We start from the raw sequence: 144,179 nt of genomic DNA, 5'->3' as shown, positions 1-144,179 counted from the left end.
GGCAGGGACCCACCACAATAAGTGAAGGAAAGTGCCACATAGCCAGGCGGCAGTAAAATAATCCCTTATTTTAATGGGAAGATATGGTTTTCTATCATCCAGCTAAGTAATAAGTACCCTCCCCAAGTGGGAGAGAGTGGATTCAGCAACATAAACCACACATGTAGTTTTATCCTCTCATTTGCCTGTTTTTATAAGTGTCTTACCAAATACATATATATATATATGTATATATATTGAATTGGCTTTGACCCTAAAAAGTAGGGTCAACTACCATGAGTAGTTCACTTATTTTGTAAAAATCAGTTTTAAATGTGTGTATTTCCAAATAGTTTATTTTCTTTTACCACAAGATCCACCCTTCTCTTCGGCATGTCAGCTATAAGAAGCCATTTTTTGTCCCTTACTTCCTCAAATGATTTCTTGTCTTTGTCTCTTCCTTGTCATCTCTTCCTACTACAAGTAAATACTTACAGATAATTTATAAACTGCTGAAAACTGGAATTTTGAATGGAGAACTGGGTAGGAAGTGGACTGTTTCTGCACTGGGAGGCGTCCAGAGCAGAACAGGCATTCCCAGAGATCGTCTCCTTTGCTGGAGTCCTCCCCTGCCAAGGAAAATAACATGTAGCCCTCTTGGAAGTAGACCGAAATCTCTGAAGCCATCGTGGGCTCCTCAGGAAACGACACTGTGCTTGTCTGTAGAGCTCTTACTCATAAATGGATCTGAAAAGGCATTAGGGTGGCTGCCTTTCAAGAGGATGACTTCTACCGAAATACTCCATTCTCTAGAGTCTTGTTCTGTTAAATGGCTAGCCACGCAATTAAAAGTGTCCAAATGCCTTAAGAGCGTACCTGTGTTGTGGATGACATTTTCTGTAACTGAAGTCTGGGGGAAAGAAAATCTCAAATTGCTATGGTCCTTTATGCTCTGAGAACAAAAAACAAAACAAAACCGAGAGATATTAAATCTATAGATAATTGCAAAATATCCTGAAATTCAATAGGTTTACTCTTCTATTTAAATGGGCCAGGGGACAAAGCTATCGGCTGATTTGGGTTTCTCTGCCTCATTCCCCCAGGTTTGGCTTATGAGCAGTTGCAGCTGTTAATATCAGAACATTCTCCCAAAGTCGGGCAGCAGTAGTAAGAAGAAATAGAAAATGCGTCACTTAATTAAAAACGGATATGGAAAAAAATCTGAGTGATTTGAATTGGAACAAAAATGTCAAATTTTTCTAATTAAGAGGGGGAAATGTCATGTACCTATTTCTTTGAAGGTTATTATTGAAACGCTGTGGAAAAAATTAAGAGTAAGGCAACATCTCAGAAATCAGAGTCCACAAGGCTGACTTCCTGGGCAAGGAGAAACCTGTGTGGCTTATTGTCAGCTTCCTGCCAGTGCTGAACCTTTGTGCTGTACAATCGGATCACGGTTGTTTTCAGCGTTTTATTTGTGTTTCTTGCATGCTTGCAACAACTCTATAAGTTATTGACTATTTTCAACCCTATTTAAGAATTTTAACTCTATCAGAGGGCTTTTATCCTAGTTAAGAAAACAGATCAAGAATGATTCTCACAACCACATCAAGCCCATTGCCAGTGAGTGTACTCTTATTTCTGAGATTTTGTCTTACTCTTAATTTTTCCCAGAGTGTTTCAATAATAACCTTCCAAGAAAGAGGTACATGAAGTTTTTTCTTCTTAATTAGAAAAATATTTGACATTTGTGTTCCAATGCAAATTACCCATAGATTTTTTTCATTTCTGTTCTGACACATAGTGACCCTATAAATTATTGACTATATTATGCCAACATAATTAAGGAAATGGAAGATTAAAGAGATTAGCAACTAGCCCATGAACACACAGCTACTATGAGAAAGAGCTGGGCCTCATGCAGTCTGGAGTCAAAGATCAATCACTTAGCTACTTGCTAAATTGATAACATGCTGTCAAGGTGTTCAGTCCTCTTGAGACATCTGTCATTCACTAGTTTGTCCTTAATGATTGGCATTTACCAATGTCTAGAGTATAAATCCTGTATGTTAGAAGAACCTAACTGCTAACTGTTGTAAGAATGATCTATAACCAATGATTATTAAATATTACAAGGAACAACTTGAATACTTGGTGGAGAGAAGTGCATGGATAATGCAAGTTTAACGCAGTTATAACGCAACCTTTGAATGCAGTAGAGTAATATGAATCAAATCAAAAACTCCAAGGAAAATCTTAGTAGAGCAGAAAGGGGTGATTGGGAAGAGTTCCAGTGAGTACTAAGAGTAATATCTTGTGTGTTCAACAATAATAGCCCTCCAAAAGATATCCATATTCTAATTCATCGAGCTTGAATCAATTACTTATAAGGCAAAAGAGATTTTGCAGATGTGATGAAAGATAAGGAATTTGAGATAGGATTATTCTGGATTATCTGAATCAATGCAATCTAGTCATATGAGTATTCAATAGCAAATAATCTATTCCCATAAGCAATTAGTCTCGGAAATGCATAGAGGCAGCTCTACCCTGTCCCCTAGGATCCCTATGAGTCAGCATTGACCGTGAGTTTAATGACAGTGAATTTGGTTTCTTGTTTTGGGTGGTCAGGAGGAGATACAAAGACTGCTGTAGGACCAGAGGGAGAATCAGTGTCATTGGTTCAAACGACGGAGGAGAGAATATCTTGCAGCCTTGAGAAGTTGGAAAAGACAATGAAACAGAGCCTTCTCAAGAGTCCCCAGGAAGCCAAATAGTCCTTGTTTAGACTTTAACGTAGTGGAAGCGATTGAACCTCTGACCTACAAAATTGTGAAACAATAAATGTGCGTTGCTTGAACGACTATCTTTGTGATCACCTGGCAGGGCAGCAGTAGAAAGCTAACAGGCCTCGTTTGCAATTGTTTGATTGCTCACAGTTTCCAAGGGGCTCTCACAGACACTATTTCATTTTGTGCCCGGAAATCTTGAATGTTAGGTGAGGGTTAGGAGGAAACGGGATCTCAGAATGGATGAGTGGCTTTCCTAAGGTTTCTTGGGAGTGATTGGCAGAGCCAAGCGTCAAGCCTTGGGCTTGTTCTCTGCTTATGTTAAAGTGTCTTCAGCTGGTAGAACAGTCTGAAGTGTCAGCAAATCTCTTATGGATACTCCATGCCACTGAACTGACCCGGGTAAAGCTACTGCAGTGGCACACTTAGTTTAAAGGATACAAGACATGCATTTCAGCTCACTTCTTTTGATCTCAGTTAAAAATGAATAACTGGTTGTCCTCACAATATCAGCTCACAACAGCAGCATCAATGTTTTCTGATTTCTATAGATCATAAATTATTTATATTCTAATAAAATATATTTCTTCTAGATTCATCATGTCAAAATTCATAGGCATTTATGATTGCGTAACAAACCAACTTGGCAAATTTCTCTGGTTTGAGTAAGCTGAGTAATCAATGAGTTTTGTGATGTACTCTTACAATGTAAACCTTCTTGTAAATTTCATACTGTACTTAAAATCTAGACCTAACTACAGAAAGAGGAAATGCCTGCTCCCTTTAATCTGCATCAAACCGACGTTATGTGCTATGCATGCTTCTCCTATCTGTAGTCTTCGTAACTTCTGCTGGGTGGGAGCAAGCAAATAGGTGCAGAGGATGCTAAAATGGGGATTGGTCAGATTTGCCATTACACTGGGAATAAGGTAATCCGCCTCAGAAGCAGAAAGGAGGAAATCTGAATGTCCCAGGAAGAAGAGCCGCCAGCTGAGCGTGTGTGAGATCATTGTGTGAAGTGGCAGTGGGTGCAGAGGAGATGGTGGTAGACTTTTTGGTCCCCAGAATGAATAAAGCTGAATGCATTCAGGCAGCAGACTGGCTTACAGAGCAGGGTGACATTTGGATATTTACAAGGAGGTAACACCCCCCCCCAACCAGATTTTTTCCTCAAAGCTATGTCTTTGAATTTGTTCTATAAAACCACCTTATTGACTTCAAAGTACTCTCCATTATGCTTAATACATTTGTCAAATCTGCGATTCCATTCTTGGAAACACTTTCAAAATCATCTGTTCAGATGGCTAACACCTCCCTGTTTTTCTTCATCTCTTCTATGTCATCAAATCCCTGTCCTTCTCTGTCCCTCTCCATTCACAGAAACAAAAAGAAGTCAAATGGAGTGAGGTAAGGTGAATAAGGTATGTGGGCAAAAGAGGCATGCTGGGTAGTTGTTGTTTTTTTGCCAAAATATGCACACTGAGATGGCTGCGTGAGCAAGTGATGGTAGTGGTGGCAAAACGAGTGCCCCCTCTGCCACAAATCAGGCCCTTTTTGTCACACACTGTTAGGCAACCTTTTCAGAACTTCTAAAATAGAAAGCTTGATTAGCAGTCTGACCTGGTGGAATGAACTCCAAATACACTACAAGTCATCTGTTCGGGAAGTTGATGGATGTCCAGAATGAGGTTTGTCATCAACTGACATTTCACCTTTTTTGAAACGAGAGAACCACTCATACACTTAAGTTTTTCTCATACGCTGTCCTTGTAAGTTGTGTTCAACATCACAACAGTGTCTGCGAAACTTTTTCCAGCGCAGGAAACATTTCACAGCTGATTGCTGTTCTCAGGCCATCACAAAAGACAAGGTTTGAGAGAAACTGCTTATACAAAATTTTTCACTGTAATCAGAGAGAAACTTCTCAGGCGACCCCACTGGGTGCACTAAATCAGAGAGAGTTGCTTGGTGCTCGCCTAGTGGGAACAATGCAAGAGCTCCATTCCAACCAGTGCAATTCCATTCCGGGGGGGAATGGGGGTATCTGAGCTTTGAAACACTTGCAGGAACATTGCAGAGGTCAAGGCACCGAGTGGCTGAGCAGCTGAAGTTCAGAGAGATGTGCTTGTTAGCATGTCTAAGAAGAGATGCTGTGTAAAGATGGACTGTATCCTTAATATTTTTGGATCCTGACTTAGAACCTGTTAATTTTCTTAATAAACCCCATAATCATGAATTTTGTTTGGTAGCTCTGCCTGGCCATTGAAATGAATGGTCAAGCCCAGCAGAGAAGTACAGCGTCATGGAAGGGAGAGTTGATGTCAGAATTGAATAAGGAAAGATGGTGGGTGGAATCAGTCTGACCTCTGTCTTGGGTCAAACTAGCCTTGAGCTGGTGTGGATCTGGGTTCACCTTCCCCCTGCTGAAGCCAGAGGAGGTCAATCATAGCTTCCACACTGATTTCCCAACATCACAGAGACCACAGAGTCCAAGTACAGTGTTACTATGGCAGGAGCTTCCAATTTAATAATTTGTAGTATACTAATAATCAGATGAAAGTAGAGGACTTGAATATTGAAAATTATAATTTCCCTGAAGGAACAAAGAAAGGGTGAGGAGAAAGGGTGACTGTGTATTCAAAAAAACATCTGCAATTATCAAGACATCTAATAAAAATGGATGAGAATGAAAAATTAATGTGAACTGAATTTCACTGAATCAGAATGCATTCTTTACAAAAGTAAGCTTTACCAAAATCATATGAAATAATATATTCAGTGCTAACTAGACACATTCACATGCTGTGTTTGTTTTGGACATGATTATTGAAGAACTGCCAGGCTTTAATCTGTACAACAATATAGATCTTGACAAATGACTCCCATACTTCGCGATTAATTGGTTATAATTTGTTATTTTATTTTGCCATTTGGAGACAAGGACTACTTCCCTTCACTAATCACACTAAAGCTGGATGGATTTTTAAATTTATTTCCTAGATCCTGCATTATTTTATTTTTAACTTGTTCTCACTGGGTGGGTAAGGGCAATCATGGCAGGAATCTCAGCCTGTGACTCTTGTGTAGAGGAGTGACCGGCTCATAGAAGAAAGCAGTCAGTCCTTGCACAATCTCAGGATTCAGCAGGAGGGCTTTGGGTTTTTGGTTTTTCCCTTTTTCTTTTAGTCTCTGAAAACAACTTCTGGTTCTGGGCATGAATTTTTTTCCCCTGACATTCATGTTCATCTTTCTGATCCTCTCTATGGCTTTCTCCAACTTCTTAATGCTGTGACTCTCTCAGCTTCCCGCTGTTCGACACTTTGTCCATGGTGCCATGGTAGGTCCGAAGGAAGGGGGTCTAAGAGGCAAGGGACAGAAATGTCCTCTTTGTTTGTGGGATTCATCTCCTTGTCCATGCCTTTGTGGACATGTCCCATCTTATTCAGAGATTTTTGCCTTTGCTTTAAGATTCTATGTTTGGGCTTCCAAACCAGGGATCGAAGCAGCAACAGGACCAAGGGCAACTGGAGTAACTTCATGGTTCAGCAGGAGGGCACTTTGGATCTGGTGAAAGAAATCAGGAGAATGAATTTTAGACCTTATTTTCTTTGCTTCCTCTTCTTGTAATGAACATGAAATATGTATTGAATTTCTATGTTTCTAAGCAAGGAAGAGCAGGACTTTCAAGTGGGTTGGACAGCTTGAGCAAATGCAAAGTTTAATGAATATAGAATCTGCTAATTGACAGTCTTTAAAGAAATGAATATTTCAGATGAAATACTGATGTTGGACATAGAGGAAGAAAGTATTAAGTGTGCCATAAACTATCTAAAGGATATCTTGAGCATATGACTTTGTCCATGCTCATAGAAACAAGTACTGGTTTGCCTGAAGGAATTTATTAAATATTTGGTCTTCAACAGATATGTTGTCTTCCCTCCATTCCCTTGGTGGTCGATATCCAGTTGTTCTTCGTCTCCTCACAAGTATTTGTCTGTTTAGTCTTTCTTTGTGTTTTTAAGTGTGTCCATATTTTCCTTCAGGAAGGGAGTTGTCAAGGAGGATTCAAAATATTTTTTGAAAGAGAAATCCTCTCTCTTCTTTGCTTAACTACACATATTAGACACTCAATGCATGATCAGTATGTTCAAAGGGGCTCTCTCAGTGGTCTACACTCATGATTGCTTCATTCGAAAAAGAACAGGAAATGGGGATCCTATGTGTTGTATCAGGAAACTTGCATTCATTGTTGTGCTGACTGCATAGAAGGGCAAGTGAGTACTCACGTTACTGTTCTGATTACAGGGCACTTTTGATACCTTGTGAATGGTTTTTGGAGGGCTATGAAACTAAATATAAGCACACATGGCTATTTTCAAAGACTTCCTTCAAAGTAGTATAATTATTATAAATATTGCCTTAGCTTCCTACAGAGAGATTCAGAATGCAATCTTAGGTAGATAGAATGCCAGAAATAGAAGACAAAATAATTTAACAAGCTAATATTTATATCATCTGATAGAATTTTAAAACATTTATTAAGTAAATCTATTGGAAATAAGTTTGTATTTTCCCCTCACTTTATTCCTTTGTATGGTCCACTTATATTTGTGTAGATATCCTTTTTGGCTTATATTTAGATAATACTCAAAAAACAATTAAACATCCTAGACTTACTTCCCAGGTTCAGGGTCTCCCAAAGGACTCCACCTTTCTTCCACCCCTGCTGATTTCCTTCATAAACTCTGCAGAGCCACGAGCCTTTCCAACACTCCTAGTGAGAATGAGACATCAACCACTGCCTTGCAACAGAAAATTTTAACTTCAATCCAATATCTATTTGCTTATGATAAAAGTAGTGTGACAATGACAGGTTTCTTTGTTTCTTGGAAAATATGATTTATGGGACCCTTCATTTGCATAGAATAGATTAGGCATCTGCTGTACTGATATTTACCAAGAGGTATTCCATACCCTATGGACAAGAATAAGCAATCCTGCTGCCGTTAAACTGATTTTTTCTCATGGTGACCTCATGTGTTTCAGAGTAGTATTTGCTTAGGGATGATGATACTGTTGAGTGGGTTAGCAGTTGAGCACAAACCTATAGCGTTCAGGAAAGAAAGTGAATGTGCAAGAAAGGCGTAAGTAAGGCTGTACAGCAGTATGAGAACTGTGACCGAGGGAAAGGTACAACTAATCCCAAATTGATGCTTACCACATAAAAATATGCACGTACTGTCGCTTAAAACTCAAAATTTTTAAGAGAAGCTCGAATGCTGGATTTGGGTATAAATTTCACAAAATATAAAACATCTGTTGGTTACAAAACATGGTTGGGTCACTGTTAATATCCACTGTAAACTGTTGTAGTATGTAAATGTAGCAAATGTTTAGCATTCTGAAAGTTAAAAAATTGATAATGTCGAAAATCCACTATGGCAACAAATATTCCTTTTAACACAAAAGTGTTAAGAAATATTTATATGTTGTTAAAATCATTCATAATTACTTAATATATATTTCTGCCTGCCATGTGTTGATCCATATTCATAAACTTTTGTGATTGGGTAGTACACTTAGGAACCCCAGTGAGGTAACAGTTAAAAGTTGGGCCATTAAGGACAAGATCAGCAGTTCGAAACCACCAGCAGTTTGTCAAGAGAAAGATGAGGCTTTCTACTTGTGTAAAGAGTTACAGTCTCAGAATCCCACCACAGCAGTTCTGCTTTGTCTCAGTTGACTTGATGGCAATGAGTGGTGTGGTTATTAGAGAGCCTGAGCTTTGGTCTCACACGACTGAGGTCCAAATTGGAACTGCCAACTAGTAATGCTATATCATTGGGAATTTTCTCAACTCTCCATGCCTCTGTTTCTTCATTGGTAAAATGTGGGTCTTCACAATTACTAACTAGCACATAGAGTTGTTTTGAAGACAGAGATAATTTCGTCTTGCATCTCCAAGAGTGTTTTCAACTCTCTGGCCGTTTGAAACCTGCTGCTAGGGAACAAAACAATCTCTCATCATCAGTTACCTTTCCACCCACCAGCGTGAGATGCTCGGGGGAAAGCAAAAATGAGAATAAGAACCCCTGCATGGCCACTCTAGGGTAAAAACTTCTTACAAGATTTGGAGAAGATGATTTTTGACAAGCTCTGAGCTATTCATTAGAGCTGTAGCAGTTCCAATTCTAGGTTGCTTCAAAAATCATTCATACAACTTCATCTATTTTTCTCAGATGGTACTTTACCGGCTAGTGAGATGGGCATCAATTTTAAAATAAGCTTGTTATACGACTCTGACACTCTCGATCTCTCTACTTTTTCTCTCTTTGTCAATTATCCATTTCATAAAATGAACTCTTTAGTTTACAAGAGGATTCAAAGTAGGACTGTTATAAATAGCAAGCTTTCAATATATTCAAAGTATGAATCAATTTATGAGAATTTGATTTACACACGACTTTATAGGAACAAATCTATTGCATAAAAGCTCTTTCAGGACTCCGTTCAGTAAGCTTTAATAAATGTAGAACCAATTGCTTGTCAAGAATCAGAATCACCACTGCTGACTTCGCGTGCCCTTGTCCTCCTAACACCCTAGATTATGACTAACCTTTGACTTGATGTCCAAACTAAACATTGCCAGTAAAATTCCATAGTAGTTAGTGTACAACCCAAGTATAGCATCAAACAGACTATTTTGCTACTTATTGGTTGCATATCAGTAAAATTAATTGAGAATTTTCCAAAGCAAAAGTGAAATTCTCAGTAAGGTATCATAGATTGAAGATGCTCTCCCAAATATATGTTGTAAACTCAAGCTTCTATGTCTGTGCTTTATTAACTATGAAAAGGCAATTAACTGTGTGCATCATTACAAATTAGGGATAATTTTTCAAAGAACGGGGATTTCAGGAGTTAGTTGTGCTACTGTGGAACTGACACAGAGGCTAAGAGGCAGCTATTCCACCAGAGCCAGTGGTTAATTTGGGACTTACAGTCAGAAAATGTGTGTACCAGCATTGTACAATCTTACCATACTCATTTAATCTGCTGCTCAATTAATAGCCCAGTTTCACAAATTATTGGAGCAGCAGATTAAACAGCTCACTTGCTGACACTGTAGATAGAATTATGGATATCAAAGACAATGTTGGTGAGGACTCAGAATGAATTGAGGACAATCATAGAGAAAGTTTCTGTTTCCTTAGAGAAAAGCATACAGTGCCAGAAGTCTGGGCATTGCTGTGCTTTTGGTGAAACTGGAAAAAAAGATGACTGTGTGACTGAAACATGGAAGAAAGGTGATGCATGTTATTCCATGGTAAATACCTTGTCTGGGTCTTGTTCAATTGTTTGGTCCTAGGTAGACCTTGTAAGTGATACAGTTGGATATGAGAATTCTAAGCCAGACTTTAAAGGGGCCACATACTCTTTTCTTGTCACTTAGAGTACAGAGCAAGGGGAAAGAGATGGAAATGAAAAGGAACTGCTTAAAGTGAAAATGAAGCTTACAGACTCTGGCAGTTCTGTGGTAGAAATGAAGGACACATGTCCTAGAATGGTTGCCAAGGATTGTTAATGAGTTAAGCTTGTGTCTAATGGATCAGCAGTATAGAGACCATACCAAACACCCAGAGTCTAGAGGACACGGCCATTGACTGGATGATATCAGATTAGAAAGGATTCTTTCCAAGACTGGAGAGCTAATATAAATTGCTTAACTGTATTCAGGACTTGCTTTGTGTCTGTTATTCCTTCTTTGCCTCCAGTTTCTTCCATTTGTAATGAAAACATCTATTTAGTACATGCTCTGCCATTGTGTTTTTAAAGCAAATAACACAGATTCTCAGAAGAGAATTAATTTTGTCCCGGGGTACACTAGGACTAAAGTCTCACCTTGATTTGCATTTGATTTAGATAATTCAAAATATGAGGCTTGAACTTGGTATTGGTTGGAAAACCTTGGTGGTGATGTGTTGGGGTGAGTGTGTTTTGTGGAAGGACATAGAATTTGGGAGGCTAACAGGGGGATGTTATGGATTGAATTACATTTTCCAATAATAGGTGTTGCAAAATCTAGTTTCTATGGCTGCGGTTATAATGGGTTATTTTGTTATGTTAATGAAACAGGATTAGTGTAAAATGTATCTTGAGTCAATATCTTTTGCGGCATAAAAGAGATTAATCAAGGAAACTAGCAAGACAATTTGAAGAAATATTGTCAAGCCACTGGAAAATCTCCAAGGAACCAGGAAGCATGCTGAAGACTCAAGGGATTTCTTCCAGAGTCAACAGAGTGATCAAACCTTTCCTGAGCTGCCCCCTGAGCCAAACTTCTAACTCCTAAACTATGAGAAAATAAATGACTGTTTGTTAATTCCACTCTGACATTTCTCTTTACAGCAGCACTAGACTATGAAGACCTAAGGGTAACTAATCTGCATGAACTGCAAAGGTTTTGTTGTTGTTGTTATTTTTGCTTTTTTGGTTTTACTGTGCATGTGCTTTTGCTATTCCTTTAAAAAACAAAACTGAAACCTAAAAGCATTCGTTAGTGGGAAATTATAACAGACCTTCTGACAGGCTGCCAAAGAGCCATTTAACACACCAGTTATAAACCTCCAAATAATACCCTTGTTGCCAGGTAAATACAAAAACAAAACAAAACAAAAAAAACCCTAAAGCCCCATTAACAAAGCCTCCTTTCTGAGGCAGACTTTAATTTCCTTCTACTTGGTTTTTCAGGGGCCAAGGTATCATTAATTATTTCTCTTGGTTCTGGGAGCAAATTTAGAAGTGTTTGGATTAATTGCATTGACACATAATGAATACCTGTAACTGAGTGATGGCTGGTACTTTTCCTGTTGTCGTGGGGTTTAGCTGAGGTCCCTAAGGTTGAGGATAGTAGGTGTAACATGGCAGTGAGTTCTAAAAAGAGATGTCAACATGTGGGTTTAGTACGAGATAAACAACTTCTGTACTGCTGCTGTCATCTTTTATAGGAGACACAGATAAAAAAATTAAGAGATTTGATACCAACATCGAATTCTTGGGAGATCTAGATCTGTGTTCCCTACAGTATGTGTTGGTCTCAGAGATCGTCGGGCTTGGTCTCAACTGAAGAAGCCTGAAACGTCTGGCTGGAGAGGAGTTGGGGGAGGGTGAAAAGTTTGGAAGCCACGGAGATGACATTCATTTCTGATGCCAACTGTAAACCCCTCCCCAAACCAAACTACCATCATCAAGTCACTTCTCACTCGTAGAGATCCTCAAACCCTACATTCTCAAGATTATAATTTATACAGCGAAAGGGCATAACTTCAAGTTAGCCAGGCACATTGGGAAGCGTCTAAGAGCGTCCAAAGACTGGAATTTTCAGTTGTCTTCTCCCAGGTGAATGTGTGCCTAGTGCTTATTTCTTCCAGGAGTGGCGTATTATAAAACCTGAGGGCTCCTGCCAACAAGGAAGCTTAGCCAAGCCTCAGGGTCTGGAATTTCCATTGCGTTCTGCCAAACAGATGTGCTTTGTCGGCCTATGTGGGTGACTTTAGTCTGCAGCCCCTTTGGAGGTCAGGGTGATGCTGCACGGCCCAAGGTCCCTGGCAGTGTTAAATAGCATTGTTAGTACAGGCTGTGATTTGTGGACTGAAGCCTCCACAGTGAATCACCTTGTGACTGTAAAGTTTTCTTGCAAGGCCCAAGCCCCCAGGTAAAGAAAAGTACTTGGTGTTCTCGTTAGGTCTGATTTTATTTTTTACTAACAAAAATTGATATTGCTCTGCTCCCCAAAACTAGGATTTTCAGGGACAATACTAGGAGAAAGAAAAGAAGATTACATAGACTGAGTTTGAAGGACTTTGCTGGGCAGAGAGGTTTTTAAATTTTCCAAATTGATTTGACTTAGTGTGTTTAGTTACCTATACAGTGGAATTAACTAAAAATAGACTTTTATTAGTTAGGAAACAAAAAAAAATGTGTATAGTTGTCTTGAATAAAATGCCATGGGTATCATGATAAATAGCAATGCTAAGAGTCTTATTTAATATTCTATTGCCAAAGAAGTCTTTGACAAAGTTAAGGTCAACTGGCCCATTACTGTTACTCAATCTGTCACTTACACCCTACCAGAGAATCATCCAGACTCCAGCTCTCCCACACTTTCCAGTCACTAAATCTTGTCTCTTGAATGTCACCTTCTAGTCATTTGCCTTTCTCCATCCCAGTTCCTGTGGGCCTAGTTCACCATCTGCTACCTGGATCGCTTTAATAGCTTCCTCTGAGAGCTCCTTTCCTCGGGTCAAGTGGTTCTCCTCTAGTCCAGCCTTCGTTCCTTGACCAGGGTAATATCTCTAATGCAAACCTGCCCCTCTCTTAAACTCTGCCAGCAGCTTCTCGTTGATGACTGTACCTTTTCTCAGTTATTGATCTAGACCCTAGCAAACCCACCCACAATACCTTCCACCACTCTTCTCTTTGAAGCAACACTAATTTATTTCCCAAAGTGTTTATTTTTGGTTCTTTATTTTTTCCCATGAGAGATTTCTTCTTCCTAAAGTGTCCATATTCTGCCTTGTCTCACTTGCCTTAATCCTTCCTGAGAGGCTTTAAAGGGTCTTTTAAAGCTTTGTTGAATATGTAGACTCACGAGACAAGTCTAGGTTGCATTTGGCACCAGGTTGCTCAGAGGGTTTCACATGATCTACAGCCTGCACACATGGATGGCAGCACCAGATGGGCGCTCACTGAAAGTGTTCTTATAGCAGATGATACAGAAATCCACATCCCGTATATACTCATGTATAAACTGAGTTTTACAGCATATTTTTATGCAGTTTTGTGGTAAAATTAGGTGCCTTGGCTGATATTCCGGTTGGCTTATACTTGAGTATATACAGTAGCCTTGGGGAAGTCAAGGCTATCTACGTCTGAGTAAATGTTCCCCTGTTATGGAAGAAGCCTCATGCCTCACAGTGGCTGCTTCCAGAGCCCTCATAAAAGACATGCCACAGAAAAGTGTCAGCCCACTCATAGAAACCCCAAGCTAAGACATTTCTATCTGCTAGTTATAGTTTTTATTAAAGTTCTCTAAGTTCAAGTGAAGCTTGCCAATCAGAAGTACTGTTTTTGTTTTGTTTTGATCTTAAATAAGATTTTCTAGAAACACAGTAGGTACGTGTCCTCTTATCTGGCTTCCAGGTTACAGAGGCCTGGCATCGCCAAAGGGTGGCTTGTCACACAGCAGGAAAAGGCCATGTTCATTTCCTTCCCATGGGGATCTTCCCTGTCTCTGTACTTGAAACATCCACATGAGGTTTATATAGGACTTCCTCTGGCTTTCCTCGGGCCACAAGGTGGAGGTCAGACATGCCTCCCACCTTCTATCCTTCTTTACTTATTCTGACACCAAATATTCCTCCCACAACTCTACTTCTGTGCTGACTTTGATAAGTAATTGTAATGGCTACCTAGAACTCATAGATGATAATCATAATTAAAGGAAGTTGTTAGGGCAGTTAACAGGTTACCGCAAAGCAGAATTAGCAAACAGTAAGCATACAAGACAGTCACTGGTCCACAGCAGCGCTTCTCAGCCACGAGCTCAGTTGCTCTCCAGTCCTTAGCCTCTTAGATACATGCGGTCTAAGAGGATCTGCTTTACACTGTCATAGTCTCAGTGCTGTGCTCTGTTCTCATGGTCTCTTTGCTTTGACCTCTAGTCCTGGATGGGTTTCTTTCCTCTGTCCCATGGTTTCCATGCCACGGCCTCTGGTGCCTCTGGTCTTGCCACTTCAGACAGAGACGTCAAATGAGCTCCCTGGTGGCTTATCTTCTGGTCTTGGGCTTTTCCTGTTTCTGCTTCTGAGCTGGGTCATGTAGACTGAGAAGAGGCTCTACTAGAGGTGTGGTTTTATCTTCCAGAAGATCATATCTTCAAAGAAGCAAAGGGTGGTGACTTGGGTCACACCCTCTACTAACCTGGAGGGTCAATCCACCTTAATCCTGTCCACTAGCACAACAGAGAACTTCCTTTAAAATTAGATTGTAGCCACAGGCACCAAAGGCAGCATGTACGGTATTATGGTTAGAATAGGCCATATTCATTGACCACGTCTCAATACCCCACCTCAGAGTTGTGGCTTTGTTTTCTGTACTAACACTATATCTTGTACATATTTCTATTATTGGTTCTATGCTGATAAATGATTATTACTCATTATATTAAAGTACCGGTCATGTCTAGTGTTATGGAAGGTCTCTAACACTGAGAAGGTTTGAGTATATTTAGTTTTTTCAATAAAGTAACAAGAGTTGAGTATACTATTCTTAGATATATTTGGTTGGATTTTGATTATCTTTCCTTGTTCACTGGATGTGAAAGAAAAATTACCAGATCTAGTAGGTTAGGCATTAAAAAAATCTATTATTTCAAAAACTACTAGCTAAAAATGAAAATATGGCTTAAGTTTAATTAGTGCTTTGACAATTTTAGTTGAGAGAGTGTGACTTTTTAATCAGAATAGCTCATGAATTAAAGATGGTCATTAAGCTGTAGACTATGGAGAACCTGTAACAGCTACGTTTCCTAGTTCAAGTGATATCCCCAATCTAGAGCATATGTTATTAGCAGTTTGATCCCTTAGATTCAGTTCATGAATTTTAATCCTTTTTAAAATATGCCATGAATGATAGAAAAAGTAGAGCTGGAGGTAAACAGGAGCAGCTGCTTACCCAAACACCTCTTTCTTCCTGACGCCTGTTGAGTTAATACAATGACTTCCAAGAGAACACTATGAGTCATTCACCTCTCAGTGTTTACTGGAGACTCATATATTATACTCCCTTTTATATACTGCTTTAATCCCACCCTGATTAAAGAACATCATTATCCTCGCTTAGAAACTGACTCAGACGTATAATGAGGTCAGCAGGTTGCAGTTTATCTGATCCATATTCACCCTTTTACTTCCCATCCCACACGCCACTGTTTTGGTGAATCTTGAATGTTCTATCGAATCAGCTAAAATGTGAGTCCTGGGTTCTGTTAATGACAGAGTCAACAGATGTCAAAGGGCTAGAACAGTGAGCTCCGACGATAGAGGAAGAACGAGTACACCAAGTGCCAATGGAGAACCGCACTGTGCTTCCTACAATAACATCAGTGCAGAAAGACTAAGGTGTGAAAAATGATGACCCAAACCAACCTCTGTTGCTCTGCTGTCCCCAGGTTTCAGCTCTTGGAGCTCTTGTCTCATAGATGTGGAGGGGAGCAAACACAATTAGCTATTCGTTGTCTCTGAAATGTCTGTTGAAGAATACAGAAAAACAGCAGAGAAAGCCCATCATTATGTCTAGCTAGAAGGCGACACCGCACTCCCACCTCAATTGCACCTCTTTCTAACTTTACATAATGCTGGTCAACAGAGGTTGGTTTCGGTAGTCGTTCTGCACACGTATGCATTTCTGCACTGCATGATATGGTGGAAGCAATAATCCAAAGCAAAGTTCAGGGACGGTGAGTTACCTAATGTAGCTTTCTAGTCACAGTCTCTGTAACGCCCCAACAACCATATGAGGGATAAGTCTAGGAAAGAAGGCTGGGTGAAGACACACGGAAGGTTCACCTGTGAGTAATCCTTAACAGGTTGTGTTGTAATTGCCATCCTGCTAGGGATAAAATGAGCCCTCTGGGAAGCACAGCTTGGGTGGGGTGGGGGACGGGGTTCGGAGATTTCACTACTAGCTGGAGTCAGGAGTAGAATGTTTCCTCTGTACCCCAAGATCCCTGTGCATTGAACCTCCTAGATCTAGAAGATGGTTGTGATATCAGAGGAGCAGAGCAGAACCAGTAGCTAGAAAATGAAACAGAGCGGTGGACTTCCCAGCACACAGAGCAAGTAGAGCCGAGTGCTTTGGGGCAGGAGCCTGCATTTTAGGGTGGGGGGGTGCCTCTGAGCAGGACTTAATTCAGAGACCCAGGACTCAAGAAGGGGAGCTGAGTGCGTCATGTTGAGGCTCACAGAGTTGAGCATTTCTGAGTAGCCCTGAAATTATTCTATATGTCCTGATGAATAACTGTCTTCTGAAAACTCCTCACTTGCATTAAAATCTATTAACTTCTATGATAAACCTTATAATAATTAATAATATCTGTGAGTTTGTAGCCAATATAATGGGTCATAACATCTAGATCAACAACGCAAATAATAGGATTTATTTGAGACAGAACACCCCACATCATTTCTTCATAGATTTTGAATATTTCTTACATATTACAGATGAGTGGAAAAATAAATATTATGTCCCTCAAATATGTGAGCATCAATAATTGATGAATTATGTGAACATTAATATGGAGCCAAGTTATTTCTTCAGAAATGAAGCCATTCATTCCATGATGTTCACCTTCCCAACAAGATCGTTGAAAACAGAATGGGTGAATAAGCAAATGTGGTGAAGAAAGCTGATGGTGACTAGCTATCAAAAGATATAGCATCTGGGGTCTTAAAGGCTTGAAGATAAACAAGCGGCCATTTAGCTGAGAAGCAACAAAGCCCACATGGAAGAAGTATACCAGCCTGTGTGTTCACAAGGTGTCTATGGGATCAGCTATCAGGCATCAAAGAACAAAAAATCATCATTGTGAATGAGGGGGAGTGTGGAATGGAGACCCAAAGCCCATTTGAAGGCAACTGGACATTCCTTTCCAGAAGGGTCACTGGGAGGAAAAGAGCCAGTCGGGCTGCAATGTAGCAATGATGAAACATATAACTCTCCTCTAGTTCTTTAATGATTCCTCCTCCCCAACCCCACTATAATGATCCCAATTCTACCTTACAAATCCAGCTAGACACGAGGATGCACACTGGTACAGATAGGGACTGGAAACACAGGGAATCCAGGAAAGATGATCCCTTAGGATCAGTGGTGAGAGTGGCGAAACCAGGAGGGTGGAGGGAAGGTGGTGTAGAAAGGGGGAACTGATCACAAGGATCTACATATAACCCCCTCTATGGGGGACAGACAACAGAAAAGTAGGTGAAGGGAGATACTGGACAGTGTAAGACATGGCAAGATAATAATAACTTATAAATTATCAAGGGTTCTTGAGGGAGGCAGTGTGGGTAGGGAAGGGAAAAAATCAGGAGCTTATACCAAGGACTCAACTAGAAAGAAATGTTTTGAGAATGATAACAACAAATATACAAATGTGCTTGACACAATGGATGTATATACAGATTGTGCTAAGAGCTGTAAGAGCCCCCAATAAAATGATTAAAAATAAATGAAGCCATTAAAACTGTCTAACAGATATCTAGAAGAGTTCCTTTCCCCCTAATTATTAGTAGATGTGAAAGTAGGGATTTGGTATTTGAATAGCCTGACTCAAGTTTTGTTTTTGTTTTTTTTGTAGTTATTTTCCAAAACTGGCTTAATGAGTGGCAGTAACATAATAGATGATACTGGCTGAACTCACAGGGAAAAATTATTTTCAGAAAAGACATAATTGAAGAGAACAAGTTATACTTATTAACATGTATAGTAATTCACCAGTCTCTGAAACATCATTGTCAGGCAACTTTGAGTTGAAAACATCATATAATATGGTACTTTAGATCCATATTCATGATATCTAGCATTTGCCATTAAAACTGTTAACTTTTTAAGCACACTACCATATGTCCCATGAATAATCCCATGTCATACATGCTATTATAACTTCTGTTTTGGAAATGAAGAAACTGCTGTAAGAAGAGATTGTGTTTTCAGTCAAAGGCCACACATTTTAAGTAGTAAAGGTGAACTTGGAAACAGAACCATCTAACTCTAGAACACATGTGGTTGAACCACCCACAACTCTATCAAGAGCCTGAAAGAAGTGAGGTCGGGTGTGCATCTTGGTGTGGATGATGAAGGATAATAAGGTGTGTAATCATGTACTTGGTGAACTTGTTTCTGTCTAGGAGTGTTTGCTACATGTCTTTCCCTGCCTGGTCTTTGTCCTGGTAACAGAACTGTGCCCTACTAGTTTCCTCCTCTTGATCAATTGCCTTTTCTTTAATCAAAATTCCAACATCCATGTATTTTCTTCACACTTAGTTCCTTCTGGTTGATATGAATCCCAAGATTGTTGATCAATAATCCATATATTTTCAAAGTTGCATCTCTACCTTGAGTGCCAGACTCATTTCTTAACAGACCTTTGCCTGTTGTCACCTGATGTGGTGGTCCACAAGCCTCTGAAACTCAACTTATCTGAAAATGAATGTACCGTCTATGGATAAGTTCTATCTCCTCTTCCTTTCTTCTCCATCTTGATTAGTGACCTTATTTCCTAATTTGTAACATATGATTAATAATTCCTATTCTTTACTCACGAGAACCCTGTCTTTTCAGAGCAGATATCGTTTCTTCGATCTGACTTCTCCCCATTCCTCTCTGGCTTTGCTTTACTTGACACATGTGCCGTGTCCCGTCTGACTTCTGTGCCACCACCGTTCTCCTCTCCAGTTGGTCTCTACTTTATCTCCCCAGGATTATGACTCTGAGAAACAAATTTGACCATATAAATTCTCTACTCAGAAACATCTGTGAGCTTTCTATCTTTTACGTGGCAAAATAAAATTCAGGATGACCGGAATTTTGAAATAAGATCCTTGACTCTACCTAACATAGTGATTCTCAACCTGTGGATGGCTACCCCTTTAAGGGTCAAATGACCCTTTCACAGAGACCACCTAAGACCATCGGAAAACACATAAATATTTCACAATTTATAATTACATATGATTTTGTGATTCTTCAGTATGCTTTAATTATATTTAATTATGTTCAATTTGTAACAAAGAACATACATCCTGCATATCAGATATTTATATTATGATTCATAACAGTAGCAAAATTAGTTATGAAGTAGCAACAAAAATAATTTTATGCTTGGGGATCACCATAAAATGAAAATTGTACTAAAGGGTCACAGCATTAGGAAGGTTGAGAATCGCTGTGCTGACCTAGCAATGGAAATACAAAAATAAATGACAATTAAAAGGATTGAACATGTATGGCTTCACATATCTCCTACCCAAATCCTGAGCAGACCAAAGAGCCCAAATTAAGGAGGAAAGATGAGGAAGGAAACTTTGGAATACAAATGGAACTGAGAAAGAGAGACTCACTCCTTTAGAAACTCCCGCTTTGTTTCTCTCCTGTGGTGTTTGCTATCTAATGCTAAACCCTTCTCTTATTACTCATTCCTTACCTACCCACCTCGTCTGGTAGTCAGCCTTCAGGCGCATAGTCAGGGGTGCTTTAGGAGAGCTTGACTAAAGGAAAGAGTCATCAGGACCTACCTGGATTTAGGATGGATTATCAATAAGCAAACAGAAATAATTCATTTTAAATCACTTTATTGGGGGCTCGTACAACTCTTATCACAATCCATACATACACCAATCATGAACCCTCAATAATTTATGAAAATTATTATTATTGGGGGGAGTGGGGAGGGAGGGGAAAATTGAGGAGCTGATGTCAGGGGCTTAAGTGGAGAGCAAATGTTTTAAGAATGATGAGAGCAATTAATGTACATATGTGCTTTACACAATTGATGTATGTATGGATTATGATAAAAAAAGAAAGAAAGAAATATCTATATTGTATCAAGTAGAAAGAATGTTTTGAAAATGATGATGGCAACATATGCACAAGCTTGCTTGATATAATTGATTTATAATTGTTTTAACATATGTAAAAGCCCCCAATAAAATCATTTTTAATTGACAAATATTATTATTATTTTGCCATATCTTACACTGTCTGACGTCTCCCTTCACCCACGTGTCTGTTGTCCATCCCCCAGGGAGGAGGTTATATGTAGATCCTTGTAATTAGTTCCCCTTTTCTACCCCACCTCCCTTCCACCCTCCCTATCGCCCCTCTCAGCACTGGTCCTGAAGGGATCATCTGTCCCAGATTCCTTCTGCTTCCAGTTCCTATCTGTACCAATCAACATCCTCTGGTCTAGCCAGATTTGTAAGGTAGAATTGAGGTCATGATAGTGGATGGAGGAAGCATTTAAGAACTAGAGGAAAGTTGTATGTTTCATCATTGTTACCCTGCACCCTGACTGGCTTGTCTCTTCCCCACAACTCTTCTGTAAGGGGGTATCCAGTTGCTTACATATAAACTTTGGGTCTCCACTTACCCTCATTTACAATTATATGATTTTTGTTCTTTGATGCCTGATACCTGGTCCCTTCCATACCTCATGGTCACACAGACTGGTGTGTTTCTTCCATGTGGGCTTTTTTGCTTCTGAGCTAGATGGCTTCTTGTCTACCTACAAGCCTTTAAGACCCCAGATGCTATATATTTTGATAGCCGGGCACCATCAGCTTTCTTCACCACATTTGCCTATGCACACATTTGTCTTCAGTGATCGTATTGGGAAGGTGTACATCATGGAATGCCAATTTAATAGAACAAAGTGTTGAGCAAATAAAAAATTAACTTTTTCACACAGTCAAAATAAATGCCATGCTCTATCTCTGGTACGTTACTGTTGGTTTTAAATATCTCCTAGGTACCATGTTTTGGTCTACATGATACATACATAATACATATATAAATATATATCATACTGCCATCAAGTCAATTCAGGATCATAGTGATACTATAAAGGGTTTCCAAGATTATACATTTTTAGGAGTCCAAGAGTGACTGATGAGATTAAAATGCCAACCCACAGCACTGCCAGGAACTCTTGTACTCATCTATCTATCTATCTATCTATCTATCTATCTATCTATCTATCTATCTATCTATCTATCTATCTATATCTAGTATACATTTTATATTATATATGTAAAGTTACAGCTTTACATATGTACCTATTCAATTGTTTAGTCTTTGCAACAGTTACAAACCAAACCCTGCCATCCAGTGGTTTCGGACTCAGAAGGACCCTATAGAGGATTTCTGAGAATGTCTTTCTTTACAGAAGCAGCCTCGTCTTTCCCCCTCAGGGAGACTGGTGAGTTTGAATGGCAGCCTTGCTGAGTAGTAGCCCAATGCCTAACCCAGAGGGTCATCAGAATCTCCTTGCAAAAATTATGAGATAGAACTAGTTCAGCTTTTTTTTCCAGATAAAGAAACTGTGTAGGAAGAAATGAGTTTGTACAAGTTCATAGAAGGTAGAGGAATTAGAATTTTGACCTTGATCCACTTCCATGCATCTGAGTTAACTTGTCTCCGTCACGCCTACATCCTACACTATTAACACCCCTGACTTCCTGCATTCCTGACTGAACCATGGTTCTGGAAGCTTTTAAGCCTTTAAAGATGATACTCTCTCAGCTAATAAATAGTATCAGTCCTCCTCTGCTCTCAGCCAAAATAATATTTCACTTTCACTGTGGCACAGACTGCCTCTTTCTTCTGTGGGCGTCTTTTGCATTGCCTCGACTGACTGTACTTGTTATGTTAACTATTGACACTTCTCCCTCATTGTACAATAAGCACTTTGGTGTCAAGGACAGACTTCCACAAAAACCAACTTGTGGGAGTAATTTCTTTTGTAAAAAATTAATACCAGACCAGTCCCAAGGAGTTGGAGATTAAAGGTGTCCCAAGTGTCCAACTCTTCCAAGATGTAACTCTGCTCCATTCCCCACCCCCCAGCCCCACTCCTCTCTTGGGCGTATTCACTCACATCATCCACATCCATGGTTCTGAAATGTGCTGTAACATCACACAGACACTCACAAAACCTTGAGGCAATGTCTCCTGTGGTGCCATTCAGTTCAAATTTTGAGAGTCAGGCAGAAGGAAGCCAAATACTGGCTCTAGTGCCAGAAGACAAAAATGTCCAAAAGACACAGCAGGTCTCCTTGCTTCTACCACAGTATAGCCAGGAAATATAGGTCTGGATTGCCAAGAGAGATGATATAGGTCGACTTGCATATCCAAGGAAAAGAAAGTGTGTAGCCTTGTTCACACCTGGTTCTAAGGTTGGATCTTAAGGAGGTCATCAAGGAAGCAGAGGATGTTTGACTCAGCCCATACCCTCCATCAAAATTAGGTCTTAATCCCACCCAATTGCATCATCAGCATAATAGAGAGAGCCTTCCAAAATGAGGCTATAGCCAAAGTTGTATAAAGTCCATAAACATAATCTATAAGAATCCATAGCTACAAGGGCCACGTTAATTGACCACAACTCTCATCTTACTGCCATTGAGCTGGTTATGTCTCATATTGACTCTATACGGCAGAGTAGAACTTCCCCTTTGGGTTTGTAAGACCTTAAATCTCTACAGGAATAGACAGCTTCGCCTTTCTGTTGTGGAGTGGGTGGTGGATTAGATCCATATACCTTATGGCTAGCAGTTCAGTACATAACCTACTCTACCACCAGGGCTCTTTAAGGACAAGCTTACTTCACATCCTTTTCCCCCAAAACATTAACCATTCCCTCTGAGATCTAATGAGTGGTTAATAAATATTTATGAAATAATTCTAACTCCTGATTATACACTTATGTGATTGCTTTTGATATTTTCGGTGGGCTATGTTTATTCTTTCAAATAGCAGATGAAACTAAAGAGCTTGATGTTTTATAAATATGCCATGTCATGGATTTATTTTCCATTGTTTCCTGATCATGCTTATGGATTAGGCTTTCAGAAGTTTTATTCTTTACTGACAGTGAGCTGATTTAAACACATTTGACCTCTTTAATTGTCAAGTTATTTTTGATAGGTACTAATAGCTTCTAGATAGAACCTTTCAAATGTTAAAAAAAAAACAGCATCTACCATGTAGATTACCAACACATAAATGTAGTTCTTTGCATTGAAGTAATTAGGACAAAATTATAGGTGTTCATCATATTGCCAAGCAGATTGCTTAAGTGATGTATTCTTTTGTGAAATATCTGTTCAAGTCTGTCTTAGTTACGTACTGCTTCTTTAGCAGAAATGCGACAAGTGGGGGCTTTCACAAATCGAGATTTATTTTCTCATAGTTTAGAAGGCTGGATGTGGGAGGTCATGAGTGATATCAGTTGGGTGTTGGCTGAAAGCTAAGAATACCAGGAAAATGTTTTCTTGTGTTTTATTAACACGATGAAAACATAGTCGATTGTGTCGATCATGACAAACTGAATAACATTGAGAAGAGGTATTTCTGAACATTTAATCGTGTTCATGTGGAACCTATTCAAGAAACAAGAGGCAGTTTCTGGAACAGACCAAGAGAACACTTGAGCACTTTAAAATCAGGAAAAGTATGTGTTAAGGTTTTATGCTTTCATCGCACTTAATCTGTATACTGTAAATAATCAGAAAATCAATCTGTAAATAATCAGAAAAACTGAACTATCTTAATAAATTTATATTAGAATCCGAGGACTTGAAGCAGTTGTTGATGAAGATTAAGGATTGCAACCTTCAGTATGGATTATAACTCACTCTAATGAAAATAGAATTTCTTACATAAATAACATTGTGATAGAGACCAATAAATAACATTGTGATAGAGAAAACATGTAATTAGCCAAGGATCTCATTTTGCTTGCTCATGGACGCAGCAGTCAAGAAATCAAGCAACATATTTTCTTGTGCAAATATTGCATGTCTATTTAAAAGTGTTGAAGAACAAAGAGGTCAAATTTGAAGGCTGAGGTGCACCTGGCCAAGCCATGATTTTTTTTCAGTCACCTCAAACATGTTAAAACACCCAGAACATATTCAACATGTGAAAGTTGAATAATGAATAAAAAAGATTGATGAAGAATTGATGCATCTGAATTACGATGTTGGCAAAGAATTTTGTAAGTACCATGAATTGCCAACAAGAAAAACAAATCTCTTTAGAAGGAAGTGTAATCAGAGTGCTCCTAGATGTCCAAAATTTCATCTTAAATCATCAAAATAAAATCAAGATATCAGGCATATTCCAACTTGGGAACAAATTCTTCTTCAACTGTGAACCTGAGAAATATAAAATACGAGCTATTTGTTTTCCAGAGAGAAAGATGAAACCAGCCCAACGTGGACATTTTCATTAAGAACGGGAGATATTCGAATGAAAGAAGGGATGATAGACATCTAACAAGTCCCAAACCCAGAAGAACCATTTACATTAGCTATCAAGACTTGAAAGCGATCATCTCTTCTCTGAGGCTGTCTGGGCAAGGGATCTCCCTCCAGACTGGATGTTGGTCAGACCCTCTGTATTCTGGAACAAGTTCCATCAGCCCTGGTCTTCAGCTCCACTTTTCAGACCAACTAGGACAGTAATGACACGTCATTGATTTTAGGTAGTCCCATTTTCCTACTCCAGCTGAGTGATGGCACTGCTCCCTCAGCCTGAGATGGCCTTTGGCTTCTGATCCTTGAGTATTCCCCATCCTCGATCCTTGAGTATTCCCCATCCTCTCAACTTTACATGGTATAGCTGACCTCCTGGTCCACGATAATGGCAGCCCCACACTCTGGAACTGATTTCAAAAAGATCTAACTCTTTGAGACCTGGGAGCTGAGTTCCAATCATTTGAGGTTCAAGAGACCATGACCCTACCCTAAGAAGCCAAGAAGGCCTTGCATCCCTTACTGCTTCCAACAGTCCTATTGATCACCAAGTTTCTCCAGGGATAGTTCTTTTACTTTTTTTCTAAATCATTTTATTGGGGGCTCATACAACTCTTATTACAGTCCATACCTCCATCCATTTTGTCAAGCACATCTGTACATTTGTTGCCATCATCATCCTCAAAACATTTTCTTTCTACTTGAGCCCTTGGTATCAATTTCTCATTTTCCCCTCCCTCCCTTATAAATCCTTGATACTTTATAAATTTGTTTCCATGTCTTACACTGACTGATAGCTCCCTTCACCCACTTTTCAGTTGTACATCACCCCTGAGAGGGGTTTATATGTAGATCCCTTTGATTAGTTCCCCCTTTTCCCCCCATCTTCCCCTTACCCTCCTGATATAGCTACTCTCAATATTGGTCCCCAGGGGTTTATCTTTCCTGGATTCCTTGTGTTTCCAGCTCTTATCTGTACCCATATACATGCTCTGGTCTAGCCAGATTTGTAAGGTAGAATTGGGATCATGATAGTGGCGGGGAGGAAGCATTCAAGAACTAGAGGAAAGTTGTATGTTTCATCAGTGTTACTGCCTCCTTACTGGCTCATCTCCTTCCAGTGACCCTTCTGTAAGGGGGTGTCCAGTAGTCTACAGATAGACTTTGTGTCTCAACTCCTCACTCCCCCTCATGCACAATGATATGATTTTTTGTTCAGGGTCTTTGATGCCCAATACCTGGCCTTATTGACACCTCATGATCACACAGGCTGATGTGCTTCTTCTATGTGGGCTTTTTTACTTCTCAGCTAAATGGCCACTTGTTTATCTTCAAGCCTTTAAGACCCCAGATGCTATATCTTTTGATAGCCAGGAACCATCAGCTTTCTTCACCACATTTGCTTACGCACTAGCTTTGATTTTGGCGATCGTGTCAGGAAGTTGAATATCATGGAATGCCAGCTTAATAGAACAAAGCGTTTTTGCATTGAGGAGGTACTTGAGTAGAGGCCCAGTGTCTATCTGCAACCTTAATATTAAACCCATAAATATATGTACATAGATCTATTTCCCAACCATCTTATATAAATATATTTACATGTATACATGCCTGTATTTAGACTTCTATAAATACCCTTTGTCACCTAGTTCCTTCCTCTATTTCCTTTTACTTTCCTCTTGTTCCACTATCCATGTTCAGCTTTCATTTAAATTTCAGTAATTTATCTCTGTTACAGTGCCTCTGATCAAGCCCTACCAGGCCTCCTACTCACTCTTCGCCATTGATTTTAGGTCACGTGTTCCCTTGTCCCTGGTTTATTAACACCCATTTCCTTTCCCCTGCCTCCCCCTCTCCCATGACTCCAGAACAGTTAGTCCAGTTGTTTTCTCCTCTAGATTGTTTATCCTGCCAATCTTATATAGACATGCAGAGATAATGTACCCACAAAAACAAGACAACAAAAGAAAACAAATAACAACAACAACAACAAAAACCAATGACAAAAATAGAAGAAAAGACTGTAAATAGTTCAAGGTCTCTTTGTTGACCTTTAGGAGTGTTTTCCAGTTGAGCCTGATGGGGTGCCATATCCTGGCTCCAAAGTCTATTTTTGGTATTCCCTGGGGACTTTGTTCCTCTGCTTCATTCCTCTGCTCCCCTTGCTGTTCTGTTGCACACCCTTAGTGTTTCTCCACTAAGTGTGGTGGGGTCAGATCAGGTACAATTCCCACACTGTGTCCTCAGTGTTGTCCTCCATTCTATGGGTCAGTGAGGAATGTAGTGTCTTGTAGTGGGACTGGCCTCTCTATGCATTGGCTGCTCTGAGCAGGAGTATTGTCCTCAGGGCTTGGTGGGCCAGGATGTGCTCTACTCTCTCTTCTTCCCCATTCACTTGCTCCCGTGTGCTCTGATCAGACGTGTCCCTTTCCCTGAGCTGTAGCTTCAGTGCTGTCCTCTGAAGTGAATTCTTCTGGGAGTGGGTAGGGGACTGCCTACATAGTTGGGATTGGGGGCGGTTCTTTTACTTTTCTTTAAGGGTGACAGATGTAGCTCTTTTGGCCTGTTCATGGTCTGTAGAATTCCACGATTCACGTTGCATTTTTTCCTTTCATTCCTTCTCTGACCCGTTCAGTCTAAACTGATGGAGTTTCTGCCATAATAGAAGGGCAGATACAGCACTCATATGAATAATTTCTTTAACAAAAAGTTGTGCATCCACATCCTTTGTGAATATTCTAGGACACATGCTCAAATTTTCTACAGGAACATTTCCCAAATCTTTGTTTTGTTTTGATTGTTCACAGTTCATTTTAAATAATCTCATTTTCTTGTACTTTATGGTAAGGACGTAGAAATTATGGGGCCCCATTAAGATATTTCTTAGAAATACCTTCAGCCAGATAGTCAAGTTCATCACTTCCAACTTCCACCTTCCACCAAACACTTGAACATGACTCAGACAAATGATTTGCCACTACATAGAAAAGCATCACCTTTCCTTCCTTGCTCAATCAGACGTTTATTATTTTCTTTTAAAACCTCACTAGAAAGAAGCAGTTATATGTCCACAATTCTGGCAATGCTCTGTTGCGGGCACTCCGTGCTTTCTCTAAGGCAACAAAGACTTTCTATATAGCTCTCCTCACTTACTTCTCAGCCCTCACTAAACTTGACTTTGTGTTCGTAATTCTCTTCTAGGTTTTTATTTTTGTTATTGTTAGGTATCAACAAGTCATTTCAGATTCCTGATAACCTGACATACAATAGAATGGAACACCGCCTGGTCCTGTGTCATCCTCACAGATGTTCCTAGATTCTAACCCATTGTGGCAGTCACTGTGTCTATCCATCTTGTCTAAAAGCTTCCTCTTTATCATGGGCCCTCTACCAAGAATGATGTCCTTCTCTAGGAACTGATTTCTCCTGATAATATGTCCAAAGTACATGACCTGAAGTCTTGTCGGCCTTGTTTTAAGGAGCATCCTGGCTGTAATTCTTCCAAGACAGACTTGTTTGTTCTTTTGGTCATCCATGGCACTCTCAGTAGTCTTCACTAGCTCTATCATTCTTTTTCAGTCTTCCTATCCAATGTTAAATTTTCTCATGTGTGTGTGTCTTTTACTGTTAGACACTTAAACATTATTCTTGCCTCCATTACATTCAAAACTGCTTACACACACACACACACACACACACACACACACACACACTACACCTACTCAGTGAAATAAAGCGTAAAGTCATAAACAAGCAGAGTTGTTTCTCCATGAAGATCAGAAAGGCCTCACGGGCTATAGCCTTCAGGTCTGGGAACATTTAAAATGAAAAGGACAGTAGTTACCCATGAACAACATTCACAAGGCTAGGGATGAAGAAGGAAGGGAAACAGGAAACTTAAGGAATAAGTAGGTTTAGCAATTGTACATTGATGGCATTGTAATAGATGTGCTTAATCAAAATATGTGTGAATTGTTGATTGTAAAGATATGATATGTCCTTTAAACCTTCAGCTAATTCAAATAAAACGTTTAAAACAAGAACACACAAAAACAACACCAATAACACAAAGAAAACTGCCGTCACATTTTAGTTGTCTTTTAGAGTAGCACCGCATTCTTAGTGCCAAAGTCTGTCTTACTCATCTAGTGTCGCTGTAACAGAAATGTGATAGGTGAGTGACTGCTGGGAATAGAAACATATTGTCTCGCTTTAGGAGGCTAGAAGCCCAAATTCAAAATGCAAGTTCTAGAAAAGTCCTTCTCTGTCTGTTAGGTTTGGGGAACTGTCTTTGTGTCTTCTGGCTTATTGCCTGGTTCCTTGGCGATCCCCATGTCACTGGATATCAATCTTCTTTGATTTGTTTTTATTTGTATAGTGCCTTTTGTATCTCAAAAGGGGTTGACTCAAAATATTCTTCACTTATCCTAAATCATTAATATAGCAAAGAAAACCCATTCCCGAATGGGATTATTGTCACTAGGATTTACAGCATATATATTGAGAGAAGACATTCAATCCATAATTCAATTTTTGCTCTTGCTTCTATAGACTGGGTTATATTTTTCTTACTGGTTTATAAAAGTAACATATGTGTAATAGCTTAAAGCTTGGGGAAAGAGGATATATTTGTTCTCTTCTTCATTACTGTGGCATGAGGAAATGTCTAATTTGATGGGGCCTAAGAATCAAGATCAGCCTAACTTTGGTTATTGTACAGTAGATGTTAGACAGACAGCTACTCTCTGAACTTTTTCACCATTTTGGCACCAGCGATTCCACCCGCAATCAAACTTCTTTGCTAGGCTTCATCATTCCTTCTAATGGCCAGGCAGAACTCACAGACCATACAGTTATATGACTTATTGGGGAAGTGACAGGCTATAGAACTGGAGATCAGAAGCAATTTGGAAATAATAGGGACAACTGGAAAGTTTTCCCAGTTTGGGAAGAAAGGAAAAGATTTGGAAAACACCCTGGAGACCGAGTGCACTTTCATAGCAGGACAGCTTCCAATCACAGCAACTCTGCCATTCTAGCAGGTTCCTTCCACCCACACCTGCCTCTCGACCACTGGCCTCTTTGTACCTTAACAGACCCAACTCCTAGCCAGGGCAGCCACCCGCTGCACTCTCTTCACTGTTTTCTTCACAGAAAGGTTTGACTGTCAACATAGGCTTTGCCACTGACACCCCTTCTCAACTCTGTTAGGTCCCCCTGGACTCCTCATCACCTTTAATAGGCAAACATTAATTCTTAAATGATGAAGTAAAAAAAATAGTATTGGATTGAGAACAGATTCAGAATTCTGTCAACAGCCATATTCTTGGAACCAGAAGTATTGTCTAATTCACTTAAAAAGTAAAATCCTATCTGAGAAGATTTTTCTCAGAGTCAGTAAGTGGAATGACTTCAAATGAAAACATTGGATTAGGAACCCTGGCGGTGCGGTGGGTTTGCCACTGAGCTGCTACCTACCTGAAAGATCATCCCCCACTTGGTGCTCTGAGGGGGGAAGATGAGGCTGTCCACTCCGGCAAAGATTTATGGTCCCAGAACCTTCTCTAGGATCATTAATAGTCAGAATCAGCCCGACAATGTCAGGAAAGGGATCCAAAAATTTGCTAAGGGAAACGTTTTAAAGAGACAGGTTTGACATCCCATTCAAACTCTCCGGAAGCAACTGTAATTCAGGCCTGCCAGAGATGTGTTTGCACAGCTTGCTCAAGAAACAAGCAGTGTTTCGGGTGTGATATGTGAGCTGCGCTTTAATGAGCTCTATATTGAAGCTATCACTCTTTACATATGTACTATAGTCACATTTAAAAAGATTTCAATTGACACTGCAAATTACTTTAACTATATCTTATTTCTTTCTCTCAGCTGCAGTATTACTTTTAATTATAGCATCATACTTGATAGGCTCAATTTCCTTATGTTTACATTTCTTGAATTACTCCACTTCAGTCTCTCCTTTTCTTGCCATGAAGTTTGAAAAAAAAAAAACCACACATTATTTTTGCCTACCTTACTCTTCTTTAAAAACTATCAAGTTATTCCAAAGAATGTCATAGCTGTATTCTGTTATTATCACACTATTTTGGAAGTCCTTCAACTATTTCATATTGTACTCTAACTGTCCCCTCCTCTTTGCTTGTCATCGGTAGACATGGAAGCAGTGGAGGTCTTTGGGTTAGAAGCTTTCCATTTCCTTCTCAATGAATCCACATCTTGTAGCCATTACATAGAGACTGCCTTCGCTAGCCCTTAGCAATTCTCATCTCTTTCCTGACCTGTTTGGCTGCACACCTCATTCCCCATGGTCATAATACAGTAGTTATAAAAAGTCTCCCTCTTTTCAGCACTTACTCCTGCCAGGAACTTTAAGTAAATTATTTCACATGATCTCTAGTTAGGAAAATGATGCCCAGAAAAGTTACTTGCCTCACCCAAGGTCAAATAGCAGAAGCAAGTTCTGAAATGTTGTCTGGGTTTTGTGCTCATCACCACCACATAGACCAATCATTTAAACATCTATTCAGCATTTTCTATGTTTTGGACCGACAGCACATAATAGAATATGTGTAACAGAATACATTTCCTATTTATGCGTTATTTGTTGTTCTAAAAGAAATAATAAAACATGGTACCTGCAACTGTTGGGGACATACTACATGGTGAAATGGGAATACTATATTGGAGATCATATGAGCACACACACCCTTTTTTTCATGAGTCCATTCTGATGTGTAGTGCCTAGGAAGTAGTACCTGCTATATCAAACACCAAACGTATTGCCATACTAATGACCCTATACAGCAGAATAGAGCTGCTTCATAGGGAAGCAGACTGCCATATCCTTCTCCTACAGAGTGATTGGTTAGCTGCTGATTGAACATGGCACCCCCAAGGTTTCCTAATAAGAGGATAATTGAGGGTAAAACTATTTGGGTCATACATTAAGTTGTAAGGTTTAAATGGATTTACTATTGAGTTGGTATTGATGAGGCTCAATGAGCTGGAGGAAGTAGTTGGGTAAAGTTTCTTAGAGGAGATGTGACTTTTAAGTGGTATTTGCATTCTTCCTCTATATTTTGCTTGGACTTCTCCCAATCGTTTTCTTGAAGATGACCTTATTGAGTCTTACTCAGCTCCAGTGCCGTCACTTACATCTAATCCCTAATTATCAAATATCTCATTATCTGATACTTCACATTATAGTGATAATAAGATTAACCTACTCTCTGACTATTGTGTACACTAACAATTTGTGTTTGATACTATAAAAGCCAAGGTATGCAGCCTGATGGTTAAGATTATGTGTCAACGTGATTGGCCCATGATTCTCAGTGATTTGGCAGCTATGTAAAATGTAATTTGATATGTTATATAATAATGCACCCCTCCAACATTTTGTGGTCTAATGTAGCCATGCTTCAATTTATTACACCACCAATTTTCTAACAAATTATCTGGGTTTTGGCACCTAGCATGTTTGTGAGGACAGGGCATATTAATATACTAATGTCATTTTGAATCTTTGATCCAAGGTGCTAGCTACCTCCTCTCAAACCTGAGCCACTAGTGAACATACTACAAATGTTCTCTATCGTATAGTCACTGTGGTCCTTTCCTATCTACCTGTCTGAGTGTTTGTGTGCTTGAAATTATATCTTCTGTTGTAGTACTTCAAGAATTATAGTGTAGAAATGAACTCTACTGGAATAAGATCGTTATTTTGCATCCCTCAGTATAGCACTTTACCATTTTCAAAACATTTATTGATTCCTTAATTCCTATGGGCCCTGATAGTTCCCATTTTTGTGAGAATTTATGACTAAATCCTCTTGCTCTGCCTCCTATCAACAAATAGTCCCACATCGACACATGGTAACAGTGAAGGGTGGAATGGAATGAGACAAGAAAGATGATATAATTTCTCTGCATGTAGAAAAGACATTCAACTGTCATAAATGAAGATGAAGCTTAACCTGGCACCTAGCCTCATTTTCTTTATCCAAAGTATAATCCACAAGCAGGATGCAAAAGCATAACTTTATTCAAATTTATTTAATTGTATGCTTTGATTTTCATCTATTCGTAAAATATTTTTATTGAGCTATAATTGACAGGTCATACAATTCAGGAGTGTAGTCATAGTAAGGAGGACTGTGCAGACATCACCATAATCAACTTTGGAACATTTTCTTCTTGATGCTCCATTTCCCACAACCCCCCTTTCAGGCCCCCAGGTAATTATTAATCATGTTACTCTCTTCGAAGATCCACCTGTCTGACTTCCCATACAGAAAAACATACAAACCGAACACAAAACTAAATATGAGAAAAGTCCCAACAACAATGACCCAATAAAACAAAAAACGTCAATAGAAATAAGGCAGAAAATATTTTTTAAATGAATCAATTGAAACTGAATCAAAATGGAGATCTAATGACAGGGTGTTACACCTCAGTCTATCTACAGCTGCGAAATCCACTCTGCAATGCTCTTCGTCTGGTATTAAGACTATTCCTAGACTGTTCTTAGTGGGAATGCACCAGGGACTCAGTCCCATGTAGGGACCATACAATGGACTCTGGGCTTCTGATATTATCCACAAAATCATGCAAAGTAAGTGTTTAGAATTTACGTCCCAGTAGCATTCCTTCCTTCAGGGTTGGATTTTGTGATTTGTCATCTTCAGATCACACAACTGATGGGCTTCTTCCATAAGGGCTTTGCTGACTCCTCTTTAGATGGCTGTTTGTTTTGTGACAAGCCTTTAAGACCCCAGATGCCATTTTTGTTTATTTTTTTTCTCCTAATTCATTTATGTTGTTTTCCATAAACCCAGTTATAGGGAACCCACTACACAATTATTTTTAAGCCAACGATAAAAAACAAGTGCGACACTTCTTTTAAATACTTCTAAAATCCAATGGCAAGCTTCCATATGTATTTCTTACTCCTTTCACACACCTACTTAAGAGGTCAGGGGGCACAAATTTTACAGGAGTTCCCATGATATTTAAATGCAATCACTATTGTCCATTTGCATACCTGATCCATCCTCACTATCAACTCACCCCAGACAGCTCAAATGCTTCTTACATAGAAGGGTGGGTGTAAAGTAAAAACCATGTCAGTACTTTTGTTTTGTTTTTGTTTTATATCAAGAGCAGAGCTTTTTTTGAAGTAAGCAATTTAGACTTAGAATCTTTGCTGTGGGGGCGAGTCCTCTTGTCTGCAATGGACACCATTAGGCTTTAGGCTCTAGGTGCGGGAAGAACTAACAGTAACGAGAAGGAGTCTACTCCACCAGTACTTCAGATCTCATCCTGCTACACTTTCAAAATGAGAATTCTCACGTAAGCCCACTTAAAAAAGTGCTTTTCTTTCCGTTGCTTTATGTAACTCACTGTTACTTGAAAATGTGTTAGTTAAGCTATTTTTCTTTCCATTTGAGTGACATCATCAGCCACAAAAACATTTTACTATAACTCTTCAAATAAAAAATAAAGCTATCCAGAACTGATGGAAATGCAGGGGTCATCTCTATTCTTTTGAAATAGTGGATCTTTAACTGTCCTTTTTGATGGTTTTAATGATTTGTGCAAATTGCCACAAGATAGCTTGATTTCAATTTAGCAGAGTTACTTAAAATTAATACGACATATACCATATGTCACTTACAACCTTGCATAACAATCTTGTCCATGTAGTTTCCATATTATACACAATTCTGCATAACATTTTTTCTAACTATATATCTATATATTTGTTTTATGGACCAGGGTTTTCTTTCTCCATCTTCAAATCCAGTGCTATCATATCTCTCAACACGCCATTGGTCACCATGCCTCTTTAACCATAGCTGGGGAAAGTTCTTCAGGTTTCAGGACCTTGGTGAGTCCATTGGGCTCACTTAGATAGTATAGAGAAATCTGCCTGTATCATGGTCCTTCATTTTGTCACATCTACAACATGCCTCTTAGCTTTATGCCAATCTCAGAGCCAGGCCATATCAGGGCTCATAGCCCCAACCCAACCCACAGATTGCCTTGAAAAAAATGCAGCTGATGTCATCTTTACTTCTGAAATGATTTCAACCTTTTAATCATCTTTCTTAGCTTCTTTGGCCTTTAGACTTATCTCCTGACTCATTCGATGGCAGAGGGATTCCTTTGATTGACTGGTAGTGGCTACGGGAATTATTATTTTGTGGCACACAGGCGAGATCTCAGGGCTTAATGAGGACGTGCGTCGTGTTTGTCTAGGGATAGCTGTCACAGGCTCGGGGGTCCTGGCAAAGGAATATTATGAATACTATCAACATGCCAAAATTTCCCTAAGGTATATCTGGCATTGAATTTGGTATCTGGTAGAATATATAACTCAGATTATTCCCCTCAATATGATGCATTGAAACCTTTAGGAAATAATAACAAATGGCTATCATGTATTACATTTTTATTTTGTGCTAGATACTGGGCTACATTCTTAATATATTTTCTCTTATTTAGTGCCAATAGTAATACAGTTGGTAGGTACTATCTTCATCATTTTTTAGATAAAGTGAGATAAAAATACAAAAATTAAGGCGTAATAAGTAAATATTCCTATTGTTTCCCCCAAATTACCAAAATTTACAACAAGCCCTATGTGACTCCCATTGCCTTTATGAAACATCGGCTTCCTGGACAATGTGCCCGAAACCTTGGAGTGCTTTTATTCCCATGTGGCATCTTTCCTACCAGACTATATCTTCATTGCACTGCAAATATGTAAATTTAGAGGTCTTCTTTGATTATTCTCTTATTATCTGAAGAGTATGACTAGGGATAAAGCGTTTCATTAATAAGCCAGCCTGGTTGCTTCCCTGAGTAATGTTGTTATATGCCATCCAGCTGGTGTGACTCATAACAGCCCCAAAGAATAAATCTATTTGAAAAGGAATATTTATGAACAGAATTGCTAAAGGAATATTTAACAACTTCAAAATTTTTATAATGTAGTCTACCCATGGTATCCTTTACTAAAGCCTTTAATTGAAACTACATTAAAAATCAGGATTATATTTAAATCCAAAACTCTGTGATCTTTCTACTCTGCAAGGTTTGCAGACTCTTCTGTGAGACTTTCATGGAACCTCTTAGATGTCCTTTTATCAAAGCTGTACCATAAGTCACATATTTACCAGTTAACGCTGATCTCTTCTTTCATTATGACCATGTCCAGCCAAGCTCAAGGTATCTGTGAAGAATGACTAGCATGGCAAGGATTTTTGAAAAGAAGACATACGCTCACTTTTAGTTGACCTACTAGTACTTCCCCCCTCTTCTAAACTTGATACATAATTGAATAGATCAATTATCAATGTATCATTAGAATTGTATTTGCATAAACTTTATGATTACTATTAAGAGGCCCTAACTACTCTGGGAAGAGGAATACCCCAAATCATGGCCCTTTGGAGCAAAATCATGTGGGTGGAGCCAAGGTCAAGGAAGTTAAGTTGCAATAACAGTGTGCTAGGCAGGGTTCTCTCGAAAAGCAAAACCAGGAACTCATATTTATTTATATGAAGAACAAATTTTTTTCTTATTTATATGAAAAAAACAGCATCAGAATTGGAGGAAGACTTATTAACCTCTAATCTGTAGATGATGCAACTTCAACTGCTGAAAGTGAGGAAGACTTGAAGCACTTGCTGACAAAGAACTAGGATCGCAGCCTTCAATATGAATTACAATTCAATCTTAATAAGTCTAAAATCCTCACAAATGGACCAATAAGTAATGTCAAGATAAATGGACAAAAAGTTGAAGTTGCCAAAGATTTTTGTCTTGCTTGTATCCATAATCAATACGCAAAATCAGGAGTTAAGAAACCGAAAGACATGTTGCATTAGGTAAGTGTGCTGCACAAGACCTCTTTAGAGTATTACAAAGCAAAGCTTTTGCTTTGAGGACAGGGGTGCACCTGACTCAGGGCATGGGATCTTCAGTTTCTTCAGATGCATGTGAAAGTTGGACATTGAATAAAGAATACTGAAGAAGAATAGATGTGTTTGAATTATGTCAGAGAAGAATATTAAGAATACCATAGATTGCTAAAAGGACAAACCAATCTGTCTTGAAAGACAGATTGCTCCTTGGAGGCCAGGATTTAAAACTCTGTCTTACACACTTTAGACGTGTTGTCGGGAGAGACAAGTCCACGGAGAAAGACTTCATGGTTAGTACAGAAGAGGGGCAGCAAAAAAAGAATAAGGCCCTCAACATGGTGGATTGATCTATGGCAGCAGTTCTCAACCTGTGGGTCGCTACCCCTTTGGGGGTCAAATGACCCTTTCACCGGGTTCGCCCGATTCAGAACAGTAGTAAAAGTACAGTGATGAAGTAGCAACAAAGATAATTTTATGGTTGGGGGGTCACCACAACATGAGGAACTGTATGAAAGGGGTCGCAGCACGAGGAAGGTTGAGAACCACTAAACAGGGGCTATAACAATGGGCTCAAACATAGAACCATTTGTGAGATGGGTGCAGGACTGAACACTGTTTTGTTCTGTTGTTCACAGGGTCTTTATGGGGTACAACCAACCCAATAGTGTCTAACAACAACAACATACCACCCACTCCTTTTCACAACCGCTTGGCTGCTCACAGATCATACCATCATAGAGTTGATTCTATTATGTGGTAGTTATATAATCTGTTGTCAATTTAAGAGGATTACAAATGAAGGGATAACGTCTGGCCTGTCAATCAAATCATAGCCAATGAGACCTCTGCGTGGGCATGACCTTCTCCTGAGGATTCTGGGAACTCCTGTCTTCCTCCTTTGGAGGCGGGAGATATACACACACACTCTCTTTTTCTCTCTCTCTCTCTCTTTGCTCACTCCATGGGAGACATTGCAGCTGACAAGACACATGGAACTACCTACCCTGTTTCCCCAAAAATAAGACAGTGTCTTATATTAAGTTTTGCTCCCAAAGATGCACTAGGTCTTATTTTCAGGGATGTCTTCTTATTTTTCCATGAAGAAAAATATAGTACACATATATTGTTGAACAAAAAAGGAAATTTATTACCTGTATGTGGTACGGTAGTAGTTGTCATCATAAACCAGCATAACCAGACAAACTGTGAATCCTACAGTATCAAGAATTTCGTGTTACTACTATTATTTCCATGTACATCAGTCTATGGTACATTTACTTATTTATTCAATGACAGTCATGTCATCATCTTCTGGAACATCATCATAACAATCCAAACCCTTATTTTAGGGTAGGTCTTATTTGGGGGGTATGCCTTGTATTTCAGCAAGAGGCAAAACTATAAGAAGGTCTTATTTTCAGGGTATGTCTTACTTTTGGGGAAACGGGGTAGTGCTCTGAGCTGAAGGAGCCACGTGGAAACCCCTGCCAGAGCTTTGATGCGTACAATGACACTGGATCCACAAGATTTTCCACCCACTGGCCTGTGATCTTCCTGCATTCAGTGTTATTGCATGTGTTTCGTGAATCTGAAGAGGATTTTATAGATTGGTATCAGACATATGGACTAATATCAGATTTATGGACTTGATTTGGATAGGGCTGTGATGTTTTCTCTATATTTAATTGCTCTTATATAAAAAGTTCTTTCTTATAAGCATGTACGTGCCTCTCTGGAGTTGTTTCTCTAGTCAACCTAGACTAACACATACTATGTTCGATTACATTATGGGAGAATCCTGCCCCAGCCAAGTTGACATAAAACCTAACTATCACATGTAGCAAATGACACTTTATGCTTCGTGGGTTACATCATTCAATGCAGAGACATTCTGAAGAAGGTGTCAGTAGAAATTTTTGTTATATCACTATAGGTAACAGTATGCAAATCTCAGAAGGGTAATTCACAATATTTTATGCAAAGATCCACAAATTATATGGGCTTTTTGCAATCTTCAGAACTGCCTCATATAAACATTGCAATGCGCACTATGTATACTATATGTATATTCACATTACTTATGTGTGTGCATTATGTGTGAAAAAAGCATGTTGAAAACAATCATAAAGCCAAGTTTGCTTGAAACAGACTATTAACGGTTAGACAACAATGTGCACATTTATAATATAAAAATAAATGGGTCATTAAAACTAGGTTACCAGCCAACTAAAATGGGACTAGAGACGTTTAAGTGAAAGAAGAAAGAGACCAAAGGAGCCGTGAAGCTGTAGTTTTCGACCAGCCAGTTAGGATCAGCATGGGTTTATCTGAGAGCTTGTGAGTACATTGTTCAGATGCTGGTCTTATCTCTCCGGAGGTGTGTTTGTTTGTGTCTCTGGGGGAAACCACTAGTTGGTTGCGATGGCAAATGGCCACTAAGGAAAGGAACTCACACGAAGAGGCCAGTGAGCGGAGAAATGTGGTGGGCAGGCCTCTGAATAAATGGCAATCAGAAAGACACCGTGATGTTAAAGCAGCAAATAGAAGGCGGCAAAGCAGGGGAGCCTTCACATTTCAAAGAGAACTCTAAGGAAACTTGAGATCTGTGGAGGTATTTGTGGCCACAAGAAGGAAGGGCACATTTCTAAGGATTAAAATACAAATATTGTAAGGGAATATCATCCTATTAAATGAATTAATAAGATTTAAATGATTTTATTATTAAGTAAAGGTAAAAATCTATGAGATGCCTAAAAATGCCATGCAAAAGTATCAATAGAGGAAGAATAATAATAATGTGTACACGGCAATTTTGATCTATAACAATTTCATAGATATTGATCCTGAACCTTTCATACAGTTCTAAGTTGATTTAATTTACTTAAAATGGAGAAGGAGGTCATGGAGGAAGCATAAAGCTTTTTGTTGTCCAGAGTGATTGCAAGAGATAACATTTTTAAAAAACCTGGGAAAATATTCTATTAATGGCAGTGAGTATAAACTCAAATCAAACGTAGTGCCATGGAGGCAATTCCAATATTGACCCTACAGGTCACAGTGAGTCTATTCTGCAGTGAGAGAGACCAAAACCCCTGGACACATCAGAACAGTTGGGGACTCGAGTGACTTGCCACAAGAGTAGAACTGTTCCTTTGTGTTTCCAATACTGTAAATCTTTATGGGAACAGATAGCCTCAAATTTCATCCTAGAAGTGACTCATGGGCTTGATCAACTGACCTTGTAGTTAGCAGGTCAATGTGTAACCCACTACAGAACCAGAGCTCCTTCTAAAACTTAGAAACAAAACAAAACAAAAAACTGCAGAGACCGGAGACAGACTAGTCTTAGAAAAGTGTAAGTGGGAGAGAACATTTGGGATGAAGACATTACCAATCAAAACGCCAGCCTTAACAATTGGGACTTTGATGAGTAAGATCTATGTGAGAACAATGTTCCTGATGCTGTGTAGGGAGTGTGTGCTCTAAAGAGACACACTGTTCTTACACAGAACAGGCATTTTATGAAATCAAAGAAGCTTCTTTTCTTTTTTTGGTCTTGTTCTGCCCCCTCACCCTTACCAAAGGATCCAAATACAGAATACCTATTGACTCTGCTGTTCTAAAATAAGCACTGAGTCATCCTTTTTTTTCCAGGTTCAATCAACTCAGCTTCTTATACCTCGCTTCAGCCAGGAAACCTTATAGGCATACATCATTTCTGATTCATTCATTGTTTTGTTCTGCATCTGAAAAGCTCAGCAGGTTTGATTGCAACCATTTTTTTTTAAACGTCAACAAATTTTTCTTCTGCACCAGTACAGTGGATGCAGAGTGGCATGCTGGGTGGATATTGACCACAGAAAGCCCTCAGTGGCGACTGGGTACAGAACCGTCATGGAGGGGGAGGAAGGCAATGGGAGTCATGGCCCTGGTACTAAGACACTTGCAGACCGACTAACAGAAGCAACTTAGTAGGGCTGCACAGGCTAGTCCCTAGGAAATGAAGGGGAGTACAAACATCAACTAGTTTTCTTCTTGATTGGTCATTTCTGGCTTGCGTGGACTGCAGCTTTACTCTGCTGCTAATTCCACTGAGTTTCAAACATCAAACTCCAAGAAACCTTTGATCAATCCCGTACTAAAAGAAGAGGGGTGCGATAAACTCCCTTTACCAAATGTAAAAGTAATTAAAATCCGAACGCCTGCTGTGATTGCACTCACTCCTCTTCATAATGACCCTGTAGGACAAGTCATATTCCCCAGAGGATGGGAATAGACTGTCCCATGTTTCGTCTGCACAGGGGTAGGTGGATTCAAACCACCGACCTTCTGGTTAGCAGGCAAGACCTTGAACCGCTGGGAAATGGTTGAGCCTCAGCTCTTTTACTTTATCACTTCTTCAATTTGTTTTAGGTTCACTGTGTCAAGAGCAAGTTTCAGAGATCTTCTGATACCCACTTTGTTCTTTATTTTTAATGACTTTTTGCTTTCTTCCTGGGTGGTGTCTTTGATATATCCCACAACTCATCTGGACTTCAGTCATGAGTAGTGTTCAGTATGTCAATTTTGTTCTTGTGATATCTCTAAGTTCAGGTGGGATATACCTAAGGTTGTACTTTGACTCTTATGGGTTTTGTTTAACTTTCTGTTGCTATTCATATGATTTTAGCTGAACTTCCATATTAAGTCAGTCTTTGAAGGAAGGCCTGGCAATCGGCTTCTTAAAAAAACAAAACAAACAAAAAACTAGTAACCTTTCAGGTTGAAATAATACATTGTTTTTTCTTTTTCCTAGACTCTCATTAAACGCAATTATTTTGGTTCCATTCATGCTTTACCTGGTGTCAATTTCTTATTCCTTTTTATATTTAAGTAGTAATTCATTAAAGTAATCCAGTAAGCACTAATGACTGAAATCTTTAGGAGTCATGGGATGATATCAAGAGCATCATACAGAATAAAGCAAAAAAAATCAATAAGTTGGTGGGAAATAAAGAAAAGATTGAAGTGAATGTCAGAAGAGACTCAGAAGCTTGCTCTTGAACAGAAAGTAGCTAAATACAATGAAATAAATAATAAAGCAAAATAGATGAACAGAGATTTTCAAAGGGCTGTTTGAGAAAACAAAGTACAATATTGTAATGGAATATGCAAAGACCTGGGCTAAAAGAGCTGGGGGAAAAATCACATTCAACATATCTCAAGAAGGAAGAACTGAAGGAAATATTCAAATCTTGAGCTGCAGTATTGAAGGATCTTACAGGCAAAATACTGTATGATGAAATTAGCATCTATAGAATATGGGATAAAAGGATGCAGGGAATATGGAAGGAGTGGTACAGTCACTGCACCAAGAATTCAGTGACTTTCCACCGTCTCAAGAAGTAGCACGTGATCAGAAACTAATGGTATTGAAGGACGAGTTCCGGGATACACTGAAGGTATTATCAAAAAACAAGGCTTCAGGAATTGACAGAACACCAAAGCAAATATTTCACAAAGCTGATGACGCACTCTAAGCTTTCATTTGTCTCTGATAAGATATTTGGAAGCCAGCTACTTTGACAACCTTCTAAAAGAGATATCCATATCTGTCCATATTCCAAAGAGTGGTTACCAAAAGGAATGTGGAAATCATAGAATAATATCATTAATATCATTCACTTGAAATTTTACTGAAAATAATATTAAAAGGGTTGCAACAGTCCATCGAGAGCTACTGGAAATTCAAACTAGATTCAGAAGCTAATGTCCCACGAGGGATATCATTGCTGATGTCCAATGGATCTTGGCTGAAAGCTGAGAATACCAGAAAGACATATACTTGTGTTTTATCAACTATGTAAAGCATGTTATGTGAATAATAAAAACTGTGGATCACATTTCAAAGAATGGGAATTCCATAATGCTTAATGGTGCTCATGTGGAACTGGCACATGGATCAGGAATCAGTCTTTAGGACAAAATAAGGGGATGGTGCTTGGTTTAAAGTCAGGAAAGTTGTACATCAGGGTTGTACACTTTCACCATACTTATTTAATCTGTAAGCCGAGCAAATAATCTGAGAAACTGGACCAAATGGGTAATAGTGTGGCATCAGAATTGGTAGAAGGCTTTAGAAATGACTTGCAACATGCAGGTGATGCAATCGGATTTGCTGAAAAGAAGGGAGACTTGAAGCACTTGCTGATGTAAATCAAAGACTGCAGCCTTCAGGATGGATTGCAATTCAATGTAAAGCAAAGAAAACACCTCACAACTGGACCAATGAACAGCATTGTAATAAATGGAGAAACGTTTGAAATTGTCAAGAATTTTATTTTCTTGGACCTACAATTAAATGCTCGTGGAGGCAGCAGATATGAAATCAAGCAATGATTTTCACTGGACAAGTCTGCTGCATAACATGTTATTAAAACATTGAAAAGCAAAGCTGCCACTTTGAAGAGTAAGGTGCCCGGATCCAAGCCACGGTTTTAATGGACTCCCATGCATGTGAATAAGAAGACTGGAGAAGAATGGAAACATTTGAACGAGGAGGCTAGCCGCGACCATTCAAAGTGCAGAGGACTGCCGGGAGAACCAAACACCTGCCTCGGATGAAGTGCTGTAAGAATGCTCTTTAGAAGCGAGAAAGACAAGAGTTCATCTCACGTATTTTGGACACTCCCTGGAAAAGGACATCATATTTGGTGAAATAGAGGATCCGTGAAAAAGAGACAGATTTCGATGACATGGACTGACAGTGACCGCAGCGATGGGTTCAAACATGACAACAATGATGTTGTTGTTACTTGTTAGTGTACATTATCACTGAAGGAAAATACTGCAAGAAAAAGCTTATCTGTGCCCCTTTGCTTCATTGTGAATATAACCATATTATATTATTAGAAGTTAGAGGCTAGATTCCTTGATTAACCTGTATAGGCATTTAAAATTTTGACAAACATTGACAAATTGTCCTTCCGAAGTTTCTAGCAGTTTTTGTCTCTTTAAACGCAGGCGCAGTTGTGAGAACGACGCAGGGCCGGGTGATGTTTGGTTCTGTGACTCAGAGGGGGCTAGGAGTCAGCCGACTCAATGGCACCCAACAACCACCAATGCGTAACAGAACTTACTTTGCTAGGAATTGTCACTGAAATTTCCTATTTCTGTTCTGCTCCATCTAAATGCTGAGGAAATGGGAAAGGATGTAGGAAGAAAGTTTTAGAATTTCAAAGAATTTGAAAATCTAAGTTCTCTTTCATATACATTATATCTTAACTTTTGTCCCTCATTTTCCGTACATTTGTGTATCCGAGATATACCCATATATATGCATATATACTACACACACATACATTTTGCTTACGTGTGTGCTTTATAAATCACTTAATTCTCAAGGCACTAAGGTGTGGAGAGCATTATTTTCCTATTTTCACAGGTGAGAAAACAGTCACGTTGACATAGAATTATTTAAATTCATGAAGCTTTATCTGAAAAGGCCTAGACTTAATATCTGATTGATACCACCCCTGATTCCCCAGCTTGCCTTGTCCTCACACCAGTCCTCAGCTGACACATGGGAGCCTGTGAATCTGCTTGCATCTGGACAGAGTCAGGTCGGGTTAGAACCCCAGCTTCAGTTATGGTCTGTCTTACCCTTGCATCTTCTAACTGCAGAGCAACGTTCAAATGGTCCCAGATTTCCCCTGTGCCTCAGGCCTTGCTGCTTGCACTCGGTCCATCGGTTGTGTCTTTATGGGATGCACTCCTCCTCCTAGAACCTTGTGGCGTTAAGGAAACCTTTTCTCTGACCTATGCACATTTGGCTGGCTTCCGGCCATCGTTCCCTGACCTTGCAGCTACCTCATCCACTTCTTTCTGGCTCTCCTGCTGATTTGGGCTTTGAGAGTCCATTCTTGCTTTTTTTAATATTTTGTCCCTATTATCAGTCTTGTCCCTCCCCCATCCTTCCACCCCACCAAGCAAATCCCGACTTTTCCTTCTCTGATGCTATTCTTCATCAAACTGTGATTTTCAAATACCAAGGTAGCTTGTCCATCTGTCCAACTGGAGCTCAACTCAGCTTCTGTAATGTTCTTAGGTTCAACAACATAGAGTGGATTCTCAGCCCACATTATCAACATTTCTATTTCCCCGCATCTATTTCTGTTGCTTCTGTTTCAATTATCACCATAAATATCAGTATTCTTCCTTTAAAAATCCTTAGGTATCATCAGTCCAGTTTATTATTTTCCTTTCTGGACAGCTGCTCTAGACTCTATGGATAGGACTTTCAGGCTTTTCTATATGAATAAACAAATTGTTCATAGCTCCACGTTCTTCCTTGCAAGTGGCTTCCTTGACTCGGGTCCCCAGAGAGATACTTAGTAAGGTCAAATTAGTGCACTCTTACAGTTCATTATCTTTAAACATTTGGAAATTGAAATAGAAATACTTTCCAAGAGTCTTTTACCACAATGAAACTTGTAATCTTCTTTGAAAGGTGATTATGCAGAGTTAACATGACCAGGCAATTCTATGTGCACTATGAGCAGAAAAAGAATTTAGGTTATTAAGTGATAAAAGAAGGGGCTTAATTTAGCTATGAGGAAGAATGCTTTATTCATCTTCTTTTTTAAGAATAGGATTAAATTTCTTTTAGTTTTCTGACTTGGATCATAGGTAATCAAACTGTAAAATAATCAGATTTTGATATGCATGACTCTCCAACACACCCACTTCCCTGAAAACCACAATCCTCATGATACTCTTCTTGATTTTTATGGCCAACTGGAGGGTGGTTTGTGTGTTTTTGTGTCTTGATTTCCTGTCCCCTCATTAGGGGAAGACACTGACCCAAACCAGGCCAATCAGTTCCCATTCCTAGGAATGGGTCTTTGGGATTCAGAAAGCTCAGTTTGGTAGTTGGTACACTGGGATGAGAAGTCATCCAGCTCTATGGAACTGGGTATTGTTTTTCATCATGTGCCCGAGAGTAGCTAAAGCAAGACTCTCCATGCACCAAAAGCACTGTCATCGAGTCAGTTTGACGCATAACCACCCTGCAGACCTGCCCCTTTGGGTTTTCCACATTTTAACTCTTTACAGGAAAAAGCAGTTTTATTTTTCTCCTGCAGAGTAGCTATGAGTTCAGACCTTCTACCTTGTGGTTAGCAGCAATGTCAGGAGTTAGACAAAGTCAACTGAACCCATCAGAAAAAACCAGAATGAATCAGAAATGTAGAAAAGAATGACCACAGTTACACTAACTAGTGAGAGCTACTGATTCCTTTGAAGGCAGATTGTAAGTGTAATTCAGGTTCCAGGCAATGCCCTGGAATCCTCCCAACACATCACACTTACTGTACACACACCACTCTGAGAGTACTTCTGTAGCTTGAAATGCAAAGAATTTTAGCCCAGACAAAGGCAAACAATGTCTGGGATGGTGTAATAGCAATCGAACCTGAAAATGTGAGGTTAGGAATAGCACCACAACTGTTCTGTTTCTGAGGTAATTGTGCACAAAATCGTGTTATTAACCAAGAGCTAATATTTATAAGCATCTATTTTATGAAGAATTCCTATTTTGTAGGCTGTCATGGTAACACTTTAAGTAAAACTACAGTGTAGTAACAGAAATATTATGTTCTCATAGTAAAATTCTGAGTAATAATAAAAATAATGTCTACATTCATCAAATACTTAATATGCAACAGACATCCATTTTGTCAACCATTTTTAACTTTAGAAGATAAAGACTATTTTTGTCCTCATCTTGTCATATGCTTAGGACTATGGGGTGACTACAGAGTAACTGATCTTATTTTTGTTTCAGGGAAAAAGCAGTGGAAAGACCACACACAATATAGCCTGTAGGTCATGTGCCCTCTTCTGAATAGATCTAGTTTGGTGGTGATTCTCTTAAAACAAAATGGCTAATTGTACACACAGCCTATAAATGTAAATTATAATGAAACAGTTATCCTCAACACTCTAGAAAATGTACTTTAATTAATATCAATTAGTGCATTCATAATTCAGTAATATCTTTTATGTGGTAGATGTGCTACTGAGTGCAAGGTCAATAAAGATAAATAAGAACTGGTGGTGGAAGAAGACACCCATAGAGACAAAGAGCTTGTCAAGTGTGTTAGTCTGGGTCGATTAGAGAAATAAATCCAGAGACACTCATGTACATGTAAGAGCTTTATGTCAAAGAGTAATTGTATACTAAGAAAATACCGCAGCCCAGTCCAGATCAAGTTCATAAGTCTGATATTAGCCCATATGTCAAATAGCAATCTATAAATTCCCTTCAGATTCACAGAACACATGCAAGGATGCCAAATGTGGGAAGATCACAGACCAGTAGGTGGATAGTCTTGTGGAAGCATCTCAGTTCTGGCATGCCTCTCCTGTGACTTCTCCAGCTCCAGAACTCTGGCTGCCATCAGCATGGCTCCATGTGGCTTGTCAACAGGAATGTATAGCAGAGGGAGTGTGTGCCCTGCCTCCAGAAAGTAAGACAGGAGTTCTCAGTATCTTCAGGAGAAGGCTGTGCCCACACAAAGGCATCATTAGCTATAACCTGATTGACAAGCTAGATGTCACACCTTCCTCGCGTTGAGAGAAGATTATGTAACTGCCATGCCAAGGATTTTTATAGAGATTGAAATAAAGAAATATGACTGCATTCTTTCTAGAAAGGTATCTGATGGATCCTCCCAAAGAAATAGATGTTAGAGAGGCATCTAGAAGACCAAATAAAGTTTGTTGTGGTATTCTGTGATGCTCACCTTCCTAACATGATAGCTGAAGACAAAATAGGTGCATAAGCAAATGTGGTGAAGAAAGCTGATGGTGCCTGGCTATCAAAAGAAATAGCGTCTAGGGTCTTAAAGGATTGAACATAAATAAGTGGCCATCTAGATCAGAAGCAACAAAGCCTACATGTAAGAAGCACACCAGCCAGTGTGATTATGAATTATCGATGGGATCGGGGATCAGGCATCTAAGACCCAGAACAAAATCATACCCAATGTAAATAAACAGGGGCATGGGGTGGAGACCCAAATGCCCATCTGTATAAAATTGGACATCATCTCATAGAGGGGTTACAGGAAATAGATGAGCCAGTCAGGGTGCAGAACAGCACTGATGAAACACACAACTTTTCTGTAGTTCTTTGGCTCTTCCTTCCCCCACTATCATGACCTCAATTCTACCTTACAAATAGGACTAGACCAGAGCATGCGCACTGCTACAGATAAGAGCCTGCAACACACGGAGCCAGGATAGATAAACCCCTCAGGGCCAACAAGGAGAGTAGAGATACGAGGAGGATTAGGGGAGGATAGGAGAGAAAGTGGGAATCGATCATTAGGATCAACCTTAAACCCTCTCCCAGGTAGAAGAATAATGGAAGAGTGGGTGAGGGGTGATGGAGGATGGTGTAAGATATGAAAGTAATAATCTATAACTTATCAAGGGTTCATGAGGGAGGGGGACAGGGGAGGGAGTAGGAAGAAATGGGGAGCTGATATCAGGGGCTCAGGTGGGAAGAGAATGCTTTAAAATTGTGATGACAGCATATGTGCAAATGTGCTTGACACACTGGATGAATGTGTGGATTGTGATACCAGATTTAAGAGCCCCCAATAAAAGTAAGAGAGGAAAAAATGTGAAAAGGATGGAAACACTTCTTATAGAAGGACCAACTATCAAAGTGTAATGTCCTATGGCTTTTCCAAAACAACAAGAAGTGCTTCCTGACTGGAGTGTAAAGATAATGGGACAAATTCCTAGAGGGAAATCAATCTTGAATTTGTCTCATAAAGAGTCTGAGCTCTATCTTATATAGCACAATGAGACTAAAGAGATAAATAACTTTAATGACGTAGGAAGCATCAAGAGAAAGTGCAGAGAATACACAGAGTCCTAGAACCAAAAAGTACTACATTCCATCATTCCAGGAGGTAGCATCTGAGCATAAACCAGCGGTACTGAAGGATGAAGCTCAAACTGCACTGAATGTGTTAGCCAAAACAAAGCTCTATGAATTGATGGAACACCCATTGAAATATTTCATCAAGCTGAAGAAGCACTGAGAGCACTCACTTGTCTATGCCAGGAAGTTTGGAAGACAGCTACTTGGCCAATTGATTGGAAGAGATCTGCATTTGTGCCCATTCCAAAGAAAGGTGACCCAACAGAATGCTCAAATGATAGAATGGTACCATTGATATCTCACATGAGTAAAGTTTTTTATATCTCACACAAGTAAAATTTTGCTTAAGATCATCCAGCAATGGTTGTGGCAGTAATACATTGACAGGGAACTATCAGACGTACAGGCTAGATTCAGAAGAGGACAGGGAACAAGGGATTGCTGATGCCCGATGGATCTTAGCTCAAAGTAGAGGATATTAGAATGATGCTTACTTGTGTTTCATTGACTATGAAAAGGCATCTGACTGTGTGGACCGTAATAAACTGGATATCCTTGAGAAGTACGGGAGTCCCAGAGGACTTCATTGTGCTCGTGAGGAACTTGTGCATGGATCAAGAAGCAATTGTGCAAACAGAACAAGGGAATGCTGCATGGTTTAAAATTGGGAAGGTGTGCATCAGGATTGCATGGTCTCTCCGTACATTTTCAATGTATATGCTAAGCAAATAATCAGAGAATCTGAGTTACATGTAGAGGAAGGTGGGATCAGGGTTCGAGGAAGGCTTCTTAACAACTTGCAGCAGGCAGATGACACAACCTTGCTTGCTGAAAGTGAGGAAGACTTGAAGCACTTGCTGATGAAAATCAAAGACTGTAGCCTTCAGTATGGTTTACAACTCAATGAAAAAACTAAAATCCTCACAACTGGACCAGTAGGTAACACATGATAAATGGAGAAAAGGTTGAAGGTATCAAGGATTTTTTTATTGCTTGGATCTACAATCAGTAGTCATGGAAGCTGCAGTCAAGAGACAAAAAGCCTATTCCGTTAGGCAAATTGCTGCACAAGACCTCTTTCGAGTACTGAAGAGCAAGAATGTCGCTTTGAGTACCGGGATGCACCTGACCAAAGCCATTTGTATTCTCCATTGCATCATATGCATGTAAAAGTTGGACACCGAAGAAGGAAGACCATCGAAGAACCAATTCATTTGTATTGTGGCACTGGAGAACAGTATCCAAAGTATCAGGAACTGCTAAAAGGATAAAGCTATGTTGGAACAACTAAGACCAGAGTACTCCTTAGAGGCAAGGATGCCAAGAATACATCATACTTTGGGTATATTATCAGAAGAGAATGGCATCCTGTTTCATAACGTGGAAGGACTGTAAAAAGGAGGAAGGCCCTGGACAAGATGGATTGGCACAATGGCTGCAACAATGGGCTCAAGTACAGGAACAATTGTGAAGATGGCGCAGAACCAAGCAGTGTTTGGTTCTGTTGTGTATGAGGTCACTATGGGTTGGCGCTGACTCGATGACACCTAACATCAATAACAACAACAGTGATGCCTTGTGGATGGGTTTCAAAGGAGAAGCAAAAGATAATCCTGAGATTCTGAGTTTCAGGTACCTTGTAGCTAATACTATTAATCAAGCAAAGAACACAGGCAGTGTTGCAGTGACATGGTTAGCTAATGGGCTCGGACTTTGGTAAGGTGGGTTTGAGGGTACGTGGGATAAGGAGGTCTAATAATAGCTGAGAGTGTGACCTCAGATTACATTCATTTTGTAAACTCTGGTGATTCATCATTGATTGATACTGAGGGGTTTTTTTAATTACACGATCTACTAACAAATGCTTTTTCTTGCCTTCTTCACCCTCTTGACCTTACCCACAAGGGGAAATTTATTCAATTGTTCTGTTAAATTTCTTCTTAAACGTATTTTATTGGTTTCTGTTAAGAAAATTTTACATTTAACTTGCTGATTCATCAAATATTTCATTTACTTCTTCGCAGTACTTTGTAACTCAACTTGCTAAAAACATTGAACAGGGTAAGCGCAGGGGCAAACTTATGTCCCTTGTGATAGGGCTGCACTGAGTGATTGTGTATTTACTTTACATTTTGTACCAACCTCATTGATACATTTACTCTTCTATGTCTTATGCTTTGTCCCAGAGATTTCTATCAATGGCATCCACTAAGCCTCTTAGTCCTCTGGCTTCTGGTTAGGTCTGCCAATGGCAGGTATGGAAAGGGGACTTAAGAACAGGAGCAGAGAGAGGTCAGGGTATTCGAATTCCTTCTCTCTATGTCCCTCAGCATTTAGATCCTATCAGTGGCTGTTATTGCATGCAATCTTCTTTTCTCATCTCACTGAAGTCTGCCAACGTAATATTGTCTCCAATTCCTCAGGTCTAAAGATGCTAATGGGTTCAAGTACCCTTACCCTGACCCCACCTCAGAGCACAGATCCTTTATGAGATTATCACAGCTGAGCATTTGCTTTCTGCCATGACACTGAGTGATGTATTCATGTATTAACACATTAATATGTTAATGTATTAGTGTGACATCTTAATGGTTTTTCTATGTGACTTCGAATGAACCCCAGTGAAGTTTTTATTATAAAAGACATGTTTCTGTATGTATGGATTGTGATGAGAGTTGTATGAGTCCCTAATAAAATGTTTTTTAAAAAGACGTGTTTCCTTTAGATTAAATAATTCATCTCCCATTCTAACACTACTCACTACTAGAAGAATGGTTTGTTTTAATGTTTTAAAGATTCAAAAGAGAAAATATTGGAATTAGGGTATGCACACATACTACAGTCTTTTATTTCATTAGCTCAAGTTACTTGGCTGTCATGTCCCCACTATGAACAATGTGGCTTATGTCAATAAAAGTTCTTTGAAGCTATAAAGTGGTACAACCAATGTGTACTGAGCTGGAATTTTATCTTAGGAATTTCTAAAGCTGACAACAGAGTTTTCTTCTTTGTATAAAATTTCTCATAACTTTCCATAATTATTTAATGATGCTTTGTGCTTCTTGCTCAAACTAAGAATAAAAATAAATTATGTGAAATATTATATATAGATATTTATTTTAAATTCAAAATTAATTTATATTTTACTTTTATGGCTCTTGAAATATACATGTTCCCTCTAAAGTTTAGGATTTTTAAAAATTTTGCTGATAGAAGCTTGACGTATTTCAAAGCTGGCAATAGAATGATAATTTAAGATACATTCTGCTTTTTGATTTTTTTGTATTATAATCTGCCATCTGAATGGTTTTCATAGAAAAGAATTCATCAAATAACTGTAAAAGACTGTCTATGGTGTCTGAACATATGGCATTCTAAAACTCTATTAAATCTAGAGCTGTCTATGCCTTGAACTGTCCAAGTTTCAATCAGTTAATCTTGACAATGAGGTTATCTCGCTTGAGGGCTTCTCCCTCCAAACCAAGAGTTGATGGATTCCAAAGACAGCTTTCAGCAAAGAACCTGTTTCTGAGACATGAAGACAATGTTGATCGGCTAATTGAAAGCAGTGAGCAATTCCTTCATAAACATTTAATTAAATGTTTTTAAAATCATTTTATTGGTGCTCTTACAGCTCTTATCACAATCTATACATCCATCCATTGGGTCAAGCATATTTGTACATATGTTGCCATCATCATTTTCAAAACATTTTCTTTATACTTGAGCCCTTGGTATCAGCTTCTCATTTTTTCCCTCCCTCCTTCCCTCCCTCCCTCCCTCCCTCCCTCATGAACCCTTGATAATTTATAAATCATTATTATTTTTTCATGTCTTACACTAACTGATGTCTCCCTTCACCCACTTTTCTGTTGTCCATCCCCCTGGAAGGGGGTTATATGAAGATCATTGTGATCAGTTCCCTTTTTCTCCCCCCCACCTTACTCTTATCCTCCTGGTACCACTACTCTCATTATTGGTGTTGAGGGGTTTATCTGTGCTGGAATCCCTGTGTTTCCAGCTCTTAGCTGTACCTTGTTACATACTCTGGTCTAACTGGATTAGTAAGGTAGAATTGGGGTCATGATATTGGAGGGGTAGAAGCATTAAAGAACTAGAGGAAAGTTGTATGTTTCATCGGTACTATACTGCACCCTGACTGGCTTGTCTCTTCCTTGTTACTCTTCTGCAAGGGAATGTCCAATTGTCTACAGATGGGTGTTGGGTGTCCACTCCACACTCCCCCTCATTCACATTAATATGTTTTTTTGTTCTGGGTCTTTGATGCTTGATACCTGATCCTATCGACACCTCATGATCATACAGGCTGGGCTGCTTCTTCCATAAGGACTTTGTTGCTTATCAGCTAGATGACCGATTGTTTGTCTTCAAGTCTTTAAGACCCCAGACGCTACATTTTTTTAGAGCTGGGCACCATCAGCTTTCTTCACCACGTTTGCTTATGCACCTATTTTGTCTTCAGCAATCATATCAGGAAGCTGAGCATCACGGAATGCCAGGTTATTAGAACAAAGTGTTCTCGCATTGAGGGAGTACTTGAGTAGAGGCCCAGTGTCCATCTGCTACCTTAACACTTAACATATAAATATATGTACATAGATCTATTTCCCTATTGTTATATAAAAATACATTTACATATATATGTCTGTATTTAGACTTCTATAAATTTGTCCTTTGCCTCCTAGTTCTTCCCCTATTTTCTTTTACTTTCCTCTTGTCCCACTACCATATTCGGCCTTCATTTGGGTTCCAGTATTTGCTCTCAGGTACATTACACTTCACCAAACCCCACCAGGCATCCCACACCCTCCTCTGCATCGATTTTAAGTCACTTGTTGTTCCCTTGTCCCTGGGTTTGTTGGAACCCCCTTTCCCTTCCCCCATCTCCCCCTCTTCTGTGTCCCCCCACCCCCACCAGAACCCTCAGTCCCATTGTTTTCTCCTCCAGATTATTTATCCCGCCTATTTTATCTAGATAGACATGTAAAAACAATAATAAGTACAAAAACAAAACAAGAGAAAACAGAACAGAACAATAACAAAAAGAAAAGCCTATAAATAGTTTCAGGTCTGTTTGTTGACCTTCATGAGTGTTTTCCACTCCAGTCTGATGGGGTACCATGGCCTTAAAGAGTTTCTCAATGAATAATTCTTTTAAAATATCTATTTAATTTTAAAATAATCTATCACCTGTTAGTCTCAAATCTCTATGGTTGTTTCCTATGAGGAAGTTTGATCTGAAGCTTTGAGGGGTTTGGGATCAAGCATAAATCCCCTTGTCTTCATCAAAAGAGTCCCACATTTAGTCCAGCTACAGAAACTGAAGTTCATCTTTTGACAGAGGACTCTTTAAATAGGAATGGTGGAGTAACATTTATATCAATTCTTTATAAAAGTAACAATGTAGTATAGAGGTTAAAATGAGGATTAGATAGTAAAATTGTAAATCCTGGTCCAGTATTTATTCTTATTGTCTTCTTGGACAAATCTCCCATTTTCCCCCCAAACAAAGTAGAAATGAAGAGCAGCTGTGTCATGAGGTGATGAAAGGTCATGAAACAGTCTATGCCCATTCAATACAAGCTGTTCTATTTTACAATGGTCAGCTTTGGCCTGGACATTAAGCTCAATATCTATAACTCTTAACCTGTGCTTCATTAATACAGCAAATTAGCCTACAATGCTAATAGCTGCATGGACAGGTCATAGAGTCAATGCTCCCTGGAGACCAATCAGTCTTATTCTGATTCATGTGTTCAGTTTTACCTTACAAGGGCACAAGTATCCGAACAAATCTATATCCATTACTAGAGAAAAAATCAAAATCGCTGCCTGCAGGCTGGTCACTCAGTAGGGTCATCTTCACATACAAAGGACAATATCAAACTCAAGTCCATCTGCTCAAAAATTGAATGTACACCTTTAGTTAAATGACGATTGAAAAAGTCAATGAGTCAACAGATAACTTTGAAAGAGAAAACTTAGAGCTAAAAGACTGTTCATGCAGGGTAGATTTTTTTGTGGGTTTATACTTTACTTTTAGGTTTTTACATTCTTTTTTTTGGTTTTAAACATTTTATTAGGGGCTCATACAACTCTTATCACAATCCACACATATACATACATCAATTGTATAAAGCACATCCATACATTCTTTGCCCTAATCACTCTCAAAGCATTTGCTCTCCACTTAAGCCCTCTGCATCAGGTCCTCTCTTTTTTTCCCCTCCCTCCCCGCTTCCCCCTCCCTCATGAGCCCTCGATAATCCACAGATTGTTATTTTGTCATATCTTGCCCTATCCGGAGCATGCAGGGTAGAATGAAGAAGCAGTCAGAGGGCTATTATCACAAGGACTAGATACAATGAAATATGATTGAAGTACTTTGGATTTTTGATGCTAATTGACTTATATTTTTACATGCAATTCTTTACATAACTGGAAATGTGTTCATTGTGTTTTTCTCCCAACAAAGAAGCTCTCTTGAGTCAAAATTAAAAACAAAATGAAAACATAAACACTCTTCTCCATTCTGGTGCCTATCCTGCTCCCACCAAATGTTTTATAAATAATGAAAGGATATTAGTTTCAAATTATCAGTTTGCCAGAGGCAGAGGGCAACAAAAAGAACCAAATATCTCTGGGTAATGTGATTTACTTTATGATACATAAAGATAATAGAGAAGTTGTAATATTCAGAGAGCCCATGAATAAAATAATTTGATTTGAGGCTATTCCAACATATCATGTGACAGAGGCAGGTGTGAGAAGTCCCTCAGTATAAGTGGAGACAATTTCTCACTCTATTATTCTGGTGAGAAATGGACCCAAAATATCAGAACTTACTCATCACTTAGGGCTCACCTCAATTATAGAGCTCTCTACTGCTCTAAAAATTAATCAGATTAATTTAAAATGAAATTATAATCTTGCTTGCCTGGGGAAAGAGAATTACCACATTTATCATCCACACAGAACATGTTCTACACCAAAGGTTAACAAGAAATATTATTTTACATTTCAAAAATACTTTATGCATATTAGATACTTTCACTTACGGTCCCAATGGAGAAAGCTAACATGACCATGAAGAATCCTTTCCTCTCTAGGAGGAGCAAGAATGGTTGAAAGAAAGAGCAGCTTCAGTTACCAGGAGACACAATGAATGGTCAATTGATTGAAGAGCCAACATCACAGCATCCAGGAATCCAGAGAAAAACTCGCAGAGTTAAATAGGTTTTATGTCTAACAGAAAACTTTCAGCCCCCCCACACAATTAGAACACTCATTAATCCTTATTCATCAAAACCAGATTTCTCCCTTTTGGTCCCTGCCCACTCTCCCAATTGTCCCCACCCCTTGTTTTTAAAAACGCATCCAAGGGCACAGAGGACAGGAGTCTCTCCCTTACACAGAATCTCCAAAAGCTCCCCCATCCACACAGAAATGTCTAGTACAGTAAAAAGGTCATAAAATAATAAGGTGATTTTTTCATGCGGCCACTTACTGGTTCTTTAGTCATCTTAAACAGAGTTGTGTCAGCTCAGACCTTACTTCCCCCTTACTTCCTCCTTAGCTCCTTCACATTGTTGCTCTGATCTGATTCCCAAAGCGATTTCCTCTCACTACCCTTTAAAACTCGCACATTTCTTTGAAACTTGAACATTTTCCAAAGCCTGTAGACACGCTCACCTTGTTCTTTTTTCTTCTAAAATATAAAATTTTCTTATTTATATGTTTTATCCAACTTTCCCCATTAAAAGGCTAGCTCCATTAAGACAGGGATATTTTCTTTGTTCACTCATGCTTGACCCTAAAATCTAGGGCCTGGTATGTACCAAGCATCAGCAAACAAAGAAAATGAAAGGATAAATAAATTTTCTTCCTCTTCATAAGAAACCCAGGAACTCTGTGGCGTAGTGGGTTATTCTTTGGGTTGATAGCCATGAGATCAATGTCTCAAACCCACCAGTCAACCTTCAGGAGAAAAATGAGACTTCCTACTCTTGTAATGATTACATCCTTGGGAACACACAAGGACAGTTCTGCCCCATCCAATTGAGACCCTGAGTCAGCATTGGCTGGAAAATAGTGAGTATAAGAAATTGGGGATGTGAACTGATTCAATCTGGTTCCATAATAGCCAACACAGCAAAACCAGAACCTTTTTAAATTTTGAGTGAAATGGAACGATAACCAGGATAGGGGGGGAAATTATGAGTTGAAGCCGTATGATGGAGACTTGGAAGAAGCGCAATGAGTCCTTTCAGAACACTTCTGGGTGAGATTGGATTATTTCCAGGACGGTGAAGAAGGACTCATTCAAAGTAGCATGGTTGCCCACCATCTTTGAGTAGCTCATGGCTATTTCTGACCCTGATTGTCAAGTTTAAAGCACTTAAACAAATCTTTTCATTTAAAAAAATCCCTCAGTATTAACAAGGATCACAACCAAGCTTAGTTTTAAGCTTCTAGACAAGAGTCAGTGGGACAATATTAACACATGCATGCTAAAATCAGCTGTGCTTTGCAGAAGGGATAGCAGTCTATTTCAATAGAGATACATGTGGGGGGCAGCTACAGCTGGTCTAAAGCTGTACTTATGAATAGCATGTAACAAATTACTGGATTTGAGAAATTCAATTTAGTTCTCAACATGTGTTGCTTTGCCACCTGCGTACACAAGAGTCACACCCACCCCTCTCTCCTTGCCAGGGCCGCCACCCTGGATCCTCCTCCTCATTAGCCAGCACCTAATTGGCTCTAGGAACACAAGCTTGTTATTGCACTAAAAACACTCAGCGCTCTCCCACAGACAGATTCTCATGAAAACCAAATAGAAAAGGAGTTGGCTCAGTGCCGGGTTTTCATTAAGATGAAGCTCGTTTCTTCTCAAGCCTGGGCATAAAGATCAGTGTTTGTTTTGAAGCTCCTCCTGTTGTCAGTATTTTGGGGGCATACGTCAATACTTAACCAGCCAAGAGGAACCAGATTTCAATCTCTCCAGTGGCTAAGGCTCTAAGGAATTAAGGACCTGTACAATTGACCCTGGAGATTGTGAATGGCTCAGTAGACAGAGACAGCCCACTGTGTCACCAGGAATATCTCCTCACTCAACTTGCTAAACATGAACATCAACATATTTAAACCTATAAGCTGACTTATAAATGCAATAGAAACAGGAACATACAACTCTTTCTGTTCCAATGGGAGACCTAGCCAACCATTCTTGCCATCACAACACAATCAAATGAGCTGTGACTAATGACATCACCGTACATTAGGACACTGTTTTGTGATTCAGCTTTGAAAAGCTATGATTTTTCTTCAACTGAATTCTGGCATGGTAATTGCCAGTGAGGATGGGTTCAGCCTCCTGGAGAAGGAGATAAAAATAGAGAATAGAATGTTCAAATGAGGACCACTCATGGTACATTGCATTTCTTGCAGGCTGTGTTCCCACACTCTCCTGGTGTGAGGGAGGTGGAGGTAGCATCGGGGGAAGACACTTGTCCTGTTAGGAAATGGAATACCATGTTAGGGCAGAATAATTAGGAACAAGTAGAGTGATGAGGGAACCATCAGGCTACATCGGTTTACTAAAGTGAGCCACACACTAACTACAATTGCATATATAAAGTAGACTGAGACTCTCACAGGATCCATGTGCAATTTGTTGCTTTGTTTTGATGCAGGATCTGAAATATGTACTCCCTGTTGAAAAAAGAGAGAGAGAGATGTAGACTGTTATCTAATCAGATTTCACAACTTATGCAATTGTTAACCAGTCTCTAGAAAACTCCAGGGATGGATAATTTGATAACTCAATCATTTTGGGGAAAGTTTTCATTTTTATGTTAAGTATCATAACAATTAATGGTTGTGCATGATAATACTTTGAATGTAAAGGTACTTAATATAGATGTTTTAAATATTGTTATTATTATTAAATAAATAAATAAATTCGGTGTGAAAAAGGGTGATATGCAGTAGCCAATTCAGACTGAGTTTTCCGTAACTCTTAGTCCAGTGAGTAAACTACGTTTCACAAAGGCATGATGTTAGACTTATATGTGTTTGAAACTTCTTTAGTTTCAACCAAAAAATATATTGATGTTCAATTGTTTTGTTTTGGGTTGTTTGATTTTTTTGTTTTTTATATGAGGAGGATAGTGCATTTGGGGCTCATGCCACTAGGTCAGACTGTTAATCAAGCTTTCTATTTAGAGATTCTGAAAAGATTAACAGTGTACAACAAAAAAGACCTGATTTGTGGCAGATGGGGCACTCGCTTTGCCACCATGATGATGCACCCGCTCATGCAGCCATCTCAGTGCGCCAGTGTTTTGGCAAAAAATAGCATGCCTCTCTTGACCTACACACCTGATTCACCTGACCTCACTTTGTACAACTTCCTTTTGTTTATTCTAATGAAGAGGGGTATAAAAGGACAGCGATTTGATGACATAGGTGAAGAAAAAAACAAGGGAGGTGCTGTCAGCCATCCAAACAGATGAATTTGAAAAATGTTTCCAAGAATGAAATAGCAGATTTGGCAAATGTATTAAGTGTAATGGATAGTACGTTGAAGGTGATAAGGTTGTTTTGTAAAACATTTAAATACATAGCTTTGAAAAATGCAGGTTTTTGGGGGGGTACCTCCTTGTTTTGTCTTGCATTCTCAATTACAGACTATAGAATCTACGTTAGTGTGTTTAAGCTGAAAGGGATTGATGAAGAAGCATACACATCACAGAATCATTGTTGACCCTATGAAGAAGACTATATGCTAAATTTCTAGGGAAGCTCAAACCACACAACACACTTGGGTTGTCCAATGACCTGCTGTCTCCACCAGGATAACAGGATAGCCAGTTCAGGATGACAAAGCTCCTGCTGCTTGCTTGGAACCAGATCGAATCTGCCAGAATGTATGCGTGCTAATTGAATCCCCTGCAACTGGCTCTCAGTTCATAACTCTAAAGTTCTAAATCACAGTTCTTCCTGATTAGCAGACTACTTACATCAGGAACATCCTCCAAGAAAACCTAGGAAATAGAAGGTTAACTTGTCATCCTGTGAAGAGTTGAATGGCGATTCGCAGGCTGCCACCGTGGGCTGAAAGAAGAGGCATATCCGTGAACTTGGACCTGAGCAATAACTAGTGAGGGCAAAGGATTGTGCATTCACTTGTGCCCCGCTGACTCTGGCCTTCTTTCCTCACCTGAATAGCTATCCTTATCAAGGTCTTCCTGTGTGAAGTCCACAGCCATAGAGTATGCTGTTTTTAGCCTCTGCTCAACTTTGCTCTTGTCTCTTGTGTCTGAATGCCTTTATTTTTTTTCTGTTGGCTTTCTTGGCTTAAGGTCTAGCTTGGGTGTTGCCTCTACTAGGAATTCTTCCATAACTTCCCATGACTAGGTCAGTCTTCTCTACTGTAGCTTCCAGATGCATTCTCTTTGAACTTACCACATCTCATTATTATTGTCTGTGTGTTTCTCCCATTGTACTGTGAGATCTTTGAAGGACAGGTCTGTGTATTATTCACTCTGCTATCCAAGTACAATGCTTCATAGTGATGTGTCAGTCTGAGGTGGACGGCTACTCTGAGAAATAATGCCAACATTTCAAATACGTGACTCAATAAATATTGATTTCTCTCTTGCATCTTAGTTCAATCCAAAAAAGTTGTGACTTTACACAGTCATTCAGCACCTAGATTTATTCTGTCATGTTCTGCCAGATCCTAGGCCTCTGTCTTTTGGGGTTTTATTCAAGGGATCGAGTAAAATAGCGCATGAAGAATTATGAAGGAGGTACAATATTCTTTACAGTCCAGGCCTGGAAATGTGCATAGGACTTCCACCTACTTTGAATGTCCTCGTCAAACTACAAGAAAAACTAGGGAGTAGTGTCTAACTGTGAAAAGAGAAGGGACAGAAAAATGAGGTTTAGCTACTGCCTACCATTTTTATACAACAATCTACAAATTTGGCCAAAACATTGCATTCTTTCGCCAACAAGAGATATAGCCTAGAGCTCTATTCCCAAATCTCCTGGTGACGCTCAAGCTCTACATCCGGTAGCTATGAATAGACTCTTGATTCTTGAACGGCATAGAGAAGTTTTCTGCACCACCACCAACTCAAACGCCCTGTATATAATTATTGAACAAAGACAGAGTAGCATTAATATTTCCCATTTAGAAAAGGGAAAGGGAAGATGAAGTGGTCCCTGCCCTGCAGTGTTTCTGTATCTTCTACGTGAAGACTCAGCAATTTTTTTTTTCTAAAAGAGATAAATAAGATTTTAAGCTTATGGGCTATATATTGCCTGATTTATCTACTCAACGATGCATTTATAGCTCACTAGCAGTCACAGATAATAAATAAAACATGAAGATGTTCCACTAAAGTTGACAAGCCACTTGTCACGGTGATTTGAAAGGTTGGAACTAGCAGCTGGTAGAAGTTATTTGGTTAGATTCCGATTGTCCCTTTAGAAAGCTGTTGTCCACTTTCACCCTGGCGCCACGGAGAACTTTTGAGAAGTCGTTCTTGTTGCTGTAGTTCCTTATGCTTCTTGACTGCATCTAAAATGGGACTGGGAATATATGGAATCTTTGATTATTACACAACTTTCTCAGTATTCCTAGTTGGAGGAAGTAAGAGACATAAAGACTTTTATAGATCAGAATATTAAAGTCTCGTGATATTTTTGGCAAGACATCATCTCAAAAACTCAGGGGATTTCTGATCTGTTAGATTCTAGTCAGTTCCACATGCTAATAATCACTTCCTAATAATAATTATAATGCATGCTTTATTAGTGAGAACCATTAATGGGGGAGACTATTAACTAATTTGGCCTCTAGTCTAGGAGTGAGTCATGTTGATTAATTGAGAAGTTTTCCTAGAAACTTTTCATTTTTTACTTTATTGGCTGGATCTAGAAGCAGCTAGTTTTCCTAACAGCTGTAACCCATATTTCTGAGTCATTTATTCCACTTTATTTCTACTTACAAACCAGCCAGGGGGAAATCAATCATAAGCAAAATACAGTAACCCTCACATTGCTATCCACTTCCTTTACAGCCACAGATTCACTAGTCATACTCTCTGCTTTCCAAAATCAATTTTATTATCCCTTCATGAAATAGTTTATCAACTTTGAAGCCTCCAATATACTTTCTTTCATAACTCACTTTCATATTAGTCCAACTTCTCATATTAGATTTGTTATGGTAGCATTTCCTTTATGCAACCAGTCTCCGTATTATTAGGATAGATTAGCTGAGTAAATAACAAATCTAAAATCTTTGTGGATAACTTAATCCAATAAACTTTTCTCTCACATTACATCCAGTGTGGGTCAGTGTCATGAACTGCTCTAAACAGTCCGTCACAAACCCGGGTTCCACATATTGTGTAGCTCTTTCGTCATCTTCATGTGTCAGTGCTGAGCAGAGAGCAGGAAGAAAAAGAACAGGGAGGATCAAAATTCTGGATCCAAATTCTACTGGCCCGACATCAATTACATATCCCCAACTAATTGCAGACAAGACTGAGAACTGTAGATGCAGAGGCAAAAGAGGGATGAAAGAGACCAGTAAACACTAGCATTATATTTGTCACAAATATTTTGAAATTAAATATTTGATGTAAATTTTTAAACAAATTATTTTGAATACAACAATTTTAACATATTAAGGCCAATGTATAGCAATTGTTAACACTTGTTATATATTCTGAAGGGATGGAGTGTTATGTGCTATCAAGATTCCAATCAGTCATGGTGCCTTGCTTCTGTGGAGTCTGACTGTCAGCCTGGGAGATTGTAGACTTACATGACTTCATAGCTTAGCAAGACTAGAAATCAGAATCCCAGAACTAGGAGTGAGAATCCCACACCTACCAGCTGGGGATTAGAGCTAGATTCCAAAGAAATTAAAATTAACTTGAAGAAATATGAAAGATAGGACAAGGCCAAGTGCCAGAAAGGGAGTGGGCAATTACGGAGCTTCATGTTGATTCTAGAAATCTATTGATCTACTTCTATGCAAACACTGAACTTTGAATAATCAAAGAATAAATACCAGATTTCTCTGATAATACCCAGGTTACAGGCTCAATTCTCACTTGTTTTAAGTCTTGGTGGAGCTGAAAATATGGACTAATAACTTTTCACCAGTTGGACTAAGATAATCAACTCTATCCATAAATATCACTGCCAGGTTTTTCACCCACCCAACCCATTGACATCCTACCAGTTCTGACTCATAGTGACCCCATAGGACAGAATAGATCTTCCTCTCCAGGTTTAACTCTTTGTGGGAACAGACAGCCTCAACCATGTTTCAGAGAGAGACTGCTCACTTTGAACTGCTGATCTATTTGTCAGCAGCTCAAAACATAACCCCCTAGGCCGCCAGGGATCCCATGTTTCTCTCTTAGTTTCCTCTTCTGCCAATTCTGGGAGCCACCAGCTCTCTACCAACTCACCTGCCGATCCTGGATTTATTCTTCTCTCCAGTCACAAGCCTAACTTGTTGATCTTGTCTTCATCTACCTCTGCGGCCTGTGGCATCCCTAGAGATGTGGGTGCATCAGTCCCCAAGGCTATGTGAGTCAGGAGAAGACTCCAGCTTGACCTCTCACCCAAGGACATGACATTGCACGGGAGCTACTCACGTCTACCTTGGTGTGAGCTACTTTGTTGATACACTGAGGGTTTCTGCGATCTAATCTGTACAGGAGCAGAGAGACCAGAAACCCAAACTCATTGCTTTCAAGTAGATTTGGAGGCTGTAAAGTTTCACAGGAGCACACAGCTTTTTCTTCTCCCCCTGAATGGCTGATGAATTTGAACTTCTGACCATGTTCTTAGTGTTCTAAGACCTACCTGACCATACTCCATGGCTCTTTCAAGTTATGAGACAGCCTCATCTTTCTCCAGTGCAGTGGTTAGTGGGTTAGTGTTGCCAGCTTTATGGTTAGCAGACCGATATCTAACCATAGTGCCACGGTGACACCAATTCAAGTCTCCAGATGTGGATAAGTGATTGGGAAACATTTCAGGGACATTATTATGATTATTATTTTTGTACACGACATCACTTTTCATTGTTTTGACCGCAGTCTCAAGACATGCTTTCTCAAGGACTGTTGTTTGGAGCTCCTTAAATTACAGTGACCAACAGATGTGCAGAGATTTGAAGTCTTCCTGAACCAGGGTGAAAATTGTAAACTCTATAGTATGTATTTTTAAAGATTATTATAAACTATCTCTGCTGCGCTACCCCTCTTGGGTTCCTGTCCTTATAAATGCATTCATTAATAAGAAACATTGCTTTCTACTCTTCAGAGTAGAGAGCTAACTCTTTAGAGCATTGGAAACCTCTATTGTTCTTTTCAAGAATAGCTATCTTCAGTCAAATTTATTAATGATATCCGTGTGATTGGTTTTGTAATGTATTTATATTTTCTGTTTGTATTCAGACTAGTTTCTTTCTGTACTTGTGCATACCACTGTATGTATGTGTGTGTGTGTCTCTCTTTCTAGTCATTATTCTTAAGTAGTTACTATTATACAAGAATGGCTATCTCGTTCTAATATTCTATAGCTTATGCTTCCCATACCACAACTCAACATTTTTCATGTCCTCAGACATATGTGGGGTTGGAAAACCTCTTTACCCGTTAATTATGAGTAAACCACTTAATTAATTCTTCAGTGAATATGTATGTTATTATTTCAACTGGGGGGAAAAAGAAAGGAAATACCATTTAGCTTAGTTTAGGATTTCATAAAAAGATCAGACATATAACAGTCTCTCTTTGCTCTCTTTGTGTCATCTAATCAGTGACACTCAGTCTAGGCAGTGGTTTGGTGCCTCTCTCGAGCACTCCCTCATGTCTCAGCCGCATGCTCAGGACTTCTTGTACACATTACAAGGCTGCCTTCGTACGCTCTTCTGGGAGCCATCTGCTGCTGGAGCTGGTAAAAGCATTTTCCCAACTTGCAAGTAAATAGGAATTTTTACCTTAGGAGATATGGAATGAAACTTTTAACGCCCAAAGTCATTTTATATAAGAAAAATTCTGGATTATTTTTGCCAAATAGTTTAATTGATGTGGAGTTCATCTACCATACCTCATGCAGCCAAGTGTACATTTTAGTGGTTTTTAATATATTCAGAGAGTTAGGACAATATCAAAAATAGAGTGATTTTGACCATGTTCATTACCCTAAAAAAGATACTCAGGAAAATGGGCATCTAGTTCAAATATAATGGCACAGATACCTTATTTTGGGTTGTCTCCTGCTAAATACAATGGAACACCCTGAAAATAATACAGAAACAACTTAAGGAGAATTCTAGAAAGTGGCAGCAGGAAGGTAAGCAGACTGGAAACTCCAGGAAGAGGGTGAGGATACCAATAGCGATCCTGTTCCCTTCAGCATACTTGTCCAGGGATAGTGTTCGTTCAGGTATGTGGTTTGTAAATACTTTCTCTCCATTTTTATCTTATCCGCAACAATAATCTCAGGAAATATTTCAATTTGAAATATAAGAAACTCGTGGGAAAAGTGAAACAAGTGGTGCTGCATTACAAAGATCGTAACAAAAAGCATATGAATAATTAAATAGAAAATGCATCACTTTGTAAGCTTCCACTAAATAAAGATAAGCATACAAAGATATCCTGAACCCAAGAGCAGTCAGTGCACATCCCTGTATCCCAGAACTCAACCCTAAAAAATCCAAAATATAACTTTTGTGTGTGTAGATTTGCAATTTAGGGATATTTTACACATGTAAATGGAATAACAAAATATGTGGTCTGCTAAGATTAACATCTTTTAATTAACATAATGCTTTGAGTGTTCCACATGCTGTATCCTATTCCATTGTACCGGTATATTATATTTTATTTATGGTTCACTAATTGATGGAGATTTGTACCCAGGTTTTTGGCTATTTTTAATAATGCAACTATGAACATTTTGATGTAATGATTTATATGATTTCAAGTATTAAATTCTCTTGTGTTTGCACCTTGTGAAATTAATTACTGGTTTATAAGGTGACTTCATGTTAAACTTCTTTTCTAAATTTTATTGTTACCTTTATGATGTAGCATCCTTCCAGAGAACTTTCTGCATGCACAGATACGAGAGCACGCATGGAAACACTCTATAGTTAAACTTTTTCAAAGAACTTTTGAGACTATGCATTTTTTACCCTAATCTGTAAAGTTTATCTTTGTGTTTCAGTCACGATTGTCCATTATTTTCACTGGCTATTCTTTATTAACGAGTTGTATGAAATATTTCCATTTACTTATTGACTCTATTCTTCATTTTTGAAAAGTTTCATTGTATCATTTGCCCCTTTTTCTACTGGAAAATTCTCTTTTCACACAATATTTTTGCTATTAAAATATTATGATTTTATACTACGACATTTTTCTTTTGAGATTTCCACATAAATTCAATTGGAGACTTGTAGCCCCAGTTTGATGGAGCTGAATGGGGAGCGGATAACATAGAACAATGCTTAGGGCAGTTCCTGGCAAATGATAAGCACAAAATTAATGGTAGTTATTTTATTCTTGTTACAGGTGTCACTATTAACCATCATCTTCCAATGAGAGGAAAGCTCTCCGGATCACATTTTTAAAATTAGAGGAAGCGGTGGGTTACCCGTGACCGCACTGTGACTAATTGATACCGCCTGATGTTTGGTTGGGAGGTGCATTGTAACAGCTCCCCCGCAGTCCTGGGATAACTGCATGTCTGGAAGCTTTGCATGCCTGGGAGGAGACTTTCTCCTACAATTAGTGTGGTGGTTAGCGGCCATGGAGTTGATGCCTACCCATAGCCACCCTCCCTGTGCAGGATAGAACCTGCCACAGGATTCCTCAGGTGGCGACTTCTCAAAGGAGATGGCCAGGGCCACCACTTGAGGCACCTCTGGCTGAGTTCGAACTGCTAGCATTTCAGGCCGCAGTTCAGTGTTGCACTATGTACGCCACTAGAGACAATGGCGAATGAATCTGGGGCCCATTCTTTCTCTGAGGCTCAAGTCACCTCAGTAACCAGGTGTACTACCCTGGGAATGAGAAGTTCTACTTCCACGCCTCTTCCTTCTTCCTGCTTGTACCTGGGTCCTTGTTCTCGAACCATGCTGTCCTCTGCCCTCTCTTTGGCTGTGTTGAGTAAAGATAGTGGGAACATGGCCCTGATGAACCGCGAATATAGCACCTGTCCAACAGAGCCATAGCAGCTCAGGTTTCCAGCTCACTGGAGACCCTGTATCTCTAAGTCACGGGTCCTCAACCTTTTTAAACAGGGCCAGTTCACTGTCCCTCAGACCTGTTGGAGGGCCAGGCTATAGTTTTTTTAAAAGCTATGAACAAATTCCTATGCACACTGCACATCTCTTATTTTGAAGTAAAAAATCAAATGGGGCAAAAACACCCAGCGGGCAGGATAAATGTCCTCAATGGGCCACATGTGGCCCACAGGCCGTAGTTTGAGGACGCCTGCAAGGCAAAGCTTGGCAACAAAGCTCGTCCAAACGTTTCGTGCCTTTAATAGGATTGTGCCCTCTTTTGCTGTGTTTCCCTTTGAGTTTGAATGTGGAATCTTGAGAGGCTGTGTCACAGCTTGCAAACCAAATGATATTTTTAGATGGTTGTGTCTCTGTTTGTTTTTTTTTTTTTGTAATTCTTCAAATGCTACGATGCCAGGAGAGTGCTTTATGTATAATTATTGTTTGTTGCTGTCAAATCACATCTGACTCCTGCCAACCCCACCTGCTTAGAGTCAAACCATTCCATCAGAGAGGCCTGCATAAAGACCCAGTGAGTGGCTGAATTTCTTCCGTTCCCTTCCTTTCTCTATCTTGCTTCTCATCTGAAGTAATTTACATTTAGATTTTTTCATTCCTTAGAAAATATTTGCCTTCCAGAATTATCACCCCTCCCCGCCATATGTCTTGGTATCTATGAGTCCTCTATTATGCAAGGGTACAGGAAACCATTTCCTCAAGTCTTTTCTGTCCCACTTGGGAAGGTATATGATTGCTATGTGCCATGTCAAAGTGATAGCTCTCCAGGACAGAAAGAAACATGCAGGCCATCCACTGTGGGTCACTGCTAGTCACCTACTTTCCATGCCTCAAAATAGATTTGATTCCCTGGTGACCCAGCCTTCTCAGGCAAAGTTGATTATCACCTTGTGCCCACGTTCAGTATTTTGTGAATCATGAACTTGGCTCTTACTGTGATTATTTTATATCCCTGACCCTCAACATGCTCAGAGACAAGCCTTACGCACTATGTATTCCTTTGTATCTAATGACTATTATGGGACCTGGAATAACTTTGGTGCTCAATTAATAATTTTAATGAATAAGTGTGCTAATGAATAAACTTTTGTCATAAACTAGAAGCTGTTTTTCATAATTATTTGTTTCTGTGCTCAAAGTGACCCAGATCACCTAGTAATGCTGCTTTTCTCCCCAGTCTGACTTGCCCTCACTCACAGCTCTGATTACCTTATACTGCAAATGTCGAGATTAGCCTGCAGTGAATGGGCAGCCCACACGATGGCTTCAAGAATTACAGGAATGTGATAGAAAAAAATGGCTTCCAAAGATTTACTGTTGTCTCTTGGTATAAGCCAGTGATCCTACTATCAAGTTCAAATGGGTAAAAAGATTCAAGAACACATGCCAAGCACTAGAGGTCTGGGAAGATTGTTGCAGGGCCTAAGAACTGGCCTCCAGACTCAGGAATACAGAGACCATGTGGGAAACAGCAGGACCTAAGGCAGTCTCTACTGAAAGCCCTCATTGGTTCCCATGACTGGTTGAAATTCCCAACTAATGAGTTGACTTTTTCAGATGGAATCTACTCATCTCAGGGATTAGAGTCTAATCCCTGATATTCACTGGATGCTTTAGCAGTGTTGAACTGCTTTGAACCCTTCATACTCACTTTCATTTCTTGTTGTTTTTTTTAACTTTTATTTTTGTCACAAGAAGTTGCAAAAACTGCATTAAAAAGGTTGGTGGACGCATATCCACCTTGCCTCAATGATGAGCTCTTACACAGTCAACCAGAAATTGTGTTTTTTTGTGTGTGTGAGTGCATTTGTTTTTGCATTTGTACCCCTTTTTAACCTGAAGATTTTTCATTTTCATCAACTTTAAGGACAATTTGTAGCTATTGTTATCTTTAAAATCTCATTCTAAACGAATTGGTATATAAATATTGATCTATTTTTCCCCTCTTTGCCTCATAACTTACTGATTTTTTCATTCTTTCAATGTCTGTCTTGCGTTATGCGTACTTTCCTCAGAACTTTCTTTTTAGATATCATTAGCCTGCAGCTTAAACCATCATTAGGAATTAAAGTTCAGCTACTTTTTCTTTAGACACTCGACTTCATTTCATTACTCGCAATTTTATCCATTCTTCTTATTGCTTTAACCATTTTAAACTTACTTGTGATTATTGTTTTACTTATTTTATCTTTGATTTTTAAATTCGTAATGGATGGTTGCTTGCATAGTTTGTACGTTTTTATTGGTACCCCAGATTCTGCGGGCTTTGTTTTCACTTTGGGAAGCTTTGCCTTGAATTATTCAAGTGTTCTCACTGAGTGGTTTTTGGTTCCTTCAGCCAGTCACCCCCATAATCTTGTGTTAGTTCCTTGGCTCGGCAATTCCAGAATTACATGAAAAATATACAATGAACTTCCAAACATATAACATGCACAATCTTGGGCATCAATTTCCATACGAGACTTTCTTTTTTTCTTGTTAGCTAAAGCAATCCAAGGAATAAGATTTCTACTCATTATTATGCGTTGGAGGTTTTCTGAACATCCAGCTTTCTCCTCATAAACTCCAAGTGCCTAGATGTTACCTTTTCTCCCAAAGTCTGAAGCAATCTCAGGCTACTCGTTTATTACTTTAACTTTCTTCTTCTTCTTCTTTTTAATCTCTATCTTGGGCAACTGTGGATTTCCACTACTCTCTTGCATACCCAGCTGTGTATTAAAAACTGGATTAGACTTTATCTCATTTGAGGCACTGGAAATGTTTCCATGTTAATCTTGAGGTTCATGCTGCCAGAGTTCCAAGTCCCCATTTTGCTTTATTACAATTTTCCAGATAAGAGCAAGGCTTACAGATGTCAGTCAACTGGATGGATATCTCCCTGTATTGTGGAGGACACAATTTTATATTCTTTGTGTTGTAATATCTGTAATAATGTATGTAATAATATCTTACACATATTAGTGTGTTTGATCAATTAATTTAGATGCTAAGAGGAAAAAAATGGAGCTTGGATTATGCTAGAAACTAAAGAGCTTTCATACTGCTACACATAATACATGCCTGCCTTAACTGCTCCCTGTCAGCACACCCCACTTTGCAGCTTTCGGCTAAGTCCAAGTAAACTCTCAAATTAGAAAAGCAACTTCTTCCCTCAATTAGCTAATCAGATGCATTTTAGGAACACATTCTTCATTAACTCAATGTATGGAACCAATGATGATCTATGAAAAGATATGTCTGTCATGCCTGCAATGAGGTCTTGGTAGCATGCACAGCATGTGTATATGAGCACTTGCTTTACTATGCTTAAATTTAAGGCAAAAGCAAATACAAGGGCCCTGGGCTGTAATTTTTGGCATGGCCAGTTATAAAGCTCTCCCTTCGATTCTTACACCAGAAGAGCAGCTGGGAGTAAGACGTTTAATTATTTTAAATTTAAATCAAGACTTTAAACTTAATGTCTAATATCATTGACAGCCAGAATGAATCAGAAAATAACCGATTTGATGTGGTCAGTCTCCTTAGCAGATATCCTGCTACACTGGGGATGATCTTTATTTCTCTGATTGGTTTTCTCCAGCCGAGTGTGAGATGGACCATTGGAATTATGGTGACAAGTTCATATGTCTTCATATTGAAAGCAGGCATGTAATCATCTAGTCATGTGAGAATAACCAAAATTTCTCAGTGGAATCTAGATAAGGACAAGTAAAAAGAGCCTGTGGGATTAGGTATTAAGACAGGTACATTTTAGGCACTGAACACAGACAATAACAAATGATGAATATGATACCTACTCAGTATTCTCCTAAACACTTTGTGAATATAAAAATATTTCATTTTCAAATGGACCTATTACATAGAAATTACTATTATCAGAAAAATAGAAGTTATAAAATATGACACTCTAGTATTTAGGAAGCAACAGTGTCAAGGTTCAAATTCTGCCCTGTGATCCCAAAGCCTATGCTGTTTACTGAGAAGGATTTCTCAACCAATGATAAAGTCATTAGCTTTAAAGGAAAATGTTTGTATATTATATTAAATTAAAAATAAAAACGTAATTCTTTTAAAGATAGCACTGAAGGATAAAAGTTCATATTTAATATATCTATAAAAATTTTGCAAGCTAGTGAGAAAAAACAGATAATCTAATAGAATAAGCAAAAACTTGGGCAAGAATTTCATCAAAGAAAATTTTTCACACACAAAAGAGGCAATATCTAAACAGAATGTCTTTAAGCATCAGAAAAACAAGTAAAAAGGTATAATAAGAAACATATATGCACATACAAATGTGCTTGATACAATGGGTGGATGGATGGATGGATGGATGGATTGTGATATGAATCTGTAATAGCCCCCAATAAAATAATTTTTCAAAATCTGTATGAGGTCAAAGATCAACAATAAAAAATTTTTTAAAGAAACATATGCACCCACCAGAATGACTATATTTAAAGGTTTGACAGTACCAAGTGTTGGCACGGAGGTGAAGAGGGTGGAACTCTTATACCCTGCTGCATTTTATCTTTGACTTTCCACTTCATGTAATGGAGAAACAGCAAAGGGTGCTATGTCTTGTGATATTAAGCAATGGTGGTAGATTGCAAAAATAAAGCCACCCAAGAGCTAAAAATGAAAAACAAAACACTTGTAGGTGTAGAGCACCCTTCTGTCTATAAGTAAACTAATCCACCAGGCTCATCTCTGAGTGTTTCTCCTGAGAGTGAGTGAAACTCCATTCTATTCTATAGAAGTATCTTTTCTCTAATAGTTCAGGAATTAGCCATCCTGGAGTTCTAGGAATATGCTCAAGAATAGGACACATTCATATTTAATATTTTATATAACTGACCACGGCAGGAGCTCTGATTGTTTAGAGGGTTTCATATTGAGCTACTAATCAAAAGGTCTGCGGATCAAATCCGCCAGCTGTTCCTCATGAGAAAGATGAGGCAGGCTCTTCTTGTAAGGGTTTAAAATCGCAAAAACTCAGAGACAGTTCTATTGTGTCCCAAGGGTCCCCATGAGTCAGAATTGACTGGTAAAATGTCAGGAAACTGCGACTCTGCAGCCAGGTGCAGCTCTGTCAGTACTTACATGTGGCTTTGAAGTAAAATTTAAAAGGAAACTGTCATAGTTTTATTTATACTGTTCCTTTAAATTTTCCTTATTTGTAAAAATGTATTTATGGCTCTCAAATAATTTTTAAATTATTGTAAGGGCCAGGATTGCCTCTTCTGTCTCAAGAGTTGCTGACCCCTGGGCTATACAGCAGTGGGTTTTGAGTTTGAGATCAATACACACCCTTCAACCCAGTGCCATCAAGTCCATTGTAACTCAGAGTGACCTTGACAGAGTTTCTGGTATGTACAGGAGCAGATATCCTTACTTTCTTTTGTGGCTGCTGGTAGGTTTGAACTACTAACCTTGTGATTTGGAGCCCAAAGCTTACCCAGCAGCAGCATCAGGACTCTTTAAATATGCTATTTCTAAGGGAACTAAAAACCTGGTTTTGGTCATAAAGACCTTTAATTGCAGAAAAATGAAAAAAGTGGACATTATGTCTGTTTTCTTCCTTGTTAGAGGTCTCATGGCATTGTTTAAATATTACTAACCCCAGAAAAAGATTTCCTGGTAAGCTCTCGAAATATGAGGGGCTTCAAAAAGTTCAGGACAAATGGAGTTAGAAGATAATGGATAGGCCCAGGACACTCAAGGAGTTTAAATTCAAATGTTTTGAGTGACGCTTGAAGACTCTTTGTTTTAGAAATGCCTCCGATTGATCCTGAAATGCATCCCTGATGGACAGTGTGGCTCATGGGAAGTCTAGACGCTGAATTTGAGAGTTTTAAAGATTTTAAATGAATCGTGTTCATGTGTGTATGTGATTTATAAATGGGTATATATAGGCTTATATATCTTTTTATTTTAAAGATGAGTTAAAGCTTGTCTTGCATTTCTTTCCGAGTTGTATCAGAGAGTGACACAATTGATTTAGGTCTCATTGCCTGTGTAAGAGGTTTGTATCGCTCATCTGTGGAAGAGGATGGTGATAACTTTTTTGTGCTTTAATAAGCTTGCTGCAGAAATGCAATTAGACAAAAGATCCATAAGCACTTGCTGAAATTTTTAAAGCCATAACTTGCCTGAATTGTGTGTATGTGTGTGTGTGTGTGTGTGTGTGTGTGTAATAGTACTAGTAGTAGCAGTGGTCTCAGTAAAGTTTCCAGTAATGCCTAAGTTTAGGTTTCCTATAAAGAACTCTCAAATCCCTGGTGCTACACTGGTTAAGTACCCAACTGCTGAAAGGTTGGTAATTTAAACTCCACCTACAGCCCTGTGATAGACAGACCTGGAAACCTATTCTTAAGAAGATTGTACCCTAATAAACCCGAGGAGGAACGTCTAGCCTACCACCTGTGGTGGAGAGGAGGCCAGGTAACAGCAATGACCTAAGGGCCCCATCAAATGAGAGCAATGTCTCCTCAGGCTGACAAGAGCTAAGGAGTACGTTTTCTTAGTTCAGGACGGGAATGCATCTTTGGTGACATGGCTGGGCCTGCACCCGGGCATCCAAGTCTCACTGTATGGCTTTCAGATGCCAACCCTAGGCATGAGAGTCTTGTTTCGTTTCAGAAACAAGTGGCATAAGGAATGTGTGACTTATCGAAGACATTAAATGAAAGACAATAAATAACTATGCCACTGTAATGAATGAAAGCATTGCTCCTCCCAAGTATCAATGGTAAATATCCTCACATACAGCTGCCGGCAAAGATCATACATTTAGCTCAGATGTGTTCTGTTCTATAAATAGATAGGGGCCCTCCGTGGCCCCAATCTCTGAGGTTAGGACAGGCCGAAGTTGTGGATCCCATAAGGTACCATGGAGCAGAAAGGGTGAACCTCAGCACCACATTAACAAGGTTAGCCGAAATAATGCAAAGTCTGGCAATATATTGTAATAAAATCAGGGCAGAAGATGAGTGGCTTAGATACCTGTGTCCTCATCCTAGTGAGAAATAAATTTTGGGCAGAGTGCAGGCCTGCACACTATGCCACGAACCACAGATTGCAGCATTTGTTTGCCTTTAATTCTCGCCTAATCATCTCTGCCTCACCTTCTGTGTCAACCTCGCAGAGATCTCCAGCCTATTTTCATATCCTATACTCTTTTGTCCCCGTTACAAATGTAATTTCACTAACCCTGCCTATTGATACAATCCATCCTTTGCTTTTATTATTCTGGTTTTCTGTGGCCTCCACACAATACAGATTCTTGATTAAGTGGCTCTGGAAGAGGTGGTATTACAGGCACATCCTGTCTCTCTGGGCTCGAGGCAGTGAGCACCAGTCTCCAGAGAATCCATCTGAAAGGCAGCGCCTCTAAATAGCCAACATAAAAAAGAGAGGCAGGCCTAGTTAGAAAGCGAAAACCCAAAGAAACCAATTCTTTAACAATATTTAACTGCTGTTGCCTCTTTTCAAAGCATTTAAGGGCCTGCTTAATGCGGACTGAGAAAGTTCCAGAAGCATGCGTAGCGTCAAGGAGGATGAAGAGGAAATATGTGTCCCACTATAGAAACAACGTTGGGCTCAAGCAGAACAACGATTGTGAGCTAGCCCAGGATCAGGGACTGCTTCCTTTTGTTGAACAGAGGCCTGCGATGAGTCAGAGCTGATAGACACTAACCACAAGGATAATAGAAATCATATCTGCTTAGAGCTGTAGCCACCGAGGCTTAAAATATCAGCAAGCATTTTTGAGCCAAAACAGTGAGATGGGATTTTCCCTGCTTCATCTACTTACCTTGCTGGTGTCTCTTCTGTGCCCAATCCTAATTTTCCAAACACTCCCTATTTTCCAGAAGAAACTTAAGCGAGAAAGTGTGTCCTACCAGTAATGATGCTGGGGCAACAGTTCAGACAAGACATCGGATATTTTAATTTATTCTTGTTTGGTTGAGTTGGTCCTATGGCCTCTGTTAGCTATCAAATGGCTAAATTAGTCCCATTTGTTCATCTGAATCAATTGTCTTATAGAGTGTTTTCCATTTTGATTTACATGAATATTCAACACGGTTGTTTCATAAATTAATAGAAAGCACCTTAACTTAGCTTGTCTCTTGGATAACCATCATGACCTTTTGTTCATTTTTCTGCTTCTCTGAAGATCAATTTTTCATCAGATTACCTTGATACGTTTTGTAATGATTTTATTGGGAGCTCTTACAGCTATCATAACATTCCAGAGTCCAGTCACATCAAACAGTATTGTACAATTGTTACCACAATCAGTTTCAAAATATGTTCTTTCTTCGTGAACTCCTTGATGTCAGCTCGCCTTCATCCTCTCTCTCCTCCACCATACCCCCCAGGAACCCTTATTATTTTTTTCCTCCAGAGTAGTTTTTTGGTTTTGTTTTTGCCATATCTTACGCAATCCGACGTATCCATTCACATTCACTTCTGTCATTCAATCCCCTCAAGTGGGGTTATACAGTCATCAATATTCTCAGCTCCCTCTTCGCCCCTTCTCCACCCCTCATCCCCTACCCTCAGGGAATTATTGCTCTTGTTACTGTTTCTGAAGTGTTATCTAGCTTGGCTTTCATGTACCTAAAGCTCTGAAATATACAAATGAACATACACAAGTCTAAAATGATTAATGAAGTAAAACAAATAAAAACCATAATAGTTAAGGGAGGAAATATTAAAGAACTAGAGGATAGTTATGTAGTTCATCAGTGCTATACTGCACCCTGGATATATCATCCCTTCCATGTGCCTTTCTGAGAAGGACTGTCCAATTATCTTGCAGGTGGGTTTTGGGTCTCCACTACATCCAATGCCCCATCACATCAATTTGGTTGCTTGTCTTTGAACTTCTGATACCTCTTCCTGTCGACACCTCAGAAACTGGTGTGCTTCTTGCATGTGGGTTTTATTGCTTTCCTGCTAGATGGCCACTTGTTTAACTACCAGCCTTTAAGACCCCAGATGTTATATTGTTTAATAGCTGGGTACCCTCAGCTTCTATAGATTTTAGCAATAAACCCTTTGTCTGATATGTCATTACTAAATATCTTTTCCCAGTCTATGGCCTCTATTATTACTCTCTTGATGAAGTCTTTCTATGTTCACAAGTGTTTTATCTTTAGTATGTCCCACTCATCTATTTTATCTGCCTCTGTGTGTGTATCCATCCTTATTTCTCTTAGTCCATGTATTCCCTGTGCTAAGGTTTTCAGTGTTGGTCCCAGTTTTCTCACTGATGATCATGATAGTTTTGGGTTTTACCTCGAGGTCTGTAATCCATCTTGCATTTGTTCTTGTGTATGGAGTGAGATAAGTGTCTTGGTTCATTCTCCTGAAGGTCGATAACTAGCTTTCCCAGCACCATTTGTTAAAAAGTATTGCCGCTTGCCATTTGATATTTTGGTGGCCCTTATCAAAGGTCAGCTGTCTGTATGCTGCCATTTTTATTTCTGGATTTTCTGTTCTTATCCATTAGTCTAAGTATCTATCAGTATACCAGTATCATGTTGTTTTAACAACTGTGACTTTATAAGTTTTAAAGTCAGGGAATGCAAGCCCACCAACTTTATTCTTCTTCATGAGTAGTTCTTGGCCAATTCTGGGCTTCTTCCCTTTCCATATGAAGTTGGTAGTCAGTTTTTCTGTTTCTTTGGAAAAGGACACAGGTGTTTGTATTGGTATTGTGTTGAACTTCGATAAACTTCAATTCCTTAGGTAAGATTGCCATCTTTGTAATATTGAGTCTTCCGATCCATGAACATGGGATATTCCTCCATTTGTGAAAGTCCTTTTTGGTTTCTTGTAATACTGTTCTGTAGTTTTCCCTGTACAGATCATTTTTTTAAGTTAGGTATATCCCTAGATATTTCAATTTATGCTTGGCTATTGCAAAGGGTACTACCTTCTTGATCTCTTTTTCTGCAATCCCACCAATTGTTTATAGCAATCCAATTGACTCCTACTTGTTGATCTTATATCCTACCACACTACCATATTCCTATCATTTCCAGTAATCCTGTTGTGGAGGCTATGGAGCTCTCCATATATAAAATCATGTCATCTGCAAATCATGATAATTTCACTTCTTTCCCCAAGCATATACCTATGATATCCTTCTGTTGCCTTATACTATTAGCTGGAACCTCTAGAATGATGTTGAATAGAAGTGGGGACAGGGAGCATCCTTGTCAGGTCCCCTTTTTCTCCATTGATTGTAACATTAGCTGTTGTTTTTATACTGAGGTAATTTCCCTGTAATTCTATCTTCTTGAGTGTCTTTATTAGGAATAGGTGTTGAGTATTATCAAATGCTTTTTCTGGGTCTAAAGACATTATCATATGATTCTTACCCTTTTTCTTGTCAATGTGATGGATAATGTTGCTGACATTTCAGATGTAGAACCATCCCTGCATCCCTGGTATGAATCCCATTTGATCATGATGGATTATTTCTTTTGTAATCTAATGGCCACTATTTTATTAAGGATTTTTGCATCTTTGTTCATTAGAGATATGGGCCTGCAGTTCTTTATTCTTGTGGGACACATACCTGGTTTGGTATTAGAGTTATATTAACTTCATAGACTGTTTAGGAAATGTACCATCTTTTTCTATGTTCTGGAAGAGCTAGTGTAAGATTGCTGTCAGCTCTTCCCTGAATGCTTGGTAGAATTCCCCAGTGAAGCCATCTGTGCTGGAGCTTGTTTTAGTTGGTAGTTCCTTGATAGCCTTATTTCTTCTTTTGCTATAGGTCTGTTCAAGTTCTTGGTGTCCATATGAGATAATTTGGGGAGGGATTGTTTTTCCAGCTATTTGTCCATGTGCTCCAAGTTGTTGAATTTGTAGTCCTGTTTAGATATTGATATCTAGATTTTGACATATGCCCCTTCCTATCTTTTGTTAGGTTTGCTGCAGTTTATCAATTCTGTTGATCCTTCAAAGAACCAACTTTTTACTGCACGATTTCCCCCCACCCCTACTCATTTATCTCTGCCCTGGTTCTTATAGTTTCTTTTCTTTTGCTACTACAAGGATTATTTTGTTGACAATGTTCCAACTGCTGAAGATTTTGTGAAAGAGCGTTGACCATAAGTTTCTCTTCCTTCTTCATAGGTGTGTTTATCACTATCAAGTATCCTTTATGACAGCCTTTTCTATATTCCATAGGTTTGGGTATGTTGTAGTCTCATTCTCATTTGTTTCTAGAAACTTCCAAATTTCATCTCTCATTTGGGCCAATACCAGTCCATTCTAAGAAGTAAAAATTTTAGCCTCCACGTATTTTCACTTGTTTTATTGTTCTTTCTTTTGTTGACTTTAGGTTTATGGCATAGTGGTCAGAGAAGGAAATTAGTGTGACCTCCATATATGTGTGAATTTACTCAGGCTTGACTTGTTTCCTAGCATGTGGTCTATTTTTTAATACATGCCATGTGCACTTAAAAAATTGTATTATTTTGCCGTTGGATGGAGAGCTCTGAATATATCTATCAGGTTGCGTTATCTGATTGTAGCCTCTTTGTTAAGCTTCTTTCCCATTGATCTTTCTTTCTTGAAGAGCAGGGTATTGAAGTCTCTACTATGATTGTTGTACCCCTGATTTATGTTTTCATCTTTTGAAGAGACCATCAATTTAGCTGGCCTCTCATTAGCATAATAAACATAGATATAAAAAATAGATATGTTTATTATGCTCACAGGCTCCTGGTCTACTGATCCCTTAAGCATTACATTGTGTCCATACTTATCTTTTGTTATGTCCTGCACCTTGAGATAGATTTTGTCAGAGATTAGAATTGCTACCTCTCCTTTTTTTAAGACTGTCATTCTTTTGATATACTTTTTGCCATCCTGTGATTCTCAATCTGTTTCTATCTGTGAGCTTGAGATGTGTCACTTGTAGGCAACTGATTGATGAAGTATGTTTCCTAATCCAGTCTGTTAGTCTTTGTCTTTTAATAATGAGTTTAGACAATTGACATTCAGAGTAATTGCATCCATCTGTATATTCTTTGCTGTCATCTTGTACCTTTCGTGTTAGATATCTCCCTACATGCCTCCTTAGCTGTGTATTGTGTATGGGTGGGGCACTCATTCTTGCCTTCTTTTCTCCGTTGGATCATAGAAATCTTGGACATTATTCTCAGTGCGATGATTCTGGGTGGTGTTACACTGTGCAGTAGTCTCATGTTTGTGTTCTGTGGATGTTGGTCTTCTATCCAAAGTGAGTTAGATATTAATAGTGCTGGATTTTATTTTTTAAGTATTCTCTAAATTTTTCCTTATCTGAGAAACTTCTTACCCCATCTTCTATTTTGATAGAGAGTTTTGTGAGATAGAGGAGTCTCAGGTTTCAGTTATTCTCTTTAAAGGTTTGGAAGATGCTACTCCATTCTCTCCTCTTCTTCATGGTTTCTGCTGGGAAATCTGATCATATTATTTTCTAATTACATCTCATAACTTCATTTTTTTCTAGCTGCTCTTATGATTTTTTTCCATTTCATCAAAGTTTGACTGCTAATTTGACTACTATATGCCTTGGTGTGTTCTCCTTGGGACTCAGTCTAATTGGTGTCCTCTCTGCTTCCTGGATAATTGTCATATCCTCCTTTATTATATTTGGAAGTTTTCTTCCAGGAATTCCCTCATTATTTTGGCTGTTGATTTCTTCATTATGTCTTACTCTTGTATCCCAAATATTGAAGTATTTGTCTCTTCACAGCATTATTCTTTGTTCTCAGGTTTTTTTCAACTTCTTTATTTTGTTTGACTGTCTTTCACGTTTGTTGAAACCTGCTTAGATATTTTTGCACTCACTGATATGATTCTCCTTTTTTTCTAGCCTGTTGAAGTTTTTTTATTGCCTTCTTTGTTTCTGCTACATCTTCTCTTCAGTATGTATTTCTCTTCAGTATGTGGAATCTATCTTCTCTTATTTTTCATCTTTTGTCTGTATTGATTCCCTCATATCCTGTATAACTCTAAGCAGCATTCTGTAGTTTTCATTCTGTGGTGATTCAAAGTATGCTTCTTCTATGCACTTTGCTAGGTTCAGGTCCTCCTCTGGCATTGTGTTTCTTTTCTTTTGCCTTCCTGTAGTGACTGCTAATGTTGGTTATTTTCTGCCTAGCATTTTGGTGGAGCTCAGGGCCATTTACTCAGCATGTGACTAATCCCTGTGGCCAGCCTGCACACAGGTCCCTTAAATAGTTCCCTGGACTCCACAGCCTGTGAGTGCTAGTCTGCACTGTGTGAAATTGGCCTGCCAAGTGTCAGACTGCTTGTGACTGGCCTGACACTGTGGCTTGAGACCAGCACTAGTATCCAGCACCAGCAACTGGCCTATGGCCAAGTCCCCTGAGTTGCTCCTTTCTACCCCAGCCCCAACCCCACCTCCCACTGTGTATCCCGTGAGTGCCAGCCCACACTGGGTGCAATTGGTCTGCCTTGCACCACTCTTGCTGTCTGTGAGCACCCTGCCCATGCTGCATGAGAGCACCACCCTCATTGCCCTCCTAATAGATAACCCGGCTCGAGTGTCAACCCAAGTGAGACAGAGATGCAGTTCAAATCAGCAGTGTATGTGGCTCCAAGTAGTCCCTAGAACTATTCTTGTAAGCCTCAGAGAAAGAGAGTACCTCCCTACTTTAATTCTCTGTTCACACTCACATTTCTTCATGCTGTGGTTGTCAGGTTCTATGGAGTCAGGTCAGACTCTTAGATACCCCATGTACAAAAGAACAAAAACCTGCTGAGTCTACACCATCCTCACAATTATTCTTATATTTAAGCACAGTGACGCAGCCATTTTGTCAATCCACCTCCTCAAGGGCCTTCTTCGTTTCAATTGCCCCTCTCCTGTACCAAGCAGGATGACCTTGCCCAGGGACTGGTCTCTCCTGACAACATGTTCAAAGGACATGAAATGAAGTCTCACCATCCTTGCTTCTAAGGAGAATTCTGGCTGTACTTCATTCAAGAAAGGTTTCTTTGTTCTTTTGGCAATCCATGGTACTTTCATAGACATCGTTTACACAGAGGAACTCTCCCTTGCTCTAATATTATAATGCTCCGATACATGACAGTTTATCAATATGCCAGGTTGGCTTATGTGCCCTGGCTTTAAATGTTCCAGTCTACCTATTTTGCCTGAGATATGGTTCTGAGATTCCTGTCTTTTCCAATATTAGCCTTTCCCTGGTTGGATGACAATTGTCATGCTCTTGTAAACTTAGCCAGGACGTTTATGGGATTCCAGTGACTTGGTGCAGTAAGAAAGGAGAGGAATTAAGGAACATGTGGAAACTGGATTGGAGTAAACGGACCTTTTGTTGAGTAGACATGATGGGGTTAGCTTATCTGAGAACCAGAGAACATACCCAGAATGACGTAGTTTTCTTGTTCTTGACCAGAGTCTGTGATCGCATCGACATCTGAAGTGGTCTACTGTGGACAGAGCAGCTATCTGGCAGCAATATAATTGCACATCTCATATGTCTGCACTGATCAGTATCTTCAGTATAGCACCCGAGCTGGAGAGTGGCCATTCAGGGACAGTTCCTATTAATTAGCTAGCATGATGGGATGATTAAGGGAAGTCTTTGATAACAGTATACAGAGAGGATACAGGTCCCCTAGTGACAAAACTAACTCAAAACCATGCCATGTGGAGGTGGGACCTGATTTGAATTGCTAAGTGACTACCTAGACTAGATGAAGAATCTCAGGGAGTGCTAAAGACAGGAGAAATGAAAATTGACACATATTCATAGCTTCCTAGATGAGGTTTCTCTTTGTTTGGTTGTTTGGTTTGTTTGTTGTTGTTGTTTTTTGCTTGTTTGCCTATACCTATACATTCTAAAGTGATAGTCACCTTAATTCTACACTTATTTAAATATTATATGTCATGTGAATTATCATGTAATACCTGAATTGTTTCTCCAGAATGTTATTAAAATTTGGAGTGAGTTCATGTGTGAGCATTCATTTCCTAATGAGAAAATTAGATGAGACCTGAGAAATCTTCAGATAGCTCTTCCAAGCCTTTGAAGCCACAGGTTTTAAAGAGTGAATAATCAAAACTTGAAAACCATTTGTGCATGCATTCTTAAAAAATAGATACATAAAAACATCCTACATCAGATGCAGATTCCTAGGTCTTTTTTTCCCCAGTGTTCCATTCAGTAGATCTGGGAGAAGTGGAATCTGAGTATTTTGAAGCTCAGCAGGTAATCCTGATACAGGTTGTCTTGGTACCCCAAAGTGAGAATCTCTTCTTTGTGATTGGTCAGAAATGATAATGATCATTGGACCTGTGGATCAAAAGAAAAGATTAAATAAGATATTTTGAAGGAAATACAGGGACTAAAGATTGTATTTGGTCTAAGTTAAGGGATAATTCTTCCATAACCCATTTCTTTTGGTTTTATGCATATTTGTTCTATTTCCCTCAACATAAATTTTTTTCGAGAAAAGGGGTCAACCAAATGATAAAAACACTGGATATTTACTGTGCATATACTATCAGCTATCTTCTGGAATAAACTTCAAACATTTAACCATTTAATTTTCCCCCAGTGTAAGTAGATGCTGTATTTATCTTAAGTATATACATTAATCAATAGATAAAAGGCATTTTATCAGGAAACTAGCTATGACAGAGCTGCAGTTCAAATGTAAATCTATTCTTGAGTCAGCACTCTGGATAGTCAATCCTGCCTGCTGCTAAGAATACTGTCCTGCTTCTCATAGCTTAAGTTTTATTTGTTCATCAGTACATGCAAGCATTCAATAATACATTAACCTATTAATTCAACAAATGTTTATTGACTCATACTGCATATGCCAGGTTACATATAAATGCTGAGGATACAGCAGTGACTAATTACAGGCTGAGCTCCATGCCTTCATAGAGCTTACATTCTAGTAGAAGGAAATAGATATTACATAATAGAAATATTAAAATATACATTGTGGTAGAAGGTACTATGGAGAAAAATGGAACAGAGAAGTTCTACTATATTAGGCTGGGTTCTCTAGAAAAGCAAACCAGTAATGGTTAGATGGGGTTCTCTAGAGAAACAAAACCAGGGCACTCAGTAGCACAGGAGCTTAGCAAAGCAGGCCCAAGGAAATCTCAAACTCAAGCGATACATGGGAAAGAATCCACCAGCTTCAAGCAATGTAAACACCAGCAGCATAGTAAAGTAGGTCTCAAAGGAGTCTTAAGCTCTAGCAATATGATCCAAAGGTTGGCTTGGCACACAGGTAGTGTAGTGCACAGATTGAGGCAGAGAATTAGCTAAAACAGTAGTACGTTGATTGGATCATGAGGGATCAAGACAGAGATGGGATGCTGGCCATCTTCATTTATTTCAATTGCCCTCCAATCAGCTATGACCTGATCAAATTTTTCCCACATATTCCTATTGGCCTAGTTGGCACAATAAACCTAACTATCGCAGTATATATAGACAAAGAAATGTATATCAAGAAGGTAGCCTACACAGGTAGCTGGATAAGCAGGTAAGTCCAGTTCAGTTCACGACTGTAGGAAAGATGTTAAGCTGGAGTCTTTTCATGACTCAGGTAGCTTCCAGGGCTGGCACACCATGAAGGAGAAAGAAAAACCTGGAAGCTGGGAGAACCTAATAGACTGATGAAGGGTGAAGGATGAATCAAAGGACACCAGATGAGGCTCATGGCTCCAGGTGTGAATGAGTCCAGGTCAGCAGGCAATATGGTAGATCACTGACAGCTCTCAGGTTAAGCAGGCAATACGGTGTCCCACTGGCTCAAGTCCAAAGAATCAGAGGTTGATAAGACAGATGTAGAATCCTGGTGAGCAAGAAAGAAAGCCATGGCTTCTATTACAATCTACTTAAATAGGAGCAGTTCATACCCAAGAGGAAACTTCCTTCCAATTGTATGCCACCCCAATGTTGCTACATCTGCTTGGCTTCTTTTTTTTTTTTTCTGCTTGGCTTCTTAAGGCAAATTCTATCATGGAGCTGATGACAGGATGATAGAACATATCATGAGAAGGTCTCAATTACCAAAGTACTAAGAATTTTGGCCAATCTATGTTGATACAAAAGTTAATCATCATAGCTATTCTGTAGGGACTACCAGAGGAAAGGGATACTTTTTTGTTACTATTTTAAACAGAGAGCTTGGGGGACACCTTTCTGCGAAGGTGGTGTAAGGTCTGAGGGTTTGAGGACAGGAATCATGTGCAGGTGTGGGACAGGATATAAGTGTGACAGGATGTAAGTGAACAATGGGGCAGTGGAGCAAAGTGAGCAAAGACAAGAGGGGTAGGATGAGTTGACAGGTGTTCTAGAACTTAATTTCTAAGTACTTGGCTTGTGGAAGGCTTGTGTAGAGGAAATCTTTGCTATCAGGCAGGGTGGTTAAAAGCGGATTACAACTTCCTGGAAAGGGCAGTCTTGTGCTTATAGACTTGTCTGGGCATATCTTTAATGGGAATTGGAATACAAGGGTCAAATGGTCACAAGGCATACCCTAACAAGGTGGTTGATGGGTCCCAGAAGTAATCTTATAAATTTTTCCCATTTGCAATAGTGTTTGTGTCCTGATCAATCATAGTCTCTTTCCTATGTCCGCAGTCTCATCTGCGACAGCAAAGACAATCAACTGCCAATTTTTGTTTTGTGATCATTTCCTTTAGTTTTTCATGCTCTGTAATTGGCCAAGGGGCTGAATCCTTTAGATATCATTATGACCTCATATACATGATTTGTTTTTGTCGATTTGTTTTTGCCTTGTCTTTGTCCCTTTTAAGCCTTGACATAGGGAACTCTATAAAATATATTTAAATTGTAGTCTTTTGTTGCTAAAACACGGGTGAAAAACAGGGCTGATTCTGTAAAGATGTGGAACAGTACAATGCCTTTAGCTTTTGCTCTAAAATGAGAAATCATAAGAAGTTGGAAGTGGAAGAGGGTAAAGATCCGATTGACAGAGTAAAAGCTAAGTTGCACCCAGATTCAAGGACACAATATTTGTGTATTTGTTATGATCTATCGAAGTTGCAGTAATAAAAGGTCCCAAATTTCAGTGGGTTTAACTAGATGGAAGGATTCACAAAGTGGTCCAGGTTGTGACCCAAGAATAGTACAATGATTTGGTAATGTTTGGGGTATTATGCTTACTACCATGTTATCCCAGGTTATTCCCTTCTGACCCGAAAGGAGTCATCTCATTCTACCTGCAGAAGGTTGGAAAAAGAAAAGCAAGGCCAGTCCCTTTGCTCTCAGGGTGTGGATGGAAGTGACCATCAGCTCTCTCTCCTCACATCCCATTGACTGAAACAGCATATCAACTCCACCCCACTGGCTGGAACGCAGCCACAAAACTATCTCATCGAGGTTTCCCCACCATATTCTTCTATAGGAGACACTTGGAAATGAACTTTTTGGTAATCATTTGCACCCATAACTCTCACTACTTTAGAATAGTGACTTTTACAGTGTGACCTCAGGGCCAGCAGGAACAGTGTGACGACCTGGACAGATCTTAAAAGCTCAAATTCTCTGACTCCACCCCAAACCCTTGAATCAGAAACTCTGGCGGCAGGGTCTAAAGAACTTATCCTAACAAGGCATCCAGGGAAATGTAAACTGAAAAAGAACAAAGTGGTGTTTGATCCACACTGTTTTATTGCTGAAAGCCTATGCTCTGTCTGTAAAGAAACCATGTAGATTTTTTTCTTATTCTAATGTTTTGTTACAGAATCTATCATGCACATTTGTGAAGATTGTCATGCATCCACGTCTGATGCACGTCTCCATCATGTAGTGAACTCTGAGGTGTGATAGTGGGTCCTGGGGAGGCTATTCCAGAAAACTCACTGCCGTCAAGCCCATTCCGACTAAGAGTGACCCTGTGTGAAAGAGCAGAGCTATCCCTTTGGGTTTCTGAGACGTTAGCCTTTACTGATAATACTGCCTCGCCTTTCTTCCACGGAGGACCCGGTGTATTCTAACTGCTGACTTTGTGCTCAGCAGCTCACTGTGTCATCCACTACGCCATCAGGGATCCTGGAGAGAATGTTAGCTTGGTTTTAATAATCTGCCTTCACCCCAGAGGAGAGTTTATGGACTAACTTCAGACACAAATAACTAGAAAAAGAATCAAGATTATTTTCTTAGGTCTTATTTAAATATAAAATATCAGTGTTTATTTTGCAACAGTATAAAAAATTAAATTTACTTGTGGTATTCGACCTGCAAATTACACCCTGTAAAGTAAGTTTCTTTTTTTTGTTTTTGTAAAGTACCGTATATCCTCATGTATAAGCCAAGTTTTTCAGCACAAAAATGTTTGGGGTATTATGCTTATTGCCATGTTATCCCAGGTTATTCCCTTCTGATCTGAAATGTGCTGAAAAACTGGGGTTTGGCTTATACACGGGTCAGTGGTACCCCAGCAAGGTGTAACATCTCACGGGTGATTGCCGTTCCTCTGCTGTTCATTCAAAGCCCCACTGACATTGCAGGGCTTTGAATGTTTGTTTACTCACATCTAACCAATCAGAGCCGTCCTATGATGTGGACGGCTCCAATTCGCAGAAGCACCCATAGTGATTCACTTACACCGGCAGCTGAACGGATAAGGATGTATCTGTGGCTGCGCTCTATCTCTCCCCTCTGGTCTCTGTGTTAATTCACATCCTGCATTTCCCACCCTAGGCTTATACTTGAGTCAACCAGTTTTTCCGGTTTCCCAGGTAATAATTAGGTACCTCGGCTTATACTCGGGTCGGCTTATATTCGAGTATATACAGTAAGTTTCAAAAGAAATTGGTGCTTAAAAACTATGTTTTTGTTTTTTTGCTTTAAGAATGTCTTTTAATCACTGAATTATCTCATTACTTATCACCATAGAATAAGGGCCTGTTTTCCATTCAAGGAAAGCGCAAATATTTTGTCTAGAATGCTCTCCTGATCATGCAAGTCATGAGTACTCTGACCCCTGGCTCGTGAGGGCCTCTGAAGTCCTCTGTGTGCTGCCTGCAGCCTCTTTTGTGGGGTTTCTGGATGTGGTTGTTGTTGTAGGCACGGTTGAGGAATAAGGAGGATAAAGCTGATAGACTTAAATTGGAACACCGGGTTCAAACCCCAGGTCTATGCTGACATTTATGAGACTCCAGGCAATTTATTTGACCTCTGTGAATATCGGTTTCTTCATGCGTAAAAACTAACAATAACACAAATAGCAATGGATCGTTGTAATTTCTAAGTGAGAAAAATTGCTGCTACATTATGAGACATCTGGTAAGCATTGAATAAATATTGGTTGAATTAAATCTCTCTCCTATAAAATTGTAAAATTATGCAAGTAACTCATATTTCTGTTTCTTTGTATTAATCAAACCTCTAATAGCGTGCTTAATTTATGGTAGGATAAACACACATTTTTATAGTCAAAAAGCCTTTTCTCTTCAAGTGACATGCGTGGTAATTTCTAAGCTGCTTTTGTTGCTCTGTACTCTATGTGCCCAGCAGATCTGGACTCGCAGGAGCCTGGTTCCAAAGACGGTTCTCCGCTCTGGTCTTTACAGGGTCCAATTGCGGGCATTTCCTCTCGAGGTGTCATTGGTGGGTTTGAACCACTGACTTTTTGTTAAAAGGCCAACACTTAAGCTGTTTATAGCTTTTCTTAAACATGACATTTTTAAAAATTGATAGAACATGTGGAGGCAGATTTTATTTTCAGTTCAAGGATTATTGGACTTGGGGGTGGCGGGGGAGACTCCGCTTTATAGAATGACTATGGTGGAGGGATCCTCATACTAAGTTCCACTTAGTAAAATGTTAGGTGACAGTGGCTTTGTCAATTAGGTCTGCTCTTCTGGCCCTGCTCCTAGGACAGTCCGAGAGCCTGGTCCCAGCTGCGTTCGTCCAGCATCTCGAATTAAGCTTACAGTTAGTCCCGGCAGTTTGGCATGGGTCAGCAGTTCCGTCAGAACTTCCTCATCAGGGTCTTTTACCACTGCTTTGGGCTGGCCACAGTATTCCTGTTCTTTGAGTAATTCAGGGTCTCTTCTTTGAATTTGCTTATAGGCAGAAACTGCCTAATGAGAGGACTGGGCAGCGACTTTCCCCTTTCCCATCTTTAAGTCATTTCGAGCCATATTAATTTCCACTAAAGACCATCTCGGGTTATTTTATTTGATTCTTGGATTCCTTTATTCAGGTTTTACTTCAAATATCATCATATATCCCAGCATCCCCTTTCTGCTACTTTCCCTTAAGAGCACGTAATACTATTAAATGACTCTTCAGTTAAATCCAACAAGCCACTAGGCAACTCTTAAGACTTCTGTGGCGGTTCTAGAATCTCCTGCCAACTTCAGTGAAGGGGTGGCGTCTAGCCTGTCAATTAGGTCATAGCCAATGAGGCCTCTGTGTGGGCAAGGCCTTCTCCAGAAGATTCTGGGCGTTTCTGTCTTCCTCTTTGGAGGTGGGACACACACTCTTGCTGCTAGACATTCCTGTTGACAAGCCACATGGAGCTTACGCTGATGGAGGCAGAGTCCTGGAGGTGGAAGAGACACATGGAGAACTGTTCCAGTATTGAGATGCTTCCACTGCCACTGGAGCTACAAGACCTTCTACCCACTGACCTGTGTTCATCCTGAAATTGACATTGTTGCATGTGCTCTGTGAGTCTAAAGAGGAATTTATTGACTAGTATTGGACAATGGGCTAATATTGGACTTATGATCATCATCTGGATTGGGCTGGAATGTTTTCTTAATAAATAATTACTATGTGATATAAAGTTCTCTGTTATACACATATGAGTTTCCCTAGATTCATTTCTCTAGTCTACCTGGACAAACACAACTCCAAACCTTGGCTACTATTTTCTGCTTTGGGTTTGTGCCTGTGGAGAAATATTGCATACCGATTCTTTCTAATTCTTATATGGAAGCTATTGCCACCATCTAGAGCAATATTTCTTTCTACTTTCTTTTGCTTGTTTGCTTTTTATAAAAATCATTTTATTGGGGAGGCCCTTACAAATCTTATAACAATCCTTCATTCCATTGTACTAAACATACTTGTTCATATGTTGCCACAAACATTTCCAAAACATTTTGTTTCTATTTGAGCCCTTGGTATCAGCTCCTTTTTCATCCCCTCCCTCCACACCTTCCCACTGTCTTGGATCCTTGATCAATTATATATTATTATTTTTATTTCATGTCTTACACTCTCTGTTGTCTCCCTCTATCCAAATTTCTGTTATTGATCTCCCTGGGGGCTGGCCTACATATTCAACCTTGTAATGGGTTCCCTCTTAATCCCCAGCCCCCACCTCCACCATCCCCTTGCCTTCATGATATTGCCACTCCTACTACTGTTCCTGAAGGTTTTATCAGTACTGAATTCCATGTGTCGCAAGCCCTTATCTGTATCAATGTGTGTACTACAGTCTAGCCAGATTTGTAAGGTAAAACTGGAAAATAGTATAGGGGGGTCGGGGGGATGGATTCAGGAACTAGAGGAATGATGTGCGTTTCACTAGTGGTATACTGCACTCTGGTTGAAGCATCACTTCCTTGTAACCCTTCTGTCTACTACAAATGTCCACAGATGGGCTTTGAGTCTACCCTCCAACCCCCTAGTTCACATTGATATAATTGTTTTGGGGGGAACTTTTGATACCTGATACCAGCTCCTATCGACACCTCATGATCACACAGGCTGGTGAGTTTCCTCCATGTGAACTTATTTGCTTCCCAGCTAGATGGCCACTTGTTTATCATTAAATCTTTAAGACCCAGATACTATATCTTTTAATAGCCAGTCACTTTCCACTTTCTTCACCACATTTGCTTATGCACCCATTTTGTTTTCAGTGGTCATGTCAGGAAGGTTAGTATCAAAGAGTGCCAGGTTATTAGAACAAAGTGTTCTTTTGTTTAGGGAGGCCTTGAGTAGAGGCCCAAATTCTATCTGCAATCTTAATACTTAACATGCAAATATCTGTACATTGGCCTCTATCCCTTTCATTATAAATTAATATATTTACATATATACAGGCCAATAGCTATACCTCTATAAATAGCTTTTGCCTCCAACTTCTTTTCTCTATTTCCTTTCACCTTCCTCCTGTCCTACTATCATGTTTACCCTCCATCATTTTTCCCCTATGTCCACCTATGTAAGATAGACAGGACCAACAATCCCAAGGAGTAAAAAAAGGAACTGGAGGTCCCAGGAAGATATGAGAGAGAAGAGAGTGGGGCAGGGGAGCAGGGAGCCAACAAACTCAGGGATAAGGGACTAACAAGAGATCTAAAGGTGACGGTGAGGAGGGTGTATGATGCCTGGTGGGGTTTGATCAAGTGCAATGTATCTGAGAGGAATTACTTAAAACAATATTTCTTAAAATTTCAAAAGAATGGCAAGTAAGTAAAAATGTGAAGACACCTTAAGCATGTAACCGAATTAATATACCTTCCCCCTAAGAGAACTGCATAAAAGATCCATGGAAACAAAGTTCAGAAACCTACCTGACCCATGGAGCCTTCCACGGTCCACTGAAAGTCTCTGGGTCTCAAATGAACCTTTGATTAAGAAGGAAGCCATCAGAGACTTTTTGAAAAGAGACAGATCATTATTTCTGTTGTTATTTAAAATAAAAGGGAGCACAGTTTTAAACCATTAATTTTCTCTTTCCGAATGTGTTATCTGAAATTTTTATGGAACCCTAAGGTAAATAGTTAATTAAAATAGATTGAATCTGACAATCAAGGATAGGATGCCAGTATTATTAGGTGTCACGTTCAGTTTTGAAATGACTGTGGTTTTTCTTTTTAATTTCTTCAGTTTGGGGATGGCCTTGGTTACAAAGAATGATTAGACAAAAGAGCACTGAAAACACATTAATTATATTATCTCCTAAGCTCTATTTATTCTTGTTTTGTTCCCATTTTTACATCTGAAAACTATAGTATGCTGTCAGAGTTAATTGGCATTTGTAAGCTATCTGAAATATCAACCCACAAGAAAGAAAAAAATAAAAATTGTCATGTATGCCTGGAGGAAATAAAACATTTCCTGGGAAACTTGCTTGACTTATGAGCTGTAAGGAGGGAGCTACCTAGTACAAAAAGCTCAGAATTGGAGTAAAAAAACTGGGTTGAAGGTTTACCTCCAGGTATACCTTTGTGATCTTAGGCAGGCAGCAGAAATTTGGCCAGTGTAATACCCCTCCATTTTTTATAATCCGTTCTTTTTATTTTATCTGTAGAAGCTTCATTTAATGTGACATTTAATTTTTTTTAATTGGGGCCACGTACAACTCCTATCAAAATCCATACATCCATCCATTGTTTCAAGCACATTTGGAAATTTGTTGCTGTGTTAGTCTGGTAGACTAGAGAACAAGTCCATGGACATACATATGTGTTTAAGAAAGATATTTATATACAAGAGGAATTGAACATTGAGTAAACATCCCAGCCCAGTCCAGATCAAGCCCATAGTCCTATATGTGCCCATAAATCCGATGCCAACCTATAAAGCCCCCTTCAGATTCACAAAACACATGCAATGACACTGAATGTAGAAGATCACAGGCCAGTGGGGAGAAAGTCTTTGGATCCAGTGGCATTGGAAACATCTCAGTGCTGGCAGGGGTCTCTGCATGGCTCTCTGCACACATAGATGCATCAGGGTGGGTCCATGTGTCTTGTCAGCTGCTAGGTTTCCCAGGGAGTGGCAGAGAGAGAAGTGTTTCCCGCCTCTAAGGAAGAATTACCAGATTTCCCAGAATGCTCAGGAGAAGGCCATGCCCACACAGAGGCCTCATTGGCTGTGATCTGATTGACAAGCTAGACTCCACCCCTACATTCTTAAGCCTCAGATTGACAAACGATTATGTTATACCTACCGCAGTTGCCATCATCTTTTTCAGAACATTTTCTTTCTACTTGAGCCCGTGCTATCAGCTTATCATTGTTTCCTCTCCCTCACCCAACCTTATGAACCATTGATAATTTATAAATTATTATTATTTTTTATATCTAATGTGGACTGATGTCTCCCTTCATCCACTTTTCTGTTGTCCATCCCTGGGAGGGGGTTATATGTAGATCATTGTGATTGGTTTCTTTTATCTCCCCCCATCTTCCCCTTACCATCCTGGTCTGGCTACTCTCAATATTGTTCCTAAAGGGTTTGTCTGTCCTGAATTCCCTGTGTTTCCAGCTCTTATCTGTAACCATGCACATGCTCTTGTCTAGCTAGATTTTAAAGGCAGAATTGGGGTCATGATAGTGGGGGTGGGGAAGCATTAAAGAGCTAGAGGAAAGTTGTTTGTTTCATTGGTGCTATACTGCACCCTGACTGGCTCGTCTCCTCCTCCACACCCTTCTGTAAGGGCTGTCCAGTTGCCTAAAGGTGGGCTTTGGGTCTCCACTCTGCACCCCCACTCATTCACAATGAAATGATTTTTTGTTCTGGGTCTTTGATACCTGATACCTGATCCTATGGACACCTTGTGATCACACAGGCTGGTGTCCTTCTTCCATGTGGGCTTTGTTGCTTCTAAGCCAGATGGCTGCTTGCTTATCTTTAAGCCTTTAAGACCCCAGATGCTATATCCTTTGATAGCTGGGTACCATCAGCTTTCTTCACCACAATTGCTTATGTAACCACTTTGTCTTCAGCAATTTTGTCGGGAAGGTGTGCATCATTGAATGCCAGGTTAATAGAACAAAATGTTCTTGGGTTGAAGGAGTACTTAAGCAGTGGCCCATTGTCCATCTGGTACCTTGCTACTAAATCTATAAATATTTGTACATAGATCTATTTACCCATTGTCATATACAGATATATTTACATATGTACCTGCCTGTATTTAGACCTCTATAAATGCCCTTTGCCTCCTAGTTCTTTCCTCTATTTCCTTTTACTTTCCTCTTGTCCCACTATCATGTTCAGCCTTCATTTGGGTTTCAGTAATTCCTTTCTGTTACATTGTCCTTGATAAAGCCCTACCAAGCCTCCTACACCCTCCTTGCCATTGATTTTGGATCACTTGTTGTTCCCTTGTCCCTGGGTTTGTTAACACCCTCTTCCTTTCCCCCCACTTTCCCCTTTCCCTTGTACCCCCAAAACCATCGGTTCTATGTTTTCTCCTCCAGATTTTTTATCCTGCCTGTCTTCTCTAGATAGACCCATCCTGGTCTGTGCACAAAAATCAAGACAGAGCAAAACAAAGCAACAACAACAACAAAAAAAACCCCAAAACAACAACAAAAAGAAAAGCCTGTGAATCATTCAAGGTCTGTTTGTTGACTTTTAGGAGTGTTTTCCAGTCGAGTCTTATAGGGTGCCACTCCCTGGCCCCAAAGTCTATTTGAATTAAAGGAAGGTGGAATTTTCCCAGGAATTTCTTGAAGCCCGTCTTACATACATTGGAGTACCGAAGCCTGATAAATCTTACAGTAAGAATGGAGTTTGAAAACAGTGTAGGTAGCAAAATAGTCACCTAAGATGAAATAATGTATGCTGTGAAATATAAAAAGAGACAAGAAAAGTCATCTGCAAAGAGGTCAAAGTTGATTAGTGATTATTCTGGTAAATATTCTTTATCCATTTTTATATGGGTTATTTGACTTAGAGAGGTTATATATTCTGTATATGATCTTCATTTTTAGAGTAGATAATACTATAGACATATCACTGTTTCTTTGAGTGACTACTGATTTTTAAACTTTATATTTTCATTTATAGTTCAGTACCTTTAAAGTTTAATGTGGCCAAAGTTTCAGTCTTTTCCTATATGGATTTTAGCGTCTACATATTACATAGGAAGGACTTTCCCACCTCCAAAATTATAAAACAGTCCTCGAAATTTTCTTTTAATTTTTAACCCCTTTACTTCATCTGTCATTTATTGCTGTAAAAAACTGTGATTTAAAAAATCTCTTTTTCTCACTTAGGTGGCCCATCTTCACTATACCAACTGTTGGATGTCTTCGTCCCCTTCCTCGGTTGTCCAGGCGGATAGCTACTGATGGGCCCCTGCAAGAGTTAAGACACAAAACAGCATGAAACATACTAGGGGCTAGAATGGAAGCAAGAAATTATTTTCTTAGGCCCATTAACTGAGATGTCCCATGAAACAACGACACTGAACTTCCAAACCCGGGAACCCAATCCATGGAGGTGTGTGGTTGTACCTAAGCAGCCTCAGTAGCTCATTTCTCTCCCTTTGTTGTACAGCTTTCTGTCACACAACTTTTGAAAATCATCTTTTATAGATGTGCAATTTATTTTCAGCAATTACAATAATTGACTGTGCAACCTTACCTTTACCCACTGTCCTCAGTCAGCGTAGTTTTAAAGGTGATGGAAAAATTGGAATGTTTTATCTACTTTAAAAATGAGGATCATGTACATAGTATATAAGCTTTCTAAGTCAAATAACCCATATAAAAATGGATAAAGAATATGTACCAGAATAAAAATACAGATGACCAAAAATCAAAATCAACAAAAAGAAAAGAATCTCTGATTCATAAGTGTTCAGGAAACTGAAAATTAATATAGTCAAAATTTCTCTCATTACATCGATTGGCAAAATTTTAAAAATTAATAAAATTTAAAAGATAGATCAAATCCCGTGTTAAAGTAGATGCAAATTAATTTTGTATTCTCTTTGTGACAGTATAAATCTGTTCATAGCATTATTTTGGAGGGAGGACAAAATTCCTAAAATTGTGTTTATGGGAAATTTATAAACATATATAGATAGGTACTCTACTAATCTTAAAGAGCCCTGGTGGCAAAGTGGGTTATGTATCTAGTTGATAATTATAACTTCTGCGGTCTAGTCCCATAAAATATTTGCAGTCTCAGAAACCCTAGATAGCACGACTATAAGAACCAACTAAAAGTAGTATCTATATATTTTTGTTTTTGTTTACACCAAGAAAATGGGACACTAGGTTGGAGAAGCGAAGGGAAGAAAAACTTTTCACTTTACCTTTACAAAGTTCTGTATTACTGAGTGGTTTCGAGTGAGAATTGATTCATCTATTCCTCACTTACTTAATTTTTTGAATAAAATAATTTACATGAGTTAAACTGGCTACAAAACCAGAAAAGCATATCATAGCTTTGAAATTCAAATATGTTCTTTAGAATTCACTTTTATGTCAAATGAAGACCCATCCTGGTAGATTCCAAGTACGTAATCAAAATCTACTCTCATTTGTAGAGTTAACAAAGGGCACAGCTTGCTCACACTCTCTCTGCTGCTGCTAAAACATTGTTAAAGTTATACTTAACCCTAAACTATTCCATTTTTATAAATAACCCTGTCTTTTCCTTTGAATAGACACAATTTTAACTTTTCTGTTGAGCCCCAGAGATTCCTGGGCTGTTCCCATTGCATGCGCCTCACTAAATCAAGCATCAGTCAATTAAATTCATTCATATCTGCAACGATTCTTTTGAGCCATTAGGCATACAGAGATCTATTAACCATATCGTTTTATGATGTCAAGTTCAGAGGAAAGTGGGTAGAAATTGTACTTAGGGAAGTAAGCAAACTATTTCTAAACAAATTAAGAGAGTCTACTGTCCATTCATTATAATTATTTGGCAAAACTCCAAATCAAGCACATTCTTAATGTTTACCTCCTGTTTACCTAAATCTGGATTGTTAAGAATCTTGCTGAAGAAAATTCTAGAACCTTCAAAGTCAGCAGCCCAACAGTATCCTCAAAGTTCAGATTTTTTTTCATTCTTTCTGAGCCTTATTTTCTTGAAGCCTAGACAGCCTCAAACTGCATTGATAAATGGAATATTATCGCAGAGGATAACTCTCAGTTTTCCACTGAAGAACCTACAAATGTGGTTTCCCTCTGTTTGATTTGTAAAAGATATTCTTCTTCCAGTGTAAGACTATTCGGCTACATTGTGCTCTGGGTCCAAATCTCCATTATTCCTCAGTGACTTCAGGTGTTGTTTTTTTTTTTTTTATTAACCACTCTTGCCTATCTCTACCTCTCCCTGTCTGGTTCCTTTCTGTTTTTACTTAGCCTTGCTTACTTCTCTTGCCTTTAATAAATATATATTCCTCCTTCAAACCTATATTTCTCTCCACCCACCATTGATATTGTATACTACTGAGTCCATTTTGCATGAAAACAACCTTATATGGCAGAATATCATTACCTAACAGGATTTTCCAGGTTGTAATTATGACAGGAGCAACTTGTAAGGCTTTTGGATTTGCATGGTGATGGGTGGGTTTGAACGGCCGCACTCTCAGTGAGCAGCCAAGAGTCCCGTCATTGTGCCACCAGGGCTGGCTCATGCCAGTGCCTTCCTTCCTTCCTTCATAGCCACCCTTCTAAAAAGCACTTTCCCTATTAGATGATGGAATTGCTTCTTGAATCATTAATGCTGAATAAACCCCAAACCCACTGTCATCAAGTCAATTCTGACTTGCTGCAGTCCTTTATCAAGGGCCGATCTTTGCAGGAGCAGAGGGTCTCATCAGTTTCCCTGGCCGGGGCTGGTGGCCTTCAGAGGCCTGCGGTCGCCAGTGCTTAACAGTGACACGTAGCTCCTTACTAATGCCAAATAGTTCCTCCCAAAGTTTTGCACTTTTTTTCCCTCCCAGTTTAAGCAGATTTCTTTTTGGTGATGTCCTCAAAGGGGTACTGGGCCAGTCAGAAAGCACTGTGCCTGTGAATGGGTTTTCCTTTTAAATCCCTAGTGGAAAAAATATATTTGGAATGTAGAGAAAAATAAGAGGGAAAGAGAAAGAAGGAGTGCTCATTTTATAAGACCTCTGGAAAGTGCTGCAGAGCAATGGCGTTACTTTAGCAAATAAGGTGAGTCTGACCTAAGTGGTGGCATTTTCAATCACCTCATAGGCAAGTGAAGATTGAACATTGAATACGGAAGAGACAGAAGAATTGATGCATTTGAGTTATGGAGCTGGTGAAGAATATTGAAAATACCATGGACTTTCAAAGAACAAACGGATTTGTCTTGGAAGAAGTACAGCCAAAGCAGTCCTTAGAAGTGAGCATGGCGAGACTTCAGCTCACCTATTTTGGACAAGTTAGCAGGAGACACCAACAACAACCTTGCCACTCACATCCCTGTCCAAGAAGGATGCCCATGTGTCGGAAAGGAGGATTGATGAAGGGTAGGCTAGGAAGGCTAAACTTCATTGATGTAATAGCTCCCCAGAGAGGTCTATAGATCGAGAACAAAGGTGGCATGTGTCTGGCTCTTTATTCAAAGTGTTGAGAAATGAAATGTCTACCTTGTATTTCCAGCCAATGATACCACTGATATTTTTGCCCAAGATATAGCACCTAAACTGAGTGGGAGACTCAGGATATAGGAAACCTAGTAGGCCTGAAAAGAAAGATGCTTCCGATAACCCCGATATATCAATGGGTGTGAACTGCCTATCCCCACACCACCAAGAGCTTAGGATGCCCAGAAACTTAGCTAGATCCAAAAGAACTGGGATGAATTTTGTACTGCCCTAATGGAAATTATTGCAATACTATAACCAACTTTCTAGATTTAGGTTTATTTGAATGCAAGCAAATTGGCAAATCCAATTGATCTGTTTCAGCCCTTTTCTTACTTTACTCTCGGCAATGAACAATTTGGCATTCCTACTTTCTTGGCTCATCCTTAAACTCTTGTGTTTTTGTAGCCTATTACTCTTCCTGTTTATTAACTGATGCTACTCATTCATTAAGTTGATATTTGTCCAGCACCCACCATGCACCCAGCACTCTCCTATGCACTATTCATACAGAGGGACTTGGTTCCTTCCCTAAAAAGACTATACAATCTAGTAGAACTGATCAACTAAGTTTGAACAAGGATCGAGTGAACAGGACCCAAATTGAACCCAAGCCTCTCCATGGAAACTCATCATCAATAAGTGAACTATCTGCTCTTTAGTGGTTTCTATGTCTCTAAATCAAGAGAGACATTCACCTAAAACTTTGATCAGGTTTATGCATATGCATTTTGGATCCCTTTTCTTGACTATCCTTTATAATCTCAAGCTCAATTGTCAAAAGTTAATTTGTTTTGCTTAGTTCACGAATGATATCCTATTATCCAAGATAGTAAGGAAGCCTTTCCTCTTCTGGTTCTTCTTCTTCTCCTTCTCCTTCTCCTTTCCACCAATCAGTTCCTAAAACGTACTGTGATATAGTCTAACTCTTTCTTGAATTTATGCACTCCTGTAACTTGTATTTATGTCTGAAATAGGCATCTAAGTGATATCACTGCTTCACATTCTGTTCCATCCAAATAATTCTTCACATTTTACCCGGTTGCCTTGTGGAAAATCAATTCTTATGAGGACACCCCATGCTTAAAATTCTTTAGTGTTTTCCCCAATACTTTTTTTTTAAGTTGAATTCCTTTTATTTTTTTAACTTTCATTTTATTGAAGGCTCTTACAGTCTTATAACAATCTGTACATCAACTGTATCAAGAATAGTTGTACATAAGTTGCCACCATTCTTTTATTTTTTATCTTTTTATTGGGGGCTCATACAACTCATCACAATCCATAGATACATCAATTGTATAAAACAGATTTGTACATTTGTTATCCAAATCATTTCAAACATTTGCTCTCCACATAAGCTGCTGACATCAGCTGCTCATTTTTCCCACTTTCTCCTCCTTCCCCCCTCCCTCATGAGACCTTGATAATTTATAAATTACTGTTTTGTCATATCTTAAACTCTCCAATGTCTCCCGTCACCCACTTTTCTGTTGTCCATCCCCGCAGGGAGGAGATCCCATGTAGATCCTAGTAATCTATTCCTCCTTTCCACCCCACCCTCCCAGTATTGCCACTCTCATCACTGGTCCTGAAGGGATAATCCATCCTGGATTCCTTGTGTTTCCAGTTCCTATCTGTACCAGTGTACATCCTCTGGTCTAGCCAGATTTGTAAGGTAGAATTGGGATCATGATAGTAGGGCGGGGGAAAGCATTTAGGAACTAGAGGAAAGTTGTATACTTCATCAGTGCTATACTGCACCCTGACTGGCTCGTCTCCTCCCAGCGACCCTTCTGTAAGGGAATGTCCAGTTGCCTACAGATGGCCTTTGGGTCTCCACCCCACACTCCCCCTCATTCACAATGTTATGATTTTTGTTCTTTGATACTTGATAAATGATCCATTCAGCACCTTCTGATCAAAAAGGCTTGTGTGCTTCTTCCTTGCGGGCTTTGTTGCTTCTGGGCTAGATGGTCACTTCTTTACCTTCAATTCTTTAAGACCCTAGACACTATCTTTTGATAGCCGGGCTCCATCAGCTTTCTTCACCACATTTGCTTATGTACCTGCTTTGTCTTCAGTGGTTGTGTCAGGAAGGTGCGCATCATGGAATGCCAGTTTAATAGAACAAAGTATTCTTGCATTGAGGGATTACTTGAGTGGAGGCCCAGGGTCCATCTGCTACCTTAATATGAAACCTATAAATATATGCACATAAATCTATTTCCCCATCCTCAGACATAAATATATTTACATATGTACATGCCTTTATTTAGACCTTTATAATGCCCTTTGCCTCCTAGTTCTTTCCTCTAGTTCCTTTACTTTCCTCTTGTCCCACTATCATGTTCAGTTTTCATTTGGGTTACAGTAATTCTTCTCGGTTACATTACCCTTGATCACACCCTACCAGACCTCCTAAACCCTCCTCACCACCGATTTGCCACCATGGTTTTCTAAACATTTACTTTCTATTTGATCTCTTAGTATCAGCTTCTCCTCCCCCCCTACCCTCGTGACTTCTTGATAAATTATGTTATTATTATTTTCATATATTACACCAACCGCTGATTCCCTTCCCCCATGGTTTCCATTGTTCATCTCTCTGGGGTGGTGGTGGTGGTGGTGATGTGTTGATTATAGTGCCCCTTTCTCCCCAAGTTTCTTCACCTTCCCTCCCACCTACCTTCCTGGTACCGCTACTCCCATTTCTATCCTTGAGGGATATACCTGGATTCTGTGTGTCATGAGCTCTTATCTGTATCAGTACACATGCTCTAGTCTAGCCCAAAGTGAAAGGCAGGGCTGGGGTCATGAAAGTGAGGGATGAGGAAGCCTCAAGGAACCAGAGGGATACCGTGTGCTTCATTGGTACCATACTGCACACTGGTTCACTCATCCCTTCCTTGTGACCCTTCTGTGAGGGATGCCCTATTGTCTACAGATGGGTTTAGGATCTGTGCTCCGACCCCAAGTGTCCTCTGGGTTATATAGCCCATAAATCCCTGCCTAACCGTATACTCACCATCCTTCCCATTCTTATTTTCTGTACTTTGTCTTCACCTTGTAAGACCATATCTGTACTGCATAATACAATGAGGCGTCCATTTAAAAGAAAACCAGCCATACCACAGACTCTCTTGTACCCAGTTCTTTGTATAAGCAGGCCCTTCTCCCAGGAACATCATTGTCACCATAACTTTCCCTGTTGTCATTTGGTATAGTAATCGCCCTTTAAGCCTTGATTTGGATTTCATTTTTCCCCTCAAAAATGCTTCCTTCCATTAGTATGTGTTATTCTATCTAACATGTCAGTTAATCACACTTTATTATAATTGACCATTTATTTATTTGTCATCCTCCAACCAGAGGCTCTTTGAGGGCTAAGACTATTAAGCTTCTTGCACATGTAAATCTTAGATACTTAATATATATTTGTTAAATGCATACAAAGTTGCTTACTGGCATGTAAAATTAAAGAGTTCATTGAACCTTTATTGACAAATTTCTAAATAGTGCTATTGTCCACTAACATTTATAAAGTCTCTTGAGATTTCTATTTGACCAAATGGTATTTCAGATGACGAGATGTCATGGAAAATCACCTCTATTGTTAGGCAAATAGAAAATTTTCTCCTGAATATCTCTCTGAGGAAAGATTACCCCAAGGCTGTTAGAGTCGAAGCTGCAGAGTTTGTCAGCTGCCCAGGCTTTTCCAACGTGTCCGAGGTTCTCCAGACCCTGTGATCACAGTCATACAATCTTGTCCGCATTTAAGAAGCGACCATCCTTTTCTCTTGCAACTTCTTCTCCGTCATGAGTCTTCTATTGGGTAATGCTGGAATAACTGCAAGAATTTTTGAAATCTGGCCAAGGGGAAGCTGACTCCTGAACGTATTTAGCTTGGATTTAGACCAATATACTTGTATGATGAGTGGTAATTTCTTTGCAGTTAATTTTTTGCTTGTTAACTGATAGAAATATTATATTTCTCCCTGGATTTTCTAATGGTTGATGTTATTATTAGTATTTAAAGTTTCTAATATTTTTGGATTTCTTTTCTTACCATTACTTATCACTTTAATACTTAATTTTATATTCATAATTTTTTACTCTTTTTTTATAATGGGTCTTCTTTCAAGTTGTGTGGACTTCAGGCTGTATATACCTAGAATCTTCTTTGATTATCCTGAAAAGGGACCCAAAATAGAGGGGAAGGTAGCTAGAGGTCTATGGTTTCTATTCCTATCTGTTTTCACATACATTCTTGATCAAGGTCCAGTGGTCCAGCTTATTTTAGGGGAAAAAGAGACCCCCCAATTCAAATATATTTTATAGAGACTATTGGTTAGGTCTGAATTAAGAAAAACACATGACAAAGAAAAATCATCTGGATGAGGGAGACCATTGGCATGAGACCACAATAATATCCAAGGATTCAGAGTCACCCAGCTACGGAAATAGGGCAGGGGGCACAAAGGAACAGTCACAAAGTCACGACTGGCAGCAGAACAATTTGGCACAGCTACAGGCTAGACTGCTGATAGTAGTTCCCTGTCTCATACACTCTGCTTGATGGCCAAGCTTTTAACATTATTCATCAATGATCAGAAAGAACAAAATGAGGTGAATCTGTGTCGACTCAAAAGAGATTCAGGGCTCCCTCAGTTAACTGTAGCCTTCCATAGACCTAGTGTTCAGAAATTAAGTTCTGATACAGGTTCAGAAGATGATGAGAATTATGGAGTTACACTGCTGTCAGGAACAAGGAGAGTCAGAAGATGGGACATTCCATCTTTTGGTCAATCTTCATAGAAATGACCCATAATACAACTTCTCCTTAGAATATTGATTATACTCTGAAAGGTGATTCCTCTGCATTGATCCATCCCTTAACCCACCCAATAAGCAATCTTTAAAAAAAGTATAACATTCCTAGGAAACAATGCAGATGTTAGAACAGTTATATCATCTTTTTTTTCAATAAGGACTTTTTATTAGATTACTATCTATCAGCCCTGTAATTGTATTGAGGAATGGCCTCATTCCTTAAAGATTTCTTAATCTAGTAATGATTTAAAAGTTACATTAGAGTTGATTCTCTGACTCATGATAGTCCTGATGTTGGTTATTAATGGCTATGACCTTTCAAAGGCCGATCAGTGGATGAATTTGAACCTTCAACCTTTCCCTTTGCTACTGAGAACTTAACCCTTTGTGCCACCCAGAAACCTGGTAAAGATACCAATATGTAAATGGGCTATCAGTACATAGCTCAATAAACACAAGTTAATTACCCACATACATGTCTTCATCTCTCTCACTCTCACTGCCACCAAGTTGATTCCAACTCATAGGGAGCCTACAGGGCAGAGCAGAACTGCTCTGCGGATTTCTGAGACTGTAACTCTTCATGGGAATAGACAGCCTCAGCTTTCGCCCAAGAGCAGCTGAAGGCTTTAAACTGCTGGCCTCCGGGGAAACAGCCCAATGTGGAACTCACTACACCACCACAGCCCCTAACAAATGTCTTCCTCGTGGTCTTTAATTTTCTATTTATTCAGCAAATCCATATTCAACCATGAGTTTGTGCTTAGAAATGTCTTTCTGAGTAAGAGATAAATAAAATGCTCACGTCTGACCTCTGTAGAATTACGATCTTAGTTGAGTTGGAACCAGTCAATACTAGTGAACTACCCGTCTGTAAACTCCAGGTTTTTGAAGGCGGAGTGGCAAATATGTTTTGCCAAGAAACCTCCCTAGTACTTAAGCAAATGAACCCGTGTAAAATGATCTAATGTTGAAATATTCTGCTTCATAATCAAAGAAAACAAAAAAATCTCAGAGGAAATTGAAAATTAAGAGTTTTCTGCTGGTTTCACTAAGGCATAAATCTCTGTAGCTACTGACTAGGCAATTGGCTATTTCATTTTATTATACAGAAGCACTACTGTTCTCAGCAGTGAATGACTAATTAGCAAGGGATATGGAATAATATAATTTACTTTCAAGGGATCTTTGGAAACAGATGAAAATATGCTCTATCACAGTTGCAATTAGCATGTATAATGTGCTAAACTTTCTTTTCCCTTTTGGCTGATTCTACCCCTGATGAAAATGATTGTTTTATAAGTTGGAAAAAAGCAAATTAAGCCTCTGTAGCAGAGGTATCATTTGAGAGGATACATTTCCATGCCTTATCATGTTTAATTCTCACAGGATAAATATTATCATCCCCATTTTTCAAATTATCCCTTCACCTAAAAAATGTTAAGCAACATGCCAAAGGTAGCTAGTAAGGAGCTGATTCACAATGGAAACTCAAGTCTTAAGTGCACCAGGTCTTCTCTCCTCTTATATGGGAATGTCACTGAGTTCCTCAATTGTAGATCATACAGAAGACCACTCCAGCGGCACCAGACTGACTGCTGCCAAGTGTGAAGTGTACCTGTTAGAGTCCTTTTCTACTTGTGCCCAACAGTAACTTTAAAGGGAGAATCAAAGCGATTTTAAGTGTTTGGTTGCTCTGGATAATATGGCAGAATTATCATTGAAAAAACCTATTATTTTCCTAACGGATCATATAAACATGTTAGAGCATACAATAAACCTGGCTGCAAAAAATATAATCCTTCCACTTTTATCACAGGATTCAAGGCATATCCTTTCATCTTTCAACTCTTGGCTCTTTTTGGGGTTTTTTTTTTTTTTTGTTTCCCAAGAAATCCCAACAACTTAGCACCGGAGATCTTCATACCATTGCTCTTCACCGCCACCCACATGTCCTGCAGACTTAAGGAACATTTAGACTCTGTTAAAACACCCTCATGCTTTCATATTTCTCTCTGCCTTTGGTTGCTTGATTCTCTTTGGAAATACCTACCCCACGTGCTGCGCTGATTGGTAAAACTCTCTTCAAGATACAGCTCAGTTAATATATTTCTGCGGAACAACCGGAATCACCTACATAGCATTAATTTCTCCAGCTTCCAATTCCAAATAATTATTTAATTGTTCATATATTTTAATCCCCTATTGGTTTAAATCTGTGTCTTAGTCACCTTTATATCTAGATCAATAAATAGATGGGCTAAGAAGTGTCCTATTTTACCAAGTTCTGTTCATTTATATTTTATTTGTGGTGAGACCCCATATTTCCTTTCTTCTCTTTTTTGGTGAAAAATGTTCACAGATATTCCAGAAGTCAAAGAAGAAATGATCAGAAGAAGAAGTGGTGGTTATAGAACTGATAAATAGAGGCAGAACTGGTGACAATTTTTACCAAGCTTTTTATAGTAAGAATCATCTGTTTTTTGAACAATTTTTACCTCCTCCATCAGGATACAATAAACTGTATCACACTGGAAATGTAACTTGGGGAGGTGAATACAGAGCATGATAAAAATGTATTTTTCTAAACCATACAATATTCTTGAGAGAGAGCTTAGTGCAACTAAGGTTACGGGTAAACACATATTGATGTACTGCTCATTGAACTGAATGCAGCCTGGCACAGTAAAGGGAACATGAGGTTCATGGGTAAATGCCCCAAGGTCATGCACCAATTTTGCCATTTATTCACAGTATGTCCTTGAAAAGGTTATGTAACCTCTCCAAGCTGTACTTTACTAATTCCCAGCATAAGAATAACAACCCTGACAAAAGCACAAAGCATATGAATATCTGCTTCACAGTAGGTGCTCATTAATGCTGCTTCTCTTTGTTTGGAAAAAATGTGATATATATTCACAGGAAGAATTAAGAGGGGAAAAGAATTAAGAGGATCCAGCAATTTTCTCAAAATTGTAATTGAAGCAGTAGACATCCCCAAATATGCCTCCACCTTCCAACATCCTTTACCTTACTCTGACATGTCCCTCACATTATACTTGACTTTTTTGCAGGGTTTAATAACCCATGGCAATGACCACTCCAAACTCCCAGACAAGGCTCCCTATTTTGAGGGTTTACTAGGGAATTTAACCATCAGGATCAGAAAGCACTAAGGAGACAGTCCTTTGGTCTGCATCAGCACCCTTCTTAGTCATGCTAGCAGGCACATCTCTCTCTGGTCCTCAGCTTCTCTGCCACAAGGCCCATCGACCTTTGCCCTGTTGAGGCAAGTGTTAGAAAGCCACTTCAGGACTGACACATGCCTCAAGAGCACCTCATTCTGCATGTCAGTTTCCTGCCCAAAGACATTCAGCTTTACTCATTCGGTGTGCTAGGAAACCCAGCACTCTATCTCATGGTCCTTGGGCAGCTCTGTGGCTCTGCTTCTGCTGCCACCTCCGACACTCAGGCAGGGATCACACACACACACACACACACACACACACACTCCACTGGTAGTTCGTCTTTCTTGGTGGTCACAAGAGTTTCTCTTCCTGCATCTGAAATGCTCCTTATATATCCAGTAGGATGGAAAAACTGAACAATTGTTAACATTTCACACACTCCCTTTCCCTGCTCCTACCCTATCACTTGGTGGGAATTACAAAAATGATTGCTAGACAAGCCATGTCGTGCAACTTCACCCACTGAACCTGCCATATTGACAGTAGAGATCTACTCAACCCGTAAATCAAAATAGTCTTATTTAACTCCAGGTACCACGATATTTTTTCTTAAAATTTGCCTAATTGAACGCGTTCTAATAATGTTTGTGCAGTTTTCTTTTTCTCCTTTCAAAAGAAATCAATGCAGACACAAATAGCTTAGCTATCTGGGGGTATCCGATTAAAATGGGTGAGTTTATTCTGAACTTCTCAGTTTCCCTGAACAGCAATAGTGTCAGAATTTATCCCGGAAAAATGTTAGAGATGCTATGTTTCGAGTACTGTCTCCGCTTATATAGTATTTTAAGCTGAGAGGAACACAGTATGCCACTACTTGGTTTCCTCGGCAATTTTGAAAGGTTAATTGAATTGCTGTGCAATATTTTAATTTATTCTAATGTGCCTCCTTGGGATTCATCCTTCTAATAGTTGTGAATATCTTTGCATGCATTAAAGTCTATTAAAGCAAACACTCATTTGTGGCCACTTTTCCCACTTAAAATTTGAGTCCCATTGTTAACCAAATGTCAAACACTTTAGAAATCTTTGCATTAAAGGTCACTTTCCTGATAGCTGAAGTCATCTCCACACTGTGCGCCGGAAAAGAAAGTGCTTGGTTATTCTAAAGCCACACCCCCATCCTTTGAACAAGAAGCAGATGACAACCCGCGCGCTTTTGTGGAGGTGGAAATGCTGCCAAATAAAATCTAAGGATTTCATTTTTGTCAGGGCAGGCCGGACCTCTCTTTGCATCCTAAGAAGAAAATGTGCTGAAGCACAAGTATGGAAACAGAAGGCTCTATTTGGAAGGGGATTATTACTACACGAGACAAATGGCAGTGTGGCACCACCATAAGAGAGTCCCACTACTTCTTCACTACCGGCTCCCTGGTTTTCCCACCCCTTATATAAAGATCGTGTTACGGAAAGGGACAGAGAAGCGCTTTTAGGATGAGATGTCTTAAGAACGATTTAAACAATCATACAGTAGTTTATTGTACAGAATGAACACATTCTGGTGGAAAATAGAGAAAAGAAACTCTCCATCATGATTGCTCAAGCCAGATCCGGGGGATGTGCTTTCGGTATCACAGAGTAAGGCAGACAAACCTGCCTCGACAGAAGCGCAGCCACCATGCTCCTCAGAAACAAGGTCACGTGATCAGCAGAGACCAGTCCCTGGAGAAGGACATCATGCTCGGTGAGGCGAGGGCAGTGAAACAAAGGAAGACCCTCGACTAGATGGATGGACACAGTGGCTGCCACGTGGGCTCACACGTAAAGCAGAATGGCGAGGATGGCTCCGGCCCCAGCGTGTGCTTCCTTTGCTGCACATATGAGATTTGAAGGCACCGGGCAACCACCATCACCACCGCCACCAAATATCTTTTCAAAATGCCTATATATAATTTCCTGAAGGCAAAATCATGCTTCTCAGATAAATATAATTAGTAATACAGTGGTGCCACCTATCCATAGGAGAATTGATCCACTACCCCCATGGGAGGGGCAGGTGCCAAACCCTCAATGTGTTAAGTACTGTATTCATTTATCAGTAGAAGTCTTCCAGCTTGTCATGCCAAGGAGGCTTTGCACCTGTGTCTTAGCTCAAGTCCAGCATCGCTACCCTTGTGCTTTGCCTGCTATTAAGTGAACTAAGGGTTCCGCCAACCCAAGCACTGTGACTCCATGCAGCTGAGGTAATAACAGAAAGGACTTCTAAGTAATCATAGAGCAGGTAGCATATGCAATGTGTGGATAAGCTGGACAAAGGGATGTTTCCTGGTCCCAGTTGGACCGTTTAGGCTGGCACAGGATTTCATTGTGCTACTCAGAACAGTGTACAAGTCAAAATGAATAAATTGTTTATTTATAGGATTTTCTAGTTAATATTTCTGTATTGCAGTTAACCAAAGGTAATTAAAACTATGGAAAGCAAAGCTACAGGGAAAGAGATAGTAGTGCACATAAAGCGCTCTGGTGGTGCTGTGGGAGAAGCATTGGCCTGCTAACCTCAAGGTTGGCAATCACACTCACCAGTCACTCCCTGAGAGAAAGAGGAGACAGTCTGTTCCCATCAAGACTGATGGTCTTGGAAATTTTATGTAGGGTTACTGTGAGTCAGAATAAAGTTAATGGAAATGAATTTTAGTCCTATATGTACAAAAATGTCTTATTTAACTCAGTAAATAATTTAATTCATTAATTAACACAAAACCAATAAGATATTATGACTGATTGAAGAACCTTTCTCTTTAAATTCCATTTCCATCCACTCATATTAATATAGAGATTTAACAAAAAAATCTTAGGATATGATTGCTTAATTAATTTAACAGGCTTAATTAGCATGCAATGGGTCATAGATTTTGATTTTATTTGTTTTACCGAACAGAAAATTTTTTAATCACTTTTGGACAAAAATATATGTGTTAATCAGTAGCTTCCCTAAGTCTGGGGCCTTCCACTAATAGTAAAAAATGAGATGAGTTAAATATATCTTCTGGGTAATCCTTGAGTAGCCTTTGCCCTACATGATATTGAATATACATGATTCACTTTTATACCGTTTTTTCCTACGTTTTGGATAACGTCTCTGGCAACAAAAAATATTTGTGGAGTACAAAAACTTCTGAACTAGCACTTGACAGCTGGTTAAGATATACTGAGCATTGAATTCTTTTCTTTTTAACACTAATATAAAAATTATTATATGAAAATAAGTATGTGAAAGTTGAGTTGCAGATAAGCAGGGAGCTATAAAGTACATTTTATTAGTATGGCTTCATTTTTTGAAGGTATTACCATTTTTTTAGAACTCATGAATATTTATAGGCCTTTGCAAAGTGCAAAGGACAGAAAAATGCATCTGTAGTGAGTATCAAACAGATAATCTGGTTTCACTCTAATATATGAGGGGTACCCAAAAAAGAATGGAATTTTTTTCAAAGCTATGCATTTACCTTTTTTTTTTCTTTTACAAAATAACCTTATCCCCTTCAGAGTACCGTCCGTTATACTTAATACACTTGTCAAATCTGTGATTCCATTCTTGGAAACATTTTTCAAACCCATCTGTTTGGATGGCTGACAGGATCTCCCTCATGTTTTTTCTTCACTTCTATGTCCTCATCAAATCTGTCCTTTTAGGTCCCTCTCCATTCACACAGAGCAAGGTTAAAGAAGTCACACAGAGCAAGGTCAGGTGAGTAAGGTGTGTGGGGCAAGAGAGGCATGCTGCATTTTGACAAAACACTGGCGCATAGATGGCTGTGTGAGCAGTGCGTTGTTGTGGTGGCAAAGCTTGTGCCCATCTGCCACAAAGCAGACCTTTTGTGTTGCACACTATTATGCAATCTTTTCAGAACCTCTAAATAGACAGCTTGATTAACAGTCTGACCCAGAGGAGCAAACTACAAATGCACTATCAGTCGACATTTTCATCCATTAGGAAAGATGATGGACGTCCAGAACAAAGTTTGTCATCAATCAACATTTCACATTTTTTTTGAAATGAGAAAGCCACTCATACACGTGAGTTTTTCCCATAGTGCTGTCCTTGTAAGCTCTGTTCAATATGCTGGCATTTTTCCTGAGCAGAGAAGCAAAATTTCGTAGCCTCTCACTGTTCTCTTAAACCAGCCTTCACCAACAATGAGGGTTGAGCAAAACTGCTGTTATGAAAAAATTCACTGTGACCAGAGAGTTTTTCCAGGCGATTCCACTAGGTGCACTCTAACTCAGCGTGCTTGATGCTCCTCTAGTAGGAAAAATGCGCACTATATGAAAGTTCTCCATTTAGCACACTTCCGTTTTGCAGGGGTGGAGTGGGGGTGGGGATATCCCCCTCTTACATAGATCGACTGAGCATATAGGAGCCTAGTGACACAGCAGTTTTCAATAGGCTGCAAAGCTACAGGTTAACCTTTCAAATCCATCCAGTGACTCTTCAGAAGCATTGCTGTGTGGACTGCTTCTGTAAAAGTACAGCCAAGAAACCCACATGGAGTGGTCCTACTCTGTAACAGAGGGTCACCGTGAGCAGAAGCTGACAAGAACTCATGCCATGGGGTTCCCATGGGGTTGAGGTGGGCTGGAGTTGACCCAATGGCAACTAAATGCAAACAACCACTAAGAGTTACAATCTCTCAAGTGTAGGGCATGGTTTTTGGAACACTCATATCTATATGCCATTGCCAAAATATCAAGACCTTTCCTATTACGCTCCACATCGTCTCTCTGCGAGTTACCCATCCTGCATTAGGCATATAATCAGGAGAAATCAGTAGTCAATCTGTTGAAAAAGATCATAGGTTCTGAAAATGGATTCACTGCCTAGAATCCTGACTGAGACTCTGGGCAAGTAACTCAGTCTCGCACAGCTTCTCTCTTCCACTATAAATGAACCAACAAAATGACCGTCTCTCGAGGATTCCAGAGAGGATTAACGGAGTCCATTTATGTCACTTGATTAATATAGTGCATGGGACGTAGGGAGTACATAATTGTTGATACAAGAATTACCAACTCTTATAAAGTCAGCCGCGTCTCCTCTTCAGCGTTTTTTATTTGTTTTTGTTTACCTTCCACATCTGTCTCCCCAAGTGGAAAATTCTTTCAATGAGGCGTCCTTCAGTGCTCTATCACAATCTCTGATTTCTTCAGCTAGTAGTGACCTCATCTTCTAACTAGCTATTACCATTATTCCAGCCATTTCTGCTATTAGACATACACATCTTTTTTTTTTAGACATACACATCTTGATGATGGTGTAACTTTGCAGTTTTATAGAGCACTCTTCTCCTTAGAGAAACATATCATGGCCCAAATGTTCTAGGTTTGAAATGAATTAATAAGAGTTTGATAAGAATCAGATACACTGCCATTAGGAATCATGGTGGCACCACAGTTAAAGCAGTTGGCTGCGACCCAAAAGGTCATAGGTTGAGCCTACCAGCTGCTATGTGGGAGAAATATGTGACAGTCATTCTACTTCCACAAAGATGTACAGTCGTGGGAACACTATGTGGCATTTCTATTCTGTCTTGTAGCATCATGAGGAGTTAGAATTGACTTGGTGGCAGTGGGTTTAAAGCGCGATTAAATTTAACCTCTCCTTTCAACCACTCCCATTTTGTGTTTGTCTATATGTTTCATTTGTTGATACCTGTGTGTGTGATGTCAGTTGGGTTTGTATGGACATCATACTTATGGGACATCTTTCTACATTTGAATTGCTCTTGAGCTAGTGACATGGAGAACAGACAAATAAGGTATAGATTTATAAATGAGAGTAATGGTAAGAGATATTAGTATAGGAAATGCATCATTTCAATATTCAAGAAATTCTACTGTGTACCAAAGAACACTTGGTTCCAGTACTGTATATGTCTTGGTCCCTTCATTCATTTTTTCCTCACAGTCTGATATTGCAACAGGATTTTATTGATTGGGGTTTTTTATATTCAGACTTTTAATGATCTGCATATATTTTAGATGTGGACAAGAACACAGTAGTCTGCATGTGGATTATTTAGTTGGCTCCCTCTCTTCTTAACTCCCTAGGTCTTTCTGTTCCATTGTAGAATCCTATGGTGTGCTGAATGGTAGCCCCCTAAAAGATATGTCTGCGTCCCAATCTAGGGCCTATGAATGTGGCTTTATTTAAAAAAAAACAACTCTTTGAACGTGCAATTAAATGTTGTAAGAAGAGATCCAACTGTGTTTCATACATCTAAGAAAAAGTGCCCTTGCAGAAGAAAGAGAAGACACAGACCCAGAGGAGAAGGCCATGTGATGATGGAGGCAGAGCGGAGTTGACACTGATAAGTCAAGAAAGAAAAATGTACAATTACCGGAAGCAAGAGGAAGCCAGCGAAGCTGGAACAAGAAAAATCCCAACCTTGGGAGGATGTGTAGCTCTCGTGACAATTTGATATTGGACTTCTGCTCTCCCTACTGAGAGATGATAACTGTATTGTTTTAAACCAAAACCTTGCTTGTAATTTGTTATAGCAGCCACTCAAAACTAATCCCAGCCCTGCGGGGAGTGGAAGGAACTCATATCCTTTGTTTGCAGCTCAAACCACAAGCAGATTAGGACCGGCACCTGCCTTTTGTGCTGTTCTCTCCCCCCCCCCCCCCCAAATAGCTTCTGTTTCCACTGCTCTGGGTCCCTTTGCTGAGACTGCGTCATCCTTACTCTGATGGGTCGATTCCTTCTTTACCACGAATGCCTATCCATGCATCTTTTTCTGTGACCCTCTGGGGAAAGTCGCCCCGGTTTTGCCTGGGAGCACCTGGGTTTTCGTGTTTGCAAATCCCTCCCTCACTAGCAAACTTGGCAAGGAGGCAACTGAGATGGTGGTGCATAAGGGGGACCTTCTCTGTAGCGACACTGCTTCCGTTTCACCCTCTGGTAGATGTTAGCTCTACTCTACGTTTCTTTCCTTTCCAACAAATTACAGCAGAATTTAAATTCATTCCTGCGGATTGAGATCTCTCCATGGCATTCATCAGCAATTCCTGGAGACATGCTATGGCTTCCCATCAGTGACAGTACAATGGACCTTGTTTGCTCCTTTACAGGGCAGCCTTGGGCCCTGTCAGTCCTTCTTCCTCTTCTTTCCTGTTGTAGGGTCATCTCTTCTCTCACCCTCCCAACCCAACCCATTATGCCATTTGACAAGGAGTTGACAATAGCTCCCCAAGAGTTGGCTTATTTAAATATGGCTCATTGCATATTTCAGAACCTCTTTGATCTAAGGTTCTTACCCAAAGTCTTTTTTCTAATGATAAAAACAAGCTCCATTCTCCTAGGATACTGTATTTACATATCTAAAGTTGGAATCCAGGCCAGTTTTGCTTGCCAGGCCCGAGTGGGTGTTCTTCATTTGGTTTTACCAAATGCTAACTATAAATATTTTAGAAAATCAGTCACTTTAATGGTCTTGGAAATGAAAATGTGATTTCAAAAAGGAGAAGGGAAAGAAATTGCAGAAACATCCCAGCTTTAAGAAGAAAGCACAATTTTTAAATTGAGTTTTAATGTAAGAATAGTCCAATAGTCACAACTTGTGCTGAGTATCTTTCTTTCAGGAGAAGAGCCAGAATAGATATTTGTGTTTCCAAAACACATTTCTCAAAATTATAAGCTACTGAACCTACGAGTTGGTAATAAGCCCTGGAAGAACCATAATTAAAACTGGGCTATCGTGACACAGCAATATGCTCCAAAGCAATGTTTGGATACATTGTGAACATAATGGATGGCTATGTAGATGCATGTTAGTGGGGGGAGCGATAAGACGCACACATAAAAGTTTGTATCTTGGTACAGTAAGAGAGAGGGGTATGTGAGCAGGTAAAATAATTATTTTACAAGAAATGGAGATGCAGGGATACAGAGAAAGGGGTTCTGTTACATTGTGGAGACAGAAGTCAAGTCATGATACCAAATATCCATGAACTGTTGAATGGTAAACCAAATTACTCAGTCAACTTTCACCCAAATCCCAATAAAAAGTGGAAAAAGACAGAAAGATTCTATTATAGCTATTTGTACTAACTTCCTGGTACTCTTACTTTAAGTACCCATGTGCTATCCTGCCTAAAATGATACAAAACGATTCAAAAGCCTTTCAGCTGGTAAGTCGCCGTTCAAAGGCAGTCTGGTTTGTGCACATTCAGCACAGCTGCTATGCCTCTTTGCAGCGTGGGGAGAGAACGAGGTGATCGCAGAGCTCACACTTAGGGAACCCTAGCTACATGCCGGGCGCTGTGCTGACTGCTTTGTAGCATCGTTTCCTCTGGAAACAGTCCTCGTAAACTGGTATCCAGCTCTCCGTATTCCACTGTTAGTTAGAGAATGGAGTCTCTGAGAGATGACAGATGTTGGACAAAATCTTACAGCTTGGAAGTCAGGGAGCCAGGATGCTTACTGGGATGTGTCAGCCTCCAAAACTCCCACTGAAAAGTTTCCAAAAGGGGGCTTGAGGGCGGGGAGGAGTCAGGAAGAAATGAGAGGAAAGCATTTTTTCTAGTGGTCCTTTTCAAGAAATTATTATTCCATGAAGAAGAAGAAGGGCATGGGGGAAGGCCATAAGGACTTCTGTTGTTAGGTGTCAACAAGTTTGTTCCAACTCAGAGAGACCCCATGTCCAAAGACCAATACCCTGCTGGCCCTACACCATCCTCGCAGCTGCTGTTATGTTCTAGCCCCTTGTGGCAGCCACGGTGTCTCCCTGTCTTCTCAAGAGAGTCGTCATCATTTCACTGCCCCTCTACTGTACCAAGCAGCTTGTAGGTTGCTAAGAGTAACTTCTGAGAATAATGGGGTTCAGGAAGATGAGAAAAATGTGACCGCAGGTATTAGGGAGTTTGCCCCAACTAGTTCGAGTGGTGTTGAATCCTTCAGAATGTTTTCCCCCCAAATCTGACTACTTACCAAAATGTTTTGGGAAATATTTTAAAATTCGTGTGCAAAAATACCCTTTTTGATATCTCTACTTGGATACTGAAAGTGGTTCAGTTCTGAATTCAGTTCTGAAACTTGTCCCAAATTCTGCTTGTTTTTAAATGGTTTCCACTGAGGTTGCCAGTCTGCAGGCTAGAGTTTGTTTGACAGAAACCTGTTGAGATGTTGTGTTAGTCTGGGTAGACTAGAGAAACAAATTCATGGAGATATTCATATGTCTATAAGAAAGAGCTTTAAATACAAGAGCAACTGTCCATTAAGAAAATATCCCAGCCCTGGCCAGATCAAGTCCATAAGTCTGATATTAGACCATATGTCCAATACTAATCTATACAGTCCTCTTCTGACTCACAAAACATGCAATGACGCTGAATGCAGGATGATCACAGGCCAGTGGGTAGAAGGTCTTTGGATTCAGTGGTGTTTTAAGCCTCTCAGCCCTGACAGGGCCTCCACATGGCTTCTCCACTACCTAGGGCTGCATCAGGGTAGGTCCATGTGACTTCTCCAGCTCCCAGGGCATAGTGCCAAGTGTCTTGTCAGTGGAGAGTCTCCATGGGAGTGAGCAGAGAGAAAGTGTATCTTCTACCTCCAAGGAGGAAATCCCAGTTTTCTCAAGGGAAGGCTATGCCCACACAGAGGCCTCATTGGTTATATCTTGAATGACAGGCCAGACTCTACCCCTTCCCTCATAATCCTCTCACATTGACACCAGATTATGTAACTACCACAGATGTAAAACCCAAAGCTGTTATAATCATCACTGAGAAAATTGAGACAAAACTAGGAATTCTAGACTAACAGAATTAACTAAGGAAACACACTCCATCAAAGTTAAAATAGATGAATGGGACCTATTAAAAATAAAACACTTGTGTACATCAAAAAAATCTTTATTAAAAGAGTAAAAAGAGAACCCACAGATTGGGAAAATATAATTAGTAATGACAACAGACAAAGGAATGATTACTAAGCTCTACAGAATTTTACAGGCTTACAACAAGGGAAAAAAAAAAACTAATAGCCCTCTGAGAAGCTGGGCAAAAGACCTGAAAAGATGATTCACAAAGGATGACACTCAAATGGCTACTGACACATGAAGAAATGCTACCTGGTCATTAGCTATCTGGGACATGCAAGTCAAGACAACCAAGTGATACCAACTAGTGCCCTTTACTGTAGCCCAGTTTAAAAATAATTCTGAGAACAACAAATGGAGAGGGCATGGTGAGACAGAAACTTTTGTCCACTGCTGGTAAAATTTTAAACATATGAAACCACTATGGAAGGTGATATGGCAATACCTAAAACAGATGGAAATTGAACCACCATATGACCCAACAGTTCTATTGCTGGACATACACACAAAAGAAATAAGAAACAGATCACAAGCAGACATTTGCTCCCCATGTTCATTGCAGCGCAGTTCACAATGCCAAGAAGCTAGAAACAGCCTGATTTAGAAACTCTGGTACATACACATAATGGAATTCTATGCATCCCTAAGAAACAGCAATGACATCATGAAACACTCAACTCGTGGAGGGATCTGGAAGACATTATGCTGATTGACGTTAGTCAAGTACAAAAGGACAAATACAGTGAGTCCACTACGGTAGGAACAAGCAGCAGAACAGACACAAGCTCGAGTTTGCAAGCCACCCAGTCTCTGACTGGGGACCAGACAGCTTGGTAATGTGCTGGACCATTGCCAATGAACCACACAGCATCCGCTCCAGATAAGTATAGTGTCGGTCACTTGGCTGGAGGGCACCTCAGGATAGCTGGGATCAAATGCAGTCTGCTGAGTGGCAGCCATGTGGATCTGGGGTGAGGCCCTCCCCACCCCGAGTGGGAGGCAACCCTGTTAGTGGGATGAGGTTTACTGATGGGAGGGGCAGCGCAGGAGAGGGGCGAGAGAATGGTCAAGTTTGGGTGAGCATAAGTGAATGTGAAGAGGAGGGGAGGGAGCGCTGACTGCAGGTGGAGGAGGAGAGACTGAGGTGGCTCTTGGGATCACTAGGTAGGGAAGATCTTTAGTGGTGTGCAGAGAGAGGGCAGAATTGACCTGAGGCAGCGGAGGGTATCTCAGGAACCTAAGTGTCTCAGACCGCTGGGACACTGAATCCTGGATCTTTGGGGTGCACGTCCTGATCTAGGGGCTACGTCTGTGAGACCCCAAATGGGCACTCCACTGGGTGAACAGGACTCTACCCAAAGCACACTTGTAGCCTGAGGACTTATGCTGGAAAACACACAGTGTCTGAGGGAGTTGAAGAACAGGGTCCCAAGAGGGGTGTACTGTTGGTTGGTGAACAAGCAAGATCTTGGTACATTAATGCCCTGAATGCTGGATTAAGATACGTAGAGAGAGGGTGGGGAGAGGAGGGGAGAAGAAACTGCGGGGGAAGACGGCAGTCGGTGTAAGATATGAAAATAATAATAATTTATCATTTATCAAGGGGTCATGAGGGGGTAGGGGAGGGTAAAAAGAGGAGCTGATACCAAAGACTCAAATAGAAAGTAAATGTTTAGAAAATAATGATGGCAACATATTACAAATATGCTTGATACAATCGATGTATGGATTGTGGCAAGAACTGTAAGAGCCCCCAATAAAATGATCTGGAAAAAAATAAAGATATGTCTTATCCCAGCAATCCTGGGTTGGCCCTTCTGTTAGATTCTGCTTATACTCAAGTATCTTGGAGCGCACTTCAGAGATGCATTGCCATTGGTGCTTATCCTCTTGCAGCGGTGTTATTTGTTTATTTTTCATTAAATGAAACCCAAGGATGTTGAACCTACAGGGAAAGAAAATATAACAAGGGTCTGGGAGAAGGCAGCTATAGAAAGGTGGGGGAGCTAAAAGGGAGATCATATTAAGAAGTCCAGGAAGGAAAACTATATTTTGGAAAACATATATGATTATGAAATAAATTTTACAATTATGTTAGACAGGATTGAACTATTGAATGATATGACATATGAATTGACTCCAAGTTGCAGCAGATTTTTTTAAAAAGGTATATATTCAGGAATGGTTTTGAGACTCACATTAAATCCTTTTTAAAAATCATTTTGCTGGGGGTTCATACAACTCTTATCATAATCCATACATCTATCCATTGTGTCAAGCACATTTGTACATTTGTTGCCATCATCATTCACAAAGCATTTGCTTTCTGCTTGAGCCCTTGGTATCAGTAACTCATTTTTCCCCTCCTTCCCCACTTCCTCCTTCCTCATGAACCCTTGATAATTTATAAATTGCTATTATATTGTCATATCTTACACTGTCTGAAGTCTCCCTTCACCCACTTTTCTGTTGTCTGTCTCCCAGGGTGGAGGTTATATGTAGATCCTTGTAATCAGTTCCCCCTTTCTACCCCACCTTCCCTCCATGGGGCTCACACTAAATCTTAGCTCCAGCTTAAGAACAATCAGTTCTTACTTCATGGCCCTCCTTGATACTTCATTAAATGATCACTGTATATAAGGGTGATAAAGCAATGTGTGGCAAAGAAATCAAATGATGCCTGGCTATCAACCGGAATAGTGTCTGCGGTCTTCAATCTTGTCTTACAACAAGCAGCCATCTAAGTGAGGAGTCAACTAAGTTCACATGGAAGAAGCACACCAGCCTGTGTGATGCAAAGATGACAATTACAAAATCTGAATATGGAGAGAAGAAAAGTTTTGGAGCAAAAATTATGAACACTTAATTTGTGGAGGGCTAAGGGGGATGGACAATGGGAATCCCAAACCCATCTGCAGATCTAGTCAGATTGAGCCACTGACAGATCTGCTGTAGCCACAGGCAAGAGTCTCCAACAGCCATACTATCAGGCAGAGACTATTATAATCTGGATCGTGCTGGATTGAACCAAGTATGGCTTGGCCAGTCAACCACCCTATAGACATGATCTGAATCTTTCTGGATGCAAACGTCTCTTAGTTCCATGGCAGAAATTTCTTCCCTGGCTTTTTGAATGTTGTTTTGGGTGTTTTCCTTCTGACGCATGATTTGTAGTTTTGTTTGTAGACTCTTACGCTGTTAACCTTGCCACCTTAGTACGATGTTGTTTGTTATTGTTTTCTGTTGGGCCTCCCAGCTGTGAAGCACAGGAGGAGTGTATGCTGAATGATAATAACTGACACAAGGGGATATTGGGAAAACAGGAATAGGTGGTAGGGAGGGAAAGGGGATCTTGGGAGTAAATAATGAAGTTGGGAGTGGGGAGGGAGCTCTAGAACTGATCAGGATTGCACAATTCCTTTTAAAGCCAAATTAACCATGGGGGTGGGAGTGGGGGAGTGAATCCTCTGAGTTTGATGTGGTGATGATTCTACAATTCTCCTTGATATGATTGAATGGTTGAACTATTGCATTGCATGATACATAAATTATTTGCCAAGAAAACTGCTAAAGAAAGATAGAAAGAAAGACAAAATGAAACCTGGTGGGAGAGGCAGAGAAGCCGCCCACCAAAGGTCAGCAGAGCGCCTGAGGGAAAGGCGGTGTTTACAGCAATCAGGAATGCTGCCGTGAAAAAACAACTCAAGACACAGAAAGAATCAGAACTGAAAATATGGAGAGAAAGCTTAAAATGCTGATTGCATTATATGAATGCGCTCTTCCCTTCACAGCCGTGTGAGGCAACACAGCCCTGAGAATTGGTCCTTGGGAAGTGTGTATATCCAGGTACACACTTGGTTTCATATCCTTTATATTGATAATCAGAAAAGGGAATCGGCTTGGATCTAGTTCATAATTATCAGGGAATTATGTCAAAGGGAAGATAAGTTAAACTATCCATACCCATGGTGGACTGTGTTGATAAACATGGGTGTCCCATCGATCTTCTGAGTGACCTGCGGTCTTTAAGGAATAAGATGTTGTGAGGCTTGGTGAGGGTCCACGGGGTGAGAATAAAAACTATGGGTGGGGCAGGTAGGGGTTTCCTGACCATTGAATGAGAGCTTAGAGGTTACAAGGGGTAGGATAGAAACATGGCGGCAGAATCACAGAAGGTCTATAATATTACCTAATATATCTCCCAGGGAGGATTAAAACCATAGATACTTCCCCCTTGAACATGTGAGAAGTCAGCTGTAAGTGCATACCTTAAGCATTGCCCTTTTCACATTAGAATTGCCTTAAATAACCAAAACGAGTTCACTTCTTCCCACTCTTTCTACACAGTCCTGTTTTGTTTTTGGGGGGCGTTACAAAATCAGTGAAGGATGTGGCATAAAAAACTGTGTCCCTACTTTAACTAAACCTTTCCCCAAGTTTTCTATGCAGGACACGCGTCCTATAGGACTGTGACAGGTAAGGCATGGTGGAGGCCTCCAGTAGTGGCCCATGGGGGAGCAACAATGGGGATGAGAGAAGCAAACATGTTGAGTGTGAAGACTCCTGCAGAATCTCCTCGCCACGCTCCTCTCCTCTGTTACTCATGAATGGCAGAGCTAAGTGGTCCTTGAAATCTAGGTGTGGGAGCTGGAGGTACAGGGAGGCAAGGAACTGCATCAGTGCTTTACAGCTGCAACTGGCTTAGGCTACCTACTAGACTCAGATGACAATGAGCTTGTTGTTGTGTTTTGTGCATCATAGGCACCACTTGCAAGGCACTTTGGTAAGGAATATTTATTCTTTAATCCTGTGAGAAAAGTGCAATGTTCATCTCCATTTTATATGTGGAAACTGAGACACAGATAGCAGAGGTTATATATGGAAACCCAGGCAACACAGGAAGCAAAAGAGCGGGCCTTCAGACTCATGTCATGACATCGCTTCTTAGTAGCATACAGGAGGTACACATTAAATATTCGTCCAATAGAAAAACAGTCAGATGGATAGCTTTGTGCCCTTCCTTTGGCGTCTAAAAGTTTACCTCCCAGGGAGTGGCCTGGCCAAGGGTTTGCATGTGTGGGTGAACATCAGAGTGACCAGAGAGGACATAAGGCATAGGTCTCTGAGGATGACATTTGCCACTTTGTATGTATACTTTAAGTGTCTCAGCAGAATCTGAAGTAGTCAAACTGGGAAGGCCTTTATGAGGAAGTGGTGGGGAAAAAAAGTGAAGTTAGCACCTGTTTTCTCTGCTTTCTCTCTCCTAATCATTTTTATATCAAAGATAACTTTCTCCTTTTAATTATCCCTGCTCAGTTCCCCTCATAGGACTTCAACCAGTCTACATAGCTATTGTCAAGTATAGAAAGACATGCATCAAATGTCCTGGAAAGATCTTGCTCTATGAATTCACATAGCCCCTTCACTTGAAAACATACAGCTTGAGGTTAGACCTTGAATGTTTGTGCGTGTCTTCATTTGTACTATAAGACGGGATAATATTTTATACCTGGGTGACCTACTAGGTAGTCACTAGCTACAGGAGAGTATCAATATTTATAGTAATTAAAATGAAATAAAATTTAAGATTCAGTTCTTCAATTATACTCACCATTAGTTGCCTGTGTGTAATGCTCTGCAGAGTTACAAAACATATGAATTATCACACAAAATTCTATTGGGCAGAATGGAGCTTCTCGCCATGTAATACTAGTGTTGTGAACAGATCTCTGCCCTCCAATCTCACTGTCCTTAAAAACCAGCGTGTACTCAAACTACCTTTACTTCGTAAATGCTTCCTCCCACCCAACTATCATGTCCAATTCTACCTTGCAAACTTGGTTAGACCAGAAGATGCACGGTGGTACAGCTGGGATCTGGAAACACAGAGAATCTAGGACAGATGAACCCCTTAGGACCAACGGTGAGAGTAGCGATACCAGTAGGGAAGGGGGCATAGAAAGGGGGAACCGATCTCAAGGATCTACATATAACCTCCTCTCTGGGGGATGGGCAACAAGAAAGTGGGTGAAGGGAGATGCCGGGCAGTGTAAGATAAGATAAAATAATTTATAAATTATTAAGGGTTCATGAGGGACATGGGAGTAGAGAGGAAGGGGGAGGGAAAAAAGGAAAATGAGCTGATTCCAGGGACCCAAGCGGAAGGCGTATTTTGAGAATGATGAGGGCAACAAATGTATAAGGGTGCTTTACTCAATTGATATATGTATGGATTGTGATAAGAGTTGTATGATCCCCAATAAAATGATTTAAATTAAAAAAAACAACCAGTGTGTACAAGACACATTTTTATTTCTCACTTTAATTTTCCTTTGGAACCCTCATTAACCCTTTGGATTGGATGAAAATGTAAACTTAGTCAGTTCCTTTCTAATGAAATACTTTCAACTTTAAATGCGGGCAATTTGGAATTTCTCATTTTCCAGCTTCTCCATGGGGTATTTTGTACCAATTTGGCCTTAACTCAAGCCTCAACACCTTCCAGTATGGAGCAATGGTACTAACATGTCTGGAAGGTATAATTTAGGAAAGATTGAGTATGAAAAGGCAAGGGAAGGGGACAGAGTTACAGGAATCTTGAAGGATGAACTGAATTTTTGCTCCTTGGATGGATACCATGGACATTGCTTACAATACAAAAGGGCTTCAAAAAGTGAATGGAAAAATTCTGTTATCTTTTCTTTCTTTTTTTTTTTTCATGAACTTCTTGAAGCCTCCTCGTAAATCATGGAATATATATATATGGACTCTGTGGTAATGAGTTCTCTATGTCATAAAAAGGGAAGAAACCACCAAATACTCAAATTCCCCCAGATACCTATATTTATCACTCAAAATACCAAAGATGAACACTTATTTTTGCCAAGCATCCACTCAAGATATTTAAAAGTGAAAATCAAATTATTGAAATTGTACGATTTGTAAGGATTCTTCACCATGTTAGTCTTCGGTCAGATGATAGTTCCTTTTAAGCCTCAAGCCATCAGCACTCGCTGGCTCCAAGCCACAATATTCTGTTTGTGGAGCTGCATGATTGACGTTATCACTTCCTTGCTTACAGTTATTACCCTGTTGGACACCAGCAATTGCAGAAACTGTCAAGTCAAATGCCTTCTGGATTTCCTGAATCCTTCGTAGGCGTCTTCTCTGGCAAAAGATGAATCATTCTTTTGTTGTTGCACATTCTGATTGATGAGACTAACATGAATAGGGTTCATTACATCAAGGAAATGAGAAGCTCTCTCGCTTGTCATAATTTCTAAGAACAGCAGACTTGCTTTCTTGTCTTTTCTAATCACAGAGAGGACTGTGCGAAGGTGGGGCAGCCTGTGTGCAGTGGGGGCAACTGAATGAGCACTCGTTGGCTGAGGTGCGTTTCCTCAGGGACCCATTCCCGCAAAGGGAAGACAATGTCAAGCAGTTATTTAGTTGGCAATTCCCACATATAGTGCCTTTGTCGGTGTCAGAGAGACCAGTGCTCCATAGGGTTTTCAATGGCTGATTTTTTGGGAAGTTGATCTCCAAGATTTTCTTCCGAGTACCTCTGGCTGGATGTCCAGCCACTCTGCAAAGGGAATCAGTTAAAATGTGTCATAAACCCTTCAAGGTCGTGTTTTTTTCTGTGTATTCTTTTCCCAATTTTTGTAAATTAATAAGAGATTTTTAAAAAATCATTTTATTAGGGGCTCACACAACTCTTATCAGAATCCACCCAGACATCAATTGTAACAAGCACATTTGTATATATGCTGCCATCATCATTATCAAAACATTTTTTTCTACTTGAGCCCTTGGTATCAGCTCCTCATTTTCCCCCTACCTCCCTGCTTCCCCTGCCCCCGTGAAACCTTGATAATTTATAAATTATTATTATTATGTCATATCTCACACCATCCAACATCTCCCTTCACCCACTTCTCCGCTCTCCATCCCTCAGGACCACTGGTGAGGGTGGTGATACTGGGAAGGTGGAGGGAAGGTGAGGGAGAAAGGGGGAACAGAGACAAGGTCTACAATAAGAGATTTTTTAAAATATCATATGAAATCTCATCTCAAAGAGCCAGGGAAATTTTTCATGGTTCTCTATGACCTCTATTTGCTAAATTCTCTTTGCCTGAGAAGCTCAGGAAACCAGAAATAAGTAAAGAAATTCTAAGAATTTGTTTCAGGGTCTTTGTGTCTCAGAGATAAAGTAACAACATTCATGGGCAAATCCACTCATCTCTTCAAGATATTGTGTTTTTATCAGCAAGAGTTTTCTAAGCAGTTACTTTTCAGTGTTTCTATAAATAATAAATGATAAGATGTGAGTCGAGGTGGCAGAAGAAGAAGAAGAAGAAGAATTCTGGCACTGAGCACCAGTTGCAATACTGAAACACGAGTTTTACAATTGATGAAGTCTGTGACCTTAGGCAAATTTCAAAAATCCTGAAAATTAGATAAGAAACTGCCTGCAAAGCCTGGAGTAATATACTTACTGGCACAAACTAAATTCCTACCACTTGACATCATTTTTAAAAATTGCCATCATTATTCTGAAAAGTATGTGAAAATACACATTCAAAACTCACAAGACAACTCATTTTACATGATTGTTGTTGTTAGGTGCCATTGAGTCAATTCTGACCGTAGCAACTCTATGTACAGCCGAGCAAAACACTACCTGGTCCGCCAGCATCCTCACAGTTGTTCTTATCCCTGGTCCGCCAGCATCCTCACAGTTGTTCTTATCCCTGGTCCGCCAGCATCCTCACAGTTGTTCTTATCCCTGGTCCTCCAGCATCCTCACAGTTGTTCTTATCCCTGGTCCTCCAGCATCCTCACAGTTGTTCTTATCCCTGGTCCTCCAGCATCCTCACAGTTGTTCTTATCCCTGGTCCTCCAGCATCCTCACAGTTGTTCTTATCTTCAAGCCCACTGTTGCAGCCACTCTATCATTCCAGCTTGTGATGATTCTTCCACTTTGCACTGCCCTTCTACTTGACCAAACGGGATGTCTTTCTCTTGGGACTGGTCTCTCCTGTAACATGTCCACAGTATGTGATTGAAACTACTATGACATGGTTGAGGGCACCTTAATCTTCAAGGTGACATCTTTGCTCTTCAACACTTTACAGATTTGCCTAAGTGCCCAGAGTACAATGTATTGTCTGATTTCTTTTTTTCCACCCAACAGTTTTATTGGCACGTAATTTACATATCATACTTTTGAATAGTTTGTTCGTTCAATCATAGGGGAATTGTGCAATCAGCCTTAGAGCACAACTCCTACCCCCTGGTTAAATCACCTTTAAAGTGAGTTCTGCAATCACAGTCACAACCGCCTTCATTATTTACTCCCAAGATCCTCTTTCTCTCCCACCACTGCATTCTTTATAACCCTGTATCAATTATTATCATTATGCATCCACTTTTCCTGTGTTTCACTGCTGGGAGACCCAACAGAAAGCACTAAGGTGGTAAGGATAAGATCATATTAGTATGAAGACAAAAGTACAAATAATGCATAAGAAGGGAAAGACCCCCAACAACATTCAAAAACCAGGGGAGCAAGTTCTGTCATGGAACAACTAAGAGATACACCTGGTAAAACTTCAGGTTGTGTCTACAGGGAGGTCAACCAGCCATGTATTGAGTTTGATCCAGCACAATCAAGACTACGATGGTCTCTGCCCAACAGCGAGGCTGTCAGGACGCCCCCGTTTGGCAAGAGCAGATCTGCCAGTGGTTCAGTCTGACTAGATTCTCCGCAGATGGGTTCGGGCTCCCACTGTCTTCCATAGCCTTCTAAAATTGGGCCTTCATAATTTTAGCTCTGCTACTTTTCTCTTCACCATATTCAAATTTTATATTTGTTATCTTTGGAACACAACAAGTTGGTGTGCTTTTATCTGTGTTTACTTAGTTGATTCCTCACTTAGATGGCTGCTTGCTTGAACCCAAGCCTTGAAGACCCCGGACACTATGCCAATTGATAGCCAGGCACCATCTGCTTTCTTCAGCATACTTTGCTGTAGAGCCATATCTGCAATGATCATTTCATGAAGGCGAGTATCGAGCAGGGCCATGATGTAAAAAACAATTGTTCTTAAGTTGGAGCTAGGATTTAGTGTGAACCCAGACTCATTCCTAGATCCATGTTTGTTGTTGTTGTTGTTGACTTGGGAGTTAATACATATGTCATACCATTGCTTCATTCAATCATGTCAAACATACTTGTACAATTGCTTTCCTAATCAGTTTCCAAACATACTTTTCCTCCTTAGGCATCTTGATTTCATCACCTTCTTATGTCCCTTACCCCTCAATATCATCCCTCCCCCTAAACCCGTGTTATATTTTCTTCCCCTATAGGCTCAAGTCCCTGGGTTTCATTTACCAAAAACACAGAAAAAGTTAACAAACCTTCTGGAAGGTGAAATGCAATGGTGGTGTGCCTCTGAGATACACCCTAATATACACAAGCATAAGCAAAATATAACAGACTAGCCATCATTGGATTGCCAGAATAATATATATCTTAATACGGCATAGAGTGTTAATGTATCAAGACCTTGTTTGTCCATATACCAACAATGCGGTGCTCTTGGTATCGCTGTCTCCTGCTTCCTCAGACACTCTGATTTCTGGTTTTAGTCCTCAGGTTGCATGCGTGTCTGAGGTAGCGCCCTAGTGGGGCTCCCCTCTGGAGTCTCACCGAGGCTGCTTCTGGAGCGTGCAGGCTCCCCACAGATCCAGGATTCCGTGTCCCAGTGTTCTGTGACCTGCTGCTTGGGTTCTAGGGATAGTCTCAGATGCCCTAGGTCAATTCTGCTTATCTGCTGCACACCTCTAAGGACCCTCTCCACCTACTGTTCCCAAGAGCATCCTTCGTCTTCTCCCCCAACCTGGAGTCCAGCCCTCTCTCCCCTCCCCTCAACAGACAGGCCCCCATTTCCCCCGCAAAAGTGGCTATTCCCTCTCCCCACTCCTAAACTACCCCTCCCTTTAGTAAGCCTCATCCTTCAGACAGGACCACCTTCCTCTCTGGGGGACCTCACCCCAGATCCATTTGGCTACCACTCAGCATACAGCATCTGCCCATCTCTCCCATGCCTCACCCCCTTAGTTGTTCTAAGGGCGCCCTCCCTCCGGGCAAGTGATCTATACTATATTTCCCTGGAGCAGATGATGTGTGGTTCGTTGACACTGGTCCAGTTCTACCAGGATGGCTGGGCCCTCATCAGAAGACTGGACGGCCTGCATACTTGTGCCTGTATCCATTCTGCTGATTTTCATAACACAGTGGATTCATACAGTGTTTGTCCTTTGTGCTGGGCTGACTTTACTCAGCATGTCTCCCAGATCCCGCCACTAGTTGAGGTGCTTCATGGTTTTATCACTTTTTTAGGGATGTGTAGTATCCCATTGTGTGTTTGCACCAGAGGTTGGTGGTTGTTTTGTTTTATCACTCTTCTGTTGATAAGAATTTAGGTTCTTTCCAACTTCTTATTTCTTTGGGGGTATATGCTAAGTAATGATATTGCTGAGTTATATTGTAGTTCAATTTCCATGTTTTAAGTATCACTATATTGCCTTCCACAGTAGCTGTACATGTATTTACAAGTCCACCAGCCCAGAAGTGGATAAGAGTTCCTATCACACAACACTGTGGCAGCCACCTAATCTGGTGTCAATTTAAGGATTAAGAGTATAGGAGTGGAGTATAGGTTGTCAATCTGGAGGTAGCCAATGAGACTTCTGTGTGGGTAAGGCCTTTTCCTGAGAATTCTGGGAAATCTGGTACTTCCTTCTTGGAGGCAGTAGAGACATGCTTTCTCTGTTATTCCCTGGGAGACATTGCAGAAAATAAGCCACATGGATGCAAACAGAGCTCAGAAGCCGGAGAAGCCACAGAGAGACCCCTGAGCCAGCGCTGAGATGTTTCCAGTGACACTGAATCCAAGGACCTTCTACCCACTGGTCTGTGATCTTCTGCATTTGGCGTCAATGCATGTGTTTTGTGAGTCTGAAGAGGACTTTCTAGATTTATATAGGAAATATTGGCTAATATCGGACTTATGGACTTGATCTGGACTGGGCTGGGAGGTTCTCTCAGTGTTCAGTTGCTCTTGTATGTAAGTCTCTTTCTTATCCACATTTGTGTGTCCATGGATTTGTTTCTCTAGTCCACCCAGGCTAACACACCATACCCTTTCCAACATTTGTTGTTCTCAGTTTTTAAAAACTGGGCTGCAGTAATAGGCGTTAGGTGGTATCTTACGATTCTTTTGATTTGCATTTCCTGGATACGTAATGACTGAGAGCATTTCTACTGTGTTTATTAGCCGTTCAAATGTCATCCTTTGTGAATCATCTGTCTAGGTCTTCTGTCCTGCTTCTCGGAGGGTTATTTTTTTCTTGTTATAAGCTATTAAAATTTGGTAGATTTTAGTAAGTAGTCCTTTGTTTGTTATGTTGTCATTAAATATCTTCCCCACCCTGTGGGCTCCCTATTTACTCTTTTAAGGAAGTCCTTTGATGTGTGCATGTGTTTTGTTTTCAATAGGTCCCACTCATTTTTTATGTTCCACGAGTGTGTTTCATTTATTAATTCTGATAGCCTGTGTTTTCCCTGCATCAGGCCTCCTAGCTTTGTCTTAATCTTCTTGCTGATCATCCTGAGAGTTTGGTTTTGCATTTAGGTCTTTGAACCACCTTGAGTTTGTTTCTGTGCATGGAGTGAGATACAGGCCTTGATTCAATCTTCTGACCATGCATATCCAGCATTTCCAACACCAATTATTGAAGAGGGCATCTGCTTCCCATTTAATGTTTTTGGGTCTCGATCAGAAATCAATTGTCTGCATGCAGATGGTTTTATTTCTTGACTTTATGACCTGATCCATTGGCCCATGTATTGATCGTTATTCTAGTGCCACACGGTTTTGGCCACTGTAGCTGTAGAGTAGGTTTTGAGGTCAGGTAGAGTCAGGCCTCCTACTTTACTCTTCTGTTTGAGGAGTTCTTTGCCTCTCCTGGGCTTCTTCCCTCTCCACGTGAAGTCGGTAATCATTGTTTCCATTTCTTTGAAGGATGATTCTGAGATTTGAATTGGGATTTCATTGAATCTCCATAGTGCTTAAAGTAATATTGACACTTTCACAATAGTCAGTCTTCCAAGACTCAGTGTTCCTCCATTTGTGTAGTTCCTTTCTGGTTTCTTGTATTATTGTTCTATAGTTTTCTTCAGACAGGTATTAAGTTATTTTTGTCAGGTTTATTCCCAAGTATTTCAGCTTCTGCATGGCTATTGTGAATGGTATTGTTTCCTTAATGTCTTTCTCTGTATTCCCCTCAGTGTTATATAGGAAACCAATTGATTTCTGCTTGTTAATCTTGTCTTCTGCTACACTACCAAACTCCTCTATTGTTTCCAACAATTCTATTGTAGACACCGTGGGGTTCTCAATGCATAAAATGATATCGTCTGCAAATAGCAAAAGTTTCGCTTCCTCCTTACCAGTTGTACTCCCTTGGTCTTTTGCCATTGTCTTATGGTGCTGGCTAGCGCTTCCAGCACAACGTGGAGTGAAAGTAGGGATAAGGGACATCCTTGTCAGGTTCCCTTCAGCGTTTCACCATTGAGTGTGATATAGGCTATTGGCTTTTCACATATGGCCTTTACTGTATTGAGAATTTCCCCTTCCAAACCGATCTTCTTGAAAGTTTTTTTTTTTAAGTTGCTGTTTCTTTCTTTTTAAAATCATTTTATTGGGGGTTCTTACAGCTCAAATCACAATCCATACATACATCCATTGTGTCAAGCACATTTGTACATATGTTTCCATCATCGTTTTCAAAACATTTTCTTTCTACTTGAGCCCTTGGTATTAGCTCATTTCCCCCCTCTCCCAACCTCTCTCCCTTTAAGAACCCTTGATAATTTATAATTTTTTTCATGTCTTATAATGACTGCTGTCTCCCTTCACCCAATTTTCTGTTGTCCATCCCCCTCTGAGGGAGTTATATGTTGATCATTGTGATTGGTTTCACCTTTCTCCCCTCACCCTTCCCTTACCCCCTTATCACTACTCTCATTATTGGTCCTGAGGGGTTTATCTGTCCCAGATTCCCTGTGTTGTGAGCTTTTATCTGTACTAGTGTACAGTCTCTGTTCTACTTGGATTTATAAAGTAGGATTGGGATCATGATATTGGAGGAAGCATTAAAGAACTAAAGGAAAGTTCAAAGTTTTGTTGATGCTACACTGCATCCTGACTGGCTCATCTCTTCCTTGTGACCCTTCTGTAAGGGGATGTCCAATTGTCTACAGATGGGCTTTTGGTCTCTACTCCACCACTCTCCTCATTCACAATGATATGATGTTTTGTTCTAAGTCTTTGATGCCTGATACCTGATCCCATTGACATCTTATGATCACAAAAGGTGGTGTGCTTCTTCCATGTGGGCTTTGTTTCTTCTGAGCTAGATGGCCGCTTGTTTATCGTCAAGCCTTTAAAACCCCAGCTGCTGTATCTTTTAATAGCTGGGCATCAGCAGTTTTCTTCAGTTTTCTTGGTTTGCTTATACACCCAGTTTGTCTTCAGCAATTGTGTTGTGAAGGTGAGCATCACAGAATGCTGGGTTATTAGAACAAAGTGTTCTCACATTGAAGGAGTACTTGAGTAGAGGCCCAATGGCCATCTACTAACTTAATACTTAACCTATAAATATATGTACATAGATCTATTTCCCTATTATTATATAAAAATATATTTACATATGTACATGCCTGTATTTAGACCTCTATAAATGTCTTTTGCCTCTTAGCCCTTTCCTCTATTTCCTTTTACTTTCCTCTTTTCCCACTGTCATGTTCGGCCTTCATTTGAGTTTCAGTAATTCCTCTTGACTACATTGCCCTTGATCTAGCCCTCCCCCCACCCACACCCACACCCCCACCCCGCACCAAGCACAGGCATTCAACACCATCCTCGCCATTGATTTTAGATCACTTGTTATTCCTTGTCCCTGGGCTTATTGACACCCATCTTCTTTACCCCCACCTCCCCCTCTCCCATGCCCCCCCAACCGTTAGTCCCGTTGTTTTCTCCTCCAGATTGTTTAACCCACTATCTTATCTAGACAGACATGCAGAAACAATAATAATCACAAGAACAAGGCAAAGCAAAAAAAAACAAAAGAAAACAAAAAACAAGAACTACAAAAATAACGACTAAAAAATAAAATCCTATAAATAGCTCCAGGTCTGTTTTTGGTTTTGTTTTCCAGGTCTGTTTGTTGACTTTTGGGAATGTTTTCTGGCTTATTAGGATTGGGTGTTGGATATTATAAAATGCTTTCTCTGCATCAATTTATATGTTCATATAGTCCTTGTCCTTTTTCTTGTTAATATAGTGGGTTATGTTCATTGTTTTTCGAGTTGAACCATCCTTGTATCAGGGATGAATCCCACTGAGTCATGATATATTATTTTTTGATATGTTGTTGAATTCTATTGGCCAAGATTTTGTTGAGGATTTTTGCATCTGTGTTCATAAGAGATATAGGTTGCAGTTCTCTATCATTATAGGGTTTTTGCCTAGTTTCAGTATCAGGATATGTTGGCTTCATAGAGTGATTTTGGGAGTTTGCTGTCCCTTTCTATGTTCTGGAAGAGTGTATAGGATTGGTGTCAGCTCTTCTATGGATGCTCGGTAGAATTGTCCTGTGATGCCATCTGGGACTGGGGCTTTTTGTCAGTAGGAGTTTCTTTTCTTTTCTTTTTAAATAATTTTGTTAGGGGCATTTACAGCTCCTATCACACTCCGTACATACATCCATTGTGTCAAGCACATTTGTACATGTGTTACCACCATCATTTAAAAAACATTTTCTTTCTACTTGTGCCTTTGATATCAGTTCACATTCCCCACCCCTCCCTCCTCATGATCCTTTGATACTTTATAAATTATTTTTTTCCTGTCTTACACCAACGTCTTTTCTGTTGTCCATCCCCCTGTAAGGGGGTTATATGTGATCCGTTCCCCTTTCTCCCCCCTACCTCCCCCTTACCCTCTTGGTGTTGCTACCCTAATGATTTGTCCTGAGGGGTTTATCTGTTCTGGATTCCCTGTGTTGTGAGCTAGTTAGGAGTTTCTTGATGCCCTTTTCTATTTCTTCTTTTGATCTGGGTGGGTCTGTTCAAGAACATTCTGTTCTTAATGTCCATGTGCATTAATTTAGGAAGAGTGGTTTTCTATGTATTTTTCCATGTCCTCCAAGTTATTAGATTTGTTAGAGTACATTTTTTGTAGTAGTGTGTTATTAATATTTTTATTTCACTTGGGCTTGTTGTGACTTCCCCTGTTTCATCCCTAACTCTTGATATTGACGTCTGCTCCTTCTTTTCCGGTTTTCGAGTAGTGTGTTGACTTTCTTAGTCCTTTCCAAGACCCAGCTTTTTGTTTTGTTATTTTTTTCCATTGTTCTTATGTTTTCTAGTTTTTTATTTCTGCTCTAACCTATATGACATTTTTTTTCTTTTGCTGTTGGAGGGATGATGTTGTTGCTTCTGTTCTAATTGTTGGAGATGCTGTGATAAGGACCTGACCATAACTCTCTCCTCTTTTTATATGTGCGTATTTATTGCAATAAAATAACCTCTGATAGTCACTTTTGCTGTGGCACATAGGTTTGGGTATGTTGTGTTATCATTTTCACTAGTTTCTAGGAACTTCCTAATTTCCTCTCTTATTACCCCATTCCTTTAGAGAAGTGAATACTGCATCTCCAAGTTAATGTCTTTGTTTATCTATTCTTTCTATGATTGATTTCCAGCATAATGGTGCAGTGGTCAGAAGATGGATTGGATTATCTCTATGTATTTGAATTTTTTTCAAGCTTGTTTTATATCCCAGCATATTCTATTCTAGAATATGAGCAAGTGAATTGGAGAAGAGTGTTTGTTTTTGCTGATGGATGGAAAGCTCTATAAATATCTATGAGGTTAAGTTGATAGATTGTCTTGTTCAGTTCTTCTGTTCCTTTATTGAGTTGCTTATCTGTTGATCTAGCTTTCTATGAGAGTGGTATGTTAAGATCACCTCCTATTATTATTGATCTAGTGGTTTCTTCTTTCAGCTCTTTGAGGATTTGGTTGATGAATTTCATTGGGCACATTTAAGGTTTACTATAGTTATGTGTTCTTGGTCTATTAACCACTGGAGCATTACATAATGCCCATTCTTGTTTATCATTATCTTGAGTAACTTGAGGTCTATGTTGTCAGAGATTAATATTGTCATACCTGACTTTGTTTTGATTGCCATTAGGTTGGTAAATTTTTTGCCACCTTTGACTTTCAGTATGTTTTGTTTTCCCTGTGAGTTTCAGATGTGTCTCTTAAAGACAGCCAATCAATGGATCTTGCTGTCTAATGCAGTCTGCTATCCTTTGTCTTTTATGGGTGCATTTAGTCTGTTAACATTTAGTGTAATTAAATCTAACTGCAGATTAAGCACTCTCATCTCTTAACATTTAGTGTAATTAAATCTAACTGCAGATTAAGCGCTCTCATCTCTTACTATTTTGATATTTTCCTTTCTTCTCCGTTCGTAGGGTGGTGTGTATGTGTGAAGAGTTTATTCTTGTCTTTATTCTGCATTCCATCTGTGATGTTTGGGAGCTGTTTTCCTTGTTTGGGTTTCTGGGTATTGTTACACCCTGTGGTGATCTCAAATTCGTGTGCTGTGGTTGTTGATTTTCTGCCCATAAAAAACTGGATAATAATTTTTGTAATACTGGTTTTGTTTTTATGTGTTCTCCAAATATCTCCTTATTTGAGAAAAAATTTATTTATCCTTAAAATTTGATGCAAAGCTTGATAAAGCGTTCTTGGGTTGTGGTTGGTGTCTCAACTTTTGGAATGTGTGGCTCCAGTTTCATTTTGCCCTGCATGGTCCCTGCCAAGGGGCCTGGGCTTATTCTTTTTTTTAAAATCATTTTATTGGGGGTTCGCACAATTCTTATCACAATCCATACATACATCCATTGTGTCAAAAACATATGTACATTTTTTGCCATCATCATTCTCAAAACATTTGCCTTCTACTTGAGCCCTTAATATCTGCTGCTCATTTTCCCCCTCCCTCTCCAATCCCCCCCACCTCGTGAACCCTTCATCATCCATATATTATTATTGTTTTGTCATATATTACACTGTCTGACATCTCCCCTGCCCTCTTCTCTGCTGTCCCTCCCCCAGGGATGAGGCTATGTGTAGATTCCTATAATCAATTCCCCCTTTCTACCCCACATTCTCTCTAACCTTCAGGCATCGCCTCTCTCATCACTGGTTCTGGAGGAATCATTTGTCCTGGATTCCCTGTGTTTCCAGTTGCTATCTGTACCAATGTACATCCTCTGGTCTAGCAAGATTTGTAAGGTAGTATTGGAATCATGATAGTGGGGGGGGAGTATTTAAGAACTAGAGGAAAGTTATATGTTTCATCGCTGCTACCCTGCACCCTGGCTGGTTCATCTCCCCACAGCCCCTCAGCAAGGGATGTCCGGTTGACTATCTTTGTGTTTTGAGTCTCCACTCTGCACTCACCCACCTTTTCAATGATATGATTTTATGTTCCTTGATGCTTAATACCTGATCCCTTCAACAGCTCGTGGTCACACAGGCTGGTGTATTTCTTCCATGTGGACTGTGTTGCTTCTGAGCTATATGGCCACTTGTTTATCTTTGAGCCTTTAATACCCAGATGCTATATCTTTTGATAGATGGACACCATCTGTTTTCTTCACCACATTTGCTTATGCACACGTTGGCTTCATTGATCATATCAGGGAGGTGGGCACCCACTGATATGGTTTTTAGGTCTTTGCTGTCTGATAACTGGTCCCTTCTGCACCTTGTGGTGACCAAGGGTATTTATAGAGGTCTAAAGACTGGAATGTACATATGTAAATAGATTTATATGAGTCTGGGGAAACATATCTATGCGCATATATTTAGAGGTTTAGTATTAAGGCAGCAGAGGCACATTGGGCCTCCACTCAAGCACTTACTCAATGCAAGACCACTTTGTTCGAATAAATTGGCATTCCATGATGCACACCTTCCCAACACGATTGCTGAAGAAAAATGTGTGCATAAACAAATGTGGTGAAGAAAGCTGACAGTGCCTGGCTACCAAAAGATATAGTGTCTGGAGTCTTAAAGACTTGAAGATAAACAAGAGACCATCCAGCTGAGAAGCATCAAAACCCACATGGTGTTCCGCTGCACTCCCCCAGTGATTTGCCTCGGTGTGGTGGGATCAGGTCAGGTGCAATTCCCACACTGTGTCTCCGGTGCTGTCCCCTGTATCGCCCTTAGTCACTGAGGGGCATCATGTCTCATAGTGGGGCCAGCCATGTTGTTCTCTCTGTGGACTGGCTGCTCTACTCAGGAACATCATCATCACGGCCTGGTGGGCCAGGCTGTGCTCCACTCTCTCCTCCTGCCCCTTCATCTGCTCCCGTGTGCTCTGATCAAATATGTCCATCTCCCAGAGCTGCAGAGTCAACAGCAAGGGAATGGAGTGGCAAGGTCCCCAGGGAATGCTGAAAGTGGACTTCGGGGCCAGGGCGTGGTGCCCCAACAGACTGGACTGGAAAACGCTCCTAAGGGCCAGGAAATGATCCCTGAACTAACTACAAGCTTTTCTCTTGTGAACTGTTTTATTCTGTTCTTTGTCAGTGGTTTGTTTTTGTTGTTTTGTTGTCTGGTTGTATACTGTTGCTTTGTTTTTCTCTGTCTAGTTTTCGTGCATGTTAGTGACCCGACAGGTCTGTCTGAATAGGACAGGCTGGATGAACTATCTGGAGGAAAAACAACGGGACCGACAGTTTTGGGGGGACTTGGGGTGGGGGGGTAGGGGGGGGGTAAGGAAGTGGTGTTAACAAACCCAGGGACAAGGGAAAAACATGGGACCCCAAATGGTAGAGAAGTGGGAGTGGCAGGCCTGGTGGGAAATGATCAAGGGTAAGGTTGCTTAGAGAAGAGGTATACTCTAGCCCAGGTGGCGATGAAGCATGGTAGTAGGGCAGGAGGAAAGTCAAGGGAGATGGAGGAAAGAGCTAGGAGTCAAAGGGCATTCATGGAGGTCTAGACAAAGACATGTACATGCAAATATATATAGGAGGATGGGGAAATAGATCTATGTGTCTATATTTATAGGTCAAGTATTAAGGTGGCGGAAGGACCTTGGGCCTCTACTCAAACACTCCCTCAATGCATGAATACCTTCTTTTATTAAATTGGAACTCTATGATGCTCACTCTCCCGACACAACAGCTGGAGCCAAAGTGTGTGAACAAGTAAATGTGGTGAAGAAAGCTGATGGTGCCCGGCTATCAAAAGAGATAGTGACTGGGGTCTTAAAGGCTTGAAGATAAACAAGCGGCCATCTAGCTCAGAAGCAACAAAGTCCACATGGAAGAACACACCAGCCTGAGTGAGCGAGTGGTCCCAAAGGGATCAGTTACCAGGCATCAAAGAACAAAAAATCATATCATTGACTGCACACCTCCATGATAGGATCGCTGAAGACAAATGGGTGCATAAGCAAATGTGGTGAAGAAAGCTGATGGTGCCCGGCTATCAAAAGAGATAGTGTCTGGGGTCTTAAAGGCTTGAAGGTGAACAAGCGGCCATCTAGCTCAGAAGCAAATAAGCCCACATGGAAGAAGCACACCGGCCAGTGCGATCACGAGGTGCCCAAGGGACCAGGTATAAGGCATCATGCAAAAAAAAAAAGATATAAGTGTGTGTATGTATATGTATATATGTGTATATGTATATATGTATGTATATATATGTATATATATATATATCATATTAAATGAAGGGGGAAGTGCAGAGTGGAGACCCAAGGCCCAAGTGTCGACCAATGGAGATCCCCTCATAGAGGGGTTTAGGAGAGGAGATGGGTTAATTAGGGTGTTAGGTAGTATCGATGAAGAACACAGCTTTCCCCCGGATCCTGGATGCTTCCTCCCCCCAACTACCATGATTCGAATTCTACCTTGCAGGGCTGGATAGGACAGAGGCTGTACACTGGTGCATACGAGGGTTGGAGTTACAGGGAATCCAGGGTGGATGATACCTTCAGGACCAAGGGTGTGAGGGACGATGCTGGGAGAGTGGAGGGTGAGTGGGTTGGAAAGGGGGAACTGATTACAATGATCCACATGTGACCTCTTCCCTGGGAGAGGGACAGCAGAGAAGGGGGGAAGGGAGACTCCGGATAGGGCAAGATATGACAAAACAACGATGTATAAATTACCAAGGGCATATGAGGGAGGGGGGAAGGGGGAGGGAGGATGGGAAAAAAAAGAGGACCTGATGCAAGGGGCTTAAGTGGAGAGCAAATGCCTTGAGAATGATTGGGGCAGGGAATGTATGGATGTGCTTTATACAATTGATGTATGTATATGTATGGATTGTGGTAAGAGTTGTATGAGTCCCTAATAAAATGTAAAAGAAGAAAAGAGAAAAAAATGATTAGGGCAAAGACTGTACAGATGTGCTTTATACAATTGATGTATGTATATATATGAACTGTGAAAAGAATTGTATGAGCCCCAATAAATTGTTAAAATTAAAAAAAAACCCACATGGAAGAAGCACACCAGCTTGACTGATCACGAGGTGTAGAAGAGACCAGTTGTCAGACATCAAAGAGCTAAAAACCATATCAGTGATGTATGTATATGTATGGATTGTGATAAGAGTTGTATGAGCCCCTAATAAGGTTTAAAAAAAAACAAACCATATCAGTGGGTGCTCACCTTCCTGATACAACCACTGAAGACAAGCGTGTGCATAAGCAAATGTGGTGAAGAAAGCTAATGGTGCCCGGCTATTAAAAGACAAAGTGTCTAGGGTCTTAAAAGCTTGAAGATGAACAAGTGGCCATCTAGCTGAGAAGCATCAAAGCCCACATGGAAGAAGCAAATGAGCCTGCCTGAGCTTATTCTTATCTGTTAACCTTTATATGTGACTGCTTTTTCTCTCTTTAGCTGTTCTCACAATTCTCTCTGTTCCTTTGAAGTTGGATAATTTGACTACTATATTTCCTGATATGGGTTTGGGGTGGGTGTTTTTCTTGAGGGTGGTGTAGGAGGCCATAGGCTGATCAAGGTGTTTATTGATGGGTGATCAATTAGTCCCCTGTGCCTCTGTGTCTTTGCAGACAAAAGCATTGCAAAATGACTCAGTTATTTATGACCTTGCAGCTAAAAACATTGAGAGATAACTCGTTGTTTATGACCTCTTTAATATTCTTTTGAATCTTGCATATCCCTGGGCTTGTCTGAGAACTTAGTGCTTTTATTATTCAAATGTTAAGTGTGACTAGTTAAGTAACTTGCATAGATATGAGTTTAATAATGTTTTTTAAGTTCTTTGATATTTGTTTTGTAACCAATCCCTTGTAAAAAGAGTATAAAAACCAAGTTTTGAATATACTCTGTACTTCAGTCCATCACACTGTTGTCCTCCCAGTCCCATGCTTTGTGTATATCTCTTTCTTTTCCTTTCATCTGCATGCCTCATTTCAGATGCAGCTTGATGCCGGATAGCTGGTCTAATCACCCACAGGGGGGTTGCTAATCTAAGTGGTGGTCTCTCTGCTTCCTGGCTGGTTATTGTCTCCTCCTTCGTGATATTGGGGAAATATTCTTCCAAGAATTCCCTTACTATTTTAACTGTAGGCTTACTTGTTTCTTCCTGCTCAGGGGCCCCAATAATTTGAACACTGTTACAGTTCTTGGAATTCCACTCTGTCTGTCCTCAGGCTTTCTTCCAATTCTTTTAGTTTGATTCCTTCTCTCATTTGCTGAATCCTGCTAGGTTATCTTTGAGTTGACTGATTCAATTTTCCATTTCTTTTATTCTGTTTTTCAGATCTTTCACTGTGTTCCTTAATTCGGTTTATCTCTGTTTTAGACATCAAGGAGTAGTTTATGACATACTAAAATAAACACAACATCAAAGTCTAAATATGAATGACTTGTGAAGTAAGTCAGGCATGTTTCCCAATTGTATATACTCCTCCAAACGTTGTATTTTAGAAAGAGTGAGGAATGTAGAACTGAGAGACTAATTGTAAATTTTACCGTGTGCCGGCTGTATAATCTCAGATACATCCTATACAGTCTCTCAGTCAGGTTTCCTAATGAAATAATAATACTGACCTTACAAAATTGCTGTGGTGATTTAGGGAGCCTGGGTTGTGCTTAAAGTCACAGTTGAATAGTTTGACCAAGGGTATATTATTGTAAATCTATTGAGTAATAGTAATAACAAATATGTTGCAAAGCAGTTAGCATCGCGTTAAATCAGTGACAGCAGTTCAAACCTACTAGTTGCTCCACTGGATAAAGATGAGGCTGTTTGCTGTTGTATAAATTTACATAATCAGAATCACAAGGAGTAGTTTTTCCTCAGTCCTATAAGATCATTATGAGTCGGAATCAACCCAATGGCAGTTGATTTGGTTGACTTTTTGTGTAGCATTACTCTTCATAGGTATTAAATTATTATTCATATCAATCAACATGTTACATAGTTACTTAATTGGCATGTTCTATTGTTATTCTTATCTGAGTCAATCAAACTCACTTATCAAAGAAATATGTGGGCTTGAACAACAAAAACCACTACTAGCAGCATCTACAGAGAAGCAGCCAGGCCCTTACTACCAAGACTACTGTTCAGGCTGGTGCAAAGCAAGAGTAACTGTTGCGTGGACAAAAAGTAAATGCAGATGTTATTACTGACCCAGTGATTTTCTACAGTCAGTTGCCCTTGGAGATCCATGAATAAAGAATCAAGAGCCTGAGATACTCACGTGTTGTTGAACGTAACAGCTAATAACGACATTGGGTGGAGATGTTGCAACATTACATTGCACTCAATACTTTGAGCCCTTTATTGTATTAGATAAAAACGCATCACATCTTATGTGTGATGTACATCTATTCTCTCCCCTATATGTCCTAGTACCTATAATGGGTAATCATCTGTTTATCTCTAGGAATGTCTATCCTGGGTGGGAGCTTGGATCAGATGCCATGAAAAGGTTTTGGTGGGTTTTTTTCTGACAAGATTCTGTGAATCTATAGGTACCGTAAGGTCTAAAATATTTCCAAGTAAAACAGTTGGCATGGAACAATCAATTACCAATGACTTTCTCAGTCACCATTAATATTACTTAATGCTAGAAAGTTGTAGCTGACCTATGGTGGCTACCTGAATGGATATCAAACCCAATTCAATGAACATGGTGTATGGTTTGAAAAGCTCAATTCTAATGAGTTTTAATTAGGCTATTTTCCTCTTGGATAATACATTATCGACAGGTAAATAAAAATCCTATATTCAAAGGACTTTTGACAATCTATATGTATTACTACTACTTCACTGATTTTAAACACATTTCAAAAAAATTTAAGGACCACGAATTCAGGATCTACTTTTAAATCAATGATATCTTGTCATCAGCAAGGGAGTGGGCATATGTGGTTGTATAAAAAACAGTTTGGTACGATCAGGAAAATTATAGTATTAATATTCAAGTATAATCAATTAATATGACCCTTATAGCCATGGTCTCTTCTGGCTTCTGCCTGTGGTTGTAATTACATTTGGGGGAAGTTCTGCTATGGGATTAGGGTGGATGTAATCCTTAGTGCATTGTGATTTAGTAGAGGGTGTGCTTAAGTCACATTCTTTGTTCTCCTTGGGAATAGATGGTCTGCTAAAAGACAAAAGTCACACCTCCCTCACAGCCATTCCTCCATGTGAGACACAGAAAGTAGTCTCATCAGAATAAGAGCACATTTCACATCTCTCTCTGAAGTGGCGGAGGCTGAGGCAAGAGACAGCAGAGACTGCAATACGGATAATTTGGGACAGAACAAAAGAGCAAGGCTGAGACCAGAAGCCAAGGCAAGGAAACCCTGATACAGAACAGAAGAGCAGCACTGAGACTGGAACGTGTGGGCTTCCTGGTCCACCCAGGTAGGGGCCGAGGCACCAAATGCTTGAGACTGGAAACTAGAGAGACTTGTGATTGGCTCAGGAGAGGTGTTTCTGTGGACCAATGACTGTCTCCTTACTGTTACTGTTACTGCTCCTGACCTGTGGCAGCCTATTAACTTCCCTAGTAACCCCCCATCAGTGTGAGCTTTGTCTGTGAGCTCTGTGCAGCCATGGCAATGCATTATTGAGGCCAACTTACGTGTTGAGTGGTGTGGGAGCAATGATTGGTATCAGAATAAGTGAAGAAGGATGGGGGATAGAAGGATACCAGACCCCTCCCTAATAGCAAGAGGGAAACATAGGAGGTCAAATACTGCCACCTCTGTGCACTTTTCACAACTTTATAGTAAATTGATTATAACCAGGCAAGTAACAAGCAGTGATGCGAGCCCTCTGAAGAACATTGCATTTTCCTGGCTCTTTCCTGGTTGACTCCGTGGACAGGGAACGAGGTCAGAAAAACATGATGTAAATTAGCATAGTGTGCACAATGGTTAAGCTGGGGGCATCAGATTTTGGTGGAGAGAAATTACTTAATATGGCTCTTTCAGTCATGCCAACCCATGGAGGGCATGCAAATAGGTGTAGAGGACTCTAAAGATTTGCCCAGTGTGGTAGTTACATAATTTCCTGGCAACTTAAAAATAAAACAGTGGAAGGGTGGAGTCTACCCTGGAGTCACAAGATGGAGTTGCAGCCTAATGGTGTCTCCTTGTGGCCATGACCTTCTTCTAAGGAGAGTCCTGGGAAACTGCTTCTTTCTCTGCCCTCACTTTCCTGTTGACAAATCATGCTGATACCTGCAGGAGCCCTGGAGATGCATCTACTGCCACTGGAACCACACGACTTTGTACCCATGGCCTGTGATCTTCCTGCATTTTGCATCATTTCCTCTGGCTACATGAGTCTAAAGAGGGATTTATGGACTAGTATCTGATTTACGGACTACTATCGGACTTACAGACTTGATTTTGACTGGGCTGGGATATTTTCTTAATATCCAAGCACTCCTTGATATAAAACTATTTCTTATACATATATGAGTATCAAATAATGTGTTTCTCTTGTCAACCTGACCTAACCCAGTCAGTTTGGCCATTCCACTGGATACAAAAAGTGAGCCATCTTGGAAGCAGGAACAGAGAATCCCATGACCATGAAAGGAGGAGGGAAGGAAGGCCCACTGGTAAGTGGGCCCCGAGCCAGACTTCTACCTGAAGTGGCAGAAGTAGCAGGGCCACCAGAGACTGCAGCACCAATGGCATGAGACAACGTGGAGGACCAGTGTGGATTGTAAGACTGAGTGGCAGGTGGGACTTCTGGCCCACAGAATGAGGCAGAGGCCAAGGAAGGACATGGCTGAGAGACTGTCGACAAGAGAGCGAGATGCCTGCCAGCCTGGCTCAGGAAAGGCACTGCACACAGAAGAACTAGATTCTCGGCATTTTGCAATCTGTTGTTGTTAGGTGCCACTGAATCCGTGCACAGTGACTCTAAGTAGAACCGAGTGGCACTCAGCCCTGTGCTGCACCATCTTCAAAACTGTCGTACGTTTGAAGCCATTGTTGCAGCCATTGTATCAGTCCGTCTTGAGAAGGGTCTTCCTCTCTATGCTAAGTCGCCTGTTAACATCCCTAATATAATCCATGGTCATGAGCATTGTCTGGGAGCTCAGTGGGGCCGTTACAATGGCTTATCAGACTGTGCAAAGAAGCAGTAGTCCTGGGAGGAAAGAGTGGTGTCAGGGTAGAGTAAAGAAGGATGGAAGCTGGAGGCATGTCTGACCTCTGCCTGTGACAATCGACTAGACTGGTGTTGAGATGAGTTCTCCCCCCCACCCCCCATGTGTAGACAGAGGCGGCTCAGATGGCTGGTTCACGTGGCATTTCTCAGGGGCAGACACACTGGACCCCACACTTCTCTCCTATCATGCCCCAGTGTTTTGTTTTTGACTATTCCTTAACCTCACTGTACATGCTTTTCTTCTTCGTAAGTGGAGGTGTTAAGGATGGTCTATGCCATATAAGAGTCAAATAAGAGCACCTCAGTTGGAGTTTAACATAGACTCTGACACAAAGTAATATTTCCATAACTACAAGTTCTTTTGTTTTCTAGTGACCTTGTGCAGAAGCCAAATGTAGGAAACAAAGTTCAGAAGTGGGGCTGTGTGCTTCCCACAGAGTTATTCATTAAATCTGGAAATAAGAATGAAAACATAAAGTAAAATCCATGTCAGGGTGTGCTTGAGGTCCATGCCTGGCCATTCATAACATAAGTTCATGACTGATTATTGTTAGGGACTACTGATTGGACTTGGCTGCAGATCACCGTGACCCCGGGACAACAGAAAGAAGCATTGCCCAGTGCCATCTGTACAAGTGTCCTTGTTCGAGCCCAGGGTTGCAGCCACTGCTTCTGTCCATCTCGCTTATTATTCTTGGTGGGGGGTTGCCCTGCCCCTCTAATTACCCCACACGGTGTATTTTTCCAGGCACTTCCCCCTCTTGAAAACACGTTCAGAAGACATGAGACAAAGTCGCATCATTCTTGCTTCTAATGAGCATCCTGGCTGTATTTCCTTCAGGGTATATTTTATTTTTCATTCTTCTGGCCATAATTCTTTCATGTTAACTTGAATTGTAATTACCAGTTGGTTTTGAAATGCATACACTACCTATTAAATGATCGTGTGAACCAAAATTGTATATCTGAACTAAATAAGGTATATAGCAAACAGGTGTCATAGCTTGCCTCATATATTCTAGCTTTAGGTCAGAATAGTTAAATATTGATAGAGCAACCCGTGGTTTACTGAGCATTTCTAAAATCCTTGTATAAATGTAAAATCAAATGATCCCAAAAATATACAGTAGAGGCAAACTAAGTGTCATCTGGAAGCCTATGATTAATATGGTAATGTTCCAAATGCTAATTTTAATGGTCTGTTAAATTTATAAATCATACAGATTGACTGTAAATACTTCTTTTTTTTGAAAGAGCAGAGATAGACATATTTTCTGATACTGTTGCAGGATTTCTTTATATATTGTTATTGTTGCTAATTTCCATAAAGTCCATTCCAATTCATGTGCACAGAATAGGACTGTTTCATAAGGTTAGTAGATTGCTGAGCTATTGTTAAAGCATCAGCCTTTTGGCTAGTAGTCAAGCACTCAACCATTGGTGCCGTATAAGGATCTGTAAGCCAATCCTTTCCAAGAGCAGCTTCCTGAAAAATCAGTGTAGTTGTTTACAGCGTTCCTTAAAATTCAACCTTCAAAGAAATGATGGCTTTTTAAGATAAGTGAATATGTTGGAGGGCTGAATTACTTCCTCATATCGTTTCACCTAAGCCTTCCCATTTGGATAATTTCTTTTTCAAGAAGGTATCTTAATTCTACTGAACACATCATAACAGTTTTTTAAAAATCAGACGATTAAATGAGTAACTTAAATGTATTTCAAGATATAACTACTTCATCTGGAGAGTACTTTTAACAGTTGGGAAAATCAGAATGCAAGGTGTTTACTAAAGATGTCACAGTGGGCAACGCTGACTGATTATACAGTCTCCAGAAGAAGGCTCCTTCTACCCAATGCTCGGAAGCTGTCCCACTCTGGGCATGTGATTACATATTATGATGGTCAGGTCTACACAAAGACACTATTTAACAAATGAGAACAT

Source organism: Tenrec ecaudatus, chromosome 5, assembly GCF_050624435.1.
Source record: "Tenrec ecaudatus isolate mTenEca1 chromosome 5, mTenEca1.hap1, whole genome shotgun sequence".
Classification (NCBI taxonomy): domain Eukaryota; kingdom Metazoa; phylum Chordata; class Mammalia; order Afrosoricida; family Tenrecidae; genus Tenrec; species Tenrec ecaudatus.
This window is presented reverse-complemented; position numbering follows the sequence as displayed.